Here is a 144179-nt window from a genome sequence, read left to right on the forward strand (position 1 = left end):
ATTCAGTTTCATTTTTTCTGCCACAGTCAATGACTGTAGTCTGACCTGGCAGTTGGTACTTGGACCAGTTCTACTTTCGGCTGCACTGAGTAAAGCAACCTTAGAGAACTAGCACATGTCTGTTGGTGTGTGTGTGTGTGTGTGTGTGTGCTCTGTTACACGTTCTCTATGTGTCTAACTTGTAGGCCCAGCAGAAGTGCAACACACTCAGCAACAGCCAGTTCTGCTCCTCCCCCTCCCCCCCTCCCCCCAGGCACTCAGGTGCAGGTGTCCTTGTACTGCGACGTGCTTTGTCAGTGACAGTCTCTGACAACTGAATACTAGTGTCCATTGGCCATTTGGATAGCCTTTTTCCAGTAGTTCTTGTGCTCTGTCCAAGATATCTGCCACTTTTTCTTTTTTCTTTTTTTGTTGGTCATGTGTCTTGAACCCAGGGCCTAGGTGCTGTCCTTGAACTTTTTGCTCAAACCTAGTGCTCTACCACTTTGAGCCACAGCACCACTTCCAGTTTCCTGGTGGTTAGTAGGAGTCAGGCTCATGAATTTTCCCGACTGGACTGGCTTCCAACTTTGATCCTCAGGTCTTAGCTTCCCAAGTAGCTAGCATTATAGGCATGAACCACCACAGCCTGACATTTGTCCATTGGTCTCTTTCTAGAAGTTTCTGCCATCTGTCCAAGATATCTGCTGCTTTTCTATTACATGATCTGCCCTTTTCATACTTTGTGGGAGTTAAAAATGGATAGGAAGTCGGGGGTTTTACTGTGGATAGGGTGTGATTCAATGTGGTCAAATCTGTTGCGGGCTCTTTTCTGGAAATGGGGTTCTAGGAAGTTTGCTCCTTATGCACTAGGAATTGGGGCAACAGCTCTCATTTTAATGGAACTTTTAGGTACCAGAACTTGATGTCGGCCCACCTGGGGCTAGCCTTAGTGGATGAGAAATAAAGGCACAGAGAGGTTAAAGGAACTGGCTTAAGATTACACAGCTAGTACATGGGGCTGGTGAGAATCAAATTTACTTGAAAGGCTGATGGGGACGAAAGGGTCTGGGCTTGAAGCCTCAGACGTCAGGGGTCCTGGAAGACATGATGGGTAAAGGCTGCTGCTCTGAAAGGCCCTGCGAGATTGACCTGTCAGTTGTTATACAAGGGGGCCAGCACCATCTATCCCAGACCTGTCATTTTGTGCCCTCATGACCAAAGGAAAGTTGCTTTGCCCCCTTAGGCTGCTTAGGTTCAGGAAAGAACGAATGTTGCCAATGTCGAGGCCCCTGTCGGCTTTGAAAGGTCCCAGAGTGAGTGGAGACCCTGTGGCTGTGAGCATCTAACACAGCCCTAGAGTTCCTAGGTGCTGACTCAGCCTCTTCTCTCCTCCCCACCCCCATTGCTCCGGGATGAGCATTGCCCTGCACCTACAAGGGCCAGCTCCCTGCAAAGCCTGGCTCTATGCAGGGATGTGTAGGTTTCCAATCAGAGCTGTGTGCCATGGTTCTTCTTGAAACCCCTGTCAAGACTATTTTCTCACTTCTTCCTAGGAAGAGGGCTCTCTTCCTTTGTTGTAAGGAGCACCCTGATTTCTCCCAAAGCTGCTTCACAGGTGGGGAGGACAAAGCCTACACCAGCACGAGGGGTCATGCAGTTAGGGCGTGTTTTCCTGTCTACGGTCTAAAAGATGCCCTGGGCCAGGCTGCAGGGTGGGCTGCAGCTACACAGGGGCGGTAGCAGAGCCCAGAGCAGAGGGAGCCTGCGGGGGGGGTCATTGCAGAGCCCCTAGAGGGCTATGCTGGGCATCCGGTCAAACACCTTCTTGGCGTCTATCTCTGCCTCCACCATGTGGGGGTGGATATCCACGTCCATCCCTGCATCTTTGCAGAGCTTCAGCAGGGTGCGAATGTTGTTTTTGGACAGGCGCAGGTATCTGTGGGAGAGAAGGAAGGCAGCAGGCATCAGACAAAAGGGGGGCCTCCTTGGAGCCCCAGTCTCTTGTATTTGTGAGGTTGACAATGGGGTTCTCTGCAGAGGTGCTAGGAGCTGCCTTACAGTGGGGACTCTGAGGGATGGTTTTGCTGGCATTAGTGTAACACTCTTCTCCCTGCTTCCCCACAGCTTCTGAACTTAGCCCAAGAGCAGAAGTTGGCAGGAAGTGAAGTTATACAATAAAAGGTATTCATCTGGGAATTATCAACTAGGTGGGGGTGGGCGATCCTATTCTGAGGACTCTTAATTAAAATGTCACAATTCAAATGGCATTTAGAAGAAGCTGCCACATGGCTTTCACAGGAAGCTGACTGGGGGAATTCCTCTCCCCCTCCCCACCCCCGCACTCTTTTCTGATCTTGGGGCTTGAACTCAGGGCCTGGGTGTTGTCCTTGGACATTTTTGCTTAAGGATAATGTTCTACCACTTGAGCCACACATCCACTTCTGACTTTTTCTTTTTTCTTTTTGTAGTTAATTGGAGATACAAATCTCACAGGTTTTTCTTGCCCAAGTTGGCTTTGAACTGTGATCCTCAGATCTTGGCTTTCTGAATAGCTAGGATAACAGGTTCAGCCCCATTCATCTCTCTATCGGTACATGCACACCTTTAGAAGCCACTGGCCAGGTGGTATAAATCCACGAGTGTGGACATAATAGCTGGGCAGCTTTAGGTGTAGATGTGTATATTTTGTGTTAATAATATCCAATCAAGTTGTTAGCACATTGATTCAAAAAATGTTTTTTGAAATCCCACACTTGGGACAGATGCTGAAGATGGAATTGATTCCATCTCTCCCACTTGATCCAGAAAGTCTCTGCTCTGGGGCCAGAATCCCTGACTCCACAATTGACCTTGACCTCTGTCCCAATGTCAGGGGTGTGGAACCTTCCCCATATAAGCTGTTTATACATCAGAATCCTTTGGTGCATGACAGGACATTTTATTTATTTATTTATTTATTTATTTATTTATTTATTTATTTTTGCCAGTCCTGGGCTTGAGCTCAGGGCCTGAGCACTGTCCTTGGACTTTCTCAAGGCTAGAGCTCTACCACTTGAGCCTCAGCACCACTTCTGGCTTTTTTCTATGTATGTGGTACCGAGGAATCGAACCTGGGTCTTCACGCAAGCTAGGCAAGCACTTTAACCACTGGGCCAAACTCCTGGCCCAACGACAGGACATTTGTTGCCCACAGCTTTCTTGCTGGGAAAATTGTGTATGGCCTGTGAGTATTGTTATAAATATCGAAAAAGCCCTTGGCAAAAAAAAGTTCCTCCATCCCTGATAAGGCCTCGCTCGCTATTGTAGAGTCCTGACTGGGCACTCACGCTCCCCCTGTTTCAGCCTTCCTGAGGACGGGCACTGCAGATGTGTACCGCCAGGCTTGCCTGCTTGGAGTTATCTTTGGTATGACCTGTGAGACCCTCCGCTAGTTGGTTTTTGTTGTTGATTTTTTGTTAGTCACAGGGCTTGAACTCTGGGCCTGGGCACTATCCCTGAGCTCTTCAGCTACAGGCTAGTGCTCCACCACTTGAGCCACAGCACCACTTCTGGTTTTCTGGTGGTTAACTGGAAATAGGAAGCTCATGGACTTCTGTGCCAGGGTGGCTTTGAACTACCATCCTCAGATCTCAGCCTCCTGAATAGCTAGGATTACAGCCATGAGCCACTGGCACCCAGCGGTTGGTTATTATGTAACAGATGATATGGGAGAAGCTGCAGGTTGGTACAATGTGATTTTCTGCCCATTGGTAATGACATTTTGCCTTTAAGATCTTGCTGAGATTCACTCACTTTTCTTTCCAGCTCAGGTCCTTTCACGAGTCTCTCCTTTGTTCCCTGAGTTGCCAGCCTGGGACAATTTTACATATCTGTACCTCTGGGGAGGCTTTGTGATCCTACCAAACTTGATTCACCCCTTCTTCCCATGGGTTTCTGATGGCTTTGTAGATGTCTCTTCAGATATTCTGCCTCCTTGTGGGGGGCAGGGGTGGGGAGGTAGGAGTTCTGTCCAGGTATCTTTCCTCCTCACCATGAAGCCCAGGTAAGGCTGTCAGAGCCAATGAGAGGTACCCAGCACAGTACCCTAAACTAGGGCAGTCAATGGGACTGTACCTGTCCACCTATGAGCAGGTACCCATTCTGATTATCTGCCCCCTTACCAGTCAGGGAATGGCAGCCACTGCCAGCCCACAGGTGAGTTCAATGATGAGTTTATTACTATCAACTGCAGAATGATGAGCACAGAATTCTGTGGTCTCTATTTCCCCCTGGCTAAATAGTTTAACTAGTCAGCTTTGCTCTTATAGCAAAGAATAATGACGGATTCATGAGAGATATCTTTGGATTTTTTTTTCCGTGTGTGCAGAGGGAACTCAGCTGTATGGCATTACTAAAACCTAGTAAATCCTGAGAAATAGAACAATGCTGGATGCTAGAGATTTCAGGCCTGAAATCTTAGCTCCTCTGGAGGCTGAGTTCTGGGAATCACCGTTTAAAATCAGCCTGGGCAGATACATCCTAGAGACTCTTATCTCCAATGAACCAGCAAAAAACTGGAAGTGAAGGAGTGTCTCAAGTGTCACATCACCAGCTTGGAGTGAAAAAAATCACATGAGAGCGCCAGGCCCGAGTTCAAGTCTCAGTACTAACATAGCAAACAAATAAACACAGAGAACAAGCAATCAAGTGGAATCTTGGCTAAGAACAACCAGCCCCAAATGGCTTCATACCTTGTTCATGGTCGCTTGGGAGACTAAAACCCCAAACATATAGCAGGGATGGGAACCATTTAACATTAGCATAAAGGATCTCAGAGGGATTTCCTGTTAACTCAAGGCAACACGAGCTCCACTTTTCCTTTTGGAGTAATGCTTATGGTCTCTGGGGTAGATTGGAAGAATCCTGTAAACGCCAGAGTTGTGGCTTTAGAATCTAACAGCATCTAACACAGCAGGAGGCAGCTAGGAAGGTTAGCCTGGAGCCTGGAGTGGTCTTTTGGGACCAAGGGTCACAGCTCAGGCATATTGAGCATACCCTGGGGTTTCCAAGGGTCCGGACAGAGCTGCTGTCAGCTCCAGCGCCCATGCCCTAGGACCCGGGCACCTGTGGGGCCGCTCACCGGCAGCTCAGCACCTCCTCTGGCTTGAGCATCTTCACGCTCTCAATCTTGGGCTCCGTCCCCTTGTCCATGAGTGTCTTCAGCTTGCGCTCGTAGGTGTCAGGAGCCTTGGCTGTCCAGTCTCTCATGATGTTCACCCTGCGGCCACTGAATATGCCCTCCTGTATCACGGGGTCCAGGGATGAGCTTTGCCGACGGTAGGGTCGCTGAGTGGACTCTAGAGCGATTGCATCTTTGATGTCTAAGTCTGAAATTGGACAGATGTCACCAGGGAGTTAGATCCTGGGACAGTGAGAGGTGGGGCAGGCAGAAGGGGACTGGGATGAAGATGTATATTTAATATATATATATGTATATATATATATATTAGCTGGGCCCTGGTGGTGGCTCAGTTCACACCCAAAACCCTAGCCACTCAGAAGCCTGTGCTTAAGGATTAGTATTCAAAACCAGCCCAGTTATAAGAAAGTCCATGATACTCTTAGCGACAACTAGCAAAAAGGTGGAAGTAGAGATATGGCTCACGGGGGAGAGCATGGCCGTTGAGTGGGAAGATGACAGGACAGTGCACAGACCCTGACAGCAAGCCTTAGTACTAGCACATAATTTTGTTATACTCACATTATTGTGAGCTTTGCCTACTTTTTTGGTACAGTCTGCTGATATTGAGTATGATATTGCTATGGTCTACAATAATGGAAGTAACGGTAAGACTGATTTTTAAAAATCCATTATTTCCTAATGCGATACACCTTTGTTCTCTTGTAGAGCTCTTTCTGCAGTTGAGTTTTTAATTTCTGTTTGTGGTGGCACTGGGTTTGAGCTCAGACCTTTGTGCTTACGAGGCAGGTGCTTTGCCACTTGAGTCACCACCTTAGTGCTTTTCTTTGCTCTGGTTATTTATTTTTTTTTAGATAGGATTTTGCTTTTTGTCTGGACTGGCCTGGACTGTGATCCTTCCATTTATGTTTTGCCTCAGCTGATGACATGTGCAGGTTGGTTTGGGGTTTTGCAAACTTTTTTTTTTGGTCCAAGCTAGCCTGGAACCAAATTCCTCCCAATCTCACATAGTTGGGGTGACAGGGGTTCATGCCACCACACTCTGCTGTTTGATTGAGATGGGGGCTCATGACCTTTCTTGTCAGCCAGGCCTGAAACCATGATCCGCCTGATCCCTACCATTACAGGTATGATCCACCACTGTGTTATGTTCTTAATTTTATATCTGAAAATATCGTTCATTCACTAACAATTGCTTTTCTGTGGTTTGGGGTAGGCTTTATGCAGTACGGTCTTTACTCTCAGCCTAAGTACCACCTTAGGGCTGGTGTTAGTCTAATTCCTTTTTATTTGTGAAGCAATTCTTCTCTGAGAACCTGCAGAAATCTTTTCAGCTAAGTTTAGGGATCTTCGCAAGATATGCCCAAGGGATGAGTGCAGGCTTCCAAAAATTATAGAAATGGAAGGACAGTGGTCTAGAGACAGCATGACTCGCCCAAGGTCTCACATTAGAAATGTGGCTGAATCAGGACTGTTTATACCCATTATGGCATGCTGGCCTGGCAGCTGCCCTTCACAAGGTGATAGGGTCCCGGTTTTTGTATGGTGGGAACTGGTACCATGCCCCAGGTGAATAATGGTCTGCATGTCCTCTTTGACACAGATGGGACTCTCTTGGAGGAAGGGTCATGAACTTTCCTGGGATGTCTGATCCTCTTCTAGATCCAGAGGTACCTATATTGGAAAGAACAAGGAGAGTGTTACAGGTATTTCCAATTCATGGGCTTTCTAGAGGAGGAAGGAACTAGAACCTGCACACATCATATCCATTTACTACATGAGAAAGCTGATGAAGGTTAGGTCACATGACCAAGACCCCATGTCTAGTGGTGGCCCATGGCATTAACTCATGCTGATACCATTTGTCTGGGAACATAACATACCCCTCTATTCTTGCTCTATACCTGAACAGATAGGTTTCTAGTGGTCCAATTTTGGTGCCTGGGGCTGACAGTAAGGGCTATGGTTCTCGAACCCACTGCAGCAGAAATGTGCAGTGACCTGGTTTAGACATGGGGCATGTGGAAACAACCCCCCCCCCCCCCAGTTTCTAGGAACTTGCCACTTGCTGAAATTTGCACTGGAAATGTGCTCTGATTGTTTCCTCTGAAACTTTTTACCAGAATCCGTCACCTAGCATCCAAAGTGACCTTTTGACTTTTCTGAAATTCAAACCCAATTTGGAAACTTCCTCCCACTTTCTGCCATTGTAATTCAGTGAGGTTTATATCTTAGAAAAGCCAAACAGAAACTTCTGCTTTTAGCCAAGGTGAGGTATTAGGAACTGAAACTATTAGAAACCATTTTCTAAGCAATTTTTAAAAAATGGCCATGTTGGCTGGGAGTTTGGCCTAGTGGTAGAGTGTTTGCCTAGCATGCACGAAGATCAGAGTTCAATTCCTCAATACCTCATACACAGAAAAAGCTGGAAGTGGTGCTGAGGCTCAAGTGGTGGAGCTCTAGCCTTGAGAAAGTCCAAGATAGTGCTCAGGCTCTGAACTCCAGCCTAAGACTGGCACAAAAAAGGGTCATATTGTAGGAACTGTAGTTTTCAGACATTGGGAACAGAAAACACAGGACACAAATGGGGTGAGCTCTGTGAGCATCCTGGTTAGCTGCAGGAAGGCTATAGGATATGGAGGAGGTTTAAGAGTCAATAGTGCCCTGAGCTGGGGAGAGAATCTATAACCCAGGTAGAGCAGGGTGGTTAGAGCAGGTGAGAACGGCACAGATGACTTCAGAGGGAGGGGAAGGCTCCCCTCAGGTGAGTCGGGATAAGCCCACACAGAGCAGGGGGCCAGCAATCTCAGTGTGTCTGTTCTATTTGCCAAGGCCACGAACATTTCAAGGAGAGATACAGAAGGTTGCAAGTCACCCAAATCACAGTTCTAGAGAGGATGACAATGTGTGAAACAGAGAATACACACGACAGGATTACTAATGGATAACACTGCAGAAGAAAGTGTTAGTAAAATTAAAACACAGTGATAGAAACTATACAAGGGGGAGGAAATGGGGACAAAAACGTGAGAAGGGGTATCAATGTGTGAGAAGTAATGCACCTACTATTTTGGTTAATATAACTGTAACTCCTTTATATATTACCCTGACAATAAAATAAAAAAGTAAAACACACACACACACACACACACACATACACACACACACACACACACACACACACACACACACACACACACACTATACAAGAAAAGTCACAAGGAGAAAAGACTGAAAGGGAAAACCAGTGACGTGTGGAGCTTTAAGTATGTAGAATTAGAATTGGGGAACTTGAAAAGGCTGGGAGAGAAAAATAAAAACCAGTATTGGAAATTTCCCAAATTTGATGAAGTCTAGAACCAAGGATCTCAACAAACCCAAGACACAAACAGAAGAAACATGAAACAAATAGCAGTAAGACTAATCATTCTTTAGTTTCTTAAAGGGGAAAATCTTAAAAGAAGGCAAAGGAAAAGGTATATTGTAAAGAGATAGATTAGGATGACAGCCAAGTTCCCACTGAAGAAAGTGGGATAGCTCATTATTAAAAGAAAGAAAAAATGGTCAGCCTAGAACTCCACACCCAGGCAAAGTTAACGATCAAAAACAGAAGTGAAATAAATCTTCTATGAAAACATAAAATTATGTGAACTGTCTGTCACCTTTGGGTGACAGACAATGCCTGGGTCCAGAAACCTAGATCTATGCAAAGAGATGCCAAAGACTAGAAATGCAGATAAACACGTATGTCTTCTTTTAAATGTCTCTTGAAAATGTGAATTAAAAAATATTTATTTACTTTTGTAATTCTGGTGATTGAACTCAGGGCCTTGTGCTTGCTAGGCAGATGCTCTGCTACTTAACACGTGTCCTGATTTGTTTGTTCTTGTTATATTTGAATAGTATCTCACATTTATGTCTAAAAAGATCTGGAGTATGATCCTCATATTTATTCATATGTTTTTGCCAATCCTGGGCCTTGAACTCAGGGTCTGGACACTGCCCATGGGCACTTGAGTCACAGAACCACTTACAGTTTTTTTCTGTGTATGTGGTACTGAGGAATTGAACCCAGGGCTTTGTGTATGCTAGGCAATCACTCTACCACTAGGCCATGCTCCTCACCCCCATGTATTTATGCTTTTCATGTACCTGGGACAACAGGTATTCACCACTGTGCCCAGCTTACTATTGTTTGAAATAGAATTGTGTGCATTTTTTGCCTGGGTTTGGGCTTAAATTTCCTGACTTCTGCTTCCTGAGTAGCTAAGATTACAGATATGAGCCACCTGTGCCTGACTAAAAATATAGTGTTTTGAAATAAAAAAAATTAGAAGGATGTGTTGTGGAATTTATAACATATGGAAAACTATGTGACATCAAAGCATAAAATCTGAGAGAAAAAAATGAAAACATATTATTGGAAATTATTTTTTATGCTTTCCATGAAGTGAAGTTGGGCTGAGATAAATGAAAGATGTGTGTTTTATCATTTCTAAATCAATCACTGAGATTGTGAAACAGAGTTATGGCTTATAAGCTAAAAAAGAAGAAAAGGAAACAGAAATAATACAAAATAATACAAAAGCTTTCAGGCAAAAAGGAAGTAACAGACAATGAATAAATATCAAAATGTTAAATGAAAACACAGTGTTATCAATAGTTTCATACAGTGTAAGTAACTACTTTGATTAGAAGGCTGAAAGCCAGGTTGAACAAAATACTCACTTTAATTTTTCTAGCTGTACGATGGGACAAGTATATGTACTTAAGAGGAATATATATATATACATACATATATGAAATGACTGTGACAGGCAGCTTGGTAAACATGCATCACCTTGCTTAGTTATGTTTTGTATGTGTGCATGTTTGGACAGTGTGTTTACCATCCCTTATAAGTACACAGTACTGTATTTTACACTATTGTCCTATGAACATACAATGACCTTACATTAGACCTCCAGAATCTACTCATAATTGATACCTTGTACCCCTTTACCACCATCCCAGCACTGCTAAACACTATTGTACTCTGAGTAGATGCTGTATACAGGGGCAGGGACAGCCAGCCAGTATTTATTTGCCTGTCTCTGATTTGTTCACTTGGCACAGTGACCTCTAGCTTGGTCGACACAGGACTTGCTTCTCTTTTGTGATTGAATGGCCTTCCGTTGTATGCACACACTGCTTCTTTTTAATTCATTGATCTGTTGATGGGCACTTTGCTTAATTCCATTTCTTGGCTGCTGTGAGCAGGGTTGAGATGAATGTAGAGGAGTAGATGCTGCCAAAATACTGACTTCACTTCCTATGGCACATACTCGCAAGTGGGATTGCTAAATCATTTCATAACTCTGTCCGTCACTGCTTTTGTTTTACCTTTACAAGGAAATTTTTATAGGATTTTCCAAAAGTCTGTGACAATTTACCTTCTCGTGACCAGCATACAAGATTTCCTTTTCTCTACACCTTCTCCAACACTTCCCCCCTCCCATGGTACTAAACCTAGGGCCGTGGGCTTGCTACTGAGGTACATTTAAAACAACCCCCAGCCCTTTGTGCTTTGGCTATTCCTTATTTTGTGTGGTACTGGGGGTTGAACTCAAGGCCTTGTTCTTGCTTGGAAGATGTTTTTCTTCTTCATCCACATATCCAGTCCCTTTAACTCATTTTGAGATAGAGTCTCCTGTGTATTCCTGTGTCTGCCTGAATCACCATCTTCCTGTTGACACTTGTCACCTAGCAACAGGCATGGGCCACTACATCCAGCTTTCTAACAGTTGAGGGGAGGGGAATCTCACTAACTTTTTACCTGGACTGGCCTAGATATGCAATTTCTACCTTCCGAGTAGTTGAAAACAGGCAGGAGCTTGGCGCTTCTTTGTCTCTGACATTAATGAGGTGGTATCTTCTTTTTTTTTTTTGCCAGTCCTGGGCTTGAGCTCAGGGCCTGAGCACTGTCCTTGGACTTTCTCAAGGCTAGAGCTCTACCACTTGAGCCTCAGCACCACTTCTGGCTTTTTTCTATGTATGTGGTACCGAGGAATCGAACCCAGGTCTTCATGCATGCTAGGCAAGCACTTTAACCACTAGGCCAAGCTCCCGGCCCCGGTGGTATCTTCTTGTAGCTTTGATTTGTATTTCCTTGGTGAGTGATGATGAGCACATTTTCACATACCTGTTTTCACTCACATATCATCTTTGATATGTAAAAATTTTAGGTCATTTATCCATGTGTTTTGTTTGTAGGTTTTTCTTATTGAGTTGTATATATTTTGAATAGGAACTTAACCTTTCTGTTGTTGTGGCAAATACCTGAGAAAATCAAGCTTGAGAGAGTTAACGTTTATTTTGTCTCAGAGCTTCAGAGGTTACAGCTTTGGGGCAGGTGACTCCATTCTTTCTGGGTCTGTGGCAAGGCAGATAGGCAGAGTTACTCATCTCATGGTGGCCAGGAAACAGAGGATCAGGAAGGGGTTGGGGCCAAGGTCCTTTTCCAAGGCATATTCCTAGTTATCTACATCTTCCAACTGAAGTCCTGATCCCTGACAGAATCAGCTCAGAATGAGTCACTTCATGAGATCAATTCATAAAGCAGAAGCCCAGCTGCTGGAGAACAAGACTTGCATACAGGGCACTGTCAGGAACACTTTACAGCCAAAAGGAGAGCAGAACAGAGTCCCTCACCATGACCTTGACCAGTCCCAGAGACATCAATCACTGTGGCACATGGCATTGTGTCCCATTGCCCCAGGAAGCTTTGCCTTTGAACAGTAGACTGATGATTGATCCCCAGAGGGAGGTGTTGAAATGGGCTCCCAGTCAGAGGGGTTAAATATCAGCACAAGGAATACACAGAGAGCTCATACAGGCTTCGTGGAACCCATGGTGCCTCTGAATGGGTCTGGGGATTGCTATGGCCTTCAGGCTGTCCAATGATCTTGAGTGTCATGTAGCTCTCTCCTACAGACACCTTATTAACCCCAGCAAAACACGTGCCAGGCAGTGTCTCCCTTGGGACACCTCCTGTCTAGTGGGAGCTCTGCTTGCCTTCTTATTGGATATATCTTTGCTGTTTTACTTTTCTCCCTCTATGTCCATGGACTCATTTTTTGAAACCATAGAGACAAGAGTTGCATTTTTCACTATCGAAATCATAACACAAATCTGTTATCAGAATTGGTATTAGGGAGTGGCTTGTAGAATAATTTTGGAAATGTTCTTTCTTCTTAAAATTTTTGGAAAGTTTGAGAAGGATTGTTAATTTTTTTTTCTTTGTGGGTTGTGGGGCTTGAATTCGTCCTGGGCACTGTCCCTGAGCTCTTCAGCTCAAGGCTACCACCCTACCCTTGAGCCAAGCCACACTTCCCATTTTTCTAGAGGATTAATTGGAGATAAGAGTCTCAGGTCCTTTGGTCCCTGGGCTGGCTTTGAATCTTGATCCTCAGATCTCAGCCTCCTGAGTAGCTAGGATTACAGGCATGAGCCACCATGCCCTCCTATATTAATTGTTATTTAAATGTGTCATAGAATTCACCAGACTTTTCTTTGCTGACAGACATTTGACTGTTGATTTAATCTTCTTGTTATGGTCTGTTCTAGTTTTCTGTTTCTTAATGAGTCAGGATTGCTTACCAGGTTTCATTTTCTAGGAATTTATCTATTCTTTTTTCTTTCTTTCTTTCTTTTTTTGGCAGTACTGAGATTTTTGATCACCTTGTGTTAAACTTGCTAAGCAGATAACCTACCACTTCAGCTATAGCTTTAACCATTCTGCTCATTATTTATTTTATTTTTGCTGGTATCAGGATTTGAACTCAAGGACCCTGCGTTTACTTGGCTTACTGGCTTGGCTGACACTGTATTCATTTGAGCCACACCTTCAGCCCTGTTCTTTTACAGGTTATTTGGGAGTATCACAGACTTTCCTATGGGCCTCCAAAACAGACTCTCAGTATCTCAGCCTCTTGAATAGCTAGGATTACAGACCTGAGGCACTAGCACTCAGCTTTTGTTATTCATCGGAGGGTTTCAAATGTGAGCCAGGCCAGCCTTCACTGATTATTCTGTTCATTTTTTACCAATAGCCAGGGTGATGGTATGTACCACAGCATTGCAGCTATTGCTGGCTGACATGGGGTCTTGCAAAACTTTGCCAAAACTTTTGGCTGGTGGTGAACTATGGCCCTCCTGAGTAGCTAGGATAACAGGTATGAGCCACCAATTCTGGCTTCTATTACTTTTAGGCATCAATATATTGTTGTATAATTATTTGTAATAATCCCTTACAATCCTATTTTTTTGTTGTTGTTGGTCATGGGGCTTGAACTCTGGGCCTGGGCACTGTCCCTGATCTCTTCAGCTCAAGGAGAGTGTTCTACCACTTCAGCTACAGTGCCACTTCTGGCTTTCTGGTGGTTAATTGGAAATAAGAGTCTCACAGACTTTCGTGTGTGGGGTGGCTTTCTACTGTGATCTTCAGATCTCAGTCTCCTGAATAGCCTAGATTATAGGCATGTGCTACCAGTACCTAGTACTTTCTATTTTTATTGTATCAATCATAATGTATACTCTTTCATTTGTGGTTTATTCATGTCTTTCTTGCTTCTTGATTAGTCTACTTAAAGGCTTCTTATCTCTTTAAAAAACCCTAACTTATTTCATTAATCTTTTTTGGTAGCATTTATTTCTGCTTGAAACTTTACTACTTTCTTCCGTTATCTTTGGGCTCACTTTGCTATTTTTCTAGCTCTTAAGGTATAAAGTTGGCTTCATTATTTGGTCTCTCTCTCTCTCTCTCTCTCTCTCTCTCTCTCTCTCTCTCTCTCTCTCTCTCTCTCTCTCTCTCTCTAATATAAGTATAAATGCAACTGGCCTTGCAGTCATGCTCAATTTTGATATGTGGTATTTGCTTCAGTTTGTTTTGGAGATTTTAAAATGTACATTTGATTTCTTCCTTGATCCCTTAGTTATCCAGGAGGGAATTGTTTAATTTCCATGCATTTCAATAAAAAAATTCCCATTTTTTTCCTCCTGCTACTAATTTCAGATTCATTATCACTATGCCCAGAAAAAGATACTTGAAATGATGTAAATTTTCTTGGATTTGTTAAAAGGTATTATATGGTCTAACATATGACCTACCCTGGAAATATTGGATGAGCTTGGAAAACTGTATTCTGCAGCTGGTGGTTGGAGTGTCCACAGTGTTTTCTGAATCTGTTGTTTCCTTATTGATTTTTCTGTCAAGTTGATCTACCTCTCCTTTTATCTTTAGGATATTAAATTCTCTCCCTACCATTGTGTTGCTATTTATTTCTCCTCTCAGTTCTGTTAATGTTTGTTTTATCTATTCAGGGGATATGGTGTTGGGTGAATAAGTATTAGAACTACTAAGTCTTTTTGATGAATTGATCTTTTCATGGTTATTTAATAACCTTCTTGGGTCCATGTGATCTTTTCTTGTTGTTATTCTGGTGTTGGGCCTAGGTGCCTGAATCTGTTTTGCTCAAGGTTAGCACTCTACCACTTTAAGTCACAGTTCTACTTCTGGCTTTTTTGGTAGTTAATGATGTGAATCTCATGAACTTTCCTGCCTGGTGTTGGCTGTGAACTATCATCTTCAGATCTCAGCCTCCTGAGTAGCCAGGGTTACAGGCATGAGCCTCTGGTGTTCTGTTTCCTGTAACCATTTTGAAGATTATCTTCTTTCATCCATGATGGCCAGCATATTAGTTAAAGCTAAAATGAGCCTCTGGAGTGCAGCATATGGTTGGATTTCTTCTGGTGCCTTCATTCACTGTACTTTGATTACAGAATACTCTGGCTTGGATGTGTTGCCCAAATTCTTGCATTAGAGACTTGGTTTGCAGTGTGACTGGGTTGAATGGTGAGAGGTGAAGTCCCCGTCAGAGGAAGGTGTTGATAGGAAGCAAGTCTGTCCCTCAGGTTTCTTTCCTGCATCATCTACTTCCCTTCTGCATCAGACATGCCATGATGCTACACTGAAGCCCTCTTAGGTTCTATCACCATGTCTGGCACTTCTGTTGCCAGCACTGGTAGCCATACTACCCAGTTCTGGGTGTTATTTTCTAGCAGTAGAGAATGGACTGACCTACAGACATTCAAAGAAATAACTCCATTATTGGGTTTTCCGCTGTGGTCACCAGAAAACAACTTAAACCTCCAGAATCCTACTCTAACCTCCTAACAGTTAAGCTTTCATAAAAGGCAAAAAAACCCTATGATTTTTGGTTTTCTTCTATTTTATGTCCCCAATTATATTATTTATATATTTTCATCTTGTGTATCTATGAACAAATTACTATAACCGGAACCTTTCCTCTAAACATAGACATTAAGTGGACTTCATGGAAATAGAATCAACTGCTACCTGTACTACAAGAATTTGATTTTAATGTATTTATGCTTTACATGATTGAGGTAGACAATGGAAATTGTCCTAGTTAAAAGAATGGCTCTGTTAGGAGCAGGAAGCTCACACATGTAATTGTAGCTATTCTGGAGGCTGAGATCTGAGGACAATAGTTTAATGCCAGCCAAAGAAGAAAAGTTTGTGATATTCTTATTTCTAATTAGCACAAAGCTGGTGGAAGTGAAGCTAATGTGTAAAGCACCAGTCCTGAGCAATAACAAAGCCAGTGAGAATATAAAGTCATGAGTTCAAGCCTCAGTATTCAGAGAGAGAGGGGGGAGGCAGGTTCTGTGGGAGGGAGAGGGAGAGAAGGGGGAGAGAGATTGGATAGTACGTGGTAAGAACTAGATCTGGTGTTATCTAGCAGACTACTAGCCATATTCTACAATAATCTATGAGACTTCAAATAAGAAAACAAAGATTTAGAGTTTGTAAAAAGAGGAATTCTAATTGTCTTGATTGGATAATTAGACATTATATACATGTATTGAATTATAGCACTCTACCTACATTTTAGAATTATGAGTAACCACCATTATAACAATGTGTTAGTGGATGGATACATGGGATAAAAACATGGAAAGTGTAACAGCAACATCATCAGCTGGAGGAGAAGTCAATAGTTTGATACATATATGCAATTTAATATACTACTATTATATGACAGTTACCAAAAGGTGGAAAGCAAGTTTTATGTTACTCATTGTAGTTTGTTTTTTCCTGTAGTTTTAAATATTTGTTTTTTATTTATATTTGCTTTTTTAAAAAAATTGATCATGGGGTTGGAACTCTGGGCCTGGGTGCTGTCCCTGAGCTCTTCTGCTCAAGGCTACCTCTCACTTTGGCTCTACCAAAAAGGGGGAATGATTTATAGGCCACTATTATAGTACAGTGTTTGGGATTTGATTATATTTTTACTTTCTACATGTTTTATGCCTTTTTGTTTTTTAATGTTGGTAGTATCCTTTCATTTCAGGCGAGGAACTTCTTTTTTGCCTCTGTCTCCCGCCTCTCTCTCTCTCTCTCTCTCTCTCTCTCTCTCTCTCTCTCTCTCTCTCTCTCTCTCTCTTTCTCTCTACTGGGGTTTGAACTTAAATCTCTACACTTGCCAGGCAACCACTCTACCACTTGAGCTACATTTGACCCATGCCCCTATCCTTTTGGCTCTGGCTATTTTTGAGATAGTGTTTTTCTTTTGCCAAGATTCCCTGGACTGTGATTGCCCCATTTATGCCATAGTCAGGATGACAGGAGCATGCCTCTACAATCAACTATTTATTGAAATGGGGGAATATCTCAATTTTTTCTTATTGCCTGGGCAGTCCTCAAACTTCAATAATCTCAATCGCTGCCTTCCAAGTAGATAGAGTTACAGATGAGAGCCACTGTGCCAGACTTCAGTGGTGTCTTTGAATTCAGTGATTCTTTTTTTTTTTTGCCAGTCCTGGGCTTGAGCTCAGGGCCTGAGCACTCTCCTTGGATTTTCTCAAGGCTAGAGCTCTACCACTTGAGCCTCAGCACCACTTCCGGCTTTTTTCTATGTATGTGGTGCCAAGGAATCGAACCCGTGTCTTCATGCATGCTAGGCAAGCACTTTAACCTCTAGGCCAAACTCCCGGCCCCATTCAGTGATTCTTTTATTTGAGCATCTTGCCTGTTAACATGCTTTACTGAATGTTTATGTTTCACAGAAGACACTTCATTCTTTATCTCTTGGACTTCTTCTTTTTTCTTTTTGTACTGAAGATGGAAATCAAGACATTCCTTTACCTTGTGAGTGCTCTACCACCTGAATGATGCCCACAATCCTTTTGTTTTTGTTTTTCAGATAGCTCCTTGATAGAACTTTGCCCAGGTTGGCCTTGGAGTATAATCTTATCTCTGGGAGGGACCTGGGGTTATAGGTGTGAACCACCATGTATAGCTTATTTTGAGTTAAGGTTTTACAAACTTTTTTCCTTTACTGGCCTCAAGACACACATCTCCTGTTCCTGGTCCTGGTTGTTTTTTTGTTGTTGTTTTGTTTTTTTTTTTTACCAAGTGGCTCTAATTCTTTGTTGCTTAAGTATGATTTTCCTGATTTGAGTAGACTTTAGTTTTTCTTTTTAATCAGTTCATAGAGAATGGTTTTGTAGTTTATTCTAAGAGAATTATTGTGAGTTTCCAATCCAGTTGTAGGTCTTAATTTCTTAGTGTCTACTAGAACTTTATTAGTTTTCTTTGATGGTGTTATAAAGAAACTCACTTTCAGTCTAAAGACACAAATTTAAGTTTTGCTTGTTGGTTGTTGTTGCTTGGTTTTTGGTCATGGGGCTTGAACTCAGAGCCTGGGCACTGTTCCTGAGCTCTTTTGCTCAAGGCTATCCGACTACCACTTTGAACCACAACTCTACTTCCAGTTTTCTGGTGGTTGTGGAGATGAGTCTCATGGACTTTCATTGCTGGGCTGTCTTTGAACCGTGATCCTGAGTAACTAGAGTTAGAGGTTTAGGTACCAGGCACAGGCTCAAATTTAAGTTTGAAAGGTAAATGTGGCAGCCATGAAGTTTGAAATCTGGCAGTGGCTTTCATAAAAGAAGAGATCAAAGCTTAAACTCAGATACCAGTAGTGAACATGGAAAGGAAGAGAATTAGATGAAAGTAATCTGACCTAGCACTGCTCATGATAACTGCTCATGTAGATGAGAGTGGTTAGTGAAGAACCATTGTGTCTGAACGTGCCATGTTCTGAGATGAAGAGCTCATGGAAGCATGCTGAGTGTCTTGGGCCCGTGACAATTTCCAACTAACATTGAGAATGGGCATGCAAGTTATTCTATGTATTTCTTAAGGGCTACTTTGTCTTGGACTTATTTACTCAGCCAGTTCATGCATGTATAATGTAGGCTTTTACCACTGTGCACAGGAAACCCCCTTTGGTGTGTCCAGGCTCAGCCCTGAATCCTAGATTCTACCTCCCTATCCCAGGTGGTCCTTCTGAACACCTGCTGTTGCTCTTGGATAGAGCCATTTACTGTCCTCCAGTGGCTACTGGTTGTATTACATGAGGAGAGAAAAGACTTCCACTCTCCCTCATAAGGGGGAATTTGTCAAATCAGCCCGCCTGCTGCATCCGTGGGTGATAAGATTAAAATAATTATTTAGTCAGCTAGTATGAGATTCTTTCTGAAGGAAATGATTTTGTTGAGAAGAATATCTCTATATACTACTTTGGGAATAAGACAAATAGAACAAAGATCTTTCTGATTACAAGTGGAATCCATGGGGGTGACAAATGCAGAGGAGACAGGGAATGAGAAGAGAGGGCAGAGGAAGAAGGATAGCTGATCAGGACTGGAAAGAGGGGAGAAAAGGGGTGGGTGCTGGGGAACTTGAGAAGATTCTCATTCTTTAGTTGATGCTGTAGCACTTCCTTAAGTTTTGTGCCCTGGGTTCCTGGGCTTGTGTCTAATCTTGTGGAAAAACATAGCCAGGATCAATATGGGGCAGTAGGCAAGACACCACGAAGAAAAAGAGATACCTGGTGCTGCTGGCTCCAACCTATAACTCTAGCTACTCAGGAGGCTGACATCTGAGGACTGCAGTTCAAAGTCAGCCTGGGTAGAAAAGTCCAACAAATCATTATCTCTAGTCAATCAGCCAAAAGCCAGAAGGCATAGCTCAAGTGGTAGAGTAGCCTTGGGTAAAAGCTTGCAAGTGAACTAGGTCCTGGGTTCCAGACCCAGTACTGGGGGTGGTAGAGGGAAAACTCACAGCCGATCTCTAACTTGCTGGCTACATAACTACATGTACATGGCTCCTATGATACTGCTTCCATCTAAAAGCTTGTTTGGGGTGGGGGTGGGGAGGGAATCAAGGCTCTTTTAGCCTGTCTGAAAGAAGCAGATGAAATCCACTCTCAGTGGAAGGAAGATCCAAGGAAATTCTTGAGGGCTACAAAGAGGACCAGGAAGCTGGAACAAGACAACATGGGAGTCACAGAAAACTTGGCTAATGTGTCAAGTTTCACCTAAGGCTTAGGCTAATTTGGCGTTACTTTTAAAATACACTTTTTTATTTTGGCATAGATGTGGGGTTATTGAACATTTACAATGAGACCAAAGAGGGTATCACTTTTTCTGCCTGGTAACATCTTGTGTAACCATGGCTCTTGTCTCATAAGCAATAAGTTCCCCATGGCCCCTCACAGAGCATTTTGGAATTTGATGAATTTCTCCTCTAAAGTACTGTTCTGGGATCAGTCCAGGGTCCTGTATTTATGATCAGTCACATTGGCAATCTGACAGAAAGTAACTGTAGTTTGCTCACAATATCTTTGGCAAACTGAAACAAAAAGAAAAACAACAAAAAGAAAACAGATTTTCTTTTGTTGGGCACAATCAAGGCACTCTGGCATAGAACTGTTAGTCCCTGCCCCGAGGCTCTCCCCACTTCCCCTATGGACTGTTTGCCTAATGGGGCAGTTGGAATTCTTTCCTGATTCCTCTCTGCCCACATCCCTTGGTTTAGAGAAGCCAAAGGGCTGGGCCAGGGCTAGGTCTCCTTTTGATCATAGATGGCCAGCCATGTTTTGAAGCACTTTCAGCAATGAGCTAAGGTGGTCTACTTGCTTTGCAGCTAAACCATAGCACAAGGTGTGTTGTCCTGTTTTATACAAGAGGAACCTGGACCCCAGAGGTGGAGAGACATGTCCAGGATTCTCCAGCTTTGATTCATGATGAGCCAGAATTGAATCTTCCCAGTGTCCTAGCGAGAACAGTTAGGATGTCCTGGGGCCAAGCCTATTCCCTTACCAGACTTCCTCTGACCATCCTTGCCCAAGGTTGTATTCAATTGCTTGCCCAGCTGGTCTGTGCCAAACACCTTGGAGAACGTGGACACTCTTCTCTTGGTTTGCTTTGGGTCCTTGAAGGGAATAGGAGAGGGTACCCAGTTACAGAGGTTGACTCCTTACCCAAACAGCCATTTTAGGAGTTTGCTGAAAATATGGGCAAAAGTGGTGGTGGGTGGGGGGGGAGGCCTACCCTGGACCCTTAGAGTGGTGTGAGGGGGAGAGAGCGCTCTTGATGCCAGTTTAGTAATATTCCCCTTTTTATTTTGACTTGTCTCAGAGGGACGCTGCTAGGAACCCTGGGACCCCACAACCTTTGCTAGTAATAGGGTCTTCAGCTTTCCCTTTGTCCACATGACTTGGGGATTCTGTGGCTCCCTAGCTATTGGTGCTCCTGTCTTTCTTGAGCTGTGTTGGGGAGAAGAGTGGAGGAAGGAGCGATGGCATTTGGAGTGAAATGATTTGTTAGATGAGGCGGGACAGGAGTGGGGAGGGGACAGGGGCTTTTCTTTTGGCTGCTGTTGTGGGCAAGTGGTGAGTTTCATAGCTTCCAGTAGGAATTGTAGCCAGATTCTGGGCAGGAAAGGAGGTGGAAGACAGCACAATGGGAGAGCATTACCTGTCCCCGGAACGACACCTTTTGGGTCTCTCCACGCACCTTCCAGTTGGCTTTGCTTTTCTTTTCTTCCTTGTCTGGATTAAAGAGTTCCTCATTGGCCTTTTGCTTCTGAAAAGATAGGGAAAGGCTTTGCGTTGCCTTTCCAGGACTTCCCCGCGTGCCGTGTGGAAGGCTGCTGTGAATGTTGTATCCCTTCCTGTGGCTCCCTCCACAGCTCTCATCCACTCTCTGTCCCTTGTCCTCTAAACACATCATGGTATCCAACCCTGGTGGTCTATGTTCAGTGTTGCACAACGCCCTTCGAGATGGCAGGTGTGGCTTTGTCTCTCATTCCTTTAGTACCCATTGGGAGCCTCCTAACCCTTTCTCCATGAAAGACCTGGCAGGAATTTTAGTCTTTTCCAAAAGGCCTTCTGTGACTCCCTGCCCAGCTCCAGTCAAGTCTACTCATGTCTCTCCTCTCTTCCTATCATCTTGAGCCAGCATCCTGTTTCCCACTCCTTTCTGCTCTTCATAAAACTTTGAGCCATCCTATTTCCACACAGAGGTCCCCATCACGTGAGCACTGTCACCTGAGCAGCATTGTCTGAGTTGGGCTCCTTGTTGGTGGCTTGGGCCTGCCTACCAGCTGCCATTCCAGGGGCAGAAGGAAAGCTTGCTAGGAATCTCCAGTGTTCTGTAGGTGGAAGTCCAGCAAGGTACATGAAGTGATGTCTTCCAGGAAGCACCACACCCAGTCTCTCAGTGGAGCAGAGCAGATGCCGATTTATCATGAGAAAAGTGAACTCAGCTGGCTGTCCCTGGAGCCCTGCCATGTGTGGTTACAAACACAGTGGCTAGGCTGTGACACTGCGGGATGGAAGCTGGATCTACTGCATTACCCAGGGGAAAATGGCTGTTCTTTTAGGGGCTGAGTTTCTCCATCTCAAGAAGTGGGGTAGTGGCTATGAATGGTGTGTGTGGGGGGTGGGTGGGAGTGGTCACCATACAGATGGAAGGGGAGTTCCCATGAGCCAGCAGGGTGAGTGAGAAGGAGCTGGCTTTCAGCCTTCTTGGAATGGGAGCTGTGGCTTAACCACAGGATTTTGCTTGGCTTAGTGAGGGAGGGTGATTGTCTTGGGTCAGGACCAGCGGGTGGGGAAGACAAGGCCATTTCCTCCAGGGTGGGCTACCTCCTGTGGTCCTCTTTATCCCTGGAGGATCTACCAATGTTCTCCCACTCCCTCCCCATCCTATGGGTGCAGTTGTTGGCACTGTCACTGTCCCTGACTCAGAAATGTCTGTAGTTGAGACTGAGGATGCTAGTTTTCTCTGTGTGGTCTGGGTGGGAGCAAGACCCAATGCTAGAAGAAAGTGGAGGATGTCCAAGGAGCCCTGTCAGTGTAAGTTTGCTCTCTCTAGGTTCACAGAGTTTTGCAGTGAATGCCACCAAAGAGGCCAAGCCTTAAAAACATGTTAGGCATTAAAATGGTTGTCATTTTTGTCTGTGACAGCGACGTGAGTTCTAATGAACGCAACGCTCAGATGGGCTGGGGTTGAGGGTGCAGGGCTGTTGTAACTCTCTGGCATCATGGAGGGAGAGGGCTGTTCACAGGTGGCTTCATGGCATTGGCAGTCGGGGTCTTCCCGGGTATTGGAGAGAAGGAAGCTGGGGAGCAGAGTCAGCACTTTGCTGAAAGGCAAGGATGCTCAACTTTGGAGAACAGAGAAAATTGAGGACTGCTCTAGGAAAGCTCAGGAACTTGAGGATTGACTTGGAAACCTCTGTCTTTCATTAGGGACAACTTCCTCAAAGGAAATGCCTCTCTTTCATGTCCGTTTCTGCTCTAAGATGGTGGCTGAGGGCTGTTGAGAAGATGAGCCACGCACAATGTTGTGCACCAGAAACGCTGTGAACGTTAGCCACAGCTTCAGCACCGCCATTAGGAACATGGCACTCAGTCTGCTCTAGGCTGGCTGTGGCACTGCTAGTGGCATCCTGACCCAGTGTTCAGTCTCCAAGGACCCAACTCATTTCTGGACCGAAGGTGGCCCTGAGATGGAAAGCTCTGGGAAACGAGGGCAAAGTTGGTCGCTAAAGTTCCTACAGAGGGAAAGCCAGGTAAGAAAGGCCTCTGAGGCAGGTAGACAGGGGGAGCCCGGCTGGCAGGAGTCTGGGGAGAACAATGGTAGTAGAATGGGTGCCCTTCAACCCAGAGCATGAGGAGGAGGGACGTGGCAGGGGACAGTGGGGAGGATCCTGTCCTGTCTGCACAAAGACTCCAAGAAGACAATGTCCTTTTGTACTTTCCTTCCCCCCTCCTCCCCTCCCTCCTTTTTCTCTTTCTTCTCCTCCTCCTCCTCTTCCTCCTCCTCCTCCTCCTCCTCTTCCCTCTCCTCTCCTCCTCTCCTCTCCTCTCTCTTCTCCTCTCCTCTCCTCTCCTCTCTCTTCTCCTCTCCTCTCCTCTCTCCTCCCCTCTCCTCTCCTCTCCTTTCCTCTCTCTCCTCTCCTCTCTCTCCTCCCCTCCCCTCCCCTCTCCTCTCCTCCCCTCCCCTCTCCTCTCCTCCCCTCTCCTCCCTTCTCCTCTCCTCTCTCTCTCCTCTCTCTTCTCTCCACTCTCTCTCTTGTCTCCTCTCTGTCTCTTCTCTCTCTCTCTCTTCTCTCCTCTCCTCTCTCTCCTCTCTCCTCTCTCCTCTCTCTCCTCTCTCTCCTCTCTCCTCCCCTCCCCTCCCCTCTCCTCTCCTCCCCTCCCCTCCTCTCTCCTCCCCTCCCCTCCCCTTCTCTCCTTTCCTCTCCTTTCCTTTCCTTCCCTCCTCCCTCTCCTCTCCTCCTCCCTCTCCTTCCCCCTCTCCTTCCTCCCTCCTCCCTCTCCTCTCTCTCCCCTCTCTCCTCTCTCTCCCCTCTCTCCCCCTCCCCCTCTCCCCCCTCTCCCCCCTTTCCCCTCTTTCCCCGCCTCTCCCCCCCTCCTCCCCTCTCCTCTCCCCTCCTCTCCTCTCCTTGCTCTCTTTCTGTCTATTGTTAGTGAGGCTTGGATTCAGGGCCTGAGAATGTCCTTTAGTTTTTTTTTTTTCCTGTCAAGCCTCGAAGTCTAGACCATTTGAACCACAGCTCCACTTCCAGTGATTTTGCTGGTTAATTGGAGATAAGTGTCCCATGGACTTTGCTGCTGCTTGGGTTGGCTTCGAATCCTCAGACGTCAGCCTCCTGAGTAGCTAGGATTATGGGTGTGAGTCACCTGTGCCTGGCTCAGAACACAGAAGGAAACTGACATTCCCCACATAGACAGTTTCCTGCTGGTCTTGAACCCAGGACTGCTTTTACATCTTAGAGCATTTACAGCTACATTTGGAAACTCTGCCCCCTTAAGAGGTAAATCTCCCGGCCTCCTGCCACATTTGTAGTAGAGTCTTGCCTTTCTCATGGCCCTGGGAGCCAGGCCTATAATTGAGCCTCCTGTACACGCCAGTCTTGGCAGGAGGAGTGGAGCCTAGTTTTGGTGAATACAAATCGGTACACTTAAGAGGCCTGCCCTATGGACTGTTCTTCCTCTAACATCTAGCAGTACGCTTCCACTAGCTCATCCCAGTGCCTGTGGCTTTGGGATGTCAACATCTCCGTCTCTCTCCCCTGTCCCAATGGATGGGACGGAAGCCTTCAACAACTCTTCTTCCCAGTACCACACCCACCTGCGTGGCTCGCTTCTTCTTCCCCCACCTCCGCTCCATCCACTCCAGCACCCGGGTGAGGTCAGACATCCGCCTCTCCTCCGGTGTCCTCCACATGGACTTCCTCTCCGTGGGCATCATACTCTTGATGTCCACTGGGGCCTGGGACGTGAAGTCTCGGCTAAGCCTCGGAACTTTCTCCTGCGGTCTTGCTCCCTGCATCTTGTCTTGATGTTGTGAAGGTAGCACACAGCCTTGTGAGGAGACCCTAAAAGGTAGAGTCGGGTGAGCTGCTGGAATATTGTCTTGGGGAGCGATTGTGAGGTCACTGTTGGGCTTGGCAGGTGACCCTTAGGGACAAAAGGAGGCAGAACATTAGCTTGCCTTCTACTTTGTCCCACTGGCCACCCGCCCTCGTTTTGACTCCTGTGCTGACTTCCTTTATGGCCTGCGAACTCCACTTCCATTGTACAAGACGAAAAACAGAGAAAATGGTACCAAACGGGATGGAGACAAAGTCATTTCCTTTCCTCAAAAAAATCTTCATGGACCCTGGGGTATAATCTAAACTCTTAGATTGGCATCACATGTATTGTAAACAGAACGAATCTTTTTCAGTGAGCTCTTTCCTCTCGGTCCATTTATTCTCTTAAGTGGATAATGACCGGGCACCTCCTGTGTGCAGGGCTTGGTATTTAGGATATAAGGCAGGAGGAAGCCTAGTCAGATCTAAATCTGATGAGCCAGGATCAAGGACGGCTTTGATCCTATGCAGACTCACTAGGGCTACTGTCACCTGAATGTCTCCCACCACAAATTCAAATTCCTATATTGATAGGATTAAAAGGTGAGGCCTTTGGGAAGCCAGCATGAGATCAGCATCCTACAAAGAGATGGCCGAGGGCAGTACTGACCCTTCTCCCAGTGTGCAGGAATCATGCCCAGTAGCCTCGTCTTTGGAAGAGTCTGGCAGGTATTCCTTGCTGGGGCAGAGCCTTGGCTAGAGATACCTAGCTGCAAGAGCCGCTGCCCTATCACCTGCCTTCCACCTTTGAGTGCAGGAAGTCAGCTGCTCACCACTGTTGGTCCCCATGCCTGGCTTTAAGTCCTTCCCCTCACTGACTTCTGCTTTGTCTTTGCCTGTGATGTGTCTAGGTGTAGATGTGAATATTCATCCCACTGTAGGTTTGTTGAACTTCTTAGTGGTGTCTTCGGTTAGGTTTGGTTGCTGAAACAAATATTTGGGAGAAATGATTTGAAGGAGGTTGTATTTGGGCTCAGAAAATTCAGTTCATAATCTTTTTGCTGGTTAATTGGAGATAAGAGTCCCACAGTCCTCCTGCACAGGCTACCTTTAAACTTTGATGCTCAAGTCAGAGCCTCCTGGGTAGTTAGGATGACAGATGTATGACGCCAGTGTCTGCAAAGTGTTTGCACACTTGGCTACAACTGAAACAGAACCCCTCAGATGTCCTTTAGGGAGTGGTACAATCTCCACTAGAACCTAGAACATAATCCTCACTCCCTAGATTTCCTTCATGCAGTTGCATTTGGGAGATACTCTGGTGGAAAGTTTATCTCCTCATATCCTGGTAAAATTGCTGGTGCTTCTATCCCAGAAAATAAAGGAGTTGCATTTTTCTTTCTTTCCCTTTTTCTCCTTCATTGATGGCCCATTCTTTTACTTGCATGCACAGATGATGTGGGAATAGAATTTACTCTTACACAGCAAACCAATCACCCCTGACATCTGATTCTCTCAAGGCAGGGGTTGAAATTTGGCATGATCTCTTTTCTTTTTTTCTTTACTTATTTTTTTTAACATTATTGTTATTGTAAAGGTGGTGTACAGAGGGGTTGCAGTTATATAAGTCAGGTAATGAGTACATTTCTTTATGAACAGTGTCACCTCTTTCCTCCTAGCGTTTCCCTTCTAACCCTCCTCCACAAGTCATACAGTTTATTTTCAACCCAGTGTCTAGTGAGTATCACTATTCCACTATCTCTTCTACCTGTAACAGCCCAGAGATACCTATGACAGAAGGGACATAGAGCCTAAGGAGCGGTGTGTGTGTGTGTGTGTGTGTGTGTGTGTGTGTGTGTGTGTGTGTGTGTGTTAATACTAGGTACTGTGTTTAAAATCACAACCTCATGCTATTGCTCAGCCTTTTCTACCAATGGCTGGTGATCTACCACTTGAGCCATGTCTCCGACATGGTATTTTGCTAGTAAAAAGAGTTGTCTGAGATGGTGTCTCTGAGATATTTTCCCTTCCAACCATGATCTTCCAGAGCTTAACTTCCTAAATAGCTAGGATTATGAGCCACCAGTGATAATTTCAAGCTCTCTTATTCTTTTAAGACTTATTCCCCCCCAAGAAAATGTAAACACTAAGACTGTCCCTTCCTTCCTTCCTTCCTTCCTTCCTTCCTTCCTTCCTTCCTTCCTTCCTTCCTTCCTTATTTAAGCAGTTGTACTAAGAGGTTTTAATTTGACAAATCTGTTAAGTGTTTCTTTTCTACTGAATACATAATACACATTGGTGTATTAGCATCTATCTTATGCTTCAAACAGTTATTTTTGTATTATGGTCCTGGGGCCTTTGAAGGTCTGAATGTCAAACCCGGGGCCTGCCTGGCACCGAGGATGCTGGACAACTATTTTGCAATAGTAAACAGCAAGCAGATCCACGTGACTGGATTGTCTAAAGATAATACAAGTAGGTGGCAGAGTACCTGAGTCCACTGGACCCATCATGGCACTGGCATCCCTAGGACTCACCGTGGCATTTTCCGTGCTGTTCTGAGAACAGAAATCTACTCAGACCAGCTCAGGTAGGAGTGATACTTGGACAAGGCTGACAGGCTTTTGCCTGGTGGCTGGGAAAGAGGCAATGGAAGAGTCGGTGTTCAGTGGCCCAGGCTGAGAGCTTCCTCTAAGGGCATTCACTAGAAAGTTAGCGTTTCTGGTGATCTCAGAAGCAGAAATGGAACAGGTGGGAGTCAAGGCTTGGGCTGCTCATCCCCGCCCCTCTGGCTTTTACCTGCCACCTCTGCTTTTCTTCCGGCCATCAGCCTCTCTATGTCTCCACCATAACACTTGTATTCTGCATAGCTTTGTTCGAGCCTTACCCTTAGGTGACATTTCAGCCCCACACTAGAGTGGCATGTTTCTTGGTTCACAACCAAACCAAACAAAATGGAAACCTGAGATTTTTCTCCTCCCTCTTGGGGCTGTCTTCTGAGGCAGTGTGATGAGTGAGGCCCGTTCCTGTGTGAGAGGCAGGCACAGCACAGAGAGCTGTGCTGAGAATGAATACTATTCTTGCAGGAGGCTCATCTCAGATGTCTTCATCCAGGGCTTCTCTTCCCCAACCTAGCAAGGAAGACAGCAGCTCCAAACTTCTGGAAGCTTTACCCCACTCTCCAGATGCCCCCTGGGGCCCTGTCAGGCTTGGCTGGGAACTGGGCTATCAGAGCACTGCTCTTGCAAACAGTAGGCATTTGCTCTGTCAGTGGACAGCAGCTGTTGTCATTTTGAGGAAACCAAACATCACCCCTTTTAGGCCCTAAGGAAATGCCAAGGGACAGTAGGAGTTTGGACTGGGTTTCTGCTTGGTGTCAGGTATGATGCCAGGCACTGAGGAGGAGGATACAGAGATTCTGTGGCTTCATTCTGGAGAAATGCTCATCAAGCCTAATGAGTTATGTGATATCTCCCTGGCAGTTTGGGCGAGTAAATGCCACTCTAATTTGAGGGGTGGGTCCTGATTGTTCTAAGCCAATTAGCAATTTGGTTTTAACCCTACACGCCCTAATCCCTGACTAGATTGACACAGGAGCCCAATTAGCATGTAAGATACTGACAGCCTGGCTTGTTGGGTCCAATTCTGTCTTGTGAAAAGTGGGCCACTTGCATGGAAAGTATGCAGTCATCCACCTTGACGCTGTAGAGGAGTCATCAGAGAATGAGCTCCACATTGGGGACTTGTGGACCCTTGAATGGTGACACCTATATGAGTCCTTCAGTTCAGACTTCTCTCTCCTGGAACTCCATGGGCTGGGGGCAGAACGGGATCCCCAGGGACTCGAACAAGCTACTTCTTTCTGTGTGACTCAATTTTTCTTCTGACCGGGCTCAGGCTATGAGAGTGAAAGCCATTGGGGTTTTCCACCTTGATGCTGTATAGCCTTGCAGAGCTGACTGACTGCCTGTGTTTATTTTATTCCATTTTCTGGCTTATTAATATTCAGTATCAGTGAAACACACAAGGGTTGCTAAAGAGATGTGCTCTTACCAAGCGCTGGTGGCTCACCTGTAATCCTAGCTATTAGGGAGGCTGGGATATGCAGATTGAGATTTGAAGTCAGCCGGGAAGGAAAGTCTGGAAGAGTATTATTTCTAATTAAATACCTAAAAGCTGTAAGTGGAACTATGGCTTAGGTGGTAGAGACCAGCCTGGAATGAGAAAGCTAAGGGAAAATGCGCAGACCCCACTTCAGTACACACACACACACACACACACACACACACACACACACACTAATATGTGAATAGCAAAAATGGACTTCTAGTGGCTGTTCCAAATTCTCACCTCAGACAGGCAGCAATGCAAGAGGCTGTGACTCTGAGGCCCACATCTGCTCAAATTTTGTAGGATGTTCCAAGCAAATGTGTTAAGTGGGTTCCAGGGCATGTACTGTGGAATGTTCTGTGGTTTACATGTTCCCTAGAAATGTCCTTTCTTTGCTCTACAGAGCCTCAAGGACATGGCTGGCTGGCTTGTCAAGGGAGTGCAGTCTTGGGGCTGGTGGACTCCAAGGGAAATGGCTGCAGGGAATTGTGGGGTCTAAGCAGATGGGAAGCCAGGGATCTGGCATGGGGCCACATGGCTGTTTGACATTGAGTCTGACCTTGGGCCCATTTCATCCCAAAAGTAAGGAGGACCTGATTAATGGTTGAAATCTGGTACCAGTGAGATCAGGCTGACTGGTAGGGTTGTCTTTCTTTTTCTTTTTGCATCTATAGAATTTTATAACTGAAAACCTTTCACATAGGAAGATTTCAGAGTTGTGATCTGTTTAAATCAAACAATGATGGGGCATGCCTGAGTCTCAGTAGCTTCTGTTCCCCTAGGGGATGAGCCACCACTACACCCATCTATGTGACCTGCTCGTGCCCTGAAGACATCTGAGTTTTGGACTCGGAGGATTAGGTAGTTATTCTAACTGCTACAATTGTTTCTTCTCATCATTGACCTTGAAATCCTATTTTATAGTTTTGGAGCCCATGCCTGGAGCACCCACAGTCTTCCTGGCCATTGGCCACCTAGCTGTTATATGGTCAAGCTGGCCACATACCTGCCCAACCCCAGCCCACTTCCTTCCAGTGTTGTATTAAGTAGTAGACTTATCCTGAGGCACACCTGGGGATATCTTTATGTTACAACTGGGAAAATCAAGGCCTCAAGTTCTCACTGGGGTCCCAACCCCTGCTGGCTGTAGAGCCACAACCACCCTACTTCCTGCAAAAGTGGGTATTGCTTTCAGTGTGTAGGCAAGGAGACTAAGGAGTGGAAAGAGAGGTTGCACAGCACAGTGGCAGCAGCAAGAGGTTAAACAACAGAAAGACGAATACCATGTGATTGGCTCTTCATAAATGCCATGTAATCTGCTCTTTACAAATTCTTTTCATAAATACTATGTGGTCTGGTTTTCAACACAGAAATTAAGCTCCCAGATGTGGTCAGTGGAAGGGAGATTTTCAAGGACTGGGAGGGGAGGGCAGGGTGATATGCCTGCCCTAATCATTATCCTAACTCATTTGTATGTAATACATGAATGCATCAAAGCATCACATTGTTGAATCAGGCTTTGATCGTGTAGGCCTGGAATCCTAGCTACCCAGAAGACTGAGATTTGAGTGCTATAGTTTCAAGCCAGCCTATGCAGAAAAATCTGTAAGACTTGTATCTTTAGTTAACTAGGAGGGGGGAAATGCTAAAACTAAAAGTGTGGCTCAAGTGGTAGAGCACCCATTTGAGTGAAAAAGTCAAGCAAAAGTGAGAGTTCAAGTCCCAGTACCTGCACAAAAAATAACCTCCCCCCAAACCTCCAAAATCACATTTAAAAATAAATATGTGCAATTACATGTCAACTAAACCAATTTAGAAATTTAAATAAGTCTGTGGGCCAGGCTGAAAGAGATCTTCTGGATTTGTCCAGGTACTAAGGAGAATGCTGGCTTGCAGAGGTGGTCCCTACGTCTGCTGGGCATCTTTTGTAAGCCAGAGGGACACAGGAGGAATAAGATCTAATGACCTTTATCACAGCATAGTGAGGGACCATGATACATAATAAATAACAATGCACGATATTTTCAAAAGTTCGGGGTTTTATTGTGTGTGTTTTGGGGTGGGGTTTTTTTTTGATGCTATTCTAAGGCTTGAACTTCATGCCAAGATGCTGTCCTTGAGCTTTTTTGATTAAAGCTAATGCCCTACCACTTGAGCCACAATGCCACTTCCAGCTTTTTGGTAAGTTATTGGGGACTAGAGTTTCCCAGACTTTTTCCAGCCTGGGTTGGCTTCAAACCAGGATCCTGAGATCTCAGCCTTCTAAGTAGCTAAGAGGCATGAGCCACCACACCCCAGCTTCAAGTGCTTTTATTTTGGTCCATTGTGGGGCTTGAACTCTGGATCGGGGCTCTGTTCTTAAGCTCTTCAGCTCAAGGCTGGTACTCTACCATTTTGAGACACAGCTCCACTTTGGATTTTCTGGTGGTTAATTGGAGATAAGACTCTCAAGGACTTTCATGGCCAGGCTGCCTTTGAACCATGATCCTCAGATTTCAGCCTCCAGAGTAGCTAGGATTACAGACATGAGCCCCTGACACCTGGCTTCAAGGGCTTTTCAAAAAAAAAAAAAAGGAAGAAAAGCTTCACCTGGGTCTTCTGCCACTTCCTGCTCATAGAAGTGCGCCACACAGCCCTGCACAGGTGAGGACAGTGTGGGAGCTTCTCTGTCCTCTGGCAGTGGGCAGGCAGGTGTTAGAACATTCCTGGTGATCCAGACAACTGGGACCGGGTGGCTGCTCTGCTGCTGGGCACCTTTGGTAAGCCAACACCATTACCTTCTGGCCAGTCTGTGAAACAGGACGTGAGACCTGGTGTGGCCTTATTGTGAGGAGCCATCTTATCTGGCCATGAATGTGGCGTTGCCTAGCATATACAGCCACCAGCTGCCCTTCTTGTGGAAATCCCACCTGATCCCCGCTCTCCTTATAGCCTGAGTTCCTTTCCCTCTGCTTAACTGCATAGCATCCACTCATCTCAGCCCCGAACTAGGGTAGCGGTGGGTCACAGAAGGCCCTTGGTGATTGCCATGGCGTGGAAAGCTGAGTGTCCACCGAAAGTCCTGTGTTGAGACTAAGTCCCCAGGGCAGTGGTATCGGGAGGCCATGGAGCTTGAAGGAGTGGACCTAATGGAGGACTTCAGGTAATTGGACGTGATCAGGCCCAGTCTGTCTGGATTGAAGTGTGACCATTGGCTCCTACACGTGCTCCCTCTATCATGTGTCACTACCTGCTGCCACTGCTACAGGCCACACAAATCGGTCTGCCTGATTGCCTTGGAACCTCTGAAACATTTCCCCTTCATAAGTGAACTGTATTATACAGGATGGCCTTGCTGCAAAGAGTTATAAGTCTAAGATGTCATTGTTACTGAGCTGGAATATACTGGCCTTTTTGATAACAGGGATGTGTACCTAGGCACAGGGAGTATTTGGAAGTTCAGAGGAAAGCAAAGAAAGTTTTATAGAGAAACTGCCAGCTTCACTATCTCATCTAAGCCCTTTGTAGTTGAGCTGTTGGAGACACAAGTTCAGCTGTCTTGAGAGTTGAGACCCAGTTTGCTCTGACACTATTTGTACTCCTGGATCCAACCATGCCTGAAGCCTGGCATTACCTGGTTACATGGAATCCCTAGGCTTCTTTATTCCTTCTACTTGCTCGAGTTGATGAATTCTAATGTGAAGAAGAACCCAATCTACATTGTGTGCTGGCTTCATCAGCCTCCCGCCTCATGGTCCCCGTCTTCCTTTCCTCTGGCCCACGGCTTCCTCTGGGGGTTACAATAATGACAGCTGCCATTTCTGCAGCATCATCGTATCCAGCCACCAACCTCAGGATTGCCCGACCAGATGTGGCTGTGAAACAGCTGCCCATGTTGTGCTGGCAGTTAATTAAAAGCCCCACGTACTTAGTGATTAACTAATCACAGCATGATGGCATTCAGGGATGGTGCAGGAAGTTCTCTACTGCAGTTGGCTGAGAAGCAGAATGGCTGCCTCGGGCTGCCCACAGCAGCAGGAGTCCTGCGAGGCTCCAGCTGAGATGTCCCAAGCTGGCACCACAGAGACTCCCAGCTGTCTCGGTTGCTTCACGCTTACAGGAGGAAGAAACAATGGCCAAGTGATGGTGTGGCTGTTCCTGGGACTGGAGAGGCCAGGTGGGGTGTCGCCCGTATTGGGGGAACATGATGACCTAGTGGACAGGACACTGAGCTGAGCTCAGGCTGTGGGGACAAGGGTAAGTGCTAAGTACAGCCGTGCGCATGCGCCTGGCTCTGCCTTGTGCCGCCCGTGTGTCAGTGGACTTGATGTTCAGCCCCTCTGCCTCAGTTTCCTCATTTTTAAAATAATACTTCATTTCCAGGGTGCTGGCACAGATGAATCCACTGTGAACTCAGTGCCACCGTTAGCTACCCAAGAAGAGGAAGAGGCCTGCAGAGCCTCAGATGAGAAAAGTGACAGGAACCTCCATTCCTCAGGGCTCCTCATTTCTGGGTCTTCTCCTTGAGGAAGCTGGGTGCTCACAGCCCTGGGGTGTAAGACAGGTGAGACTGCAAGGACTGACAGGTGCTGCTTGCATACACAGTCGTCCCATCAGCTGAGTTCTGTGAGCAGTTTCAGGGGAACCCTGGGGCCTGGCACCTCAAGTGTGCAGTGCCTTTCAAGCACCTCTCTTATGCCCAGCTCTCTGGTTCTTAATTCTGATGATGCCCATCCGGGGACCTCATAGCCCCTCAGAGCCCTTGGCAGCTGCAACTCCTCACTCCTTGTTGCCCTTGGGCCTGTATTCCCCAGCAGGAAGCTTCCCCATGCCTCAGCTGGCATCCTCCACTTTGTGGTTTGACAGAAACCAGACCCTTATGGGATGGGTCTTGAGCTGCCACACCCTCAGCCAGGTCTTACTGCCCTGGCTGCCAGTTCTCTGGTCCACACAGACTCCCTTCCCCTCCCCGCCACTTGCTAGGGCATGGCCTTCAGGAAGAAGGATCTGAGCTGATACTTAAGAAAGAATAGGGCATGTACACTATGTATAGACCAGCAACTGTACATGTCCTGAGATGGACAGACATGTCCTAAGATGGGCCAGGAAGGGGCAGGAGCACTCAGTACTATGGATACCTCACCTGCCCTAAGCCTGGCTGTGGAGGTAGAGGTGTGTGTGTGTGTGTGTGTGTGTGTGTGTGTGTGTGTGTGTGTACTAACTGGCGCTGGAACTCAGGATCTCAGTGTGATCCTATAGCTTCCCCCCGCCCCCCACGCCATCCAAAGCTGGTTCACTGCCTCTGGAACCATAATAGCATTTCCAGGAGAGGAATGACATTGAGGGCTTGCGTGGAAGTAACTTATTCAATGTTCCAGCCAAACTTGGGAGGGATTGGGGTGAGATAGCAGAAAGGGAGAGACAGAGGGAGAAAGAGACAGGCAGACAAAGCAGAGACAGAAGGCAGGGAGAATGCACCAGGGAAATGCTCTGCTTAGCACTGTGGTCTTTTGTCCTGAGGGGCCAGCAAGAATCTTGCCCTGCTGGCCAAATGGACTACCAGCTGCAATAGGAGATGCTGATTGTGAGACACATTTGGGGAAAGAGCTGGAGACGCACTTGGCACAGGGAAGCCAAGAAGGTAGGGCTTGGGAGGCCCAAGGCAGGGAAATGACACAGGCTATCCACCTGCTGAGGCTTTGCCATCTGCCTTTTCCCTCTGCTTCAGCCTCCAGGGGGAATAGAACCAACTGGCTGAGCTGCTGTCAGAGGACTCCCTGGAGTGGTTCCTAAAGCCATGTGTGGTGCTGGAAGGGGTGTGGACACAAGATGGCCCCTCACTGAGCCAGGCCAGGTATCTGGGGGCCCATGTGGCACCCCCATGAAGGTTGGCAGAAAGATGACCTCACTCTACCCTAACACCTGGGCCAGCCCCTCCTAGAAGGTCAGGGTTCAGCAGGTGGGATAGTTTCCAAGTTGTGAAGAATGCTGGAGGTGGCTGCCTATGGAGTCCTGGAGACAAAGGGTGAGCACTGAGGTCACAGTGATGCCTGCGATGTCACACAGCTGCATGACCTTGGACGAGGACCCTGATGTCCCTGAACCTCTGTCTCCTCATTAGGAAGAAGAGGTCATTGCAGACAGAGTGGTTAGAAAACATGTTGGATGTATTATAAAGTAGTGTCCTTGCCCTTGGGGCCAGAGCCATTTTCTGTCATCCTGCTCAAGTGAAGCAGCTGTTTTGGGGACCATCCCAGTATCCTGTTGCTTCTCCTTAGCCTGGAGAAGAACTGGCAGAATGAACCAGAGGCTCAGGAACTAGGCAGCCCCAGTGTGAGGATGGGGGGACTCTTGGGGAGCAATGGCCGGTGGGGGAGGTCAAGTCTTCACGCAAGCCCTCCACAACCCTGGTGCCAGAGAGAGGCTATCCAGGCCACATTCCCTGCAGAGGAATTGGAGGAGCAAACCCTGAGCTGGACTTAAAGTGAAGGGCTAGGGCTGGGGGAGCTTCTTTGGTTTGGGGAACTCTTGGTTTGACACATGAACTAAGGCCTTGTCTTAGTTTGGGCTGACACACAAAAATATGAGACTGATTGCTTTCTGGGTGCCAGTGTCTCGCACATAATCCCAGCTACTCAGGTGGCTGAGTAATTAAGATATGGTAATTAAGATACAGCAATTAAGATAAGATACGGAATATCTTAATGGAGTAGTTCCTTTGTGTGCAAGTTTTAGGGCATGAATTGAGGTCCTGGGTGCTGTCCCTGAGCTTTTGTTCAAGGCTAGCACTCTATTGAGCCATGGCGCCATTTAGAGCTTTTTCTGTGATTGATTAGGGATAAGAATCTCACAGACCTTCCTGCTTGTGCTGGCTTCGAGCCACAATCCTCAGATCTCAGCCTCCTGAGTAGCTTGGATTCTTGGCATTGACCACTGGTGCCTGGCTGCTCTTATGTTAAGAGTGCAGTTCAGTTCAGCACTGAGGGCTTTCCTATTGTTAGACAGCCATTATTACACTTCACCTGCCCAATCCTTTCATTTCTCCCAGTCCAAACTCTGTCTCCATGGGCATTCACCTCCTCCAGGTTCTGTCACCACCCACCCAGAGTTGGTGGTCAGCCCTTGATCAGTGGACGTCTGGTGACACAACAGAGCAAAGCCATCGCAAGTGACATCACACCATATTTGTCCTTTCAAGCCTGGCTAATTTCATACAACATAATGTTTTCAAAGTTCCCAGACATTGCAGCAGGTTTCAAAATTCCCCCCTTTTTAATGGTGGTCTAGCATAGCCTGCTTTTCCACAATCCTGGAATAGGCATGGTTTCCTTTGGTCTTCCATCTATTTTGTCAAATGTTGTTGTGAGCATGGATGCTCGATCTATCTGAGTCTCTGGTATCTTCATGCAATGTTGTAAAGATGAAAATTGGTGCAAGCAGTCCAGGCTCACTAAACTATCAGAATTCCAACTGAAAAAAAGGGAGAGCAAGGAAGCTGTGAGTTACAACTGAGTGTGAAGCTGGGGTCCCCCCCACAGCACATTCATCTCTATTAGTTCTACAAGAACAGCAGCGCTTCACAAGGCCCAGGCAGCTGAATGACGGGGACAGTCACTATGTCTTCCTCCCCTTTGAGTTGTTAGTCAGATGACAAAGCAAGAGATACATCTATCAGCTCTGAATAGGTCTGCTGAACTCAGGTCCCAGACGTTCCTTGATGAGTCACCTCAGCCCAGCTGGACAGAGCAGGCCAATGCTGTGACTCCAGGAGCGAAGTGTGATTCCTTAGTCAATCCATGAACACAGCAAGTTCTTAGTGAGTCCAGGGTTCCAGATTCGGAGAGGGTTGGTGGAAAGTTGAGGAGATGGATCAGTGGTGACCCTGAATTTAAGAAGCTTAGGCCTAAAAATGGGTTCATATTTAGGAATGGCTTTATGTTGAGATATCTTGTATGAGGGATGGTGAATTAAAGAATAGGAGAGACATTTCAGGGCTCATCTTTGGCTCTGTGTGCGTGCACACACATGCATGGTTATCATTCATATGCATGAGCACATCCATGTGCTCATGTGTGCACATGTGCATGTCTATGCCTGTGTGTACATGTGTGGATGCCTGTGTGTGTGCATGTGCATGTGTATGCTTGTGTGTGTGTGTATGTGTGGGTGTGTCTGTTGGGAGGAGGTGTGTGTGTTTGGGGGTGTGTCCTGATTCTTCTTGTGCAGACCTTACCTGTTATTCTGATTCTGACCAGTAGATGGCGGGAGCGCAGCAGGAAAGCTAGAGCTGCATGTGCAGGATGGGGAGAGGGAGAGGGAGCCAGGAGCAGAACAGGAATCTTAGTCCTTTGGAGCTATCATCACACACACACACACACACACACACACACACACACACACACACACACACACACACACACACACAGATTGAGAGGCTTAAACCACAGAAAGGTATTCACAGTTCTGGAGATTGAAAATCCAGGGTCAAGGCACTGGCCAGCAAGGCAGGTTTATCCTGTGGTCTCTTCTAGGGGAGGCGGGGAGGGGTGCACTGCACGGGAGGTGGCCTGACCTGTCTGGCAGGGCTTTTCATGGATGGAGAGCTGGGGGCAGAAGTGGGGGTGTCGCTCTGGTCCTGTTGGATTAGGGCTGTTCTTGCAGCTTCGTTTAGGAAGAATTATAAAGAGTCTTTCTCAAATGTACTCTCTTCTCACACTGGGGGTTAAGACTTTTGATTTACTGGATGTGTGGGGAAGGGGGAAGAGGTGGGGGAAGGGCCCAGGAGGATGAGACTGGGAAGGGCGGGACTCCTGGTCTAGGCTGGATGAGGACTCTGCCATGACTTTACTGTGGCATTGAGAACTGGCTTCTTTCCCCTGGCTCCTGAGGCTCGGCCAGCCCCTCTCAGCAGTGGGCTGGCCCCATGCTGGTGCCCCCTCAACCCTGTCCCAGTGAGAGGACACATCTCCTGGCTGCTCCACTAGAGCTGGGGCCACGCTCCAGACTCCCCAGCCTGTGGAAGTGTGAGCCAAGTCAAGTCTTACTTACTGATCATGTGTCTGTGGTACTGCATTATAGCAGCAGCAAACAGACTCATATAGCCTTCTGGTTTCCCACTCAGGGACCGACACAGCAAGCCTGTGAGATGAGATTCCCATAACCTCCATTGTCCAAATAAGACTGGAGAAGAGGGGCCGGGAGTTTGGCCTAGTGGTTAAAGTGCTTGCCTAGCATGCATGAAGACCCAGGTTCGATTCCTCAGTACCACATACATAGAAAAAAGTCAGAAGTGGTGCTGAGGCTCAAGTGGTAGAGCTCTAGCCTTGAGAAAGTCCAAGGACAGTGCTCAGGCCCTGAGCTCAAGCCCAGGACTGGCAAAAAAAAAAAAAAAAGAAAAAAGACTTGAGAAGAGCTCAGAGAAGTGGCATGGTTTACACAGGGTCACACAGCAAGACCAAACCAACTGCTCTCACCCTGGAATCCAGGCAGGATGTCTGGGGGAGATGTAGCCCAGAGTGTGTGTGTGGGGTGTCCCCAGTGAAATTGGGAAGGTCCCTCTTCTCTGTGTGGTCTTTCCTGAAGCCCCTGCAACTCCAGAGAAAGGCTAGGTTGATGGAGGCTCTTGTAGGAAGCATAGCCCCTGGATGAAGGGCCTGGAAGCATCCCTGAGTTGAGACCAAGGAAACCACTCACAGTCCCACAGTTACCAAATCCATGGTATGCATGGGGCCTCTGTCCAACCTCGGCTTGCCGGTGGTGAGGCCTGCTCATCTGGCTTTCTCTCTCATTGGTGTGCAGGGTCATGTCCAGAATGAGATCCTTTTCTCTGGAAGCCACATGAGGTTGCCTAAATGTAATAAGTTAATCTAGACTCCTAAAACAAGATGAAATTTTCAAATAAAGGCAGGCTCAGACAGCTCAGACATAAATCTTTTATTTAAAACAGAGCCCAAGCCATTCAAATGCAATCTGCAGTGACACATGCAGATAGAAATGAGCTCTGATTGAGCAGACAGGCGAGGATTTATTTGCTCTGGGTAGTGACATATCACCGAGGGTGACCTCAAGGACAGTTGTAGTGTCCACACACGGTGGCCTGAAGGGAACCTGTGTAAGATAACCCAAAGGAGATGCAGAAGATTCTGGTATAGGCCTGAAGGAAATAGGATTGGGGGGAAGAAGCCGGCGGGGGGGGGGGGGGGAGGGTGTTCTAGTGCCACCATTTCTGCTGCCACAAGAGGACAGGAGAGAGCAAAGGGCCCTGGAAGAGGGTGGAGAGACACAAGAGCCAAGCGCCAGCCCCCCCCCTGAGTCTGAGAGCAGCAGGATGAAGTTCCAAATCAAGTTCAAATCAAGGCTGCCTCAGTGGCTGGGTGGCTGCTTCTCTGAGCTGGATGCCCCCATTATCTGACTGCTTTCACGTCATCCTCACGGTAAACCCTCTGCACAGATGGCACCGGCGGAGCCTCAGACAGAGCACGGTGCCAGGGCCAGGCTTTCCTGCTCCTGAGGGAAGTGGCAGAGCTGAGATTCAGCCTCAGTCCGCTCACCCCAGGGCCCCTTCTGTCTGACACTCCTTGGCTCACAGACACCTAGAGATGCCGGTGACCTTGTGAAAAATACTGTCATCTTGTTTGTTCTAATTCAGGCACAGAAAATGCCTTCTCCTTAAATATCACCTCGTGTGGATGTTTTCAGATGCTTGCTACCCAAGGCTTTAGAGCGTCATGATCTGAGAGACCATTACTGACACACATTTCCCCAGAAAATGGTTCCCAGATGAACAACTCACAACACTGTGCTCTGGGAAAAGTTTAAGAGGATGCTGAAAACAAAGACAAAGGCCCCATGTGAAAGAATGCTTTCATTAAGTAAATGTTGATAGGTACTTCTGCTCTGACTGCTTTTGGAAAGACACAAAGCACCATGCAGCCTGGGTTAGGCTATGAGAGGCTCTGACAAGTCCTGCAGAGAAGGAATCCTGCCTAGATTTGCATTCCTCAACTCATCTCAACACAAAATGTGTTTTCTTCTCTTCCTTGGATGCCATGTCACATCAGCGTGTGCTGTGGCTCAATCTCCAGGGATTTGTGTGTTGGCAGCTGGGTCTTCCGAATGGTGACAGGAAGAGGAGGAGTCTAGCGGAAAGTACTGGGTCAGTGGAGTGCTTCCATGGGGCATCTCAAGTGGGTTCCTGTGAGAACAAGTCCAGGCTTGTGAGAGCTAAGCAAATGCTCCACCATGAAGCTGTAACCTCAGCCTGTCTAGTTTCTCTAAAAGAGTCAGCTTGCCCCCACCCCTTCTGATCTTGCCCTGTGAGCTTGCTCTTTTGCACATTCCCACCGTGATGTCACCTGTGTGATCTGATGAAGCTGAGGGCCACAACAGAGCCAGGTCTTCAGCCTCCGAAACAGCCAGATAAACCTCTTTTCATTATAACATCCACCACCTCAAGTATTTCCTTATAGCAATGGAAAATGAATTCAAGTCTGTGTGCCAAGGAATGCAGGTGGGAAAAGTGATCTAACACTATCATTTCAACTTCTTGATTCTTATGCTGCATGACATTTCATCATTGTGGTCTTGAAGTTACCAAGCAGACATTTACAGAAGCCATATCTGACTTTGGCTGGCGTGTCCTTGGATAATTTGAGGAACAGTGACATCGTCCTGAGTCCTTGGAGCCATGCACTGTGCATGGCCCTGTGGGGCGGGGCTGTCGTGGGGCGGGGCTGTCGTGGGGCTCGTGGAGAGCTGGACTGCCTCACATGTTCCGTGGACGGGCACTGAGCAATGTGAGCAGCTGGGTGGCAAGGGACGCCTTGCAGGTGTAGAGGTCCATTTTGGTCCTAATTACCCTGTGTGAAAGCACATCCCAAAGCCGGTACCAGGGGGCTGAGTTCGAACCTCCTATCTAATATAGATGGCCTATGTTTAAATTTCTCTGCCCTCCTCCATATACACGTTTGTATGTATACACATATATGTGTGTGTGTGTGTGTGTGTGTGTGTGTGTGTGTGTGTATGGATACATATGTATATAGATAGATATGTATGAAATGTAAATGTTTCCTCTCTTGCTCTCTGTGTCTCTCTCCCTCCTCTCTGTGTCTGTCATTCTTCTCTACCTCTCCTGTCTCCATCATTCTGTGTCTCCTTTTTGTATTATTGTCTCGGTGTCTGTATCTCTCCCTCTCTGTCTATCTCTCCTCTCTGTCTTCTGTGTGTCTCCGTCTTTATATCTCCCTCTTTCTGTCTCCTGGCTGACTCTTTATCTTTGTCTCTGTCTAGCTTACTCATCAATATCTTTCCCATTCACTTGTGCCTTACACACACGCTGGGTGGCAGCCTAGGTGTTCACCCTTCTCCCTAGCTGACAGGACAAAAATGAGTCTATGGCGAGCACAGAGTGCTGTGGACCTAGAGATTATTCTGATATAGCTTCCCTCCACCAACTCCCTTTCCATGCAGTCAGACATTTTTGTGGATTCTTTTTCCTCGAGGCTCAGCCCCCTTCTTCCCAGTGTCCCCAATGCAGACCCCAGAGTGGTTACAGGTGAGCTCTGCCTCTGTCCACAGTGCTGAACACGATGAGGCGAGAGAGCAGCGTCAGGGAATGAACATAGGAATGGGATGGAGATGGGTGCTATCTCCGAGCATATGTTCTCTAGGCAGATCTTTTAACTTTTCTAAATGTTAATTTCCTCATATGTAGAAGGGAAAATAATACCTTCATCATGGGATTGTTGCAAGGGCCAAGTTATACAGAGAAACTGCCGCTGCACACAAACCTTCCTTGAACAAACCTCCTCCTCCTCCTCCTCCTCCTCCTCCTCCTCCTCCTCCTCCTCCTCCTCCTCCTCCTCCTCTTTCTCCCTACTAAGATTTGCAGGTGTTCTGATGGAAATTTCAACCCATGTATCATATTAACTCCAAGGGTTCGAGAGAAGAGAGAATCCAAGCACACAGTGTCTAGAGATTATTTGGGTGGAGAGGGAGATCCAGCATATTCTGAGAGCTTGAGAGAAATTTGAAGCTTGAGAAAAAAAAATCCCTTGGCTGCTGCTTTTGCAAAGTGGTAGGGGATGGTCGGTTAATAACTAGAGGATGACAACAAGGTAGGGCTGGTAGGTAGAGGCTGGTAGGTAGACAAGGGCTGGTAAGTAGGTAACTCAATGGTTCCCAGCCCATGTTGAACAAAGATATTTTTCAGTAACCTATTTTACTGACCATCTTCATAAAGGTTTTGTCTACTAAACCCACGACACTTATTAAGGAATAACAAATTCATTTCCCTACCCTTATTAATAAAGACATTTAGAAGTGATTTGCAATAACGGTATTAAGCTTCCTGGTTTAATGAGGTGGAGAATACTTTAGTTGGTCTGTGTGGCCTCATTATCAATGAATGTGTGCATTTCCTCAGCGTTCTGAATTTCCCCGGAAGTCACAGACCCTTGTGTTACTCCGCAGACTGGGGCAGAAGCCATTACTTTCCATGGTTGTCAGGGCCTCTTCCAGCTCTGACCTCATTCTACTGAGCTCCACTGAAAGGGGCATGGATTGCAAGCACAGCATTTGATTTAAGCCACACCCAGGAGTTGGGAATCTACCCTGCATGGTAGATTCAGGGCAAAAGCTGCAAGAGGCAGTGTGTGTGTGTGTGTGTGTGTGTGTGTGTGTGTGTGTGTGTGTGTGTGTGATTTGGAGGTTAGTTAATAAAAACTTGTCTGCTAAGAAAAATACATGAGACACCAATCTGAAACCAGAGGGAGGCCTGGTAGGCATCAGAGTAGCGTTAGGGTTTACTGGATAGTCATAATGACAGGACATCACAATGGTGGCTATAGAATCTCACAGTTTTGTGTTTCTGCGATGATACTTGGGCTGAGAGCCTCTGCTCTCTTACTCAGCTTGCCTTGTACATGGATCCATACTTCCGGTTCTGGTTTTCACTCTCTGGTTTCCTGAGGAGTCATAAACTTCCTTTTCTGGTCTGGCTTTGACTTGGACAATCTCAGATCTCAGCCTCCAGAGTAAACAGGATTCTAGGCCTGAGCCACCTACACCAGCTTCCTGGAGCTTCTATTTAGAATCATTTAGGACTCAAGACCAAATGATGCCAGAAGTTACTCTCTGTCCCTCTGCCAGTGGGCTGTTCCTCCACTCCCTGCCATCCTGGGGCACTTCTTACCTGCTGGAGATTAATGGCCCTGGGTCTCTTTGGTGTCGCAGACATCTCAGGCTGGTCCTGTAGCACTGTCTCAGGGGACAGTGAACTCTTCAGTTACGACGCTGACCTTCCTTTCAGAAGAGCTTGTTGCTCTGTTTCACTCTCAAGTTGGGACCCCTGACCAGGCCTAGGGGACTCTAGAAGAGAATAATACCACAGGGAGCAGAAGAGAGACCTCTGGGACAGGTTTTCTTGGCATGGAGAACTTGGCCTTTCCTGGGCTGGGAAGAGAACACTATGTGAGGCCAGTGGATACAGGCCACGGAGTAGCGGCCACTTTAGTGAGAAGTGTCCAGAATAATAATGGTGTTCATTGCTAATACCTAACAATCCAGCCCCTCACTGGAGAGAGGGACTTGGGTGGGAAGCAAACCTGGATACCCTCAAAGCATCTTCCTGGAGTGGAGCTCAGAAGTTGCTCTCAGAAGCGCTCACACACTGTGTTGGCTGAGCCTCTATCGTTTAGGGTTTGACAGGGGCTGGTGGGTCCACTCCCTCCCTGACAAGTCAGTCCTGGCTGTTGGTGGGAGACCTTGTTCTTTCTGTGTGAATGAATTCCACCTCAAGGTGGCGAGCAAGGGCTCATGATGAGAGAGCAGGGAGCAGTCACAGTGTATGAGCCAGCCAGGAGAGCCATTGCTGTCCTATCCAGATCAGAACCCCATCTGATATGGAAGGGTATGAATACCAGTAGGAGGGTCACAGAGGTAGCTTGGAGGCTAAAAAATAACAGCAATGTTAATTGTGTAGATACAAAGCAGCCACAGCCTGAGCTGTGAGCAGGTACTGAGCTTTTATTGCTATTCTCGCTGACTTTCTATTACATTAGTGTGGGGTGGGCACTGTCACTAGCCTTATTGTGCAGATGGGGACACTGCTTCCTAGAGGTGGTGGGAGAGGCCTCAGTATTTGAATTGATGTCTTCATGGAAGACAGCTCTGTCATGCCTCTCTTTAGGCATCTATCCTGTTCTTAGGTATGTTCCTACTTCAGCTCAGCCAGAGCCGTGAGGCCGGCAGAGTGTTGCTCCTTGCAGCCTGGGCAAGGGGAGGACTTGTTCTCCTCCTGAGGGAATCCAGGGCTTTGGCTCCTCCCTGACTTAGGGGCTGAGTGATTGAAAGGCTCATCTGCCCTTCCTAAGTCCTTCTCCAAAGGTGTCATCATTGCTGCTGCAGAGACATGAACTTGCTTCGTGTTTGTCCCCCTGCTGGTGAGTGCAGTGATTGCAGGGTGAGGTGAGTGGTTCCTTCAAGCCTCAGACCTTGGCTTTCTGCAAGCTGACAGCCACCACAGCTCCAAGGCTCAGCAGAGAGGCACGGGAGGCGGCCCAAGACTCAGGACTGAGGGCCCCGGGCGCCAAAGCAGAGCGCTCATGTGCTGGTAAACCCCATGTCACTATAGCACAGTACCTGAGGTAACCAACATCCAAATAGAAGAAGGTTATTTAGATGACAGTTTTGGAAGTTTAAGCCCATGATTAACTGGCCCTGTGCTTTGGGCATGTGAGGAGGCAATATATGGTGGCAAGAGTGTGCAGTAGGGCAAGAGGTACTCAACACACTTAAGTAACACTCTAAATAACATTCTCAAGTAGCTAACATACCTAAGTACCTAATATACTAAGTACCTCCTAAGAAGTTCCTCACATTCCAAACCTTTAGGGACCAAGGCTTAAAGCACATGGGTTTTTCAGGATCCAAATTACAGAGGGCCACTTTAAATCTCCTCTGGACACTAGTCTCCTCCCCACTGCAGCTCAGACCTGCCCATGCCCCTCCTCTGGTGGCTCCTTTACCTCCCTGGGGTCACGTCCATTCCAGGAGGCCATGTCTCTGGCTTCCTTCCAGTCCCACTCACATTGCCAGGTCCACATGGAAGGGAATGTAACCTCCTCCGCCATGCTGCTAATGATGTTGGGTGAGGTTTGTGAGATTTGTGTTAGTCCCTCCTTTCCCATGGGACTATATCGTTTTTATAGGTTTTCTTTCTTTAAAAAAAAAAAAAACTCCATCAATCATCTCTTGAGAAATTACAGAGCACCCCTCCTGTGTGAGCGCTGTTGTATATGTGTAGTCTCTACCTCTCCACTGTTAAGGTGAGAATAAGAACTATGAATTTTGATGTGTCTTCATTGGTGTTAGGCTCTGACTGCTTGCCGGTGCCCGGTGTCCACTCTTGAGCTGGAGTTCTTCACAAGAGCTTTGCATTTCTGATCGAGCAGACACAGCTCTGACAGTGCCCTGGCCCTAGTTTGCCACCTTGGATTCTTCCCTAAGGTGAGTAGGGGAAGGTTTCTGGTGGGAGGACATGGACATGGCTGGGGGTAAGGTGGGGAGTGAGTTGCATGGCACACTGGGCCCAGCATGGTCTAGCTCTTCTATTGCCCTTCCCATCGCTCCCGCTACAGCTGGCCCTCAGATGTGCCCAGCTGGCATCTTCACAGGGCCTCAGTCCCCCCACCACTCCCTCTGCTTTCCCTGCACCTCTGTAGGTGGCTCGTTCCTTTGTTGGACCTCAGTTTACCCTTCCCTGGGTCCACATCTGGCTGAAACCTGTCCCTTCTCCCATGCTTCTCTGTGCCCATGCAATGTCCTGGGCTGTTTTCCTAGCAGCCCATCTCAATTTCAGAAACTATCCTGTGTAAAATGAGTGTCATCGTCAGAAGGACAAAGCTCTCCAGGGGCTGGGATTCTGACCATGTTGGCGATTGCTGCTGTTTTCAATCTGTTTGGTCTCTAAGAAGAAGCTCTTGACCTAAGGGCCACTGGTGAATGCTGCTGTGCACATGTCTGGGCCCTCCCAACTGGCTTGGTTTTAGCATGGAGGCACAGTTCATGAGACGAATGAAGAGGTTGCCTGTTCTCTGAGCTTCTGAGTTTTTTTTTTTTTTTTTTTGTGGGGGGAGGGCTATGTGGTTTCTCCAGCAGCCAAGTCAGTACATGGGAGAGCAGGGGCTGACTGCTGGTGCTTGGTTGAACTGACTTTTGCGGGAGGGGGGGGGGCAGTCCTGGGGCTGGAACTCAGGGCCTGAGCATTGGCCTTGGACTTTCTCAAGGTTAGAGCCCTACCACTTGAGCCACAGCACCACTTCTGGCTTTTTTCTATGTATGTGGTACCAAGGAATCAAAGCCAGGGTCTTCATGCATGCTAGGCAAGCATTCTACCACTAGGCCAAACTCCCAGCCCCGATTGAACTGATTTGAATCTCTTGAAAGTATTATGTGGTTCCATTTTGGTAACAAAAGGAAGAAGGGCCTGTCTGGTGTCTGGAATGGAGGAGCTGGTACCTGTGTTTCTCAAGTTCTCATCCTGGGGGGGGGTCTGGGCTCACGGAGGTCAAAGGTCACACCGCCCACAGCAGATGTGTTGATGGGAAATGAGAAGGATCTGCCTAAGACGCTGAGTGTCAGAGGAGCCACAAACATCCTTCTGACACTTGAAAATTGCAAAATTGAAAGGCTCCTTCTCACTTGTCAGCAAGGCAGACCTCCCTTGCATGGTTGGAAGGCAGGCCTTGGCCTCCGGGGCTGGATCTTCCAGAGCCCAAGGAGAAGACAAGTATGGTTATGACCCGGGGTGGGTGTGGTACTTCAGTATCCCAGCCAACTGCAGTGCTTTATCAGGATGCCTCCAGTGACAAGTGTCTTAAGAAAGAGATGTGCTACCTCAAGCACTGAAAAGATGTTGAGCAGATGATGCTTCATGATGCAGCGTGACGGGAGGGGGAGGGCTTCTTCTTAGGGCTTGCTTTATGCAGTGGTAGTTAGAGACAGGCACCCTGGAGGCCTTAGACTCATTTACTTGTGTGAACCTTCTACTCCATTCCAGCCACTCTTTCCCACCCTCCTGTTTCTTAAATAAACCAGCCACATTTCTGCTTCAAGACAACCAGAAATACCTTGCACTCGAAGACACACATCACTTCCTGTCTCCTTACTCAGCTTTTTGTTCCCTTCCCAGTGAGGCCCACTATTTAAGCAAGCATTCTTCTCTTCCTGCACCCAGTCCTTGCTCATTCTCTGTTGCAGTCACTGCTTTCTAACTTACTCCAGGAAGTTACCCTTCATTCCATTTTTCTGCAACTCACTTGAACGTCTATTTGATTCACCAATACAGCACAATAACTTAATAGAATCCTGGCACATAGCAGTAGCTCAGTTTGTTAGATAAATGAATGAGACAGAAGAAAGAATTACTTCCAAGTGAGGCTTTGAAAACACAGCAGTGCATGGAACTAAAACCTTGCAGCTGCTGGGAGAGGAGGCAGATGATAAATATGATTTAAAGGAAGTACTAAATATCTGAGATTCAGGTGTTGTTTTGTGCTGGGCAGACAAGCACAGCAGATGTCCACAAATGAGATGATACCCAGTCCCTGAGAAGGGTGAAGGTGAGCCAGCCCTCTGTGCTCATTTGATTTGTTTCAGAAGCAGGGGAAGATAGCACACTGTTAATGATGATAATAAAGTGGCCCCAGATTTGCTGACTGGTTGTGTGTGTTTGATTTCTACTTTCTTCTCAATTTTCAGGTAGAAGGAGATGTCTCCCAACCAATCTGCCATCTCCCAGACATCCTCAAATGAGGAGACCTGTGGACTGGCAGGGAGAAGCCAGCTGCTGCTCGGAGAACAGCAACCTGAACCAATCAGTGGGCATTGATTTGCATTGGCATTAATGTCTTTTTTTTTATTGACACAAGTATTTTATCCAAATTCACCTGGGAGAAGATCCATCTTTCTATTGATTTAAAATAGAAGGCCGGACGGGGCGTGCAGTGTAGAGCTCTGCCTATGCTATAGATGCATGATCAATATTTCATCATCCAATTATCATCTGCCCTTCCAATGTTTTGCAAAAATGATCTAGAGATGAGTCATGGAGTACAATAGTAAGTTTGAAATGTAAACATTTTCTCTCTGCAGTTACAGGTGGGGCATCCACTTGGCTGTTGTGGGTAGACAGTAGGAGAAGACCCCTCTGGTAGTTTAAGGTCTCTGGTGGAAGTATGTAAAGGCCTGCAGCTGGCTTGGCTTTGCTGATGGCTTGATTGTGCCATACTAGAAGACATATGTCCAGCTGTGTCCCACCCACGCCTTTGTTGCTTCCCCCCCTTTTTTTTATCATGTCAGTCAATGTTCTCCCAGCATCACTGAACCCAAGCTTCAGTGGCCAGTGTGTGTATGTGTGTGGTTCTTAGGAAATGCTGGGTGGTCATGTCACAATGGGTAACTCATAGCCAGAGTCTGGAGGTGGGTTCTGGACAATCCAGCTCCCCTGTTCTTGGGTTTGGCTCTGCCACCCATTCTTATCCTATACCTACCACCCTCTTCTGTCCCCCTGGGGACATTTCTTTCACACATGTGCATGTGATGCCCGGTCTCTGGGTCTGCTATTGGGAGTTAGACTTAAGATAGTCGGTTTAATCTGTAGAGAATGGCTGGGTGTCCACTGTGTGTTAGGGACTGTGAGATGAACGAGGGAGGAATGGAGATTCGGCCTTTTCCTGGTGCCAATAAGGCGCCCTTTGCCATAAAAACAGACAAATGAAGCCATCAGTCATTTCACATTGCTTTGGGGAAAGGAATCTCTACGATTGGGAAGCCCGCAACTCAGTGGCAGGTTATAGATCTTTCTAGAAGGAGACACCAAATTTTTGCCTATTTGGTAGAATTTCCTTCATTGCATAGGCCTGGAATGGGCCCTGTGCTCCCCTGCACTCACCTGCACCCTACTGGCCAGGAATGGAATTACCCCCAAGTTAGAACCACCCTGAGCCTGAGGTTGCAGTTGCGTAGTTTCTCCTGCAACTCTGGGAGTTGCTAAATGCTTGAACACAATTTGGTCTCTGCTAAGTAGGATGAGGGGCAGCTGGTACTGGGTAGGAGCTGTGTCCCCTGCTTCTCTTTCCCTCTCCTCCCTGGCTTCCCCTCCGCTATAGCCACACACTCATTCTCCAGTCTGTGTGATTTGATTTGGTCTGCTCTCTCATGCAGGCCTCCCTGAGGCCAGTGGCCTGTCTGTTTAGCTCCGTGGTGTAACTCTGTGATTAACAGTGCTGTGTGGATAATTACACTCTGTAAATATTTGATGAAGAAATGGGTGGGAATCTTGAAGGCAATGGATGGATGGATGGCTGAGTGAAATTCTACAGGGGCCAGCAGATGGGATGAGAAGGCTGGGCTAGACACACCACAGGTGGGTAGCGTTATGTGGGGACAGAGGGAATGGTAGGCAGATAGGGCAGTAGCTTGGGGTCGGGAAGGTCTGGGCTCTGACACTAACAGGACTGTAGGTTATTCCTCCTTGGTGAGTGATTTGCACATGTGGAGGAAAGGGGCAGAGCATTAGAAGAATAATTGAGGGAGTTTGCATCCTCTGGAGACAGGATCTGGTCCTCAAGCTGAGCTTCAGGGGTGCAGAAGACAAATAGGCCCCCAGGATGAAAGAGGCACACAGCATCTCAGAGGAAAGGCAGGGTGAGGCTTGTTTGAGGAAATCAGAGATGGCATGGCTTGAATTTGGGAACCAGGGCTTTTGAGCTGAGGAGCTAGGGTCAGTAGAGGCCACATCACGGAGAGCCACAAAAGCTGTCATGCACTAGACACTTCATGATGTAAGGAGAAGATCCTCTTGCTTTCTTCCAAAGTTCTGGTCACTACTGAAGGGGGTGATGGAGGATGCCCTTGGGAGATCTAGCTACTGAGTCAGGGAGGTGCCCTGTCGGCCATCAGAGGAGGGGTAGCTGCATTTCCCAGCAAGGGTGGCAGTGGCTCAGACTGGGGCTACTGCCAGTCTCACACAGGGTGAAGGAGAGGCATGGGTACTATAGATCATTGAGAGGGTGATCAGAGGGTCAGGATTCTACCCTTGCAGGGCTTCAAGGCCATGTGTGGTGGCTTACTGGGCAGGAAGAGCCAGTTTTCCCCATCCAGGAGATATTTCCTGGAGGTGTGTTGAGAAAAGCCTTGTTGCCTCTGCGGGAATGGAGTGAGAATCAGCATCACACAATAATCAATCATGCTTGCTTAGATAAAATGCAGCATCCAGGTGTTCTGCCTCACAGCGCCCTACCCCACAGGCCAAGGAGCATCCCTAGCGCCACCCAGGCCATCACTGTTTACAGTTAGGCATGAGAACCTTGTGATTCTGGGTGGAATGGAAGGCTAGAGCAGCTCACATCTGGTCAGCATGGGCTGTGATGGCAAATCAAGCATGTGGACTTGGGAGTGGCAAAACTTGCCTTTGAATCCTAGCCATGATTTATACTAGCTGTGTGACCCTGGGTATTTGGTGAAGTAATGTGCTGAAACTTCTCTTTTATTTTTTGCTGTTCCCGGGACTTGAGCTCAGTGCCTGAGCACTGTCCTTAGGCTTTCTCAAGGCTTAGAGTTCTACTACTTGAGCCACAGTACCATTTCTATGGGTGTGGTACCCAGGAATGGAACCCATGTCTTTGTGCATGCTAGGTAAACACTCTTACTAGGCCAGACTCCCAGCCCTGAAACTTCTCTACCAGCTGCAAAGCATCATTAGATGCTAGGAATAGTCAAGACTGTGTGTGTGTGTGTGTGTGTGTGTGTGTGTGTGTGTGTGTGTGTGTGTGTGTGTGTGTGTGTGTGTGTGTGTGTGTTATGTGCCGGTCTGGGGCTTGAAGTCAGGCCTGACTGCTTTCCCTGAGTTTTTGTGCTCGAGGCTAGTGCTCTAACACTTTGAGCCACAGCATCATTTCCAAGAAAGTTCTTTTAAAGCAAAAATCAGACTGTGTGATATTACTGAACTTAAGGTGTTAGGTAGGTGAATATCTATTTTTAGGAGATGCAAACTTAAGTATTTATGAGTGAAATGCCAAAACATTTAAAAGGGGTGGAGGAAGGGAAATGCGGACAAAACACGAGAGGGGGTATCAATGTGTGAGAAGTAATTCACCTGCTACCTGGCGAATGTAACTGTAACCCCTCCATACATTACCCAGACCAAAAAAAAAAAAACCATTTAGAAGGTTTAAATAATTTTGGAAGAAACAAATTGCTTATCTATCTATCTTTCTATCTATTTATTTATATCGTGCCATTACTGAAGTTTGAACTCAAGGCCTCATGTTCTTGTTTATCTTTTTAAGGCTGGTACTGTCCTACTTGAGCCATAGCGTCCCTTCCACCATTTTGTAAGTTAATTGTAGAGAAGAGTCTCATGGAATTTCCTGCCTAGGCTGGCTTTAGACCGTGAGTCTCAGATCTAAGCTTTCTGACTAGGATTATAGGTGTGGACTATCAGCATTCAACTTTAAAATTTCAGATTTCAGAACTTGTGTATCTTGTTTATCTGTTTATAGCTGCATCTATATATTGGGAGATATGGAAAAATAGAACAGAAGGTTCATTTATTTAGCTAGTTAACTTTTCAGAAGACTTGAAGACTTGTACAATGAGAAGCATGAAGATGAAGAATTCCATGAGGTAAAAAAGGAATGAAAAGACAGTGTTTTTATAACCTTGAGGAGGGATCATGACCTTCAGCAGACTACAAACCCCCAGTTTCTCTTCCTGGTTCTCCCCTCTCTCCCGGAGTCTGGTAAGTCAGGGCTGTGGGCCTCAGGAGGCCGGCAGCAGGAGGAAGTCAGTGATTGGGTGGCACAGCAGTCAGAACCACAGCACCCATCCTTCTTCGCAGGGAATAGTAAGTAGACAGAAGTGGAAACAACCACTTCCCAAGTCTGCCTTAAAGCCAAGAAATAGGAAAAAAGAAGGCCATGGTCCAGCGTCTTCCTGTAAAAGAAGTCTGGCTTGTTGTGAAAGCATCTTCACTGACTGGAGAACAACATACAAGGAGAAGCCAGCCCTTCACTGGATGACCTTGAACATGAACTTGTTATGACATAACATCCAAACACCATGGCTGAGGGAAGGCCAAGGGGAGGAGCCCTGAGATTATTCAGAGACTGGTGTGTAACAAGTTACGAGAGGAAACATCTCCCATTCCTGGGGTTCCTTCTGCATGGCCATGTTATTACCACCAGCATCCCATGGATGCCCAGACCAGGGTCAAAGGGACCTACTTGTCTCAATTCCCTTAGGAGTCCCCTCCTGCCGACTGTAGATTTCCACTCATGCTAATGATCAAGAGATACAAAGGAAGACAATGACGTTGGGAGGGAGGGGCTCAGTAGAGGAGTGGCTTCGTGATCCCGTCATGGAAACCGAGGGACTGAACTAACGGACTTGGTATAGCTCTAAGGCCTTTGATCAGCTACCTACTTCTCTATGTGGCACTGCTGGCAGACAGCTCCTCCCTGCCAGCTTCGAGCAGATACTGACTCTTGAGCCTAGAACATGACTCAATGTAAGAGCCACTAACCTATGTGGTGAGAAGATTTGCCATGCAGTTCCTTTGTGTCAGGCTGGACAAATTCTGTGGCATAAATTTTATCCAGAGCCCATCACCAGCCAGGCTGGGTGTGGTTTCTATACTGCACGCTGATGTGGCTTCCTTCTGTTAAGCAGTCCTCCTCCTGGTAGAGGAGGAGACAAGTCACAGGAGCACAAGGGGAAGGGAGGCAAAAGACTGCATAGGCCTTTGCCCATGGCCCCTGCCCAGCCTCCCCAACTCCCTACCGCCCCTCTTTGCCTTAGCTTCTGACTCATGGCCTCTCTCCCCGCTGTCACTCCCTTGAGGAGGGCACTGAAAGCCAGGTGTATCCCAGAAGGCATTGAGTGATCGAGTGAAGCCTTTCACCACTGGCTTAGAGAAGGAAATGAAAAGTCTGTTCCCAGATGCAGACTTATCTTTCTACCCAAGCATTCCTCTTCAAAGTCCTTGCCCTTGGCCAGCCCTGACATGTGCAGAGACCTGATCACGATGGACCGTGCCAGCAGTGTGACCTCCCATATTTACCTGTGTCAGTCACTCATCCCCAACTCCATAGTTCTTCCCAACCCTGCTGCACCTGAGAGCCACCTGGGAGCTCCTCCAAAAATATCCCCTCACCAACCAACCCCTCCTCCTACTTCCTGCCTGGAATCTCCAGGCACAGGGCTCAGGCACGGCAGTTTTGGAGCTCCAGCTGAGGCCTGATGCTTTGCAGGAAGGAGGGTGTCCCAGGGGCCTCTAGAACCTGGCAGGGATCCTAGGGTTTGAGTTAGCTGCCTTCACTTCCGGATAAGCAGCTACACCGACTGGCCTCCCCCCCACTGTGTTAGATAAAGAATCCCTTTAACACTGGGAGAATGTAGATTCTCTGCTAGAGTGGGCCCGTCTGCAGATCATCAACAGCCCTGTAACTCTAGCCCCTCAGGACACAAAGCTGAGATATGGAGGCTGCTTCTCCGGATGTCACCTACATTCTTCGTGTAAGGTCCCCCCAGCAGTCAGCGATGCCAGTTTTCTCACAAGGGTGGAGTAAGCAGGCTGAGGGTAAGGCCTATAGTCTCTGTGTAAGGACTTCCTTTGATTTGTGAAGGACTTACTGGGTTGCAAGGACTTACTGAAAGAAGTGTTATTTTGTCTCACACAGCTATAGTCTTTTGAAATATCCGGGTTTGGCACAAGGCACAAAGACAGGGACAATTTTCCAAGACCACTCAGATGTACCATGCTGAATAATCTCACCTTTCTGTTCTATTCAAGGAGTGGGTCCGAGAGACAAAGCTTGCTTTAGTTCCCCTGATCTACATGCTTTCATCTCATTCGATCACAGTCACAGAAAGCCCGAGGGAGAGATTTTCAGATCGTCGTTACCACTGAACTTCAGGAAGGTCTGACCTTTTAAAAATAATTTTAGAGTAAATGCTAATTCCTTTTCTCTGCCGGCTACCCTGTAGAGTCTCATGTTTTCTTTCCTCTGGCATCTGCTAATGAGGAGCATTCACTATGTCTCCATGAACATTCTTTATTGGATTAAGTATAAAACATACAATTCCTGGATGGTGAAAAAAAACTAAGTTTATTCCTCTGGTTCCACTTATGTAGGGAAACAGTCATCTCGTGAGTGATATTTCTGATGATATCGTTAACATTCAGGCACTAAAGTTACCTCTTCCTGGGTCATACTTTCCACACTTACTGTATCCATGTTCCTGCTTCCTGCATTTGTTCTTTATCTATTCTCCTACGAGATTAGTAGGTCTCAACCCTGGCTCTCCATGAGCAACATCTGGAACTTCAAAAATGCAGATAGTTATGTACGCTTTAGACCTCAAGCTCCTGTTGTGCTGACCTGGGATGGGATCTAGGGGCAAGTATGTTATGTTATGCTCAACCCCAGAGGATTCTAAGGAGCAAGTGAATTTCTGAGCCACTACCATTGATAGTCAGATCTTCCTGGTAACTGAGCAAATGTCTGCTCTCTCTGGCATCTCCAGTACCTGCTATTGATTCTGGAATAAGACACCCAACCACAAACTTCTATGAAACACTTAAGATACCTGGAAAGGACACAGAATACTGGTATCTCCACACCACAGTGCCCTCTTCTGGTAGTTTTCTCCTATGCTCTGGATTAAGTGAGGAATCTTAAAAGCTGCCACAGGACTGCTGGAATACCTAGTTTGCCATGGTTTTCTTGGGGCCTTCGTTCTGATGCTTGCTAATACTCAAAGACAACACAACAACAGCCTTTGGCCAGAAGAAGCAAATCAATATATTGGAAGCAATATCACGGTATTTAGAAGTGTGTGGAGATAGATTGTAGCTGCGCAAAACAAAATAGCAGTTATCAAGGTTAACCTCAACATCTACTTCTTCCAGATGGCTTTCAGGAAAAATTTAAAATAGCTACTTCAACACACAACACGGCTGCTATTTCTAGTCTTATTTTGTACTTGTTGGTTGATTGATCGGTCCATTTATTCATTCAGCTCTGGCTTCCTGAGCTTCTTCTTGGTTCTAGGAGTTGTTCTAGGCACTTGGGCATAGCAGTGAACTCCAGTGGTGTTTGCCTGATCTCATGGAAATTAGATTTCGATGTGGAAGAGAGAGAAGACATGAACAAGTAGTGGAGATGAGACATTTCAGACAGAAGTCATTGCAGTGAGCCAAACAAAGCAGGAGGATCTACAGGTGGAGCCAAGGAGCCTGAGTAGTCAGGGTTGCTCTCTGATGAGGAAACCATGGAGCTGCAATCTGAAGCCTGATCATCTGCTGCTGTGTGGTGGAGGAGTTTGTATGGATGTAGTTAAAATGGCTAGTGACACCCTTAGTTGTACTTTGACAGAGTTGCTAACAGGGATGAGTACAGGGATGCTGATATTCTTGTGCCATTCTATAGACTCAAACTTCATCCAATTCCTTAGTAAAAAAAAAAATTACACATACTCCTTGACTTAGGAAACCCATAATGGGATGGATGGAGTTAGAAACAATGATGCTGAGAAAAGCAAGTCAGGCTTAGAGAAGTAATGAGTGCATGTTTCCTCTCATGTGTGGGAGTTAGATACAAAGCATAAGCATACAGGAAAACCCACACAGGGACATAAGATTATACACATGATCAACTTGACTGCAGTGTGGTATATACTGGGAAGGATTCCCACAGTGTATCTTTGAACAATTAACAGAAAGTACAACAAAATGATAAGCATGAAGGGGGTGGAGCTTCAGGGAAATGGGGGCAGGGAACAGAGAGAGGAAGGGTTAGAGAACACAGTCCATACTCAAAGTACACATACAAAATGAGTAGTAGGTAACTTGAGGGGATGGGTGCAGTTGGGGTAGATGGGAAAGGATTAGATGGGGTGACACTGAGAAAAATACATTGTTCCCATAAACTGACATGTTGAGTTGAAACCCTTTTCTATAGCTATCGACAGGTAACAATAATAAAAATGAAGGCTTGTGAGTTGTGAATATGCTAAATTAGAAAAGTCTTTAGTACATTGAGCTTACAGAATAGAATCTTTGGCTTGACCTGTCTTAAATGTGCTCAGGATACTTTTATTTGCCTAAAGACTGGCAAAATCATCTAATGCAAAGCCTAAGTGTTGTATGGATCAGATTATTTAATGCTTGTCCAAAATGTACTGGCTACATAGTGTACTGTAGACCTCTGTTTCTTTCCCTTGTGGTCATATGGCTGACAGCACTGTTCCAAATGCCAGATGGCACAGGCCTGGCCCGGAAAGATCAAGATTCGTAATTCAAGGCAAGTTTCTATGTAATATGGTATATTTGTGCCATCATCAAGCCAGAAAAATCTCAGTCGATCCATTTATATCAAGTACTGAGTGTATAAGAATTTTCTTTTCTTCTTGTGTGTTGGCATGTGAATGAGGGGGATTAGGCCACGCCACTGAATAAACATGGCTGGACAGCTGTACAGTGTGCCTCTTTCTTCATTAAAATCTTTGTTCTAATGTCACCCTCCCACCCAAGTAAGCCCTCCTGTGATACCACCCTCTCCACACCCATTGCATCTTCCACCACTGGATCTGACATGACATTTCTATTTGTCCCACTCTGCCTCCCCTCTGGACTGCCAGCTCCTGAGGACAGGACTTCATTTACTTTGTTTTCTGCTGGCACAAGGTAGGTGCTCAGCGAATATTTTCTGAATGAAAACTTGGAATCAATGCCATTGGGGTTCACTGCATTTTTTTCTGGACACAAAGGACTTAAGAGCGCCCTGGCACTCTTGAGCTTGTATTTGCAACACATCTGTGTCCTTTCTAATGTTTCTGCCTTAATCACTTTAAATGTACTGACAAGCACAATTGACCAATTAATAGCGCTTATGGTCTTGTTACATCATTTGTAATCCATGCTGCTCTTTCTATTTGCAGTGGTCCTTCAATTTTTCATGGCTCAAAATGGAGGACATGCATAATGAATACAAATAACGAATTGATTAAATGTAAGGCATATCCTACTGCTTTCTGGTTTTATGCCTGTTATTAATGACAGAAATCCACCAAATTCTCATGAAAACACCAATGACATACAACTTTTAATGTGACATGCTGGAGCACTAGGGGTCCTAAATTTTCCTAATTACTGAGCAACGGCAGACATTAATTTCCCAGATGGCAACCTTTGTAAAGACATTGCCTAGCTTCTTTGTCCAAAATCCTTTTGCTGAGTACAAACGCATGATGCAATCCTTAGACTATTTGTGTGGAGACAGAGAGAGAGAGAGAGAGAGAGAGAGAGAGAGAGAGAGAGAGAGAGAGAGAGAGAGAGAGAGAGAGAGAGAGAGAGAGAGAGAGAGAGAAACATTTGTGATTGCCTTATAAGCAAAATCTAAAGAACGCTACTTGTGTGAAATCAAATTTATCATCCACTGTGAGGAGTGCATGTTTTTTGGATGCTTCTGCTGGTGTTCTGAGCATTACAGCATCCCAGAGGCGATAAAGCAAAACAAGAAAGAAGACATGGACAAGAGTCTGGAATGGCTGCCATGGTGAAAGGGATGTTTCTGGAGAATTGCCTGGCTGGAGGTGCAGTTTTAATCTCAGACTGCCACTGGGAAGACTGTTTTCAACATGAGACCACATGGACCAACCTTATTTGCCTGTTAATGGGAAGCAGTTTTTTCTCTAGAGCACTGGTAGATTTGGAAGCTGGCTGACCCGAGATGATCCACTGAAACACAGCAGACGCTGTCATCGACGAGGTCTGCAAAGAGAAGGGCAGAAGAATGCAGAAGCATTGGCTGAGGCCTCCCTGTGCCTGGAACCACACAGAGGTGGCCACAGCTGCTTCCTCCTCTGACACAAACTGCTGGTGCTGCCTGTAGAAGGAAGGTTGATGGAGGGACTGGGTGTCCCACAGTCCCCATCATTTCTCCAAAGGCATGTCCATCCACGATGAGCTGCCCTCTGAATGGCTACACTTTCAAATCCAGGAAGCAGTGGCCTGCAAGCTTGAGGTTTTACACAAACCTAATCCACTGGAGTCGAGTCTGATCTGTATTTGAAAGTACACAAACCATCTAGGTTAATACCCCCCCCCACACTCCCCTGCCTGAGAGACCCAGAGCCATGGATCTGAGAGCAAATGGGTCTGTTTGGGAAATAGAGGCACTTGGGGAGGTGAGGAGGGATGGGAGACAGGGAAGTAGAGGTACCCAGACTGCAAGGGGTCATAAGAAGTCAGCCACATGGCAGAAGCCCTCAGTTGGGCCTTATAGGCAATGCCTCTGACTAAGGGGAGAAGGAACAGGGATGAAGGGATCCTGAGACCCAGCAGTGGTTGGTTATGGTTGGTCTCAGGGATGCTAAGGGATTTCCAGGTTTATAGACTGTGAATAAAGTGGCTTCCAGAAACCTATTGGCAGCATGACTGATACACACGTAGCAAATAAGGGGAAGATACCAACAGAGACTGCCACAGAAGCCAACCATAGCACAGAGCTCCCTCTGGAATATACAAAGTCCACCCAGCACTGTGCCTGAGGCCCCCCCTTTCCTCCTGCTGTATCCCCCCCACCATTCCAATCACATAAGATAAATGGAATGAACAGATTCCCCTTGCTGAATTCTCCATGTCATAGAGATGGCATGGCAGGTTTCTAGTGAACATTTAGGAAATACACATGCCTACCTCCCCCACTGTCATATGTCTATGTGAGAGAACAGAAAATTCACAACTAGTTCTAAATAAAGAGTCCAAACCAGGAAGAGAAGCACATTTGCAGACCACAGAGTAAGAGCCAGCCACAGGACTAACAGAGAATAAGATTCTCCTTTATTATAATCAGAAAAGGATGACGCCTAAGGTAGTAACTTTTGTGTGTAACATCCTCATGATCACATGAAATCTGGTTGTCAGGCAAGGAGTCATTTTTTGCTGAAATTCATTTTTTTTTTTAAATTCTCTGTCCTGGGCTTGAATTCAGGGCCTGGGCTCTGTTCCTGACCTTTTGTACACCCTTGAGCCACAACTCTACTTTCAGCATTTTGGTGTTTAATTGGAGATGAGTCTCATGGACTTTCCTACTTTGAACCATGGCCCTCAGATCTGAGCTCCTGAATCGCTAGAATTACTTACCTGGCTCCCGCAAGACATTTATCTTCTTTTTTTACATTTATCTTTTAAAATCTAAGAATTCATCAGTATCTCAGCTTTTTTGATAGCTTTGTTAATATCTTTGTTTCTTACCATCTAAAAATTAAAAAAACCCTACTGATTAGCATTACTTTAATTGCTGCTATATGAAAATTGGCTTGCATGTACTGAATTATTTAACACAATAATGTGGTTAGTCCTTGACTCTCCAATTTTACTGAAAAGAAGCATGGCTCAGAGAAGTTAAGTGACTAGTCTACTAACACTCAGCAAGTAGAGATGGAATTGAATCCTTGTGGTCTGATCCACATTTTCACACGTTCTACACTTATTCTCATGTGTTCTCATTGCTCCCCCATTAATAAGCAAATCTTTCTACAAACACAACATCTGTTTTAATCATTTATTTTCCATTCTCTTTTTATTTTTTGGCGATACTGGGGTTTGAACTCAGAGCCTTGTGCTTGTGAGGTAGCACTTTACCACTTGAGCTAGGCCTTTAGTCCTGCTTTTTGCTGGTTAGTTTGGAGATAAAGTCTGACAGACTTTTCTTCCCAGGCTGACGTTGAACCACAGTCTTCTGGACCTCATCTCCTGAGTAGCTAAGAAGAGCTATGAGTAGCCACTGGTGCCTGGCTCTCTTAGTTACTTCTATCCAAAGGAGTGTAAGTTTGATATTTTGTGCCATGGGGAAGAAAACAGTTTCATATGAATAACATCCTAGAATATTCCAGAGACTCCAACTTCCCAACTGGTTCCTTCACAGGGTGTCTGGCGCATGAATTGAGCGACATGAGGTAGCACACTGTTCCCTGTACACAAGGATTACCATTTGCAGAAACACAGTGTGTCTGGTGCACAAGAATCACCACGGGATAGACCACAGAATGCCTTGTGCAGAGTGGATCCACATGAAGGGACACAGTGTGGCTGGTGCCCACGCAATACCATGTGAGGGAACACTGCATGCTCTGTGCCCAAGCATTGCCACATGAGGTTTATCTCACACCCTCCTCTCTTCATTTAGGGAGATTCATGGTGGACCACAGGAAGTCAACTGTGTTTGCCTCACTCGGTTATCCCATGAGCCTCTTTGACTTCTGGACTGCCCTTCATGTTGAAATATCCAACATGCAAATGGCATTGCTTCTCATCAGCTTTTATTGGCATTTATGAAACCAAAGATGTGTATGTGGTGGAGGATGGAAATGGTGCTTGGAAAGCACTCCGGCGACTGCTTAGATTTATGTTTATTATGGTGTGATCCTGATCTTAAAAAAGAATTGACTGTTTTCACCCCCAGTCAGGCTCATAAATGCAGACCTCTCCTCCCAACCAGCTCTTCAGGAAGGAGGATGGCGTTAAAAGCTCACGGCTCGCTTTCGCGTCGTGTTTCCATTACAGGGTAAGTGTAGTCCATGTGCACACAAATGCTGTTTGCTAAATTTAAAAGAAAGATGGTTTCCACTTCCAACATTTAAGGACTTATAAAAGATAATGCCACAAGAGCCGGTTCAGTCTGCTGCTCTGTGCATGGATTGCAGACTCTCTTCCCTTTTTCCCCACGTGGGAACATGATCAGGAGACATACATGGCTGCCGAGACTGGGCTGGGTCAACGGTAAAACAGCACATTGGGAGCAGTGAGCATGAACCCCCGTGCAGGTGGGCGTGAGTGCACTCCACGTACACACAAAAGAGGGTGGATCTGTCTAGTCTAACCAGTCTGGAATGCCATCGTTTTTCCCCACTTGTTAGCCTTCAGTAATAACAGCAGCTTCAGGAAGGTCAGGCCCACATCAGTCAGGAGGATTTTTAAGCAATTGTGACCGGTCACAATGTGCCTTTACTTAATCTTCACTTTATTCAACCCTCCTAATGAATCATTTCTATTGTGTGGAGCTGCTGTGGGGGGGGGGTGGCCTCCTCAGACACGCACAGAGCCTCTGCCTCAGACACTAGAGCTGTGGTTGCTCAGGGCCTGGAGGCAGGTGGAGGCAGACACAGTGTGTGTCTGCAGTGCCCTTTTGACGGTGGGCACAGCTCCCGATGTGGCCCCAAATGGGCTTGTATCAACAACAACTCTAATGAGGAGATTGGGATTTCACTCTCATCTCTGTTTCTCCTTAGGAGTCCACCTTGCCTCGAATACCCAGCTAGAGTCAAGCCTGAGGAAAGCAACGACATTGTGTCCCAAACTCCCCCAAAGACCATGTTATCCAGAGTGAGATGACTAAACAACAAATAAGTCGATACAAATTCAAAAAGTCATTAGCTGAGTCATATATTTATAGGATATAGTCAACCGTGTACTTTGGAATAAGCTCTCTACAACCTCTTAATAATCACAGCCCTGACATATGAGGATGGTAATGACCCAGACAGATGAAGCTAAATAGAAAATTTTGCAAGCATAAGTAATAAATGAGAAAAAGAAACTCACAAACAGAAAAAAAGGAATGGGAAATCAAATGGCTGTTGCTAACAACTCGAGAAAATTCTGCACACCACAGATACCTGAGAAACTGGAAACCCATAAGAAATAAATCTATTAAATTAGGATGGACTTCGGTAAGACTGTGAGTGGTCCTGGTAATAACTACAGAACAAAGGTGAGAGCTTGCCTTGAATATTACAGTGAGAAAGCCATAGAATCATCTTGGTAGTGGATAGGGGGCAGAATGTAAGGCTGAACTGAGGAAAGCTGATGGTTTAAAGGAGGGACAAAGGTGTCAAGGCAAAAACCTACTTAAACATGAGGCTTCCATATAGGCAGGGAGACGGGTGTCATCCTAGATGAAGGATCCTGAGCTTTGAGAAGGGTCTTTTCCCCTCACTAACTGCTTTCAGTACTTCTGTACTGCTTACATGCTGGGTTCAAACATGTAACCATAGCTATTCAGGATGCTGAGATCTGAGGATTGTATTTTGAGGTCAACTGGAGCATGCAACTCTGGGAGATTTGTATCTCCAATTAACCAGAAATAAAAGCTAGAAGTGGAGCTGTAACTCAAGTGATACAACATCATCCTTAATCAGAAAAGGCTTAGCAAAGGGTCCGAGGCCCTGTGTTCAAATCCTAGTAGCAGTACACATACACACAAAAACATGCTGCATACCAATGTTGATGAAACAGTTGAATGTTTACTCTTTGGAAAAGACAGACTGGATAAAATATCAAAAAAGGAAGTCTTCATTTTTATCTTAATCTGTCTTACTTTATTTTCAAACGAATGCTGGCCTGACACTTACCAAGCATCAGGTATCACTGGTATCATTCCATAAACAATAACTAGCTTAATCTTCTTAACAACTCTAGGCAATACCCATATTGTGCCATTTTTCCAGATGGAAAGACTGAGGCTTGGAGAGGCTGAGTCACTTACCAAAGTCACAGGCTGGAGCTGTACAGGCTTCCTAGTATCTGTAAGAACTGTGTTATCTGCCTTTATAAGTAAAGCAATGGATATGCTATATTTCAATTTTCTCCCTCTAAATTTTCAGTGTTTGACCATTTAAAAGATTAAGTGAAAACACGATATGATTCTACATGCTTCAGGAAAGGAGAAACAGACAAGAATCTTGACCTTAAAATATATCCATTGTTTTTTTATAAGTGATCTTTAAGAATCCTCTAGAGAGTGAAGTTGATACTACACACAAAGAAAGGAAGAGGACAGATAAATTGGAAAGGTACATTTTCTATTATTCCACACTGATATTCATATTGAGTTCACATTATAAAACAATAAGGACAAATAGCCAAGAATAAAATTTCCCCAAGTGTTACAGTCTCATCCTAACAGAAGAAGGTGTGACAGTATCCTTTAGAAGTGTTTCCTGACATGACGAGAAGGGCCAGTATTAGTTCCCAAAATGCTCCAGCTGAAAAAACAATGTCCTAAGGGATCAATGGCCTTTCTCTAAATCCACCTGACCTTCAGTCTCATCTTGATTCCTTAGTTGTGACCCTGCCAGCAATAAAATAGCATTCACTCACTCATTCATTCACTCACTCAACAAACATTAATAGAGCACAAATTTGATTATCGCCAAATGAACGGGACACAGTGTCCATTCCTTGAAAAACTCATTTAGAGAATATAAAGGACAAACAGCAACAAAGCCATGAGCACAGTGTTAATGGGATCCCAATACCACAAGCAGTAGTATCTTATTAACAACGTGTTTCTAGCTCAATACAGCGGATTGAGCACTTGCCTGATCCCCTCTCTCCACTGGAAACACAGTGAGCTGGGGTCAGACTTCCACATGGCTACAACCTCTCCTAGCTAAAACAATAAAAAATGTAGACAAAACAAAGAATAAAACAGTGTGCAAGACCCTAGACATAATCCGATAACAGCTATGTCTCTTACCACCAATGAGACAGAAACCCCCCAAGATTCATCCCACATACTGAAATGTTTGCCTTGATTGTGGGGAGTAATTACCCCTAACCTAAATGCTACTTTACTACCACCTAACAACTTAAAAGAAAATACAAAGGGTAAAACTTTCTAAATGACTAGATAGGATGCCAGATCAAAGATTGAGAAATGTATAAGTGTACAATAATATCAGTATTGTTAAGGTGAATTTAACAATGTAACACCTCATCAAAAATTATACAGCAGGCAAAAGGCAGGAAAGGAGGACCCAGAAGAGAAAAAAAATCCACGCATCAAGATAAGCCCTAATATAAACAGAATTAGCAGACAGGGCAGTATAAAAATTTCTCTATCTGCATGTTGCATGCTCAAAACTTTTTTAAAAATATTTTCAAAAAGCCAAAATCCACGTTCTAGAAGTGTAAATGACGGTGTCTAATAGAAAAATCACAGAGGAAAGGAATGATAGCAACTTAGAGATGGTAAAAAAAAATCAGTGACTTTCAAAATGACATGTAGCTATAGTGACTATTCAAAATGACATGTAGCTATAGTGACTATTCAAAATGACAGACAAGGGAAAGAGAACTTCACAAATGAGCAGAGCTTCCTGAGGTGTGATGCAACTTCAGTGGGCCTGTCTTCAAAGTCTTTAAATAAAGAAAAAGCAGAATTGAGAAAAAGGTGTTAAAAATACAACATTTAAAAATTTCCAATTTTGATGACTTCAATCTAGCAGAAAAATGCTGGCCTGAAGGCATGGCTCAAGTGGTACTGTGCCAGTAATAAGCAAAAAATGCAAGAATTCAAGGCCCTGAATTCAAACCTCACTACTAGTACAAATGTAGACAGATAAATAAACAAGTTGTCAGATTGATCAAAAACAAAACAAACAAGCAAGACCCACTATATATTATCTATAAGAAACCTTTCAATTAGCATAGAAAAAATAGGTTAGAAAAGGATGCAAAAAATTGACCAGCTAATACAGTCACAGGAAACTATAGTAACACCAGACAATAAAGATTTCACAGCAGAATGTTACTTTGAATTAAGAATGTCATATTATCAAGGAGTCAATTCAATGGGAAGACATAACAATCACAAATCCCAGGCAAGAAAGTTCATGAGACTCATTTCTAAATAGCTACCAGAAAACCAGAAATGGCAATTTGTCTCAAAGTGGTAGATTGCTAGCCTTGAATGAAAAACCTCAGAAAGCTCAGGGACAGTGCCTCGGCACTGAGTTCAGGCCCCATGACTGACAAAAAAATCAATCAAGCAAGCAAGCAACCAAGCAGTAGAAAACAAAAAATATCATTAAATCCTATGTGTTTATGCACCTCATATCAGAGCTTCTGAATAAATTATCTGGTATATTCATAAAAAGAAACATACAAGTCTACAAATATAGTCACTTAAGTAATTCTACTATCTCAATGATACACAGAACAAGTAGACAAAACAATAAGGAAACAGAAGATCTAAACAATATTATCCAACAATATTGACATTTATAAGATATCTCACATCCAAACAAAAGAAGACATATTATTTTAAATATCTGGACATAGATAATAATATACTACACTAAGGATCATGGGAGAAGTGTCAGGAAATAGATTCAAGCCACATAAATCATACTGTCCGACTGAAATGGAATTAAATCAAATGTTTTGAAATAAGATATTTCTAAATAACTCTTGATCATTGATCATGATGAATGATACCTTTGAATAGTAACTTAATCCTGGCACTGGTGATTCAGAATTATAGTCTTAGTTGATCAGGAGGCTGAAATTTGAGGACCACAGTTCAAAGCCAGACAGTAATAAAGTCCATAAGACTCTTAGTTCCAGTTAGCTACCAAAACCTGGCAATGGAGCTGTGGTAGCTCAGATGACAGAGTGCCAGCCTTAAGAAAAAAAAGCAAAGGGGACCAGGAGTTTGGCTTAGTGGTAGAGTGCTTGTCTAGCATGCACGAAGACCCGGGTTTGTTTCCTCGGTACCACATATACAGAAAAAAAAGCTGGAAATGGTGCTATGGCTCAAGTGGTAGAGCTCTAGCCTTGAGAAAGCCCAAAGGATAGTGCTCAGGCCTTGAGTTCAAGCCCCAGGACTGGCAAAAAAAAAGCAAAGGGACAGCCTTGAGTTCAAGCCCTAGTACAGCCACACGTTAAAAAAAAAAAACAAAAAAAAAACAAGTTAAAGAAGCAGAACTAGAACTAGTAATTTAGAAAAGTATCTCCCACAAACAAGACTTCAAGTCTGATAGGTTCAGGGATAAATATACATGTTTTCCATGCAACTGAAAAGCAAGGAATATTTTTCAACTTAATTCTATGAGTTCAGTATTACCTAATACTAAAATCAGATAATGATATGGAAAGCAAAACACCTAAATGACAAAAAAAGAGATCAGTTCTGTCATTAACCCACAAAAATTCTAAATAAAATATTGGCACATTGGAGCTGAAAATATTTAACATGGATGATATATCATGAACTGTAAGTTGGTTTTATCTCTGGAATGCAAAGCTGGATCAGCAACTTCAATCAATCATCAATACTCGTGTAGAAATTTAATGGGATATACAAAATGATACTAAAATGCATGAATTACACAAATACCAATAGAATGGTCAGAAACGGGAAAAAATTATTTTGTTGTTATAAAGATGATGTACAAAGGGGTTACAGTTGCCTAAGTAAGGTAATGAGTATATTTCTTTTTGGACAATGTCCCCCCCTCCTCAGTTTTTCCTCCCTACCTTCACCTACAAGTTGTATAGTTCATTTTCAAATGTCTAGAGAGTACCACCGCTGCATGGATTCACTCTGTCCCTCCATTTCTGTGCCCCCTTTGCTCTCCCAAAGATAAATAAACAAATAAAAAGAGTATCACCTACAGTAGAATCAAAAGATACCAGATACTAAAAAACTTTTGAAGACAACTGAGCTGATAACACTTAAAATAATCAAAATACTTAGGCATAAAATCTTGAACTTCATTGTGAAATTTTAGGGCTAAAGAAATACAGAAGACCCTGAAAGTTTTCACAAGGACAAAGAGATCATCTATATGGATTGAGAATGAGGCTGGGGTCAGATTTCCCGGCAGTCTAAAGCATAAAGAAGGAAGAAGAAGAACAAAGGGGTTATGGTATTAATTAGATTCTCATTTAACACAGGAAGAAGCCGCTAGACATTGTGAAAAGGTGGTAAATTGTTAAATAAAAAAATAAGCATATCACTTCGAAATGTAGAACTACTTGCCAGAAGGCCTATAAATAGAATGGGTTAAAACTGTGCCTCTGGGAGTATGACAGCAATGAGGAAAGGTGGGCTAGGAATAAATACAATTATTTAAACATACTATTTGCATTATTTGATTGATTTTAATTACACACATAATTGCAAAATGCTTCAGAGATACCATGGTTACATGTTGATATTAGAGCCTGGAGCAAATGTCTGGACCCTAGGGTTAAGGCTGAACTTGTTATATGGTCAGGATCCCCAGCCATGTTTCAGCTGTTTTCTCCACAAAATGCACATAGGTTCCATCTGATTTATTCCCTCTTCTCCCCCCATGAGCCTTGCTGGAGTGGATTCTAAAAGAACAGGGCTTATGTGCCAAGCCAGCTGGGGTAGAACCAAAGCATTCAGTGAGCAAAAAGCTCTTACCAGCAAGAATAGGCAGGCACCCAAGATTCTGTGTATTCAATTCAGCTGAAGATGATGCAGCCATATTGTAAGGAGTGAAGCCACAAACCCTCTCTGTCTTTCTCAGTCTCGCTGACTCTGTGTGTGTCTCTCAAACTCTTTTTTGTTTTGTTTTGTTTTGTTTTTTTGCCAGTCCTGGGCTTGGGCTCAGGGCCTGAGCACTATCCTTGGACTTTCTCAAGGCTTAGCACTCTACCACTTGAGCTTCAGCACCACTTCCAGCTTTTTTCAATGTATGTGGTACCGAGGAATCGAACCCGGGTCTTTGTGCATGCTAGGCAAGCACTCTACCCCTAGGCCAAACTCCCGGCCCCTCTCAAACTCTCTGTAACTCTCTCTACCATGATTTCAGCCATTTCACTCCACTCCCTCCCCTCTCCCCGGTCCCCCCCCATCATGGTGACACCATGTTCTCTTACCACTGGCCCCAAGGTGATGGAGGCCTCCACCAAGGGCTGAATCCTCTTCCACTGTGAGCCAGAACGAATATTTCCTCCTTTAAGTTACTTCTGTTGGACATTTTGTCACATGATGAGTAACACAAGGGAAGAAACAACTTGATGTCAGAATTTCTTGGTATATATGCGGGAGGGGTGGGGATGTCTTTCAACTCTCTTCTAAACTGAGGGTTCTCTATATCACTGGAATACATGAATGTGCTTCCTAGACCAAGATATTTCTTTAAAACTTCCCCCTAACCACTACTATCTCTCTCTCTCTCTCTCTCTCTCTCTCTCTCTCTCTCTCTCTCTCTCTCTCTCTCTCTCTCTCTCTCTTTCTGTCCATCTCTTTTGGCAGTGCCAGGTTTGAACTCAAGAGTCTTGCTATTCATTTGATTCTTTCTGCTCAAGTTATTTTTCTTATGAATTTTATTTTTTGTCAGTTGTGGGGCTTGAACTCTGGGTCTGGGCATTGTCCCTGAACTCTTCAGTTCAAGGCTAACACTCTCTCACTTGAGCCACAGTGTCACTTCCGGTTTTCTGGTGGTTAATTGGAGATAAGAGTCTCATGGACTTTTGTGCCCATGCTGGCCTTGAAATGTGATCCTCAGATCTTCTGAGTCGACAGGATTACAGACACCAGCCTGTATTTTTTCAGATAGGTTCTTCAATTTTGCCTACCACTATCCTTAGATCCTTGATCTTCCTATTAATGTCTCCCACATTTCACACAGCTAAGATTAGTAGTAGGAAATACCATACCTGGCTTGTTTGTTGGAATGAGTTCTTAATAACTTTTGGCCCCAAATGGTTGCCACACTCTGTCTCTTGCATTGCTAGGAAAACAGGCATGAGCCACCAGCTGCCCTGAACTGTCTTTTGTTTCTATTTACATCAGGAAAAAAAATCTTATTTCGGTACCATTATACATTGGATATCTTTCTGTGTAACAGTTGTTGAATCCTCCTTTTCAGACAAAGTTGCTTCCTCAGATGTTAGCCTCAGCTGAGTTTGTTAAGAAGGGATTGTTATGTTTGTGTTTATTTTCACAGTTACTATTTTATGTAGGGAAAGTGAAACTGCCTGTCCACTTCTGGTGGTGATAAGTGTTCAATTTCCCCTCTTAAATTTACTTAGGATTATAAAGTAGGCAATTTCAGAGCATACAGCAAACAATAGCATGGCAAGAGAGCACTATTAAGACAACCGCATGCAAAGGTCTTTCTAAACCCAGATGTCTGGGGATGGCAATTACTCCGACTCTGTCCTGGCTTCCCACAAGCAGTTCCTACAGGATGGCGAGGGAGAACGGGAGGGGCCGTCTTGGGCAGCCTGGCCAGTAGAAGCATTTTCTGGGTGAGAAACTGTGAACTTGCTCGTGGTTTTTAATCATCTCCCAATTAAATGCAACTGTTGGGAGATATATCCCAATTTAAAGTGTTCAATAAAACCTAGAATGCAGCATTGGGAGTTGTGGGCCACAGTTTGTAAGTGGTAGATGGCAGGTAAACTGCTGAGTGCAGTTTTTCTTTCCCAATCATACCCGAAAACAAAACAACGCAAAAACTCATAAAGCAACCCCCCCCCCATATAACGAATGCACTCACTACCTGCACAGATACATCCAGCCAAGCTTTGAGCGCTCAACCTAGATATATAGATAGAAGAGGATTTTCACAAGGATTCAGGAACAGATGCTCTTTCCTTTCCTAAGAGAATCTCCCACAATGGGTGTGGTAGGCAGTCTCCAGTCACTTTAGGAATCTCAACTGTAAACCTCACCACAATATGTTTATTTGGAATCCTAACTGGCATATGTTGTGCAAAGCTTGGAATGATCACTGAAACTGGCTTACAAGGAAATCTGGACAAAAGGAATCTGAGAAAAAGAAATGTAGGTCAAAGAGAATGGGAACAAAAGAAATCATAAATGAATTGAAAAGGCCAGCCAGAGTCTTGTGACATAGCCAACATACAGAAATACAGAATCATGCAAAATACAGAGCAACACACACACACACACACACACACACACACACACACACACACATTACCCATACATAATTGCCACAAAACAGCAAGACAAATGACTATACAAATTGACAAGTGTTTTGAATAAGGAAATGACAGGGAGGAAATCCCAATAGCCAATAGCCAGGATGAGTGGGCCAATGTCCTTTAACAAGAGAAATGTGCATATAAATAAAGAGATGCCATTTTGTGCTGATCACAGTATACATCTTGATGTGTGATACTTTTAAGAGTCAGGGAAGATGGACAGGAACAGGAACCCTCATACCCTCCCAAAGACAGGAGCACCAGAATCTTCTGGTTTGGAGTTGGTCCTGGCCAGTAATAACTCTAAAACCCGTGTATTCTGTGACCCAGCATTCCACCTGTAGGTATAAAGAGAAGCACTTGTGTGCTTCAGAGCTCACCGACAATGGTGAGACTTCTAACAGTGAAAACAAATGCCCCAAGGGGGAGAGAAGTTAAATAAAGTGTGGCACAGAACATTATTAAATAATGAACACAAAAGAAGATGCTCTGGATGGATTAGCATGGTGCTTGGAGATTTATTAGTAAATGGAAAAGCCAGCTGCAGAATCCCCACATATTAGACCTACAAGAGGGAAAGCCTTCCAAAGCAGTGTTATCTGGCCATTTACTGCTGCCACTGTTACTGCTGCCATTGATGCGTGTGCTGTGCTTCAGTGTATGGAAGTATTTCAGAGGATTCAGGCTGACTTGAGAGTTCCTGGAAGGATGGAGGAAACTGAAGGAGGAGGAGAAAAAAGGGATTGGAGGGAAAGGGTATGTGAGGTGATTTGAATCTCTGCAATGTGTTTGGCTCTGTCAGGGAGTTGGTATTTATATATTATGTAGGTAACTTAGATAATACAGCAAAAAGCAAAAAAAGAATGGTGTTCGTGCTCTAAAGTGGGGAAAAACAATGGAGAAGTTGGTCCAGGAAGGTAAAGAGTATCTATCTCTTATTGAATTGCTGAGCTCAGCTGTTTTTCTAAAGCCTTTTAGAAGGTATCCCCCAGATATGGGATCTCTCTTTCTTGCTGTGACAGTGAAGGCTCATGGGTTCTCCTGGCCCAGATCTCCTCCATATAAGAAAATATTGAGAATTCACTAAAGAGACTCAATGCTACAGGCTAGGAACCCTTGATGGCAGGGATTTTTAAAAAAAAGAAGTGCATATATAGAGTCTAATGGCTTTCTGTCTCGATCTTTGTCTCTGTTTCTCTTTCTTTTTCTGTTGATATTAGGGCTTGAACTCAGGGCGTGGGTGCAGGATTCATTTCTGCACCATTTCTGGCATTCTGGTGGGTAATTAGATAAAGGTCTCAAGAAGTTTTCTGCCTGAGATGGCTTCGAACCTCATGCCACAGATTTCAGCTTCCTGGGTAGTTAGGATTAGATACCAGCCTTGGTTCTCTTTCTTCTTATGAAACCCTTAGTTCCACACTTGAGCAAGCAGAATCATGCCTCCCAATGTGGTCTTCTAGTATCCATAGTATAAAACAAAGCAAACAGACTGACTTTCTGGCTTCTGAAGGGGGAGATCTGAAATCTGCAGTGTCTTCCTCAAGAGCTACAGCTTGGTAAAATGCACAACGATTAGAAAGCGGATTCTCTTCCCGAGTGTCTTGAAATTCATGTCCCTTTTAATTGCCCAGAATTCATGTCACTTGTGTGAAAAGGCTATAAACATACACAATCGTAAAAACCCACTTAGACATCCTGAACAAAATCAATGCTGTATTATTTTAGTTTATTATTCCTTGTAGAATTCACACTGGTCTTCCCACTTTGATATTTATTTATACCAAAGAAGTGAAAGAACATAAATGTCACACTTGGGACAACACTACTGCTAGATCAGAATAGAAGGCACACAGCATCTGCTTTAATTTAAAAAAAAAAAAAGAAGAAGAAGAAAGAAAGCCATCTCCACGAATCAAGCTCCCATAATACAGGACAAAGCTGAAGGTCACTGTATCATTCATTTTAAAAGGTACTGATAAGGCTTAAAATTAAGGTGCCTGAGATTTGAAGAACTGTTAGTTTGTGTAAGTGGCTTGTTTTCTAACAGGATAAGGAGGGGTGGGGGCAGGGAGGAGAAATAGTATAAGAAAGAATATCCACACACCCACACACCACTGCTTTGTTGTCATCTCTCTTTGGAACCTCTAAGCTCTTTATTCAAGAGGTCCTCTGCTATTCACAACTTTGCTGCTCTTATGAAAAATTAATGATTGTGTCTCTCCAACAGAAAATGGCCTTATTTTGCAGAAGATTAACAAAGAAGGGGCCTGTGCAAAGTGAGTCCCTCAGTGGGAGATGTATCTCACACCAACCTATTTACAGCCAGGGGTGGGGGCGAAGGAGCCCCTGTTAGTTCAAGGATACAAGTAAATAGGGAGTGTGCAGCCTTCACAAAAGAGCCAGGCCAACAAAAGCAGCCAGCCCCCCAACAGCAAGCTGACCCCAAGCCCTGCTCACTGACTCCTTTATCCCGACATCGAGTGCCATGCTGGGTTTGCAAGCTATTGTTCTGCCAGCAGATTTGCTGCTAGGGGGTTAGCGGGTGAAAGGAGTTATCTCATATGCAATAGGCAGAGCAAAATACCGAGGATGCTTTTAGTTTAACAGAGCTCTGTGTTGCATCTTTGCAGTGTGTTTGTTCCAAAAGGACTGACCAAGGCAAGGAGAAGAGTGGGGAATTTCAAAAGAAGGAAAGAAATTCATCAAAGTAATTTTTTTGTGAAATTGCACTTGCACTATTTAAAAGTTTGATGTGATGTTTTCATATCATTTTACCTGTCAATTTTACTCCAGCTTTTTTTTTTGGGGGGGGCAGTACTGGGGCTTGAACTCAGGGCTTGGGCACTGTCCTTAGGCTAGTGTTCTGACACTTGAGCCACAGCACTACTTTCAGCCTTTTCTGTGAAGGGGTATTGAGGAATCAAACCTAGGGCTTCCTTCATGCTAGGCAAGCACTCTTCCCTGAGGTTACACTCCTGGCCTTTGTCCCAGCTTTAATGGTCACTTCTCTCCCTTTGGGAGACACAGAGGCTATAGCAGGTACTCATCAGTTACTAGGGGGCTGAGTGTGACACTTCGCTTCTCCTCCTTTCAGTCTGATGCTCCTCCTCCTTGAATCCTGATATAGGCATCTAGTCAACCAGGGGCTGTGGCAGAAGAAATGGCAAGAGTTTTGGTAAGAACTGAGGGGTTCATTTCTTATAGTTAGAATGGTTATTATAAAAAGAACACAGGGGTTGGTGGTATGGCCTAGCAGTAGAGTGCTTGCTAGCATACATGAAGCCCAAGATTCAATTCTTTGGTACCACATACACAGAAAAGGCTGGAAGTGGTGCTGTGGCTCAAGTGGCAGAGCACTAGACTTGAGCAAAAGTGCCCAAGGACAGTGCCTAGGTGCTGAGTTCAAGCCCCAGGACTGGCAAAAAGAAAGAAAGAAAGAAAGATAGAAAGAAAGATAGAAAGAAAGAAAGAAAGAAAGAAAGAAAGAAAGAAAGAAAGAAAGGAGAGAGGAAGGGAGAAAGAAAGAGAGGAAGGGAGGGAGAAAGAAAGAGAGAGGAAGAAAGGAAGGAAGGAAGGAAGGAAGGAAGGAAGGAAGGAAGGAAGGAAGGAAGGAAGGAAGACAGGGGCTGGAGATGTGGCTTAGTGGTAGAGTGCTTATCTAGCAAGCATGAAGTCCTGGGTTCAATTCCTTGGTTACACATAAACAAAACATAACATAAAAAAAGACCAATAACAAGTACTGGTGAGCTTCTAAGAGAAGGAAAGCCTTAGATATTGTCATTATGGAAAACAGGATATAAATTTCTTAGAAAACCCATCCAAGAACTACGGTCCAGCAATCTTATTTGGGTGTATGGCCAAAGAAATGAAAATCAGTCTGTAGAAACACAGCTGCAAGGCTGGGAGTTTGGCCTAGTGGTAAAGTGCTTGCCTAGCATGCACAAAGACCTGGGTTAGATCCCTCAGTAAAAAAGCAGGAAATGGTGCTGTGGCTCAAGTAGTAGAGCTCTAGCTTTGAGAAACCCCAAAGACAGTGCTCAGGCCCTGAGTTCAAGTCCCAGAAGGCAAAAAAGCAAACAAACAAAAACAACAAAAAAAGAAACACAGCTGCACCCCAAAATCCATTACCTCACAGTCCACAAATAGAAGATGTGGCAGCAACCTTTGTCCATCCACAGATGGATGGATAAAGAAAATGTGAGATATATATATATATATACATATATATGTATACACACACATACACACACATACACATACACACATACTGTGGAATACTGTGGAATACCATTGAAAGGATGCAGTCCTGCCACTGTGATAACACTGGTGAATCTACAGGTTCTTATGTTAAGTAGAATAAACCAGGCATAGAAGAAAAAAACCACTGCAAAATCTTGTTTAACATGAACTATAAAATTATTGGACTCAGAAGATTAGACTGATGGGTATCAGAGCCTGGAAGGGGAGTGTTGACCAGAAAAGGTACAATTTCAGTTGGGAGGGAGACTTTTAGCGCTCTATTGCACTGAATGTTACCTATTATAAAAATGCATCACAAACACACGGATAGAAGAATAGATTATAAGTGGTTTGAAAACATTTGTGTTAAATTTATTAGTGTGACTTAACCATTCTACAAGTATGTATGAAAACATCACGCATTACATTCCATAAATATAGAATATTAGTTGTCAACTTTTTTGGTAGGGGAGCCCAGGGCTTGAACTCAGGGCCTGAGTATTGCTCTTGGATTTTCTCAAGAGTAGAGCTCTACTACTTGAGCCACAGCACCACCTCCGGGTTTTTCTATGTATGTGGTACTGAGGAATCAAACCTGGGTCTTCGTGCATGCTAGGTTAGTACTCCACCACTAGCCCCAACATTTTTTTTTCCAGTCCCAGGGCTTAAACTCAAGACCTGGGCACTGAACTTTGGGCTTTCTCAAGGCTAGTGCTCAATTACTTGAGCCACAGCACCACTTCTGGCCTTTTCTATGTATGTGACACCGAGGAATTGAACCCAGGTCTTCGTGAATGCTAGGCAAGCACTCTACCACTAGGCCAAACTCCCAGCCCAGGTTTCAACTTTTTTTGTTTTGTTTTGTTTTTTGCCAGTCCTGGGCTTGAGCTCAGGGCCTGAGCACAGTCCTTGGACTTTCTCAAGGCTAGAGCCCTACCACTTGAGCCTCAGCACCACTTCTGGCTTTTTTCTATGTATGTGGTACCGAGGAATCAAACCCGGGTCTTCATGCATGCTAGGCAAGCATTCTACCACTAGGCTAAACTCCCGGCCCAGGTTTCAACTTTTTTATTTAGGGCATTTTTATTTATTTTTAGACCTGGTGGCAAAAATTAAGCTTTTCTGTTTGTCGGATGACAATGGCATAAAAACAAAAGGATGAGGATGTCACCAAATCAGTGCTAGGTACACAGTAATGAGGGCACTCCACCATCATGACATCCCACAGCCTTGGCCTTGGTCTTGGGCATCCTAGACCTTACAGACTACCAGGAAGATGGGAAGCCCAGCTAATTGTTACCCAGATAAATATGTAAGCACGCTTGGGAAGAGCTAGACTTTGGGGATTTGTGTAGCTTTTGTTGGATTTTGGGGTGTTTTCAAATTATTGTGTCTAGAAGAAGCAAAGCTTTGAGTTTGGACAGTCAATAAAGTGTGTACAAGATAAGATTTACCGGGGCCGGGAGTTTGGCCTAGTGGTTAAAGTTCTTGCCTAGCATGCATGAAGACCCGGGTTCGATTCCTCGGTACCACATACATAGAAAAAAGCCGGAAGTGGTGCTGAGGCTCAAGTGGTAGAGCTCTAGCCTTGAGAAAGTCCAAGGACAGTGCTCAGGCCCTGAGCTCAAGCCCACGACTGGCAAAAAAAAAAAAAAAAGAAGAGAAGATTTACCCTGCCGGGATAGTTTTGTACTGATTAGTTGTGCTCAGCAGTGTTTGTACCTGTCTGTTTCTGCAAACCATTAGCGGCATATGAATCGACAATTAGAGAAGTCAGTTGCCCTTGCACTGCAGTACTCTCCAAAGAACACTGGGAACCGAAAGATCTGGAGCAGCCCAGGAGGTCCTGGTGTGCTTTCCCCCCCTGCTTTGTGTGAAGAGGACATCTGACTCACCTCACCTTCCCAGCAAACCCCCGCCCCTCCATCCCGCCCCCACCCCGTGTATATTTCTGGTAGAGCTGGGATTCAAAACTGGTCAACTGATTCCAGTCTGAAGAGAGATGTTATCTAAAATAATTTGTGTAAGGTTCATCTTCAGCAGAATCGCAGTTAGACGATCCCAATATTTTTTTTAAAGTCTAGGAAGAAGAGCTATGAATAAACAGTTGCAAAAGCAGGCAATGAAAAAGTAAAATCAATTCTTGCTTCAAAATCTATTACAAGGCTTTTACCATTGTCCACATTTTATTATTCGATATCAGAAAATCATTACCATCACAGCGTAAGATTTCACAATGACATACAAATGAACTTTGTTCCTTAATGCTACAAATACGCACAAAAGATTTTTTTTCCTTTTAGAAATGACCATCAGCCAATAAATCAGAAAATCATACATTAATTTCATCTCTTCCCAAGAATTTACCACATGGAGACTTAGTAAGTTGTATTTAGCTCAGTAAGAATAAGAACTATCTGTCAGAAGCCATCATTAAAGTTTAAACCTTAAAGAATCTGTGGGGCTGGGAGTTTGGCCTAGTGGTTAAAGTGCTTGCCTAGCATGCATGAAGACCAGGGTTCGATTCCTTGGTACCACATACATAGAAAAAAGCCAGAAGTGGTGCTGAGGCTCAAGCGGTAGAGCTCTAGCCTTGAGAAAGTCCAAGGACATTGCTCAGGCCCTGAGCTCAAGCCCAGGACTGGCAAAAAAAAAAAAAAAAAAAAAAAAAGAATGTAACAAAATAAACTAGAAGATCAAAAGACAAGCTGGGTGCATTGGCTCACACCTGTGATCCTAGCTACTTGGAGGCTGAGATCTGAGGATTGTGGCTCAAAGCCAGCCTGGGCACTAAAATCAGTGAGACTCTTATCTCCAATGAATCACCAGAAACTCAGAAGTGGCACTGTGGCTCCAGGGGTAGCCTTGAGCTGAAGAGTTCAGGGACAACGCCCAGGCCCAGAGTTCAAGTCCCAGGACTGATAAAAAAAAAAAATCAAATGACAGCCTATAAATAGAAAGGAAATGTTTGCAACACACCTAAGAAACAAGCATGCAGATCAGTCACTATGAAGAATTCCTCCAAGAATCACTATATAAAATATCTCAGCAGCAGAAGGTATACGTGATAAATTAAAGAACTTCATCAAGAAATTCAAGTAGCTAATACACAAGGAAAGATGTGGGACCTCTTCAGTAATTAAGGGAAGATAAGGTAAAAGCACATGAAGACACCAATTTGAAATGGGCCAAGGTTTTCAATGGCTGGTGTCAGATGATGAGCATGAAGGAGAATGAACACTTGTCTTCACTGTTGGGTGGTGTTAAGGGGTGGAAAGAAGCAGGGCAACAACTAAGGCATGTTGGAAGTCCCTAGTGATATGGAAAAGGGCCAGTTTCCATGATCTTAAAATTATCTGCACAGAGAAATAGGTGCGTGGATGCATTGTGAGTGGAGTTGGGGGATATAAGAACATTGACTATGGCAAAATCTCAAATAACTGGATGAACGTAATAAATCTAAACATCTACCCGCAAAGGAATGTAGAATTATATCATGGTACATTCATATGATCTAACTAGTTCAGCAAACTGATCTAGGTCTAATGATCTCAGAATGCACAGGGCCCAAAAACAAGAATGAGTAAAAAGACCAGGAATGTGGCTTACTGGTAAAATGCTTGCCTCACGTGCATAAAGCTCCGAGTTCAAATTCCCTGGTACAACATACACAGAATAAGCCAGAAGTGGCACTGTAGCTCAAAGTGGCAGAGCACTAGCCTTGAGGTGGACAGCTCAGAGAGAGCATTTAGGTTCAGAGTTCAAGCCACAGGTCTGACCAAAAAAAAAAAAACCAAAACTTAAAAAAGAAAAGAATGAAGCCAGGCTCAGTAGCTCATGCCTATAATCCTACATAGTCAGGAGGCTGAGAGTTGAGGATCAAGGTTCAAAGCCAGCCCGGGCACAAAAGAATTCATGCATATGTCACTGTGTAATTTAAATATTACATATTTATAGATTTTAATAGGTTTAAAATATATATAATATACCATATAGTATAGACATAAAACACCTATATTTTCTATATATGCCAGTGATTAATTCCTTGGGATGAGGATTTGTCTGATGGATCCTTTTCCCTTTTTAAATTTTATTGAAATTAAAAAAAAATTGTGCCAGTATGGGGGATTAAAATCAGGGCTTGGGTACTGTCCCTTTGCTTTTTTACTCAATGCTAACACTCTACTACTTGAGCCACACCTTCAGTTCTCATCTCTTGATTGTTAATTGGAGATAAGAGTCTCACAGACTTTACTGTCTGGGCAATCTCAGCACTGCAGTGTTTAGATCTCAGCCTCCTGAGGAGCTAGGATTACAGGTATGAGCCACCGACACCAAGACTTTTTCTTTCTTTTTGACAGAAGTTATATTTTATACATTTTTCAACTTTCCAAAAGACATGTAACTTAAAAGTCTGTAGAAATGCAATTTGTAATTTTCAGCTGACCCTCCAATGTCATGTTCTATCCCTTGTGATTAACTTTCCCTTATTATTATCTTGCACAATTATGCTCTTAAATAAGGGCACATTAGGGTCAGAACACCTGGATCACTCATCCAACACAAAGGACATGATGTATCGATGTATTTGGACAGAAGATTCTTTTTCTTTTGTCTAACAATGCATCAAATATTATGAGTGCCATTGTTGGCAAATCTTGAAGTTCATGGGATCCAGCCATTTGTTGGAATCCAACAAAGATGTTGAACCTCTCGCTTGTATCTTTGTAGCAATGGCGACAAGACTCTGTCACTCTCATTTAAAAACACAGTAATGTAATGGCTTAGAGCTAAGCTGTCCAATCCAGTAACAAGCTATTCTTTAAATTTCAAGTATCTAGAAGCAAATACAATTAAAAATCGGGTTCCACAGTTATATACAGGGGAGGATGCCAAGGAACTTGAACTTTAAACAAAGAACTTACAGTGTAACAAAATGTGTTGCTGAGAGGAGAAAAGTAAAGGGAAGAGAGAGCCAAAGAATGGAGAGAGGAAGGGTGGGTAAACAAAGCCACTTTATTCTATGCTCACATGTACAAAGTGCAACAAGGTTACTTGAGGGATGGATGGGGCTGGGAGAGATGGGGAGAATGCTGGAAGGGGGGACAGTGCTCAAGATGCATTCATTTTACTGGAAGAGTGGTGCTGTGGTTCAAGGGGTAGAGAGGTAGCCTTGAGCTGATGAGATCAGGGACAGCATCCAGGCCCAGAGTTCAAGCCTCACAACTGGGAGTGAGGGTGGGGGTGTGAGATTTATTGTACTTACAAATAGACATGTTAAATTGAAATTCCTTTGTACACATACTTAAAGATAATTAATTTAAGAAAAAAAACAATGAAATCAATCTGGGCAGATGCTTCTTTAAAGAGAATGATGTTCAATGTTTTTGCTCAATAGCTCTTAAAGAATTCTAAAAAACTAATCATACTTCTCCAGTTTTATGTTGTAATCTGAAAAGTCAAAATGTATCCAAAGTTTAAATAGTTGCAAAAGATATAATGCATGGTCTGTTGCAAATATTGGCTTACTAAAGGAATACTGTTACCCAATCTGATAAATATATGTATATATATCAATATGTAAATGCATGCACATGTTTATATACTTGTGTGCATGTATGTACACCCATATTCACATATATATGTATGTATATATAATATCCCATGAGTTAGAAATAGCACAGATATTTATATTTCCAATTCTTTATAGAATTTCATCCTAACAAAATATATTTATGTGTCCCTGAGTAATTATTTATCCTGGTACTGTTTTCTATATAGTAAAAATACAATATAAGTGGCCTAGTGATAGAGTGCTTGCGTAGCATGCATGAAGCCCTGGGTTTAATTCCTTGATACCACATATACAGAAAAAAGCTGGAAGTGGTGCTTGTGGCTCAAGTGGTAGAACGCTAGCCTTGGGAAATCTCAAAGACAGTGCCGAGGCCCCGAGTTCAATAGAAATAAAAAGAAAAATAAATTTGAACTAGGAAAGGGAAGGGGGGGAACAAGATGATTGGGAGGGATGGGGGAGGGAAATGAGGACAAAAACATGAGAAGGGTTATCAATGTGTGAGAAGTAATGCACCTACTATCTGGCAAATGTAACTGTAACCCCTCTATACATTACCCCAACATTAAACATAAATAAATAAACAAATAAAAATCAGGTTCCAGTTGAACCTAGCACTTTTCAAGTACTGAACAATCACTTAGGTGGAGGGTAAAACAGTGAACTGTACAGGTGAAAAACACTTTTTTCACTGCCCCAAATCTTCAAGCACAGCTCTGATCTTAAAGTACGGGTTTGAGAACCAGGTTCTCTGGGGACTCCTGGTTCTGATTAAGACTTACACTACATAGCCATGAGCAACTGAAAAAAAATCAACTTGTTTTGATGGCCCATCTAAAACAATGAGTGAAATTGTAAGCCGGTGGGCTGTGTGGACTACAAGACCTGATGAGTAGATGTGAAACTTATATGAACATAATGAACACCATGTGAGGAGGAAGCTGTGATGATCTCTCAGCGAATCTGTCTGGCAGATGGTAAGAGAGTGCCACATGGCTCTCATCACTTCTCCCTGAGACCTTCCGGTCCCTGCAGAGGGAGAAGTAGTTACCCTGTCCGGTGGCCAGGAGGCCATCTTTGTTCTATGACCAGGTGCTTTGTGTGGCACTGACATTGGATCAGTGTTAGACACTTTCTGTTGAAGTGTTTCATTGGATACAATGTTTCAGGCACTGTTCTGGGCAGAGGAGATCCATCAGTGAGGAAACAGGACAACTGTCCAGGGCAACTCATTTTCTGATGTAGAATGCCTGTTTTCAAGCATGGGAGAAGTACGATGGGAAAACAGAGGAGGCCAAGGAACTCTGAGCTGGGGAAGGATGGAGATGCAGGGATGAGGATCAGGAAGAAGGGGCCAGCCCAGAAGCTATTTGCAGGTAGGGAAATGAGCTCTACAGATCCTATCAGGAAGGGGGGCAGGCAGAGAGAGCATCTGAGAAGCCAGGGGCCAGAGAGGCTGAAGAAGGAGTCAGTTACAAGTGGGCAGATCAACCATACCAGATCCTTTGGAATCCCCAATTTTATATGAAAGAACGAAGCTATATGTAAAAGGATTATTTGTAGGGATAAAGAATGAGGGAATGCTAAATTTCAAGTAGACCTTGCGTTGTAGTTTTGACTTTAAAACATGTAACTATTTTTAGAGTTATAAAATAAATGGACAAAAGTATTATAACTGGAAAACAAAACACAAGTCATCCTAACAATGTAAATGGCGTCCTCTGGCAGAGGACCTCTATCAGGGGTCCTTGGTGGAACAACCCCCCCTCAAAAAAATAATGATAACAAAGCTGGACTCTTGTTCAGTGGCATTGTTGATTGAAGGCTTGACTAATTATTTGGAGGCTGGTTTGGGTATGGGATATACCAAACTACTACTTTCATTGGGATTATTTAGAAGTGAGATACTCAACCGAGGAGATAGGTGTTAAGTTTGTGGTCTAATATCCATAAAGTAGAGTAAAAAGCCTGGCACCGGTGGCTCACATCTGTAATCCCAGCTACTCAGGAGGCTAAGATCTGAGGATCATGGTTCAAAGCTAGCCTGGGCATGAAAGTCAGTGAGATTCTTATCTCCAATGAACCACCAGAAAACCAGAAGAGGTGCTGCGGCTCAAGTGGTAAAGCACTAATGTTGAGCTGAAGAGATCAGAGACAATGCCCAGGCCCAGAGTTCAAGCCCTATGACCAAAAGAAAGAAAAAAAAAGAGAGAGAGAGAGAGAGATTAGGCCAAGAGTTTGGCCTAGCGGTAAAGTGCTTGCCTAAGCATGCACGAAGACCTGGGTTTGTTCCTTGGCACCATATACATAGAAAAAAGCTGGAAGTGGTACTGAGGCTCAAGTGGTAGATCTCTAGCCTTGAGAAAAATCCAAGGGCAGTGCTCAGTCCCTGAGCTCAAGCCCAGGACTGGCAGAAAAAGAAAAAAGAAAAAAAAGAGAGAGTAAAGTAAAAAAGGTGGTTATCCAGGATTGATCTTCTCTTTAAAACACACACACACACACACACACACACACACACACACACACACACACACTTCCACACACTTTTATTTTTTCATCCATTGTGAATAATCATCAGTGAAGAAACTGTAGCTTACTTCCTTCTGTGAGAAACCAGTGGTCCTAAGAGAAAAGACTGATTCTGGTCTGGGCAGGACGTCTAGAAGATAAAGATAATACAAAACAGGAAGCTTTCAAGATTTTGGGCCAAGTTAAAAGTACATCAGGGAAGACATGGTTAGATTTTTATTGCCAAAGACAGAATAAAACAATCATCATTAAGTGACTATAATTGGTATGTAAAATGTATTTAACCTATGACCTAACTTCTGACTATTAACAATAAAATACAAGTAAATACATCAATTCATTCATCACTTTTGAAAGATGTCAGGAAAAGGCTCATGACTTTGAATACAAGAGAGAGGGATGCCTGCAGCACACAACCTGCCTATTGATGAGAGCTGTGCCAGAGGGCAGTGCAATGGTGAGGCTGGGCTCTGGATACTCACATCTGTAGCCTAACTTACTCAGGAGGCTGAGATCTGAGGATCACAATGTGAAGCCAGCCTGGGCAGGAAAGTCCATGAGACTCTTATTTCAAACTAGCCAGCTTTGAATAAAAAGGCTAAGGTATAGCTTTCAGGCCATGAGTTCAAGTTCTAGTATGGGCACACAGAAAATATTCAGTTAGTAGGATATAAATAAAAGTAGCAACTAGAGTATTAACTATTTTTATCCCTAATGAATGAGTAGATATACATAATAATTATAGCACAGAGCTATAATTTGAACTGAGATCTTTGTGCTTATTTGGCACTCTGTCACTTGAGCTACACTTCCAGCACACCATTATTTTAGAGATGGAGTCTCATAGGCTTTTCTTTCCAGAGAGGCTTTGAACCATGAGCTTCTGTATCTCCGTCTCCTGAGTAGCAAGGATTACAGGCATGAGTCAGTAGCAAATAGCACCATTCACTAAAAGTCTTCCTGCCCCTCCCAAAGGCAATAATAAGCTCTACAGTAGAAACAAAGGAGAGAGAGAGGAACAAGTTAAACAATACCATAGAAATCCCATCATGGACACTTGTACATTCTAAGAAGCAAACATTCAGGTTTCTTCAACCAGCAACACTGCAGGTGAGAACCACTCAAGAAGAAAATGGAGAGGGAGAGGAAAAAGCAAGAGAAGGACAGAGAGCTAGTGAAAGAAGCTTCGGTAATAATGCAAGGAGCCAGAATACAGCTAATGTGAAATCTCAACTCAAACAACCAGAAAACAAAACAAGTGGGAAAAGATCATCAGTTAAATATAAACATGATGTGTATACATTACAATATGACATGGTACTAATTTTTTGCTTACTTTTGTGTGTGCACGCGCGCGTGCGTGCATGTGTGCGTGCGTGCGTGTGTGCGTGCGTGTGGGTGGTACTCAAAGCTGCCACTTGATCACTTGAACTACACCTCTGCTTCTAGCTTTTTGGAGTTAAGAGTCTTACAGACTTTCCTGACCAGGTTGGTTTGAACTGTGATTCTCAGATCTTAGCTTCTTGAGCAGCTACAATTATATATGTGATTCACTTTTGCCTAGTCTCTCCAGTGCTCTTTATACAATAAAGAACTAGTTACTTCAGTATAAGTTGTCATGTGCTCAAAAAGGATTAAGGCTTTCCCAGCATGGATCCATGAGGATTCATGACAATGGCCGGGGCTTATTTGGATGATCATTCTTAAATCTGCTTTATCTAAGTGGCCAGGCAGCAGGGAGAGGAAGCAGAGATCAGCAGCAGGACATCTATCTGCGTTGAGATGTTATCTAGAGGACTTCTGAACAGTTTGGAAAGGAACATGCTTGACACTGTGTCTGTCAGGCAGATCAAGCCCAGCCCGTCCCTCTTTCTTAATCCTTAGCTGGCATTTGCTCAGCTTTAATGGTGCAGTGTTGAACGATACAATGGAGGGTTCTAAATAGCAAACAAGGGGGAAATACCATCTTGTTAGAGTCAGTGTGAGAATGATACTTTAAGAGCATCGATCCTGTGGGCTAGACTAGTGAAAATGTGAAGTGACATCCCCAAAGGAGATAAGAAGTAAAAGAAAAGAAGGAAGTATGGTGATGTCTTGATGAAGCTTCATGTACAGCGCATCTTCTGTTTGTTTTTCCAAATTCACTAGCGGCCCTTTGGGTGCCACTCAGGGCTGCAGCTATTAGATTCCCTAGCTTCTAAGTCTTTGGCTGGGGCTGGTGGGAGCCTCCAGGAAAGGCAGAGGTCATGGGAAAGGAAGGAGACTCAGGACATTCACTCAGCTTGTCCTCTTGGTGTGTGTGGATGTGCAGTGGGTGATGCCCAGAGCTGTCTACCTCCTTTCAATGGACCCCTTCACCTGTAGGGCAGGTCTGTGTAGCAGGTCTGGCAACTGCTTCTTCCTCTTTGTGCTGCTCTGTCCTTGAACCTTGTGTTCCCCTCTTCTGTACCATCATTACCTTCATTCAACTCCATTCAAAGGGCCAGGATTGTGGCCTAGTGGTAGAGTGCCTGCCTAGCATGCTCAAAGCCCTGGATTCCATTCCTCAATACTGCATATACAGAAAAAGCCAGAAGTGGTGCTTTGGCTCATGAGACAGAGTGCTAATCTTGAGCAAAAGTGCTCAAGGACAGTGCCAAGTCCTGAGTTTACGTCCCAGTACTGGCAAAAAAAAAAAAAAAAAGCTATTCAAATTATCCACCTTGAGCTAAAAGTCTTTCACTAGCCAAGTTCCAGAACTATGTCAAAAGGAGCTTAGGGCCTAGATGTCCTGAAAGAAAGTGCTAGTGACCATTTGCCTTTTTTCGTTTTGGCTCAACCTTTTAATATAAAAAAAATCCACTGATGTACATCATGTTGCAAGTGTGACAATGACAAGGTATGAAATCCTATGATTGCAAGTCCCCTTGCGTGTACACCTCAGTGCCCCTGTGCCCGCCCACATACATTCTGCTGTGGAAACATATCCTAATGCACCCTGGTGCTCCTGGGAAGCATCTGCAGTGTGCCTGCTCTCCACCAACCACAAGCCAACGTCTACCGCAGACGTCCAGGAACAGAGCACGTGGGGATCTCTCTTTCTTCTATCCTGAACACGACAATCTTCCCCACTCGTATGGAGTCTTTGACTGGATTTGTTAAAAAGAGAAGGTCTTCTCTATGAAATGCAGGCTCCGTGCTGCCACTGAGCATCACGACAGCGGGGCTTTCACTTCCAGTTATTACCAGGAAGCCCTTCCAGATCAGCAGTGCAGAGGAGACAATCATTCCAAAGTTCAGGACTTGATAATACAGCTGCCTCTTGTTCAACAACCGCACATCATCCGGAAAGTCTAATGACAGCATGGTGGGACCAGCGGGAGGGACACCGGCAGGAGACCTGGGCAGAGGGGATCACCAGGTAGAACCACATTTGCCTTTTATATTAATTTTGTTCTAATGAACAAAATTGATCTACTTGGGCAGTGCTAACTTTGAACTCACAGGCACTCTTTCACTACAACCATGACTTCAGCCCTTTTGGAGGGTAGCCATTTTTCAGGAGAGTTCTTGCCGTTTTTCCCTGAGACTCACCTGGACCCCGATCCTCCTTACTAAGACCTTCTGTATAGATGGGATTCTGTAAGTGTGTGGTGCCATGCCCACCTTGTTAGTTGAGATGATCTCTTGGTAACTTTCTGCCTGAGCTGGCTTTAGATCTCTATCCCCACCTCACAAGTAGCTGAATTCATTTTTTTTTTGAATTAGAGATAAGGTCTCACTATATTTGCCAGATAGCCTCAACCTTAAGAGTCTTTTGCTTCAGCCTCTGAGTGTCTGGGATTACAAGCATGCACTACCATGTACCTGCTATCATTTCCCTACCTTCCTCTGCCCTTATCTCCAGAGCTGCCCAGTGTCTGAACAGACCTTAGCAATTTCCTTCAGAGGGAGTCTTGATGGGAGCTGGTGAGCAACACCCATGGAAACTAGATGCTCACTTCCTTCCTTACAGGCAAGGCTCAGCAAGGATCCAGGCTCAACCAATCAGATGGCTTCTGGCTCTTGGCCTGACCTGGGACACGCAGGCACACATTTTGGCTGGGGTGGTGGCAGTACTGTGTAGTGGAACTTGCTTCCAGAGATTTGCAGTGGGGGATAGGTAAGGCACCCAGCATGAGCAGTGAATCAGACTTGGTTCTCAGCAGAGCTTTCCTTAGTGCTCTTCTCTCTGGGGCCATCAAGACTTCCTTTGCTGGTCTGGTGAGCCAGGGCTATTATACAGGTTGACCCTAGGACACTGCCCAATATAAAGAGCAAGTCAAATGCCTTTGATCCAAAGAGTCTGGCATCCCAAAATACTCATCTCATTTTAAGTTAAAAATAAATTGGTATTTGAACCTTTTTTCTGTTTCAGTTACTGAGCTTCATGTTACAAAGCTAATGAAGATGACATATCAACATAATAAAGACACTAATGGTGCCTGGCTTACAGAATACAGATTCAGAAGCAGTTAAGTTTGCTGGGCAGGGGTAGGGAGATGGTGGCTGGGCAGAGGAACCCAGGCAAGAACTGCTGGCATGAAAGAACTACTGGCAGGAAACTGTTCCACTCATGCAGAGAATGAGAGGAAGCAGAATGGAGGGGAGCAGAGAAGAGGCCCCTGGAGATGAGGCTGGGAATGGGAGCAAACCCTCATTTGCAAATAAGCAGAACCACTGGACACCACCTCAGAGAGGTGAAGAGGGGAATATGGAATCGAGACACTCATGGGAACCAAAGGTCTTTAACCACAGCAGAGCTATAGGATAGAGAAGGAAGGCAAAGGAGGGCTGCTTCCCCACCGAGTGTGGGCAGCTAAGGGTGTGGGACTTTTTCCAATGAATATAAGTAGACAACATTAACTATATGGATTTGGAGTAGAGAGCACCACTGACACTCAGTGGTCCTTTCTGTCTTGTGGAGGACCTAACACAGAAATCAGTTAAGCTGGTGTTTGGCCTTTAAACAATGCAGCACTCCAAAGCCAGTGTTGGAAATGTTTTGGGATATTGGGGTTCCATATAGAAATAAGGACAGCATGCGGGAGAGGAAGTCAGCCCAGGCTCTATCTCTGACACAGTACTGCCCTTCATTTCAATTGGTCAGAACCAAGGCTCATAATCTTGCCTGACTGGCTAATTTGAAGAAGGTCAAATTTTTTTCCCCATAAAATATGGCTTCATTAATAAGAACAGGATGACTACCTTAACAGGAACAGGATGTAACTGCAATAAAATCAACCTAGGCTGGGCCATCTGACCAAAGCAGGAACTTTTCAGAAAAACAGTTCTCACAAAGTTGACTGAAAGGAAGCAACTATACCAGGATGAGGTTGTTTCCAAAGCTAGTTATCATTCTTTTCCCCACTATTCTGGGGGGTAATTTATTTCTTGATGGGATGTCCCTAGACCAGCACTTGAGAAGCACTAAGTGTAGGCTCATCCACTGTTCTCCACACAGAAGACCTTTCTCCATCAGGGAGTCAATATATCCTGCTCTGACTTACCTAGCCTGTTGCCAGATACACAGCAGAGCCCTGGAGGGGGTGGTGTGCTGGTCCCCAAGGCTGGGACCAACACCAGTCCACTTTCTGTGTTCCATTTGGGACTCTCACCTTTCCTTCCAAGTCCAATATAATTTTCTTTTTGCTAGACTAGAAATTGAGCCTAGGATTTTGCTCTATCCTCCATGTTCAGTTCTGAGAACCAACACAGCTGCTCTGTGGTGGAAACGTTAACTTCAAGGATGTATGTGGCTTAACCTTCTCCACTGAGCCTTTTTCTGGACAACATCTGCCTTTGCTGTAAACAGTAAAGTTCTTCTAGCTGGCTTTCTTGTTAAGACGTGTCTAGACATGAGGTCCAAAGATATCTTTAGATATGGATTCTTAAAAGGCACACCCACTGTGCAATTGGCAAAGAGAAACACTTAGGTTTCACCAGTGAATGACTTTCATTTATCGAGTTCTCAGCTGACACACAAAGCCAGGGCCGTGGAGTAACTTTCACTTCTGAAAGCTTTACAAAACAGGCCTGGTATAGAAAAGGCTATTTTTCCACACCCAAGAAACAGAAGGTATACTGTCGTTTATTGGTTATTTGTCACTTCTTACACAAACATGCCCAACACTGGCTTTTTACTGATCATGAGCTCTGAGCACAGATCACGTACTGAACCATATGTAAACCACAGCACTCGGCACAATGATGCTAAATGGTCATCGATAATCTATGAAGGGAGGAAGCTCAGCCACGATGCATATGCAAGCAGAACTGTCTTGCCACAGGTGACACAGGCAGGGTTGATGGCCACTAGTCTGCGATGTTTAAGTTTCAAATAAACAAAATGCAGGCACCAGTCAAATAGACATCAAACCTACATGCTTGCAGCCGGCCCCCAGTGGCTTATCCCTGTAACTCTCACTACCTGAGAGGCTGATATGTGAAAAAAATACCTCAATTCAAAGTCATCCCACGCAGACAAATCCATGATATTTTTTTTGTTTGTTTTTTGGGCAGTCAAGGGGCTTGAATTCAGTGACTATGCTTTATTCCTGAGCAATTTTGCTCAAGGCTAGTGGTCTACTACTTTGAGCCACAACACCACTTCTACTTTTCTGGTGATAAACTAGAGATAAAAATCTTTCCTGGCCAGCTGGCTTTGAACAGGGATTCTAAGATCTCAGTCTGCTGAGTAGATAGGATTACAGGCTTGAGACACCAATGCCTTGGCCATGAGATTCTTAACTCCAATTAACTAGCCAAAAGCCAGAAGTGAAAGCATGGCTTCAGTGCTAGAGTATCAGCTGTGAACCACAAAAAAGCAGAGTGAGAGTTTGAGGCCTGGGGTTTAAACCTCAGTACTGGCACCAATTCAAAACAAAATAAAGCAGAACAAAGCACAAAATCTCTACATGTTGGCAAGGTTTCTTTTTTTCTAATTACTATGTCACATAAACAATATACTACAAAGGCTGAGCATGTAAGTAAAGTTTAATGCTGCCATAAATTTTATGACAAAGTTAATGTGACATACACTTAATAACATGTATAATCATTGATATGCAGAATTGTATTGAGACATTAATAATAAATAGTGCATCCCAACAGCAGTAAGACTCTTGCTTGTATCCAGCCAAATCAATTGCTTGGTATTTTCCCTGCCCAATGAGTCATTAGTCTTCACAACCACAGTAATCATACTTCCAGAGAGGAGCCACTGCTGTGAAGGTATGAACAATTCAGTTCTATTGAACATGTCTGGATACAGAAGCCTTCTTGAAGCAGTCTCAATCAGGGAGGGCTCAGCACTGCCCCCCTTCTTGCTCACCTCTGTCACCTGGACCTCTGCCTAAAGGGGGTTTCTAGGACCCAAAGAAGCACATGGGAACTGAGTGAAGACAGAAAGTAATCACAGGAATAAAGAAATCTTTGTCTCTGGAAGTAATCCTAAGAATTGAGTTCTACACTTACTCCCAGAATTCCCCAGGAGATGCCTGTAGCAGGTACACACTGGTGACAGCCTTTCTTTCTTAGCTTTGCTTCTCCTGTCTCCAGTGTTCCACAGCACTGTTTTCCAAAGAAATCATGGGCACATGAACCACTGTCACCACAACCACCTCTGTAAGATGCTTCAGTGACAGGATGAAGGAAGCTGAGCCTTCTTTACCTAAATGTCCACCTCACAGGCTCTTCCTACACACATGTGTACATGCATGCATACACACACACACACACACACACACACACACACACACACACGAGCCACATTGTCTTTTGGATCTAGCCTGTAGTTGTTCCTAGAGGCAGCTCAGGTACTCAGGTACCATGTTGTGGACTACAGAAAAATACAATAAAATGTGATCATGGAAGGAGGAAGAATGTTCTTTGGATCTCTGACATGTTGGAAGTGGGTATATCACAAAAGTTCATGTGGTTTGAGCAGACAAGAAGTCGTGGGGGAGGAGTGAGGGAGGGAGGAAGGAAGGGAGGGAGAGCATGAGTGACTTGGGCTGAGTCCATCACTCCACACAATGGTGGCTCAGGAAGCCCAATCTACAACCACACAGTCCAGGCATCTCCTGGCAATTGGTCTCTAGAGGTCCTGATGTTAAGACAAACAATTTCCAGCTTGTTTTTCATGGTGAAGGAGTCAGGAAGTCTGAGACGGGCATTCTACAGTTAGAGAAAAGGAGCTAAGCACAAATAGCCTTAGGAAAGTCACGAAAGCACGTTCATGCTAAAGTGTAAATGACTCACAGCTCCTTTTCTATTTTTATGGTGAAGAGGTACTTTAGAACATAAGGGCACAAATAAACTAAAGGAGGAGGAAGAAATGTTCTTGTTGGACAAAAGGCAGAGAAGGGGGAAACTAGTAGACCAAACAAATCCTTCTTTTTCACTTGGTCCCCTCTACTTATTATAGTAGGGGGAGGGTAGAAAAAGCACATGGTATTTATCTACGTGTCTTATGTTATCCAGCTAAAAGGGTCCTATTTAGATGTGACACTGATCAAGAAAGAGGTTCCAAGAAGTTGAGGATCCAGGTTTGATGCCAGACCAAGCAGACAAATCCAAAAGGTTCTTATCTCCAATTACGCAGAAAAGAGCTGGAGGTGGAGGTGTGGTTCAAATGGTAGAGTGCCATCCTTGAAGGAAAAAGCTAAGCAACAGTGAAAGGCCCCGAGTTCATGCCCTGGTATTAGTGTGTGGCGCACACACACACACACACACACACACACACACCCCAAAACTAAGATGAAATAAAGTAATCTCTCAGATTGCTTCACTCATAACCACAAACAGAAAGGAATTATACATAGCCACTGTAGGCCAGAAGATCTGAGTGGAGTGTAGATGCTTTCACATAGAGCACAAACACCGACAGTGCCTCTGTTCGTTAACCTGTAATTCCAGGTAGGTCATCTGAAGTCTCAGGAGCTGTTTTGCCACCTGTCAACAGAGATAATACAGGTTGGGGTCTGGCTCAAGTGGTAGAGTTTCTGCCTAGCAAGCCCAAAGTACTGAGTTTAAATGACAGTTCACTTGGTGATAAGGCTGGTAGGGTCATGCCTGAGACATGTGCTAGCATCCTAGAACACAGCTTCTGGAGTATGATTGGACAGGGTAAAATCTCTGTTCAGTACATTCTCTCCATGTTCACAGCAACCTGTTTACCCTTTGTTTCCCCATCTGCAAAATGAGATAAAACACAAGATCCTAAGCTCACTCCAATAGCAAATGAAATAATGTATAGGGAGAATGAAGTACTTGGTCCTTATTATATTAGCTATTAAAATCAATATGTAAGCTATAGGTTATTATATAAATTCTTGACATATTGGAAATATATTTTGCTGCCTGTAGGAGTTTTGAGCCCTTTTAAGAGACTTCAAGTCAGATGGCCCACATGCAAATCTATCATGTTGCACTTTGCTCAGCATACAGGGGGCTCATGTTAGATTAACTCTTGCTTAGTGCACATTGAGCTGCCACGGGGCCTAAATTCTAGTTATCAGATTAAAATGTTTATTTTGAATGGGATTTGAATTAACCAGTTTCTAGATTTTTCAGTTTGCATAATATCCTTTATAGTAAGCAAAGAGGCTAAAATCACTGTATTGGCAATAGGACAGATGGGCTATTTTTTTTTCCCAAAGGTGTATGTTACCCATGATTTAGCCAGGTGTCACTGGTTCATGCATATAATCCTAACTCCTAGACAGGCTGAGTTCCGATGATCATGATTTGAAGCCAACCCAGGGAGCTTATCTCTAACCAACAAAAAGCCATTTAAACTGGAGTTTAAATGGGAAAGTACGAGCCTTGAGTCAACAAGCTAATGTGCAAAGTGCTTAGGCCCTCAGTTCAAGCCCTAGTACCAATCCTAGATCAATTAATTAAAGCCATGGTTCATTATAACTTTGTGTCTGTTAGAATAGAATTCATAGAAAGTTGATTTTTTTTAAAAGAATCATTGATTGAAAGATGTAGGACATTGATTTAGATGCTTTTTACTTTCATGCAAATCCTCTTGTAATTCCTCCTTATAATTTTCCTCCTGCCTTTAATCTGTTAAATAAGCCACACAGGTCATCAGATCCTGACTGTCATAGAGGGCTAGTTGGTTTTGTTTGATCTTTTTGTGATGGTCTTAGGGCTTGTACTCATGGTCTGGGTGCTGTCCCTGAGCCCTTTTGCTTAAGGCTACCAGTCTACCATTTGAGCCACAGCTCAGCTTCTGGCATTTTGGGGGTATTTAAGTGGAGTTAAGTCTCATGGACTTTCTTGCCAGGGCTGGTGTCAGATCTCAGCCTTCTTAGTAAATAGCATTACATCTGCAGTGAGCAAGATACCCCTCAAGTTTGACTGTAATGAATGTACTTCTCAGGGCATTATTAATATATCTTCAGAAGAACATAATGGTACTGCCTGGCTCCCTCTAGAATTAAAAACAGAATCGTGTAACGATTAGAAAGATGAAAGCCCTACCTTATTTTATGGCCAGGCTTAAGGCACATGAGTTTGATCTTCAGGCAGTAAGAGATTAAAATTCAGATATTCAGGGCCAGGAGTTTGGCCTAGTGATAGAGTGCTTGCCTACCATGCACCAAGACCTGGGTTCGATTCCTTGGTACCACATACATAGAAAAAAGCTGGAAGTTATGCTGTGGCTCAAAGGCAGAGTGCCTTGAGGAAAAAGCCCAAGGACAGTGCTCAGGCTCTGAGTTCAAGCCCCAGGACTGGCAAAAAAAAATCCGACATTCAATAGTCCAAGGTCAATAATGCATTTCAGACTGAAAAAGTATTACTTATATAATTGCTTGTGGGTTACTCCTTTGTTCTCCACTTTTCTCTATGCATTCTGGTAACATTTGCTTTTTTTAAGTTTAAAAGTTTATTCTCATCATTATTGGCCATTTTGAAATTTTTCTTGCACTTGCATCTAATAGCTGCAATAAAAACAATAAAATATCCAAAGACACTTTTTGTTTTTGCAAAATATCAACTTGTTTTAAATAACAGAATACTCATTCCCAAATGCTATTGTTAATTTGAAGAAACTAAATCTTGGCACACAATAAGCTCTATTATTTCCCCTAAAAATCTTCTCTTCTCATTCACTGAAAATTAACTATGTCTTTCATTTATAGGTGAAATTTCTACAACTTGTAACATGACAATTACTGAGAAATTCTTTCTTTTTTTTCTCCTTATAGTTTATCTCATGTTGTTACTCTATCTGACTTTGGTACATTTGGTATATAATATATAAGGTTATTTGTTTATTTGAAATAGGGAAAGGAAGGGTAAAACAAGATGACTGGGTGGGGTGGGGAAAGAGAAATTGGAAGAAAAACATGGGAAGGGGTATCAATGTTCAAGAAATGATCTATCCACTACCTGACAAATGTAACTGTAACCCCTTTATATATCACCCTGACAATTAAATACAATTATAAAATATAAAAGGTAAAAAGGTAACATGTTTTTGAAAGTAGAAATGTGATTACTGTCATGTTCAGAGCTATAGAAACAATGGGAAGATATGGAAAAGTCAACTGCTTATTTCTGGCAGTAGTATTAGCATTTAAAAACAAACAAGGAGAAAGAAGAAAAGAATGTGGTTTGCCATCTTTAAGGATTTTACAACTAAACCTCGTTGCTTAAAAGGAAATTGTCTTTAAGGCCAAGATAGAGCAAACTACCAACAAAAATACAACCCTGCTAACATTTGATTGGCAGAGGTGGCTTTGTGAGGCTCAGTGCTGTAAGAGGACAGGGTTTTAGAGGCAAGATGCAGGAAATAATCCCACCTCTGGTGGTTGAGTGATGTTGGGCAAATCAGTTTACCTCTGCTATACTGTATTAACATATCTAAAAATTAAAATTAATAAGACAAGTATTTGAAAGCCTCATGCTGATTCTCTGCATTTGTCTGTGAAAGGTATGTTAGTTATTCAATAGACAGTACTCTTTGTAAGTGCAGAGTGTTTTGTCTTACCAACTAGCACAACTGCTACTTGTTCCTATTCAGCTCTGCCTATATGGAAAGATCCTTAATGGTGTCTTTCCAGTGGTTAAAGGTTTATGACTAACATGATTTTCCTAATGAGATTAAACTGATGCCTTTTCTCAGATGTGTGACCTTGAGTCCACCCCACAAAATAATGCGCTGATTAGAGCAATACATACAATAAAGGTCATCCTACTCTCTCAGATACTAAACATCCTTTGCAAGAGAGAAATACTTTTGAAAGAGATACATTTGTGCCACAAAGAAATGATTTCTACTCCTAATTATAAATGAGTCAGGGTGAAAGCAAACAAGGGCCTGAGATGCACTTCTTTGAGTTAAAAATGGGAATGGTGTGAAAATTAGAAAAATGAATTCCCTATCATTTCGGCTATGTTTAAGGCACATGAAATTTTATTTTCAGGAATAAAAGATTAAAATCCAGATGTTGAGAAGTAGTCCAAGGGCCATGAGCTTGGCCTAGTAGTAGAGTGCTTGCCTAGCATGTACGAAGCCCTGGGTTTGATTCCTCAGTGCCACATACTCAGAAAAAAGCCAGAAGTGATGCTGTGGCTCAAGTGGTAGAGTACTTGAGCACTTGTCTTGAGAAACGACAGTTCCCAGATCCTGAGTTCAATCCCCAGGAATGGCAAAAAAAAAAAAATTAAAGAAAAAAAAAAACAGTCTGGGATCCATAACGCACTATCCCAAGCCAGAGTGAGGTGTAGACTGTTCTTGAACATCTCTTTTGTGATGTGCAAGACTAAAGAAGATGAAGAAATGCCACAATTCATCAATGGCGTGTTACAAACACGTTAATATCTTTAAAAGGAAACTCTTAGGTATTGAAGAAACTTATAAAACCATGTTTAAACACATTTATTATAGTTCATATGTCAAAAGACACCAAAATTATTATTATTATTATTTGCTAGTCGTGGGGCTTAAACTCAGGGCCTGAGCACTGTCCTTGGGCTTTTCTCAAGGCTAGCATTCTGCCACTTGAGCCACAGCACCACTTCCAGCTTTTTCTATGTATGTGGTACCAAGGAATTGAACCCAGGTCTTCATGCATGCTAGGCAAGCACTCTTACCACTAGGCCAAACTCCTGGCCACCAAAATTATTTTTTAAAAAAGATTAAATTGTAATCCTAAAAAGAAATACTAGTAAATCATATGCTCTACCAGCACTCTTCTAAAAATGCAGTTTAAAGAAACATTGTCATTTATTTAGATACACACTAAAAGAGCTTCACATATTTTTCCCCATCTAATATCAAGTAGACTGTTAAAAAGCAACAGTTTGAACCAATCACTGGTGGCTTATACTCGTAATCCTAGCTACTTACGAGACCAAGATCTGAGGGTCACAGTTCACAGCCATCCCAGGCAGAAAAATCCCTAAGACTCTTATGCCCAATTAACCAGCAAAAAGCAGGAACTGAAGTTGTAGCCCAAGTGGTAGAACTCCAGACCCTTGAGAAAAAAGTCAAGTGAGACAGGCTTGAGCTCTAGTCCCAGTCCCAGCATATACACATAAAAGCAAGCATCATTTGGAAAATGTCCCAGAGTCACAGGGAAATAATTCAGTGTACAATGGAGAGCTCCTGGGATTTACTGTCTCCTTGGACAAAAACATATCTATACTGATTTTGAATGAGTAGGAATAACCAAACAGATTTAGGCCTTTACATTTATCTTCTGAAAAAAAAATGTAGTCTCATCTAACAATAGTATTATGAATAAAAAAGGAAAAAAATCTCTCTGAATTTGAAGTATAGGCTTCCTCATTTATTAGCTATATGCTCTATACCTAAAATGAATCTTCCTGAAGCAATGTTAGCATTTTGTCATGTGACTAGGAAATAAACATCCTTTCGGTTGTCCAAGGAGACATTTGTGCTAAAGAAAATCAGCTCAAAACAGGTAAGTGGGGGTATTGTAGGATAAATGAGAGCCCTTGTTGTAGCTTTGCCTTCAGAGCTTGGTGTCTATGATCTCACAGTGGCTCTTTGTTTCCTCTATGGTTCTTACATTAATGAACTGCCATAAATTTGATTTTTGATTTTTATATTCCAAAGACCCCTATCTTCAGCTTCTGGGTAATGCTGAAGTCGCACCCTAAGAATTCTAGATTTACCTTTTGCAAGGTGTACTCTCAGCATTGTGGGTAATTTCTATGGGAGAATATTCTATATAAACAATTACTGTCCCACTATAAAAATTATTTATGAAGATTCATGAGACACAGAAAGCTTGCAATTATGTTCACTCAACCACAATCTCAGCACCTCTCTCCCCTTCTCAAGGAGGTGGCCAAAGGCGCTCATTAGTGAGAAAAGATACAAAAGTATGCATGTAGTCAGAGGAGGGGAGTGGAAGATTGCCTCCCCCGCAAAAAAAACAAACAACAACAACAACAAAAAAAAAAAACCCCAAACCCAGGATGGAAACAGCAGACTTCCTCTGCCCATGCATATGTTTGGAGGCCACACACACGCAAGATGAAGGATTCTGGGTGTTCTGGGGTAGGGAAAGAAGATTTAGTAAAGCCTGAAATTCTCTAAATATATTTTTACTATGTACTGCTATGTAGGTAATGATTTTTAATGATTTAAAAAGGAATATTGAAAGGACACATTGAAATTTGTTTTAAAAAGCTTTCACAGCTGAAAACCCGGGAAACCACTCTTAAATGACAAGTACTGGTGCAGACTTCCAATCGCTTCCAGCTTTCATTTCCAGGCAGCCAGACTCACAATCTTTGAAGTCATTAAATTTAAAAACAGAAATGACAACATAGAATTTATCATGTTCATTTCCCAATTAAATCCCTAGATAGAAATGGAAGAAAACTTAAATGTCATGTAGAAAACAGCCAAATCTTGATTGTGAGATATCTTTGTAAAAATGTTTAAAAAATGACTCTCATCATTGTATAGTTTCCTGCATGAGTTAGGGGTTTCACTCTGGTCAATGAGATAGGGAACAATTTAGTATTAGCATCCAAGTGATCAATGTTGTTAGGAGAAATACGGGTTAGTACAGTCAAGTCTCTCCTCCAGATGCCTTCCAGAGGACAGGCAGTGCCCTGGTTTTGTTCACTGGTAAGGGATTAGTCCTATGGGAAGGACCCCTGTACAAAGCCAGGGACACTTCCTGCTTCAGGAAGGAGGTCTCTGAAAGGGAGACCCTTACTCCCTTGGGTACTGCACTCATGATGTTATGACAAAACAATTTTAGGACATATTGTGGTAGAGACAAAAATTTGTATTAGTAAAGCAAAGGGAAGGTAGATGGTACACCACCCAGACATGCTGGGGACACATCCATTCACAGTCACATGTGCTCTCACCTCATAGGTATTTAGAGGGAAAGTGCATTGGGGCTTTGAGTCTAATTTACTGTAGGATCCCATTGCTCTGGGAACCTAGCATATTCTCTCACTCTTGCTTTCATACTTCCTTACCAGTGGGGCCCAGGGATTTTCAAGATCAGCCTGTTTATGAAATTTGGGACATAATGGCTTGGGTGCCAATGCATCCTTTTGAATAATGGGTTACCAGGTGTCCATTCTTGAGATAAATATTTTCTTTGCAAATGCTTTTCTGTGTGCCAAAAAGAGTAATTTCCTCAAGTTTTTTTTTTATATTATCTTTTATACCTCTTTCCTAGGCAGATGTCCTTTTTAGAGCATGCTATCAAGTCGGCAAGGTCAGAAGAAAGAGCTGATGTATGTCCTTTTTCACTTTCTTTTTTCTTCCTTTTTAAAAAACTAACTATATTGAAGGTGTTTAAGTCTAAAAGCAAAGAAAACTATGTCTATGTGCATTGATTAAAGCTATTCATTAATATAGTGATTTCTGAATTTTTTGTTCCTATGCCTCACTTTCTCTAAATTATCTTGCCTCAAACATGCATTTGTTGAATATACTTGGAAAAGAATGTGTGATCATTTATAAAGTAGCCTGCATGTACATTGTTACTGAAATATATAGATAGTCTTTGTTTTAAATTTGGGGATGAATTTTTCAATGAAACATATATACCCATACTTAAGAAAAACTTTTTTGTCTGAAGTTTTGCATATCAAGAGAAAAAAGCTAGGTCAGGAGTGAACTAGCCTGGACTCAGAATAAGTCCACAGTAAGCATGGAGTACGGGAGACACAATCGAGTATGTGTGGCACTGCAGCAAAGCCAGCACCCGAGGAGGACAATAGTACTTGGCATGTGGCAGGCCCAGGCTCATTGCACAGAGGTCTCATGCTATCCTGGCTATTGGCCCCTAATCCTTTTTGTCTATTTTTATAAGTAAATGTGTTCTCTCTCTCTCTCTCTCTCTCTCTCTCTCTCTCTCTCTCTCTCTCTCTCTCTCTCTCTCTCTCTCTCTCTCTCTCTCTGTGTGTGTGTGTGTGTGTGTGTTCCAGTCCTGGAGCTTGAATTCAAGGCCTGGATGCTGTCCTTTAGCTGTTTTATTCAAGGATAGCACTCTACCACCTGACCCCCAGCTCCATTGCTGGCTTTTTGGTGGTTAATTGGTGAAAAGAGTCCCACAGACTTTTCTGCACAGGCTGTCTTTGACCCATGATCCTCAGATCTCAGCCTTCTGATTAGCTAGAAATGCAGGTGTGAGTGAACAGTGCCTGGCTGCTCTTTTATTTTTAAAAGAAAGTCTCACTTTTTGTCTAAGCCAGCCTGGACCAAGATGTTCCAATCCATTCTTCCTGATGAATCTGGGATGACAGGTGTGTACCACTAGACTCAGCCTTTCCTGTTGAGATTGAGGTGGAGGGAGGGTGAGTCTCATGAAGTTTTAGCCCAGACTAGCATGGAGCTACAATCCTCCTGATCTCAGCCTTATGGGTAGCTGGATAACAGTGTAAGCCATCATGTCTGGCCTCACAGATAAACTGTGATGCATGAAAAATTACTTAAAAAATTACTTAAAATCTGATCTTCACTAACCATACAACAGACAAAGGCCTCATATCTAAAATATATCAACAGCTAAAAAAATTGAATCACTTCAAAACTAATCTCCAAAGAAACAACCATTCCATTAAAAGATGGGCCAAAGACTTAAAGAGAGTCTTCTCTGAAGAAGAAATAAGAATGGCTGGGGCCAGGAGTTTAGCCTAGTGGTAGAGTGCTTACTTAGCATGCACAAAGACCAGGGTTCGATTCCTCGGTACCACATACATAGAAAAAAGCCAGAAATGGTGCTGTGGCTCAAGTGGTAGAGCTCTAGCCTTGAGAAAGCCCAAGGACAGAGCTCAGGCCCCGAGTGCAAGGCCCAGGACTGGCAAAAAAATGGCCTATAGACATAACATGAAGAAATGCTCGACATCTCTGGCCATAAAAGAAATGCAAATCAAAACAACTCTAAGATTCCACCTCACTCCAGTTAGAATGGCCAGGATCAAGAAATCTAATAACAACAGATGCTGGTGGGGATGTAGCCAGGAGGTGATCACTACTACACTGTTGGTGGGAGTGCAAACTCGTTCAACCACTATGGAAAGTAGTATGCCTGTTCCTCAAAAGACTAAACGTAGAGCTCCCCTATGACCCAGCAATTCCACTACTTGGCATTTACCCACTTGTCCAGAAACAAGAACATACTAAATCCACTAGCACAATGATGTTCCTTGTACCATAGCAAAGATATGGAACCAACCCAGATGCCCCTCAGTTGATGAATGGATCAAAATGATGTAGTATTTGTACCCAATGGAATTCTATGCTGCTGTCAGAAAGAACAACATCCCCCCATTTATAAGGAAATAGAAAGACTTAGAAAAAATCATATTAAGTGAAGTAATCCAGACTCAAAGAAACATAGGCTCAATGGTTTCCTTCATTTGTCATAATAAGTAGAATCCTTGGGCTCTCCTAGCAGAGATTTACAATAGAACAAAACCTAGATACATAAGGCCATGTAGTATGACACTAAATGAAAGGACCTCCAGGAGATAGAAACAAAAGCCATGTAATGAGTGATTATTGTCCTTAATGTACTATGTTATCTCTCATCTCTTTTGCTGTCCCTTGGTTATCTCATATGGTTACAGTATTTTATCTTGTTATCTGATATATTGTATATATGTTTATTTGGTTATTTGAAATAGGATAGGGAAGGGGGGGAAACAAGATGAGGGGCAGGGGTTAGGGGAGGGAAATGGGGACTAAGACATGAGAAAGGTTATCAATGTTTTTAAAGTAATGCACCTTCTATCTGGTGAATATAATGTAACCCTTCTATTAACTACAATAAAAATATATGGAGAAAGTCACTTAAAACTGCACAAGGATGTCCCCACAACCGCCAGAATAAATAGAAATTTACTCAGTCTGTTCTTATGGATCAGTGAACACCAGGATGGAATAGATATTCTCGTGGAATTTACTATAGCTTTCATTGCCATGAATATCTAGATAGCTTGCTTGGCAGAGGTTTCTTTCTAATTGCCAGTTTTCTAACTAGCTTGTAGCATACTATTTTGGCAAAGACAAATTACATCAGGAAGTAGATAGAAGAGGCACAATTAAGTTAAATGGCTGCCTAATAGGATTCCTTCATAAGTTTCAAAACATCAGGGTATAGTTCACTGAGAACTGAGATTTTTGAAATCTGAAACATCATGTGTTTTACGTAACAATAATAAAATTCTTTTTTGTCTAGAATATGCACAGAGGAGTTAGAAGTTAAAAATTGGAACAGTAGAAACTGCTATGTTTTCTTAACAACAAAGAATGTTTCAGGGTGGTTTTCACATTTTAAATACTGAAAATAGCTTTGTAAGTTCACAAATGTCTACTTCTGGCCATATTTCCCTTCTCTAATACTACCAGATTATAGGATGAAATTTACTTAGGGATTTAGCATTTTCTACTTTACAAAACACTATAAAAATTTTCATTTTAATATTCTCAAAAAATTGCATACATACACTTACATTTACCATTAGTTAAAATTTGTCATTTTACCAGAAAATATTTTATTAGTATCAATTACTTGTACAAGGGTGTTTCATTATGTATTCAATGAATTTGATCAGTCACTCCTCTGTTATTCTTTCTGATCTTATCATTAGTTAATCCTTAACATTTATACTAAATAGACTTGTGTGAATTATACGACTGGTAATACCACATAGTTACTCTGAATTTGTAATGATTAATCAGGGTTTAATGCATTGCCATTTTCTCTACAATACAACCAATGATTAAAAAAAGGAAGAGCTCCACACAAAAAAAGATAAGATGCATTAAACTCTTTGCTTCTGGAAGTGAAGTCTTACAGTGATACAGTGGATCTGTGAGATCGCAGGAGGAAATAAAATTAAACTCAGTTCAAACGGAGAGATTTTAATGAAAGACTTAGCAGTGTCACGGGACTCAACCTGATGAGCTGAGACTCTAAAGCCAGGCAAATCCCACACTGAAGCAAAAGATAGAAGGGAAGAAACCATACTAGCAGAGTGAGAACTCAAGGAGAGCTTGAGGAGAGCTCAAGGAGGCAGGGCCACTGAGCAGGAACTCTACCTATGAGAGGGGGAAACCAGGGCTAGGGACATTTATGGTCAGTTCTTCACACCACCTGGCTTAACCAGGGAGAGGGCACGCAGGAACTACCCTAACTTTGCCCCTATCTGTCCCTGGTCTCTTACTAGTATATTCCAGTGATCAGATGGGACTGGAAACCAGTTGGCAGGGGCCAGCTTCCAGAACAATGGAAGTAGGAAAGAAAAACCAGATTGCTCCGTGATGAGACCATACATTCAGAAGTCCACATGTTTATGTATCAGTCATTGAAGACTGATGGAGGGTGAAAAGATGAAGCTTGCTCCTCTGATGCAATTTCCAATAAATCTACTAGTAAATGTCATTTGGGAATTTTACCTCTGAAAATAATTTTAAATATACAACTCTCACACCTATTTTTTTCATTTTCCTCCCTTTGAGTTCTATATAACTTGAAAAAAAATCTTCCTGGTAATATAGACAATTTAACAAACCTTCCAGTTAGTGATTTTGTCCTAAGACTCCATCCTGAAGCTCTTTGAAGAATGCTATACCTAGTTATCAATAGAGATCAGATATAGGAAGTTTCCCTGAGATTCCTACTAAAATTAGGGTAAGTGTTCCCAAATGTTAATCTAGCCACTCATGGATGATGGCAACATACAGATTTTTTTTGATAAATGTTAACTGTTTTTGAAATACATACCTGAAATATTTGTTTGAATGCTTTCCAGTCTGTTAATTTTCTAGGTGCATGTAGGTTTCGTCTATCTTCCAATTACAAGATAAGGATAAACAAATACAAAGTGCAATCAGAGCTACTATTTTCAAGAAACCTTTTTTAGCAGAACCAGAGGAGTCATAAATGGGGGTTCATCAAGTCTGTGTTGCTGACTGCTGCTAAACACGGAATCCTGGTCTTGCACTCTGCTGGCACTCCATAAATGTTTGCTGAATTAGCTAAACTTTGGTTTGTCTCATAATCAACCATCGCAAATAGTGTGCAGATAATTACTTCTTGGAAAAATTCCAACTAGTGTTTGATGTTACATATGTGATTTTTTCTCTCTCTCAAGAACAGCTCTGTAGGTTTAAATTATTTTAGATTTTTTTCTTGACCTTAATATGATCTATGTGAATAATAGCTCAATACAAAACTCCTACCAGCACATTCCACTGCAAATTCAAGGCATCACCTTGGAAATAATGTCAGTATCTTTTAATAGAGAAGAGATTTCGTCTCTCCAGAACACAGCTACAAGGACACAAAATTTAGTACTAACATGAATTAAATACATTTTAAATGTTTCTTTTGATTTTTTCTTATGATAAGAATTTTTGAAAGAACCAAATTGTTATCTCAAACCTGGCCTTTCTTAGGAGATAATCTTTCTTTTTTCTGGTATTTACTAAAAGTGTCCAATTACAAAGTCAATTTTGAAACCTAACTTAACAATTTACCAAACTACTGCATTTAAAGGAAACATAGATATATCCAGGAAGATGGGTTTCTTTGAACGTTAGAATATTATTTCATACTTTTGTACAACATAGGATCATTCCTAAATCATTTCTAATGTCAAGGAATTAACTTGAACTTGACACTTGATATTCTAAATTTTAGCACTCTCTAGAACAAAGCAGACTTTCTCTTCTGCTTTAAGAGTAAACAAACTAAATCCTTGGAAACAGAACTGTCTGGGCCTTTGAACTAATACAAAAAGAGATGTATACATTGAAGAATCCATATTGGCTTTAAAACAGGATGGATTTGTTTCATATCCTGTGAGACAATATTCATCTGTTTCCTCCGGATAGCCTCTCATTCCAACAGAATGTTGGCTTATTTCACAGGGTTCCGGGTGGGTTTGGGTGAGTAGCACTGCCAGGAATACAATGTCTCAAATGAAGGTGGTTGTCCACCTGTATTGTAGGGGAAATGCAGAGCAATGTAAAAGGAGATTAACCTTTGACTTCCCCAAAATGTAAGTTGCCATTTAAAGCCAAAGGATAGAACAGTAACAGAATAAATCCATCATCTGTAATCGTATAATTGTTTAAAATTTTAGAACAAGGACTACTTTAGAAGTTTCATAGACGGCAGCTGCTGGTGACTCAAAATTGTAATTCTAGCTGCTCATCAGGAGGCTGAGGTCTTGAGGATTGCCATTCAAAGCCAACTGTGACTGGACAGTCTGTGACACACTTACCTTGAATTAACCACCAAAAATCTGGAAATGGTCCTATGGTTCGTGTGGCAGAGTGCTGCCTGAAGTGAAAAGGCCAAGCATAGCCTCCAGGTCCTAAGTTCAAGTCCTAGCACACACATGTGCAGGCACAGGGGTAAACATGACTGCTTCTGAGGCTTCTGAGGGATTTTCCTCCTTATGCACATAATCTCCCCCAGTCAGCATACTTAAGGAAAGCACACATCTATTACAATTAGATTAGTGTTCGTTATTTTTTAATGCATGCTTCATGAGAAAGGGATGGATGGGGTAGAAGAGTCAACTTTTTAATCGCATAGGAGAAGAACAGAGGTTATATATCTTTGAGTTTCAACAGATATTCATCAAATGAGAATGAACAGTATGTGTTAGAGCCTGGAGGTGATTCCTCATGAATCTTGGAATGATTCAAGAGGCTATTGCAAGTAGCCCAGGTTTGAGACAATGGGCTTTGGACTGGCAGCTTTATCAAAATGGCTCAAACAATAGGATATTGAGATGGGAGTCACATTAGATGTGGATGTACTAGGACAGAAAAGAATGTAGGTGAATTGGGAGACAGGAAGGGAGACTAAGTATGGGTCAGTTAATCATAGCTGCAGGAGCTATCAACAGAGAGGTCCAGAGGAAGCCCTTAGCCTGGCAAATCTAGACTGCAGAGAGGCTGAGATAAAAATACAAGATGAAGAATCCTTAGCAGACGAATGATAGTCCAGGAGTGAGCATTGCTTACTATAAATTGGACCATAAAGAGAAGAATAGAAAGAAAAGGAAGAAGAAGATGACGATAAAGAAAGGGAAGAAAGGAGGGGAAGAGGAAGAAGAAAAAGAGGAAAAAGGAAAAGAAGAGGAAGTGGGAGAAATAGGAGCAGGAGCGGGAGGAGGAGGAGAAGGAGGAAGAGGAGGAGGGGGTAGGGCAGCAGCAGTGGTGCTGGCCAGTATCCCTACTGACATTCTTAGTCCTGCCCCAGGCACTCTATGAAAACAAGCTCCCTCCCTCCCACTTCTTGCTCCTGGCTGCAATCTAGGCTCAGGAGGCACTCACTAGACACTGCAGAGTGACTGACAATGTTGCTGGGATCAAAAAGCCATTCTACCTGTTTCCCCATGGTCGTTGCCACGACCCTAATACAGTCCCATCATCCAGTACTCACCCCTTAAGTTAGTTCTCGCTCTCACATTAGGCATAATCACAGATGGCAATGCTCTTTGGGGATGACTCAAAAAGATAGAAGTTGGGACCCTGTACAGAGTGTCACATCTGTAATCCCAGTACTCAGGAGGATATCAGTTCCAGGAGGCCGAGAAAAATCGAAAACAAACAAAACAAAAACCGCGAGAGACCTAGCTGAAAAACCAGAACAGAAAAACTGTTGCTATGATTCTAGTGGTCAAGTCAGAGGCCTCGACTTAAAATCCCAGTATCAAAGGAAAAAAAAAATGGGAAAAATCGTTTCTTGTGTCTTGCTCCTGACCCACCCAGTACAAGAATTCCCAGTGCGCGCAGTCAGATTGGCTTGCCTCCGAACGTCTCTAAATCGCTATCAAGGAAGTCTCAGAGAGACAAAGGAGATGGAGGTAAAGTGGCATGGATGGTTGCTGAAGATTCCCAGGTCAGTTTTCCTGCTTGGGTCCCCACTGTACCCTAGGGGGCAGTAAACCCACCGCCTTTGCCCCGCAATCCTGTGGGGTGTGTGGGGGGGGATGCACTTTCAACGCACGCCCCGCATCTGTCCAGGTTCCCGTCAGGCCCCAAGTCTGCCTGCCACCCCACCCCTGGACTGGGTACAACAGCTTCGAGGTGGACTGGCACAGACCCAGAGCCCAGAGCTCAGCAGGCAGCCCTGCCGGGTTAACTGCATGCTTCCGTCCGCAGCCAGGCTCGGGACGTGCCCTTCCTCTTGGCCACCCCACAGCTCCCTGACACTGAGCAACGCTGTTCCCCCCCTCCCTGCCCCACCCCCTTTTCTTTTTAATCTTTAAGTTTGTGGATGAGCACGCGCAGGTGTGTTTCTAAGTGGAGGAGTGGGGATGAGAACTCGTTTAGGGTGGAAATCACCCTTGAGAAACCTCCCACGAATCCCAAGATGTGGTGTCTACGCTGCAAACAGAGACGTCCAGGCACGAGCGCATAGAGCATGCGGGACAGGTGCCCGGTGCATAAGAAGTACGCATATAAAATATTTTTAAAAAATCGTAAACTGAAGTGTCAGTGAGGAACCCATTCGCAGATACACGAACTTTTTACGACACGCAACTGCCAGGGGCGCCCAAGCGAACCTGGCTCGGTTCTGCCGTTCACTTCACCCACAGCGCCCGGCCCCGCGCCGGTGCTCGACAGCCCATCCCGAAAAGGTGAACGAAGGAACGCGCGCGAGAGACGCCCGTGGCCCGCGGCGGGCGCTTCGGGCGGCAGGCAGGAGCCTGGCTCCAGCCTTCTGGTCCCCGGTAAGGGACCGTGGGGAGCGCTGCACCCTCGGAGCCCGCTCCCCGCGGCGCCACCTGGGGAGGCCCTCAGCCCCAGCCTCCGGCGCGGGCCCCGCCCGGCCCGTGCTCCCCCAAGCCAAGGTTTGCCCCGTGCACGGAGCCCACTGGGGGGCGCTCCCCTTCCACCCCGCACACCCACGGGCGGGTGCCTCCTGGCCCTCCGCGAAGGTAAAGTCGCGGGCCGGGCGCGCGCCTCCTCCTACCTGAGGACTGGCGAGGGAGGCGCGCGAGAAGGGCCGAAGGGACTGAGCAGGGTCCTGGCATGAGCCAAGAGGCGAGAGGGCGAGCGGCCGCCGTAGAGAGTCCGGACGCGGGCGCGCGCACGCGCGCACTCGCTGCCCTCCCTCGCTCCCTCCGTCGACTCCCGGCCAGAGCGCCCAGCCCTGCTGCCGCGCGCCGCCCGCCTCGCCGCGCCTAATAACAACGGCGTCCGGGGTCAGGTGGCCGCGCGCGGACAGGGCAACCATTGGCCCGGCCGGGAGCGCGGCGCGTTAGGATTGGTTGGAGGGCGGGGTTTCGGCGCTGGCGGGGGCGGAGCTTAGGGAGAGGCGGGCCGGGCGGGGGCGGGGGCGGGGACAGGCCGTGGTCTGCGCCTTTGTGCCAGGCGCGCGCTCTCCGCCCGCTCCGGCTGCAGCGCCCGCTGCATCAATAATTCAGAGCGGCGGCGGCGGCGGCGGTGGCGGTGGGTGCGGGCAGGAGGCGGCGGCAACAGCGGGGACTAAGCAGCAGCGGCTATGCATCCAAGTGCGGCTAGGCAGCCGCTGCACCCCTGAGGCCCGGGCGGGGCTCCCAGAGCTTCGGGCGGGAGGACGCTCGTCCCGGAGTGCAAGGAACATCAGTAGTGTCCAGGGCGGCGTCGGCGGCGCTACGCACAAAGCTGAGGAGGGGGCTTCGGAGCAGGGCTGGGGAGGGGGGCGGCTGGCGCTGGCAGCCCCCGGGGTGGGGGGCGGGGTGGGCGCCGGCGGCGCGATGCTGGGCATCGTGGAGCTGCTGCTTCTGGGGGTTGCGTGGCTGGCAGGCCCGGCCCGGGGGCAAAATGAGACGGAGCCCATCGTGCTGGAGGGCAAGTGCCTGGTGGTGTGCGACTCTAACCCCACGTCCGACCCCACGGGCACAGCTCTGGGCATCTCTGTGCGCTCCGGCAGCGCCAAGGTGGCTTTCTCTGCCATCCGGAGCACCAACCACGAGCCGTCCGAGATGAGTAATCGCACCATGATCATCTACTTCGACCAGGTGAGGGTCCTTCCTCCGGAGGCGTGCGGGCTGGCTTGGAGGGGGTGTGGGAGAGGGGTGGAAGACACGATGTCCGATCCTCCCCCAAGGGCTCTGGGGAGGCACGGAGACCACAGCCAGGGACTGACCCCGGTCGACTCCCCCTGGGTTCCCGTCTCCTTGTAGGTTCTAGTGAACATCGGGAACAACTTTGACTCCGAACGCAGCACTTTCATCGCCCCTCGAAAAGGGATCTACAGTTTTAACTTCCACGTGGTAAAAGTCTACAACAGACAGACCATCCAGGTCAGCTGCCGCCGGGGGCGGGGAGAGGGGAGGCCCCGTCCCCCTTGGGGACTTGTAACCACAGGGGGCTAGAGAGGGCTCCAGAGGGGTGTGGGGAGGAAACAGCTGCGTGTGCTGGGAGGTGCAGACAGCCGGGCCTGGCTGGTCTGTGGCTTGGACTGTCCCTCGCTTTCCCTGTCGCTGGCTTCCCCAGCCCTATCCCCACGGATGGCGGCTTTCTTGCCTCAGCCCTCTGAGCTACCAGGACTTTCCTGCGGGACTCCAGGGGACTTTAAAATGGTTGCGAGCACCCCTGACAGCTCCCACTTTTCTGAGCTTTCCCAGATTCCAGCTTTCAGCACCACGGACAGCGCCTCCGGCTCCCAGCCCGGGAACACGCCCGGAGGCTGGCTGGCCTTCCGCGCTGCGCTGCGGACCGGGCTCTCTAACCTGCGCACTGAATGAAGGACGTCCCTTTAGGAGGGGGATTCTGGCTCACGGAACTCACAGCTCCATCCATCCCTGGCGTGTGCAGCGTAGAGAGAGAGAGAGAGACGGGAGGGGGCATGGAGACGTCCAGGTTCCCTGAGCCCGCAGGGGAGAGGGGGCCTGGCCCTTGGCTGAGGATGCCACCCTGAATCTGAGGAGTGGAGCGGGTGGTTTGAGGACGAAGCGCCGAGTGCAGTTGCGAGGCAGGATTTCTGATCAGCCAGAAGTCTCGCCTGCTTCTCCTCTAGTCCCCTCTGTGTCGGGGCCACCGGGATCGGGAGGGGACAGGGTTTTGTTTAGTTTTTTTTTTTTTTTTTTAGTTGTGGTGGTGGTTGTTTGTTTTTGCTATTTCGGGAGCGCCTGGGAGCTGAGTTGCCCGAGTTTCTATGGCAGGCGTCAGGAATCAGGAGAGGTCGAAGCCTCCGGGCGCTCCAGCCGCCCACAGGAGGGTTCCTTAAACGGGCCTGGCGCCATCCCTCGAGAGCCCGGAATGAGTGAGAGCGACGCTCGTTTGGGGAGCAGATTCTCCCCCTCTCTCTGACGTGCGATCGTTCTGCAGTCAGTCGCGAAGCCCGTCTTCCTCCCGGGGCTTCCAGGCGTGTGTTAGCCGCTAGCCAAGCGTGGGGACCGGCTCGCCGCCGCCGCCCTGGGTAGCGCCTCGCCAGGTTGCGCCCCTTTGTAAACCGGCCTTTCTCTCTGCCTCTCTCTCAGGTGAGCCTTATGCTGAACGGGTGGCCCGTGATTTCTGCCTTCGCTGGTGACCAGGACGTGACGCGGGAGGCCGCCAGCAACGGAGTCCTGATCCAAATGGAGAAAGGCGACCGGGCGTACCTCAAGCTGGAGCGGGGGAACTTGATGGGGGGCTGGAAGTATTCGACCTTCTCGGGATTCCTCGTGTTTCCGCTCTGACGGGCTTCTCCGCCGGAACCGAGGCAGGAGAGGGAGCGTAAAAGAGGATGGCATGATTGAGAGGGCGAGGAAGCCAGGAAGCGGCCCTGCTGGAAACTCTCCTGCCCGTTTGTCTAGCTGCAGCGGGGGTGATGAGGGGCGCACCGGCGGGCGGGCGGGCCACCCGGTCCGTTTCCTTACTGAGAGAAGTAAATTCCGCTTAGCTATGCGTACTCCCATTTCCAAAAATAAACTCACCACTCCCATTCCAGTTGCAGTCATCAAGAAAGAGACTTGCCTTGTCATTGTTTCCTACCCCTACGTTCAGGTTCCCCGACCATTTACTTAAAAGAAACTGCATTTAACTATCTAAAGTGAAATCTCTCTCCCCAGGTCCCCATTCATCCCCCTTAGTGAAACCGAATGTCTCCCCCCCCCTCCCCTCTCTCTCTTAGGTAAGGGTTTTTCTCTTCCTTTTGATTTTGAATGGGGAAGGTGGTTTTTAACATGACAAGCATTGCTCTTAACACACCCGCTCAAGAGTTAATTAGCTGAAGATGCTTTGTCTCCTCAGCTGCTCGTTACACAAGAAAGGACTCACCTGAGTGGTGACTGGTTTAAAATATACATACATATAAATATATATCATTTGTACACGAAGAACTCTTCCCAGTGGAAACTGGCTATATTTCCGAATTTCTATGTCCTATTCCGAGTGATCGTGACATCCAAGGCTGCCTGATGTTCTGATGCTTGTCAGTGCCCTCGTGTTGTGGCTCCACTAACCGGCAAGGAGGTTCTTCCGGATGCTTCCTCTTCCTCTGTAACATACGTGTGAATAGCCAAAATTTAATTTTGCTTTAATCCAATAAAGTCAAAATGGGACTTTTTATTTTTTATTTTTTTTTTCTGAAACAGCTTTCTAAACTCTGCATCATTCCCCAACTGTGAGTTGGGGGCCCCCGTGGTACTGGAGACTGAGGTTCAGAAATGCAGCAGGCGGCTTAGAGGGGGGGAAAAAAGCAAAAGCAAAAGCAAAAAAAGCCACGCAATCAAAGAACCAGGTGCATAGATTTCCTGGCAAAGTTGTTCCGATGCTCCGACACTCTGGGCCTAAGAATGGTCCTGCCTTCGCCTGTGCTCTCTGCTTCGGTGCTAGCCTAAGAAGTCGGGCCAAAATTCTGCTAGGCCGGGGCATAGCTAAGGGGCTGGGAGCGAAGTTTGGGTTTTTTCTAATTCCAAAAGCATCCAGAATCATTCCAAAGAGGACCTGAACCAGCCTACCCGGGGCAACAGCTTTCCCACAGCCTAGATCTTGGATGTCCCCGACCTTCCTCGGATCCTCTGTTCCCGGAAGAATAGTGTGCGTTTCAAATCACTGCCTACGGAGCCTGGAGTCCAGCCGCCGAATCACCGGGAGCCCAAGGAATTGCGCTCATTCGCAAGACTTTTGATTCGAGAGGTTCGTCCAGGAGTTTTGATTGTATCGGAACAAAAATGTGAAAGCAAAAATCGAAATAAACGAGTTCGTTTTGAGTCTGGAAGATTGACCCAGTGGCTTTGGCAGCCCGGCACGCCCCTGCGCCGGGGAGCCCGTGGGTGGAGGAAGGTAAAAAGCGGGGATCCACCACCCGGGAGCGTTCTCCGGTTCAGGATCCTTTTAGAGTTATTTCCCGGGCCAGAGATTCAGGGTTGAATGAATTGTCCGGGGGGGGGGGGGGGGGGGAGTGGGCCGGGAAAGGGTTGGTAGAAGAGGCACAACAGGAAGCATTTCTCAGATTTACTCCTGCAGCTTGACTGAGTGAAAGATTCACAAAGCTTGGGTCCCTCGTAGAACCCTGGATTCCTTTACTCCTTCCAGCCTCTAGCAGACGCCTCTGGCAGGCAGCCCCGCAGTGCCACAGTTGGGGATTGGGGCGTGAGGAGCTACCAGGGTGCATTTCTCTTTCTGCCCAACAGTTCCATATGGAGGAATAAAAGGGCCTTACAAGAATTAGGACAAAAAGAAGTCTCCAAAGTAGCCACTTCGTTTGCAGTGTTTCTGTTGGGAAGGAGAGGTCGAGGGCAGCTGAAGTGTGATGGCAGAACTACTTTCACCAGAAGTTGTTGTGTGCAGAGCCTGTCCATCAGACATGTGGAGAGCAGGTCTGCTGCTTGTGGTGGATAATCCCTACAGCACTGGTTGGTAGCCATTACCTTCAGAGGCCCTCGGGCTGCTGATACGAGGTCCTCCGTCCTCTTGGAGTGAGAACTAACCAGATTTTTGTGCCTCTGGTCAGCACACTGGGGAAACACCTGGTTATAAAGGCAGAGGAGCAATGTAAACATTTCCTCCCAATCCCTCCTGCTCTGTAGGCCATTCTCTGTTCCTGGATCTTGCCCCCAGGTTCTTTTGCCTTAGTTAGTCCTGCCTAGAGATTGCAGTGATTATGCTGGGCACGGTTCTATGTGTCCCTGAAGGGAGACTCACTCCTGAGTAGCAGATTTGGGGCCTGCCTGGAAGCATAGCCCCCCCCCCCCCCCAGGAGAAGGAGAGGTGAGCTTCCCCTGTGATACTGTTCTGGTTCCAGAGAGCCTTCTTCCAGGAAGCATGTCTTAGGTTCTCCAAATACATGGCATTGGAGATGCTTCTTAATCTGGTTCCATCTTCTTCTCCTGTGGGCCCTTTGCTTTGCCATTTCTGTATCTGCCTCCATGCCTGCTGTTATGCCCTTGATGCAAAAGTGCACTTTCCCCTTTCCTTTCAAAGTCTTCTCCAGCCAATCGAAAACCTGAAATTAGCAAAAGGCCAAAGTCCTAACCGTATGGTGCCATTCACAGCCATTCACAGCCTCTGGTCTTCTAACCAAGTATCCTCAGGCAGGAACCTTTCTTCCCTTAACCCAAGTGAGGTTGTGGATAGCTTCCTCCACATCCCCAGATACCTGGTCTGTGGTAACCGGACTGTTTCCCTCACCTCTGAGTGAAGGTTAGAGGCAGGAGAGTCTATTTTGGCCTTAAAATCGGACTCTAGATGAGAGGGCCCCAGACTCCATGGGAGGGAGTGTGACCTAGGGGGTTGGCAACCTGGAAGAGAGAGTAGGTGGGGAAAGGGGACAGAGAAGAAAGTGCCCCAAGCTCAGTGGGGACCTCATCCTGGGCCCAATCACAGCTGGGGGACAAAGAGGGAGATGGGCCAATCTGAAACCTGCCCTTTCCCTTGGTTTCCTTTAATGCTTTGAATCTTCTAAGCCTTGCAGATCTGTGGTTTGTCTTCTTTTGTCTAAAAAAAAAAAAAAAAAAAAAAAAAAAAAGCACCAACATTTTAGATCTCAGGCTCTGGCCATCCCAGGACCACCCCTTCATTCAGCCTCGCCTCCGCTGCCTCCCCCCCACCCCCCGCCCCGCCCCTTGTGGTATGTAAGGCCCATCTTTAGCCCAGAGGTTAATTTCCTCTTCTCCCTCTTCCAGGGTGCCTTTACACAATCAGACAGAGCCCCCTTCTCTAGCTTTCCTGTTGGATGTGCAGCCCATTCTTTCCCCTTGGTTGCCTGTTCCAGGCAGACTGCCCGATCAGCATTCAGCTAGGCTTAGGGACACAATGAGAGGAATGCCTGAAGGTTTCTAAGACTCAAGAATCCGGCACTCCATGCTGAGCCAGTCACTTTGGGTAGGCCAGGAGTGGAGCACGGTTTTTTGCGAAGCAGTGTCGGTGTGCGTGCGCCGATCCTGCACTGGCTGCCTGGCTCAGGAGCTGGGCAGCTGCTTCACCACCACTAACAGGACAGGGAGCATACCCAGGGTGCATTGTGCAGCATGAGCTGAGCTGGGTATTACGGCTCTCTGTCTGGCCTATCTGCTCCTAAAGAGAACAGTCACCCAGAAGGATGCTTAATTGTGGCCTTATTGGGTGAGAGGAGTGGGAAGCAGAGTGCGTGGAAGGAAAGAGCAGATCTTAGGTACGTCTCAGGCCTGGGATTAAACCAAAGACTCCAGCTTCAGCAATGCTACGTGCCCTCAACCTCTGGTTTTACATGTGACCTTGTGCTACCCTTTCCCCACAATTTGACCTCATTTTCCTCTGCTCACAAATCCAGGTGGTATAGCTTTCCTAAGCCAGATGTCCTGGAAGCTAAGCCAGGACATCTCCTCCAGGAACCCAGTTACTCCTCTCTCAGCAGGCTCTTCTTGAAGGCTTCACTCCTACAGCCATTCAAACAAAACCAGTGAAACCCCTTAACTGATTCTTAGAGGAGGCTAGGTCCTGGAGCTGAAGGTCAAGTTTCAAGAAGCTCCGGCACACTGCCCTCGAAGCTAATTCTAGGGAGAAAAAGAGAGGTTCCTAGCCACAAAGGTCTATTGTTCTTATTGAAGATGCATGCACACTATTACACACTCTTTCAGAGCCTCAGTTTCCTCCTGTTCCAAGTGGGACCACAATCTCTTTACAAGGTAGTTGTGAAAATGTTGGTAAAATTAGAGAATGCTCAGCATGGGCAGATGCATCATAGATTTGGAGTAAGTGGATAAATGAGGAGGAATAACCACCTGGTGGATCTTGCCATCATAGAAACAGGATCTTGGGGAGCCTCACACTGAAAGGAGGAAAACTGCCAGAGGAGAGGGGCACAACACACATATGCACGTGGATGGTAGGAATAGGAAAAGGATTCAGATCTTTTCTTTCAGTTGCACGTGTATCCCATCCTGCTCCCAATACCTTCCACCTCCGTCCCTGTTTCTCACATATTTGCACTGACCACTGTGGATCAATATTCTCCTTCTCTATGGAGACAGAGCCCTGCTCCTACAGGGCTCCTTCCTTCCCCTTCAAGGAAGCAGCTTTGTTCTCCTCAGCTTACTTGGCTCAGTGCCTCTATGATGTCTAGCACAGAGCAAGTGTCCTGTGACAGTGACATGCGCAAAACCAAATTATGCTTGGTAGGATGGACAAAAATCAAGAAAGCACCCTTCAAGGAATTTCTAGAACCTTTACTCCTCCCACCCCTACTATAACAAGAACACTGATGAGAAGTATTTTCTGATCCTGGACAGATAAGGCAAGTTTCCTGTCTGCAGGTTCATCTTATTTCAACTTACTCATAGTTCACTCTGAGTCCAGCCTATCTTCAGAAATTAGGAACAGTAAGAAGAGGCAACTCTTAGACGTATGGAGAGGTGTTGTTTGTTAGGAGGTTTCACTCTGAGAAAATGCTGGGCTGTCCATGAAGCTGTGTGGACCAGCCCAGAGACTAAGCCTATCTTTGATCACCTTGCTATACTCAGGGATAGACTCCCCTCCTACCTGGAAAACCAACAACCTGACCTCGGAGGTCAGCTGGAATTTCACCCCATCTCATCAGGAAAATCCCTGCAAATCACCACCTGAACTGTCCTATCCAGGTCACACTGGGACTGAAACGCTACTGGAGGCTCAGCTCTCAGAGGGTTAGTCACTGTAGTGTATGCCTGTTGCCTGGCATAGTGGCAGGGGTGGTAGATGATGCTTAGATGCTATTGGAACGTACCAGTGAACACAAGATGGGAAGATGGGCAGAGGGATTATTGGTTGCCTTATGCACAGCTATCTGACTCACCAGAATGGGAAGTCCAAAGAGGTGAACTCTATATCTCCTTTGTTTACACCTGTATCCTAAAATGTCTGGCACAGTGGCAGGAATAAGGTCAGCATGAAAAAGATTTCTTTCATATTTTTACTTTGGTTATAATGGTGTTTGATTCTCTAGGTGTCCAACTTACTAGGCAAGTGCACCACCATTTGAACCACACCCCGTGTCCTTTAGCTATTAGTTTTGCTTTTCTTTTTCTTTTTTTTTTTTTTCCAAACAGTCTCATGCTTGGGTCACTCTTGGAATGCCATCCTTCTACTTCTGCACCTTAAGGAGCTGAGATATGGATGTGACCCACCATGTTTGGCTGAAAAGTATTTCTAAATGAACACATTTTTGTAGGTACTTTTGGCATGGGGCTCACTGGACTGTGGGACTACAGTGTGGGCTCAGCATTGTGTACCTTTGGAGAGCCTAACTGTCTGTCTAACAACTTGCTTGTTTTAGGATGGAGTCGTCTTGCATCTGTTGTCTGGAGTTAACTCACAGTTCAAGTCATCTTAGGGCCTGGAGTGTGACCTAGTGGTAGAGTGTTCACCTAGCATACAATGAAGCCTTGAGTTCAATTCTTCTGTACCACATACCCAGAAAACTGGAGGTAGTGCTATAGCTCAAGTAGTAGAGCGCTAGCCTTGAGAAAGCTCAAGAACAGTGCCCAGGCCCTGAGTTCAAGCCCTGGACTCAACAATTCAAGTCATCTCTACATGTGGCTTGCCCTACACTATGCCCAATATCCTATGAGTACCTTAGAGAGCAAGAACAATGTTTTAATTTTTTTTTTGCCAGTCCTGGGCCTTGAACTCAGGGTCTGAGCACTGTCTTTGGGCTTTCCCCAGGCAAGAGCTCTACCACTTGAGCCTCAGCACCACTCTCAGCTTTTTTTCTATGTATGTGGTACTGAGGAATCAAACCTGGGTCTTTGTTCATGCTAGGCAAGCACTCTACCACTAGGCCAAACTCCTGGTCCAAATGTTTTATTTTCTTTAAAGGACAGGAACACCTCTCCTTTCCTCTTGTATCTAATACTATGACTCAGTATTGGCTGATTGGTGGCTTCAATAATCCAGGATCAAGCCATGGGTAACTGCCAAAGCCTTCAGGGGTATCAGTGGGTGACAAAGACCTGATGGTACCAACTAGCTTGTGGTAAACAGTAGCCACACAGGCCTTGGACATGGCGGGGAGGGGGTTGCTCCTGGCTCATAGTAGCCTACTTTTGTTCTAGTTGAAAGCAGGGTGAACTATAAAAATTTCTTCAGGAGTTTGGGTTCTGCTAGAGAGCATAGAGGTCGAGTAAGCTCATGGTTTCCCTCAGGGGGAAAAAAAATCAAAGACTTTCCACACCCCACCTTCCTCCAGCTGGGAGTTCAAACCAATGAAGAGTTCTCTCACTCAGATGCTCTGCTAGCTAACAGCTCTGCTTACTCAGGTGAGGCACCAAGAGCCCTTTCTTCCACCATCAGAAATTGTTGCCCACTTTCAGGGAAACTTTCAAAGAGAGAAGAGGGACTTACTAACAAAAGAGAGGCAACTGGGCACGTCTTCCTCCCCACTTAAAAGATAGCCGTGTGCTCTGCCTAGATCTGGTGGTAGAAAGACTCTCCTTTGTATTCAGAGAGACTCAAAAATAAACTCCCAGGTGTATCCTTTGCTGAGAAGTTCAGATGATTTTATAATGATCTAGTAGTTCCCTATATGGTATCAAAATGCACCTGAGAAGGAGCCTGCTCTCTTTCTCACTAATCTTGATCAAAATTGGTCAATTTCAGACTCAGCGATGTTGTTAAAGCTTTCCCTTTTTGAAGGAGTTCATTTCAGGTGAATGGGTTTGTTTGCTTATTGTGTATGAAATACCAATTGAGCCAAGGATGTGGAGTTCAGTCATAGCTCTTCCCCTCGTGGCATGGGTCTGGTGCTTTTTCTTGCTTCTCCTCTAGGTTTTTGATGCCTCCCAAATGAAATTCTACCTGTCAGGTTTGCCAAGCACATGATCCTAAACCATCTCTGCTACCAGTGAGTAATGGTGGGAATCACTGAGGATGCCAAATTTCCAACCATTTTTCTTGACTGCTATAATGTGTCCCTGCCTCTGTCATAAGAAAGTGGAAGAGAGACTGGGGTCAGAAATAAAGAGTGGCATCACACAATCTCTAGGTTCTTATGCCAACCAGAATTCTGGGAAATGCAACTTTCCCTGGTACCATAAGGGTCTCATGTCTAGGAATTTTGATGTATAGACCCATATTATAAATGTGAAAAAAGGCATTGGAGGTTGGGTGTGATAGCTCACACTTGTGAGTCCAACTACACAGAAGACATAGTGTAATAACTTGTGGAACTTAGATGCCAAATTGTTTTTGTTTTTGTAAAAAATGCCAACCTGCTGTTTTTGTAAAAAAAATGCTTGACCTCCTGTGTGTGGTTTCATCCTTGTGGTCATTGGCTGTGGGCATCGTAAGGTGACAGCATACGACCACCTGGGTGTAGCTATGATCACTTGCGCGTGCTGTTTACCTTTAAAAGCCACGAAGTGCAGGGTTGCTCTCAGTCTGAAGGTGGAGAGAGTAGAGAATGGTCGATACTAAAATGATTTCTAGCTTGGTTCACTGAAAGCTGGTGACTCTTGTTGGAGGGTTCAAGTCCCTCCAAAATGGCTGTGAGCCTCTGTAACTTGTCTTCTGTTTTCCCCTAGTGCAAAGCATTCTGGCTTTCTGTTCTAGAAACTGCCAAGTGCTGTCAATGACAGAGTTTTTGTACCTGCTGACTCTCTGGGAGCAATTCTCTTCCATCTTCTACTTGTTAAATGGCGATTCCCTTCCCTTTTTTGAAATCTGAGCTAAATTACCTCTTTACTCTCTAATAGAGGGTTGCTTCTCCATTACAGCTGAGCCCCTTTACTAAGCCCTGGTCTGTTCTCCTTATCTTCTTAAGACACTGGCAAATGTTAATTTATCTGTTTATGTGTTTCTCTCTCTCCCCCTCTCCCCCTCTCCCCCTCTCCCTCTCTCCCTCTCTCCCTCCCTTTCCCTCTCTCCCTTTCTCCCTCTCTCTCTTCCTCCCCCTCCTCCTCCTCCTCCCTAGGAACAGAGCCTTGGATCTCACTTTGAGTTGGGAAGAAGGAAACTGGGGGACCAGACCTGGTTCATATATAGAAGACTGAGTGACAGCACAGCTACCTAGCCACGTGGATCCATCAGTGTCTTCTCTGGCTAAGAAACCAGTACCAGTACCATCAGAAAGCACAGCAGTTCCGTAGTTCCAAGGGGAGGTACGTGGAGACCATGGATATCGCAGATGGGTGGGCTGAGAAGTTAGTCTTTCAGTCACATTCTAAAACAGTGTGCTTCTTGCTGTTGCTGTTGTGACAATTGGCTGATTCTGCTGCACCACATGATTGTGCTGGGGAAAATGGAAGTTTGCATTTCTCCTACTGCAGTTCCCCCCACAGTGGAGAAGCACAAATAAAACAGGAAGGAGCAAAGGAACCTTAGTCAGTATCAGTGGCTCCAGCAATCAGGTTGTTATTTCTGGCCCTGTAGCTCAGCAGTGGTGGAAGGAGGGTTAGGAAAAGGAGGGGAGTAAGGTCTGACACATCACATGTAAGAGAAGGCAATGATTGCAGTGGGCCTGGAAGAAGAGCAAGGCGAGACTAACACAATTGGGCAGATGTGAACTCTTACCCAACAGTCCTGACCGAAAACTCAGGGACCCCAAGGATCTCACATTACCACCTTACCACTGCCACTGTAATAAACTGTCAAGCCTAGCCCCCATTCTGTTTTTGTAAAAATGCTTAACCTTCTTGGCCACCTGCGTGTGGTTTCATCCCTGTGATTATTGACTGTGGGCATCATAAGGTGACATCATCTGGAGATGACCATGTGTGTAGTTATGATCACCTGTGTGTGGTGTTTACCTTTAAAAGCTCAAGCCTCACTGAGGCTCTGGGCTTCTCTCAGCTGGGTGGTGGAGAGTGATTGCCACACTGCTATTAAAATGACTCCTAGCTTAGTTCACTGAGTGCTGTGACAGTATTGCTGGAGGGTTCAGTTTCCCACAAAGCGGCTTGGATATTACATCAACATGATTTGAGGGGTCCCCTAGAAATCAGGCATAGGGCCTGCCTTTTCCTCAGCCCAGCAGAGCAGCATCTAATATATGGAAGGCAGCATTGCATCCTCCTTCCCATGCTATAATAAGCTTCCCATTATGCATTTTACTTTTCATAACCTTTGGATTTCTGCCCCATTCCCCTTTTTTGGCTAAAGTTTTTGTCTCAACCATGATCAGAGACCTTGACTAAAAGAACAGGCTCAGATGTAGAGCTGGGTTGGATAAGGCAAGCTTTATCACTAGGTTCACTTTGCCTCCTGTGGTTTCAGCTGATGGACCTGATCCAAGCTGTTCCCCCTCAAGGTTTTTTTCTTTGTTGTTGTTGGTTGTAGATCTTGAACTCAGGACTTGGGCACTGTCCCTAAGCCTCTTTGTATTCAAGGCTAGTGCTCCACTTCCAGTTTTTGAATAGTTAATTAGAGATAGGAGTCTTACCGAGACTTCCTTGCCTATGCTGGCTTCAAACTACAATCCTCAGACTCACATTCATCTTGGCTAGCTTCACCAATTAGAAAGAGATTGTTTCTCCTATCCCCACAGGGTCAACAAAAATTTCATAGCCAGTAGATAAGGAACTGACTTGAGTCATGAGTGTTCTAAAACAAGGTAGTCACAGGAAAAAATAAAGAACAGAATCTGGAGCTACTTGGGCACCCATGAGGGAGGGGGTGGGAGTAGGGAGAGGAAGTCTTACCTGGCAGTCCTGTTACCTAACCCATGGTTTCTGACTTAGCTACTTTCTGGCTGGGTGAGTTTGGGCAAGGAGCTTAACAACTCTGAGTTTTATTTTCCTTGTCTACTAAAAGGAGTTGAGCAAAAATAGTGAACTTTAATAGGATTAATGAGATAATATCCATGAAAATGGGAACTAATTCTACAGAAGTCCAAAAGCAAAGATTTCTATTTCTCAGAAAGGTGTCCCTGACTGAAACTTGATCTTGCTGGGAGTGACCTTTCCTAGTACATGATCCTAATATTATAAGAACAAAGCTCGGCTTAATCTCTGTATGAATTGCCGCCTGGGTCAAGGCTCAGAGATTCTTCTGTCCTCATAGCTGAGCTTTGGCATAGCCAGTCCGTTTGTCAGGTGGTATTCCTTTGCCCTGCTGTGGAGCCAGCTAACCAGAAGGTGGGCAGACTCCTTTAGATAGTAAGTGCATAGTGAATAGTAATGATTCCTATACTTCCATGGCAAGTTATCAGTATCATGCACCTGGAATTCTTATGTAATTAACATCACTAATGTGTTTTTTTTTTCCCTCAGAGGGCACAAAGTCCAGTGACCTACTAGTACATATTTGTGAATACAATCATTTGAAGAGCTTGTTAAAATGCCAACTCTTTTTTTCCTTCCTTCCTTCTCTTTTGTTTTGGTCAGTTGTAGAGCTTGAACTCAGCTTGAATATTATTCTTTTGTTGCTGAAAGCTAGCACTCTCCCTACTTCCCTCCCCCTCTCCTTCCTCCCTTCCTCCCCTATCCTGGAGCTTGAACTCAGGGCCTAGACACTGACTCTGAGCTTCTTTTTGTTCAAGTCTAGCACTCTACCACTTGAGCCACAGTACCACTTCCAGCTTGTGGTAATGAGGAATAGAACCGAGGGCTTTATGCATGCCAGGTAAGCACTCTTCCACTAAGCCACATTCCCAGCCCCTCTCTCTTCTCCTCCCTCCCTCACTCCCTTCTTTCTTTCTTTCCTTCCTTCCTCTCTCTTGCATTATTATTTTTGTGCTAGGACTGGGACTTGAACTTAAGGCTTTCCATTCATGCTTGGCTTTTACTCTTAAGGTTGTTGCTATACTACTTGAGTCAAACCTCTACTTCTGTCCTTTTGCTAGTAAATTATAGATAAGAGTCTCATGAACTTTCTTGTCTAGGCTGACTTTAAACCATGATTCTCAGATCTTAGTCTTGTAAGTAGTGAGGATTGAGTTTTCAGTTCTAATGAAACTCCCACTGGAGTTTGCAGGCCATACTGAGGAGTGATGACAAAGGATTGTGTGCATATTATATCCCAAATACCAGTCCACACTGTTTTTGTTTTTGAGATAATTTACCTTGGGGTCATAGAACAGAAATGTAAGTATGAGTCATTGCAAACGTAATGGCCACTAGCACTGGGTTCTGATTTGTATGCACATGAACATTCATCAGCCTTCACTCCTCATTAACCCTTTCATTGTCTCTGGTTCTAGTTCTCCATCCCAGAAGTCTTCGCAAAATTGGTATTTTATTAATTCCAAAGACAAGTCTACATCTATTTCTATGAGAAGTTAATGTGGGGTCTGCTTGATCAGACCTAAACTCTATTTTTCAAGAAAGAGTGGAGTAGAGTATAATTAAGCATGGAAAACTCTGTGTATAGGTGCACATGTTCATGTGTACATACCTAGGGCTATTTGCAAACTAAAATGGAAAATACAGAAAGAGTCACCCAGCTTTGATCTCAGCCCTGGACCATATCCAACTCTTCCTCTACTTGCCTGGCCAGCTCCTGCTCAAACAGAAACTCCTGGTTTTTCTTCCCAGATCCACCCCTACCAGTCTTTTCTATTATCTCTTAGTGACAGCCTAATTTTTGTAGCCCGGACAGACACACTGGCTACAGTCATCCTTGACTCCTCTCTTATAATTGACATCTAATCCATCAACCAAGTTCTGGGAACTCTTTCTTTAGAATAAACCCACCCATCAATTGTTCCAGGCCACCACCATCTTCTCCTTGGACCTAACAATCACCCAACTTGTCCTGGCTCACCTTTTTGCTGTCCTTTAGCAGCCACAGCACAAGGATGTGAGTCGGGTCATGCTAACGTGGCCTGATGGGTGCCCAGCTCATTTAGAATGTGACACAGCTCTGTAGCTGGGCCTCACCCTCTGCTTCTCTACCCTCACTGAACTTGTGAAGTATATCTACTACTTCGTTTCCTGAAGACTCTGATTCTAAACCCCAGGGCTGGACCCTGAGCTCCTGAATCTTCACAAATTGTCCATGTGATGTTGATGTCCTGCTCAGTTCGCAAACAAATGTATTGGTTACCTGGTTGGGGTTATAGTATGGAGCTTATGAGTCAACCTTACTGAGACAGCAACCAGATGATTCTGTGTAGTGAAGGGGCAAGGACGGGGATTGTCTAGGTTTACTCCATTGCTTTCCGTGATGAAGTCTGATTATCCTGAAAGGATCAACTGACAAGTGTAATCATCTGACAAATGGAAAATATTGCCCCTTTTGCAGGGGAGAGGGGGCACGCTGTCTGTGTTACCCTCCCTTTTCACCACTCATCCGGACACCTGGGAGCCTGTTTGATGACTACATTCTTCCCTTTCTGCCTTCATGGTGACAGCCCAGTATGGCACACTGTGTTCTGTCTGGCTTCTGCATGGATAATGAAGTCAGCTTCACAAGGGCCCTTGTACCAACTGTACCGGTGGGAAAGTCCACCTGCCTGGCCCTTATCATTTTAATTTGGTCCTTCACACTGCCAAAGCCAACTTGTCTGCTGTCCCTTCCTGCTTTCTTGCCATTCTTGGGCCTGCATTTCCCCTTGAGTGTAAGCACACAGATCCTTTTTCTCCTTTCCTTTCTCCCTGGCTGTGTAGTCCTGATTCCCATCATGACCCAGTAGCCCCTACCTCTCCACCTACTGGACTTGTCACCATGACAGACTCTACTGCCATCATTTTGTCAGGATGTCAGCTTAATTTCCAGCTATATGAAACCTGCCAGGAGCCATCCCAGGCCCTAGCTCCTAATCATCCACAGTTCTATTTAGACACGTGGTTGCAAGGAACAGAAACTGGCTATTCTAAGCAGGAAAGAGATCTCTTCAAATGCCCTTGGGAAGCTTACAGAATCAAAGAAAAGGAGAAAGAAGCAGCACATGAAGAGGCAGGGAGCAGGCCAGCTCTGGCCAGCTTCTGAGGCAGAATGTTTGGGGATAATAAGTGATGACAGTCCCCTCCTAAGCCCATCTTCGTTAAGAAGCACAGGTGCCACTTTCCATACTTACAACACAGGCTCAATATCCACATCCCTTCAGTGTGGTAGTGGAATATCTACAAGTGTGTTCTTCCTGAAGGGGAGGAGCTATCTTCTAGATAGTTCTTTGTGCAGAGGCTATAGACCAACAGGAGGAGGACATGCTTGTTTTCAGCTTGACATGGGAAAGATGGACTCTTGGACCACATGTCTGGGAGCTGACCTAAAAAGTCTGCTCTGAGCAGCTGGGCTGCTTTCAGTGAATTATTTATGATTTGGTCTGGGCCTGAATTTTCTCATTAGAAAATGGGGCCAAAAACAATGCTTCCATCTTAGGATGGCAGTGAAATTTATTAAGTGATACAGTGGGTATTAGTCAGATATAAAGAAATGCCTGTGCTTGCATGCCTACTGATGTTGGGGTGGTCAAGAAATGCAAACACTCTTTGTGGGGTTTTGTGTTTCCCTCACTGTCGTGTGGTTTACTATTCTCTCTTCCAAGGTGGGTACCATCTGGTCAGATGGAAGAGTCTCAGGTATTTCCTGGCTCAAGTTTCCCCAAGCAAAGGGGCAAGAAAGGACGGTACTGATGAAGAGCTGGTCTTTGGTGGAAACTAGACCTTGTTAAAGTCTTGACTTGCCATGAATGGGTAAGTAAGTGGAGGACCTCCAGGTTGCCTAGGAAATGGGATAATACAACTCTGCTTCTTGGGTTGGAAGGAGGACCCATTCCTATGTGTAATAGCAGGGTGAAGCCCACACTCTCAGACAGTGGTCCAGGTGCTCAGATGATACACACACACTTGCCTGCACACTAATGAGTTCATCTTAACCTGTTAATCAAGAGTTGCAAAATGATCAAAAATTACAAATCCTGTGGAGGGCTTGCCTGCATCAGGAGCTCTAAATGTGAGGGAAGCTGATTTTGAAGTGAGATTTGTAGTTAGGAATCACATGGTAACAGGTGTGGGTGTACACACGCTTATGCATGCATGCATGTGCATGTGCCCACCTTTGTGGTAGCATTCCAGTCAGGAGAGGGTGAATTTGCAGGTGGAAGAAAACAACTGTGGGAGTTTTAGGGCTGGGGATGCAAATCTGGAGATTTTGGTTCTCCTTCCCTCCAAGAATGACTGGTTTCTGCTGGATGCCAGGCTACTAGAAAAGGAAGAAGGGGAATGGAAACATTTGGAGAGGGACATGGCTGTGGCAGCCTCCAGGAACAATGGCAGTGGTACCAGAATAGGAAATGGCAGGTGGACTTGGAAACTGATCTAGGTCTGGGTATGGCTGATCACATGTGACTAGATGATCACCGTGGCTTCTGATGTCAGGGCTGGGCTCTGATTTTCCCATGATTTGTGGCCATGCTACAGATGGTCAGCAATGCCACTCTCCATGGGGGAATGAGAAGGAAACTGTGGCCTCTGTGTGTTAGGCAGGTCAAGGAGCACTGAGCAGAAATAAGCTGGCTTAGCTTCCTTGTCACTACAGATTTAGATTATTGCTTCCTGTGTGTGTGTGTGTGTGTTCCATGTGTATATGTGTATTTGTAGGTGCATGCCTGTGATGTCTGTGCAAGTGTGTGTATGTATGCATGCATATAGATATATATGTATTGTGGGAGGAGTATCTCTGCGTATATATGTGTATCTGTCTGCATATGCCTGTGTCTGTGTGTACATGTGCATGTAATATGTTCGTGGGAGTATATCTATGGGTATAAAAGTGACTACACATACTTGTGTGCAAGTGTAAGTGTACATATGTGTACATGCATATGGGGGGAGTGTGTCTATGTGTATCTGTATTGCATGCCTGTGTGTCTGACTGTACGTGCATGTATTTATGTGGGATGCTGTATATAGCTATATATGTGAATGCCTATGTGTATCAGTGTGTGTGTGTGTGTGTGTGTGTGTGTGTGTGTGTGTGTGTGTGTACATATGTTACTATATGTATATGTTACTCCAGGCTGCTGTCATGATTGGCTTCTGGTGGACTGAGCCTCCTCGCTCCTGGGACTTGTTTATCTGGTCACTTCCTCTTGTCACCTAATAAAGGAAAGGATCCCAAAGGAGCCATGTTGAGTGTGGGGCTGGGGAGAGCAGAGTCTGAGGCTCAAAAGGGGGGTTGTACTGAGCGCTTCACACCTCTACCCAAGCACACAAACAATTCAAGCCTGACACTTTGATTGAACTTAATTTCTTTCTTCCTAACACCTTCCCTGGAAGAATTATGAGCCCAGTTTCCCCAACAGCACCAGGGGGAGGACATATTGGCGATGACATAAAAGCTGAAGAGAGAAGGGAGAGCAAAAGATGGAGCGTTTATCCTAGCAGAGCCCTGGAACATCAGCTACCTCCTGAGCAAGACTGAGAAAAGCCAACAGCTTTAAAAATAGAAAGGCTTAACTGCTTCAGGTGGGGACAACAGTCCAGAGGAAAGCGGGTCCTGATTCTAACCAAGCAACTGATCCCCAGGGAGACAGCGATCCCGTGGTCCCCGGACTGGAGATAGATTATATGTGGGCAGGAGGAGGTGGGACTGAACTAGACTCTAGTCCTAGGCTTTGGCTTAGAAATGTGCCAGAGTTCTCTCTGGGCTCTGAATCTAGTCTTCAAGGGACAGGCGTGTCTCTTAATGAAGACAGCAGTAGGCTAGGTGATGGTGAAACGCTTCAGAATAGGCTACTTCAGAAACAGACCATAATACTGCTGTTGTCTCTAGAGCAATTCTCCCAAAGTGCAATTCTCCTTTTATGCAGCAATGTTGGTGTTCTGGGAGGCCTGGGGACTCTGGGGATGGATGGATGCATATGTGCTCAGTGCCATGCTAGAGAGAGAGATGCTGAAAGTCCCAGGAGATCTTGGTAAAAGTGGAGGGCTTCAGGGAAGAGATGAGTTTGTTCTCAATGCCTTTATTTTTCAGAACTGTTCTAGATTTTTCTCTAGAAAAATTGAGAATACGAGGGCTGGGAGTTTGGCCTAGTGGTAGAGTGCTTGCCTAGCATGTACAAAGACACAGGTTTGATTCCTCGGTACCACATACATAGAAAAAAGCTGAGAGTGGTGCTGAGGCTCAAGTGGTAGAGCTCTAGCCTTGAGAAAGTCCAAGGACAATGCTCAGACTCTGAGCTCAAACCCAGGACTGGCAAAAATAAAATTGAGAATACGGCATAGAAATCTCCAATTGGTTTATCAGCTGTCACTTTTACCTTAGAGTGATACAGTTTTTCACAGTTATGAACCAATACTAATAAACTAGAATTAAGTCCATGTCCCCTTCAGATTTCTTTGGTGTCTACCTTAGGTCTGTTTCTTTCCCAGGATCCATCCTGCGATACCACTGTGTGTTTAGTCATCTTGTCTCTTCAAGCTCCTGTTGGCAGAGACATTTCTGAGAACGTCTCTTGTTTTCGATGACTGGAAAGTTGTAGGGAGTCCCTCAATGGAAATGTGTGTAGCATTATTCTCATGATTAGATTGATATTAGGGATCTACTTATCCCAGTTTGTTAAACGTAAAAGGTCATTACTGACAGTGACCTTTGTCACTTGAATGACAAAGTGTGTGCCAGGTTCTTCGTGATAATGTCCACTTCTGACCTGTCTATACTGTGCTCTGGGGCAGGAAGTCATTATGTACAGGTTATGTTTGAGACCTGAGCAGTTCTTCTGCTCCTTGTGAGATGAGTGCATACATTACAATTCTTTTGCAAGGGTGATTTGTCTCTTCTTGCCCATTTCCTTATTCAATCACTTTTTTTCCAACAGCATGGACTCATGGATATGTATTTTATATCCTGGATCATAACTTTTTTGCTTAAATTGCTCTACCTTTAGGCATTGGAGACTTTCAGTTGGCAGCGCTGTCCACCTGACATGTCATCTTAATGGATTTTTCATTTTTTGGAACTTTTTTTTTTTTACTTTTTGGCACATCAAGATGTTCCAGGCTCATCTTGAACATTTTCTACTCCAGTGTTGGAATCAGCCGTTTCTCTAATGAGCCCTGGTTCTCTTTACTGAAGAATAGTATTAGAAACTGATGAGGCTCAGATGCGAATCCCAAGGGTTCATTGGCCACCAGTGTAGTAGATGGGGAGGTGAGACCTTTAAAAGGTGGGGCCTAGTGGGAAGTGTTTAAGTCTTTAGATCACTGAGGGGGGTTGTCCTTGAAAGGAATAATGAGAGTCAAGCTTGTTTGGCTTGAGATATGACTGCTGTCTCATCATTTCTTCACTTACTCTTGCCCTTTACCACAATACTTATAATATATTTAAGATGCTATTTTGTAGCTTGCATTCTTTCCTAGAATGCCCCAACCTGATATATATATATATATATATACACACACACATATATATACATATATATATATTTTTTGTGGTACTAGTGGAACTTAATGCTTGTTGAGTGAACAAATAACCCAAGCAAGAGTGAGGCTCTGAGTTCAAACCTCATACTACCAAACCAAACAACGAAAATCCCTTTGAAAGCCTTGCTTTATTTTTGGTTGACAATAATAATTGTATATATTTAAAGGATATGATGTATTTCAATATACATGTGCTTTGTGAGAAGATCTAACTGGTTTCATTGGCATAGTTATCTCCTGAAATATTAATCATTTCTTTGTGGTAAAAACAGTTGTTTGGAACTATGTTATATAGCAGTATTTTACTTTTTACTTATTATAGACATGCTTGTATATAAGGCAGATTTCTTTTAAACAGCATATAATTTGATTTGTTTATTAAAAAAATCACTATAACACTTCTGTCTTTTAGATGGTGTGCGTCCATCATTCATGTCTAAGGTATTTATTTGATACCAGTTTATTTCTGCTTTTTCCTTCTGGTCAGAATAGAAGTGGCAACATGCAAGCTGTTTCCCTGTTAAAACTGGAGCCAGAGTTGCAGAGGTCGCTCAGCAATCCCAAGGGACAGCAAAGCTTCTCCAGTCCACAAGGCCATCCTCACACCTTCTGGTTGCTGTCATCACTAAGCTGCTCAAGGTGGCAATCTCCTCAGGTCCTTGGCTTGTGGGCCAAACCTCTTCACTTGTTAGTGGCTTCACTTAAGGAAGTAGTTCAGAGGCCTCACTCATCTTCTTTGAGTGATGATTCTATCTCTCCTCTTTTTCTTGGGGAGTCACTTGGGAATTTACCTGCAAAAGGAAGCTCTTGCTAGAAGCTGGTGGCTCTTGCCTGTCATCCTAGCTACTCAGGAGTCTGAAATCAGAGGATCATGGCTCAAAGGTAGTTTCAACAGGGAAGTCTGTGAGACACTAATTTCAATTAATCACCAAAAAGCTGGAAGTAGAGCTGTGGCTCAAGTGGTGGATGGTCCCAGAAGCTTAAGGACAGTGCCCAGGTCCTGATGTCAATCTCCAGGATTAGCATTAAAAAAATAAAAAGAAAGTCATGTCAGGTGAATATAGTTGTAGTTTTTTTTCATTTCACCTTTTGTAGCAGTCTTCAGCTTTCCATTAAAGTTGTCTCCTCCAAGCAATTTATGTGCTTCAGGGGAAGCCAGTTCCTTTTGTGCTTCTAGGCTTGTGAACCTGGCCTAGTCAGAGTTTTTCTAGGTACAGTGTTTGGTTCAGGGATTCTACCTGAGCAAATCTGATGTGAGAGGATCTGTTCTTGTGGTACTAACAGCAGGAATTATGGGCACAGGAGGGAAGGAGCTTGATGACAATCATACTGTTATGAGCAGAATGATTTGAACAATGCACAGCAAGAACAGGTTCTTATGGAAGCTAAGTCTGAAAATATTTCTAATTTGTGAACTTTTTAATTTTTGTCTAAGACCTGGTCTCAAACTCAATAACTGATGCTTTCGTTTATTGGCTGGTGTTCTACTACCTGAGTCACACCACCAATCCCCACTTGTGAACTTTTAACTTCCAGACTTTTGTTTCAGTGTTCCCTTCTTTTGCCTGAGCCATAAAGGCTGAGTTTACTTTTACTTTTATCAAGCAACAAAACTCCTGAGTGAGACAGAAATCTGTAGCCAATGAACTCTTATGCCAAAGAACAATGCCTTAACTAAAGTAACAACTCTTTAATGGAGGGATGTCAGAACTCATAAGTTGAGATACAAATCAAGCCCACAAATATGTGCCTTACAAATAAGTGCACGCTTCCTGGTGTTCTGTGCTGCATTTGCAGCATGTGGTATCAAATATGTCCTTGTTTGTTAAGGCTCTCTCTACCCTCCTTGTTATCTGCTCTTTATCCAGAGTTCCTGCAAAGTTTTACTATTATAGTGTCTTGTCTTAAGACAGGATATGCCCTGGGAAACTAAGTATTTTGGAAACTATTATAAGTACAATATGCATTCAGTTTGCCCAGCTTACTAGCCAGCCTTACTTGGCAACATGGCACAGTGGAGAGGTGATACATTTCCTTCCAGACTGCCTGGCTAGAGGTCTGAGGAGCATACAAGGCTGCCCCAGGTCTCCAGAGAATACATTAGCAAACCATGTTTGCCTGGAAAGGAGGAAGAAATAATAATGCTTTTATTGAATGTCTGTTCCTTTGAAAGGTAGCAACATAAAATTGAAAAAAAAAATATCCTAAGTTGAAGGTTCTCTGTATCCTATTCTAGTTATACCATTCCTACACAAGATTCTAAGATGGCTAAAATTTATTTCCTTTTTTTGTTATTGTTGGTTGTGGGGCTTGAACTCTGGTCTTGAGCACTATCCCTGAGCTCTTCAGCTCAAGGCTAGCTCTCTACCATTTTGAGCCACAGCTCCACTTTCAGTTTTCTGGTGGTTACAGACTTTTGTGCCTGGTCTGGTTTTGAACCGTCATCTTCAGATCTCAGCCTCCGATGCAGCTAGGATTACAAGTGTGAGCCACCGGTACCCAGTTTATATCCTTTTTCTTTCTGTTTTATTTCCTTTCCTTTCTTTTTCTGCAGGTACTTGGGTTTGAACTCCAGACCTCTTGCTTGCTCAGCTGGTGTTTTATCACTTGAGCCATGCCTCCAGGCCAGCATTTTGGTAGTTAAGTGGAGATGGAGTCCCACAGGCCTTTCTACTTGAGCTGGGTTTTAAACCATAAGCTTCCAGGTCTGAGTCACTAGAATTACAGGCATGAGCCACAAGTAATCAAGCTAAGACACCATTTTGAAGGTGAGTTGGCATTTTCTTGGAATTGTGTGTCTTCAGACATAGACCTTTGTTTAGTGTAGTGTTATGCCTGTCTGCCACTTTCAGTCAGAGGGAGCCAATCAGAGTCAAACATGCTTATAGGCCTGCCAGACCCCTTGAAGCTGGTGAAACTGAGTAGTGGAATAGGACGGGGCAAACGTTTATACTTCATGGAAAGAATGACAGTGGGACCTTGTAAGAGTATAAGAACTTTCAGAATTTCAACAGGCAACTTGGACATCATTTAACCCCATCAATGCACTTTTGTAAATGGTTGAAAGAACAGTAAAAGAAGTAACAATGAGGCTGGGAGTTTGGCCTAGTGGTTAAAGTGCTTGCCTAGCATGCATGAAGACCCAGGTTCGATTCCTCGGTACCACATACACAGAAAAAAAGCCGGAAGTGGTGCTGAGGCTCAAGTGGTAGAGCTCTAGCCTTGAGAAAGTCCAAGGACAGTGCTCAGGCCCTGAGCTCAAGCCCAGGACTGGCAAAAAAAAAAAAAAAAAAAAAGAAGTAACAATGAAATGTGAGTGCTCATGATAAAGGTTTATTGAAACACAGTTGTATTTTAATGAACTATGTGGTTATTTTCACTTTACCACAGCAGAACTTAATGATTCTGAGAGAAATCATATGGCCTATGGAGTCAAGAATACTTACTATTAATCTAATAAAGAAAAACCTTGCCAGTCCTTGGTTAAATATATGAACCATAGATACAAATATCAACATGGGTAGTTAAAAAAAAACCCACAGTGTCAAATGGTCATAACCTATTTCAGAATGAAGAGAGTACAATGGGGACTGTGTAACAATGAAATATGTAATCAGAAATTGCATATGAAGATGTATATTCATATGTATGCACATGTATGTTATATGACAGTAGTCATAAAAATGTGAGCACATAAATAAAATAATACATTGTAGCTTTAAGTAGTAGTGCCTCAGGGTAGGAAAGAGAATCGAAAAGCATGCAAAATATATTTGCACAGTATTTTATGTTTTGAAAAGAAAAGGCTCTAAAAATAGTAGAAAGTGCTGAGAATACAAGGGTAGATGCATGTGTTCTTTTTGTTGTCCTTATTTTTTGCATGTTTATAATACATCTAAAAGTGTTTAAAACAAAATAGAATGCATACATCAAACCTATAATTTCATAGCTAATATAAGGCAAGGAAAAATTGAACTGATTTAAGGCCAATTTAATAAAAAATACTTAGTAAATACAATGGGCTAAATAACAGCCTCCCCAAAGATATGTCTAAATCCTAACTCTCAATAGCTATGATGAACTGATGATTTTATAATTGAAATTGAGTTTAGAGTCTTGGCATGATAACTGACTAGATTTCGAGTGAGCCTTAACTCTATTACCTAGAGTTCTTATAGACAGAGGTGATAAACAGAGGTGAGGAGGGGGGAGGAAGTGGGGAAAGTGATAGGTTTTAAGCTAGTTTCTATCATAATACAGTCTGTTTTCTGGAAATTAGAATTTTATAAATGACAATGATAAATTATATACTACACACTGTATTTACTACATGAGATATACTATAGGTCAGACTCTTAATCCAATAGAACGATTGTCCTTGAAAGAAGAGAAGAAGAAATTCAGGGGACAACATCATGTGATGACAGTGGGAAAAGCTCATATGCTGCCACCATAAGCCAAGGAGAACTAAGAGTCACTGCAGGAGCAAGAAAGAATTCTCCTCTTGAGCCTTCAGAGGATCTGACTCTGCTGTCTCCATGAGTTCGGACCTCTGCAGTCAAGGAGGGGCTTTTGAAATGCTGCCTCATTGCCTGGTTGGTGGTGCTTTGCTGCCGTGTTGCAGAGTGACAATCCAGACAATCCAGTCAGAATGTGGATATGACAACATTTCTCACTAAGTCCCTTAGTGATTGACTTTTGGGATGCTGATTTAGCCAAATGACTTGTTTTAGGGATGAGAGAGGCCCGAAGAAGAACCAAGCCTGAGATATTCAACTGAGTACTAGGGAGAACAAGGAATTCAGACCAGGAACAATGGTTTCCTAACTTGCCAATATTCTCTGTGCTGTGGACAAATGCAGAACAAGGCTCTCTGCCATCACCTCATTATGCTGGGGGAAGTTCCTTCATAAGTGTATCTGAATGTCTGTCACAAGGAACCTCCACACTTATCACCCCGCAGGAGTGGTTTTGCTGCATGGCAACTTCCTTCCCAGCTTTGTGCATCCGACCTGTGAGCATGGCATGAAGCCTCTTCTCTGTGCCTGTGCCAACAGAGACTATCGTTGTAGTCCCAAAGACTGGGTGGCTTACACAGTAGAAAGTTATTTCATAACATTTGTATGTGACAAGCCAAGAATAAGCTCTCTGAGGATTGAGTTTCTTCGGAGGCCCCACTCCTTGGGTTGTAAGTGACCATCTTACTCTTCTCACATGGTCTTTCCTTTGCATGCAGCATGCCTGGTGCCTCTTCTTATTGTAAGCACTTCAGCTTGGCATTCTATACTTTGGACCCCGTTTAACCTCAATGACCTCCTTAAAGGGCTTTCTTTTCTAATAACAGCCCTTTTAGAATTAGGGTTTCAATATTAAATGGGGGATGGGAGAGACATAATTCAGTCCACTTTTCAGGCAGGTTTAGCAATACCTTTGAGTTCCGGATAGATTTCAGTTGAATGAGTAGAGTGACAGCCAGAAGTTCTAATGTTGCATTGCTGCTTAGGACCTGGGGTAAGTACTTGCTCAGTGCCAGCTCCTGCAGTCATCCAGGGGGACCCCATCCATTCCTGAAGAGTTTTTCACTGGCTCTCTTCTCCCCTTTCAAGTCTGTTCTGCTCCTTCTGTGCTCCAATCCGCTTCTAGTTCCCTGAAAATAGCCCTGTGTACTTAGCTTACACCTGCCCATCCAAGCCTGCCTGGTACTATCTGTCCCTGGAAAGGTAGGCGTCTTCTCCTCCGAGATGCTAGTGATGGATAACTCCTTAGGGAAGGGTCTCTTCCAGGGACACGGTACAAAAGTCAAATGAACAGAATCCCAGTGGTGGAATCAGAGTCACTGGGGCAGTGCTGGTTTAATGATCCTTTCTACCATTTTTCTCACAGGACAAAAGATGTCCTTCTTATTCATAGGTCCTGGAAGAGGTGGCCACAAGGGAGACCGGAAATGGATTAATAGAAGGCTACCAGTAAAGAGCTGGGCATAAATGCTAACATTGGGCCTGATGTGCTCTATAACTGTGGGCCGCTCCCTTCTCCTATCCAGCCTCAGTTTCCCCACTTGCACAAGAGAAAAGATAGCCCTCCAGAGATATTGAGAATGAAGGCTGTTAACAGGCAGAAAAGTGGTTTAGATAGAAAAGGCCATAAAATAAATTCAAGGTGTTATTATTTTAGGGCACAAAATCAGAACTTATAAAATCAGGCATAAAAATGTCCTGGTAGATATATTTTCATTCCAGAGAAAAATTAATGGCTACACATTGGGCTTGAGTTTTCTGTGGAGTTGGTCCTAGAATGTCAGTGATGTTGGAAGCTCTTTTAGAGTTATCTATTATTATTCTGCCTGATGGAAAAGCAAGAGAGCAGAGAGGGGTTTGTTCAGGGCTATGCAGTAGATTTGGGGTTCAGGTGGAGTGAGGCTGTATAGACCTGGTGCTTTCTCCATCTTATTCCTGCTTTCATGGGGATTGCAGAGAACAGATCGCTGCAGCCTGCAGACCATTCTAAGCAGAACCTGAGGCCATGAGACACATCTCAACATTTGGGCACACTTGTGTCTCTGAGGTCTCTGGTTTTCAGACTCAGTGGACAATTCCAGGAAACTCTGGCAGCAATTGCTGAGCTCAGCTCTTCAATATTACAGGCTGACTTCCACTGGAAACACTTCCTGGTCTCTTCCCCCTGCCCTCCCCACTGAGATGGCTCCTGTACAGTTGGCTTGGTGTGGTTTGAGTGCAGAGGTAATTGCAATATATTGAGGTTTGGTATTGTAATAAAAATAGGGGCCATTACAGCTACCATTTATGTCATTAGTATTTAGTGGTGGTGTGTTGTAGCTTTTTTTTTTACTGCTCATAAAACTGTCGCTGCTTGCAGATATGTCAGGACGCTGATATAAATTTAAAGGGTTGGAAATCCATAAGTCATAAAAACTAGATAGTAAATAGCAACAGAACAGGATGGACACGAACTGTTGCATTAGGCATGCAAATGCTTATGGATTTGCATGTCTAGTGCTTGCATTAGCATAATGAGAAGCACATTTACATTACGGATAGACTTGATTAACTAGGTCCTTGTAAATAAAGTCCACTCAGCCTAAATAGGGGATGTTTGGGCCCCTGGAAGGGGGATTGTTACAAGACCCAAAGGACAAGTGCTTATTCTTCTCCAGTGATGTTGATTTAGTAGAGAAGCCTTCAGAATCACTGATAATGTCCAGATGAGAAAGGATGTGGACTCATTTGATGTAAGAGTAATGGTTAACACTATGGAATGCTTATTGTAAACTAGCCAGTATTTAGACATTTTATACCTATTAGCTCATTTACTCTTTGCCACAGCCCTATTATTATTCTGCTTTTACTGGAAGCTAAGGAACAGAAAGAACAGGGAGGCTGTCAAAGTCCAACTTCTATGAATGGTAAAATCAGGACATTCCCACTCCAGATAGTCTGGTTCTGAAGCCTACAATCTTTCCTAGTGTCTGCCTCTCAGTCACTTAGCTCATCCACTCATGGAGATAGTCATAACTAAGCATCTAATATATCTATCTATCTATATATATAATAAATCTATAGATATCTATAGATATATATCACATCAAGCCCCAGGCTATTGTTAAGGATGGGAAGGTAAGAATGATCAATATTTTAACTCTCTCTCTCTCTCCCCATTTCTGCCTGCCTGTTTCTTTTTTGTGCTACAACTAGGGCTTGAACTTAAGATTTAGTTTTTTCACTCATGGCTAGAACTCTATCTCTTGAGCCATAGCTCCACTTTCAGCTTTTTGGTAATTAATTGGTTATAAGAACCTTATGGATCTTCCTGACTGAGCTAGCTTGAAACTGCAGTCCTCAAATCTCAGCCTTCTGAGTGGTTAGGAAGCTTTCTTTAATCTGGGCAGTAGCTCTGGGGTCTTCACTGAACAACCATGGGCCTCAGGTATTCATCCAGGAGACTGGTCCCAGGGTTGCAATCTTTTACATGAGAGACGGCCGGAAGGATATGGAAACCAGAAACCATGGATGTTTCAGAGCCAACAAGTCATCAAGAAGAAGTACAGTGGCAATTCTCCAGCTGGATGCTGTGCTAGGCAGTCCACAGAGCCCCAGTGCTCCTCACCAGCATTCTACCACCCCAGTCCTGGTGGGCTCTGGTTTACAGTCTGTCTTCTTCCCCTCTTCTTCTGGTAAATTCAATTGGGATAACTTTTGGCACACCTCTGGCTGATTCTGCCCTTGATAAGCCAGGTGTTTCTTGAAATCAGTTCCATAATTGGTAAGGAAGCTGGGTTTAAGCCCAAGTACTCCAAGAAGTAGAAGACAGCAGAGCCACTTACTCAAAGGCACTTCCCGCTCCCCACTAACTTTAAAGTAGGAATGTGAAGGTAAAGAGGCATTATAGTGATTCTCAGGTCTGGCCCTCATTGAACTAAGTTTTCCGTATATAAGCTCATCTGGTGCTCATTGTCATTCTTGCTGGATTATTCATCCCAGTTTTCAGGCAGTGATGTAAAGGTACAGTGGATTTCAGCAACATGCCAGAATTGGCTGTCAGGTAGAATGGCCTCAATGCTGGGCTCATAAGCACCAAATTCTTTTGGGATACAACACACAATCTGGAGATTTCTTGTTTCCAGGGACTAGAGGTCATTCCTGGTCGAAAAGCCAGCCCTGGAAAGTTAATACTTTTCCCTTCTTACTTCCATTCTTTCTTTTCGTTGTCTGAAAGTGTCCATCTAACACGAACAGCTGGGCCATTGCTGTGGTTAGAACTTGTCCTCTCAGACCACTACAGCTTTCAATCGATTCAGCTTTGAAACTGCCTATGGAAGTGGCCACTGTCTCCTGGACCTGCTCTCTATCTTCCCTGGTGTTTCCATATTGAGCCAACGACTCATTGCTAGGGTAAGTATGTCCATTAATGACATTGAATATCACATCCAAGGGACAAAATGCAGGAGCTAAAAGCATGGTTCAAGTTCTCTTGACTCAAAAAAGGGAGGAGACTTCCCATATTCTAAAGAACCATGATGCTGTATTGGTCTTGAACTCAAGCCTTGTGGTTTCAGACTTGATACTTACGTAACAATTTTTTTTGCCAGTCCTGGGAACTTGAACTCAGGGCCTAGGCACTGTCCCTGAGCTTCATTTGTTCAAGGTCAGCATTCTACCACTTGAACCAAAGCACCACGCCCAGCTTTTTCTGTTTATGTGGTACTGAGGAATTGAACCCAGGGTTTCATGCATACCAAGCAAGCACTCCAGCACTAAGCCACATCTGCAGCCTCAATTTTTGGTTTTATAGGTAAAGACTTCTTAGTATGGATCAGGGCAATAAACACAAAGTGTTGTGCAAGTGTTCTGCCACCAAGTGACATCTCTTACATGGATTTTACAGTTAATTCCAAAGAAATATGAGAATGATGAGAGCCATGGGCAGTAAGGCTGGAGATGGTTTGTTTATACTTCCTTATTTGTATCTGTGAATAGAGATGATTCCTTCAGGTGCTGGAACAGGAGTCTTCCTGAAGGGTCCAACATGACAACTTGTTTGCACTTCTCCTAAAATCATAAAACCCTAATCCAAGATAACCACTATTGTCAGCTCCCCAGGTAGCAACATGCTTTCAAAGGTAAGATGCAGGGAAAGAAGACAGGAGAGAACTTTTATTTGAATGTTTGGAGTTGTCCCCTTGGCTGGAGATCTTCAGTGAGAAAGCATGTTGAGATAGGGAGAGAGCAAATAGCAGGTAAACCTTAGCTATCATTTAGAAACCACGTTCTTAACACTTACCAACCTTGACTCCCTAAGTTGCATTCCTGACAAACAAACCTGGGTTTGAAATAATCTGGTTAGAAGAACCTTTGATTCATTTCATGCCTGGACACCTTGAAACACTTGGCAGACACAGTAAGGCTCACAGAGTCCAGTCCTGGGGAAAAGAAACCAGGGGTATTGTCCAGCAGTGGAATTTTCTGCCTCTCTTGAGTTCAGGTCTCAGAGTCTCTAACAGGGCTCAAGGACACCAGATGGTCTGCTGTACAGTTATTCTCAAGCTTTTCCTATCTTCCAGAAACTCATGCATTGCTTAAAATGGGTTTCCAAAAGTGTGTTTAGGCTGGATTTACGTCTGGGTTGCTGCATATTAAATGCTGATTATTAAAAACATTTGCATGGCACTTTAACAACGATAGATTATGTATCTGTTACCTAAGTCTCAGCGAAGGCTTTATTAATTCATTATTATTTTATCAACATACAATAAACTGTTCTATTAAATCTAAATTAGACGGATATTTGGGGAGGGATCATCTAAGAAGACCTCAGCAGACTATCCCCGGGGAAGAACTTAATGAAGTTTCAAACAGTTAATAACCCTCAGTTCATAAATAAACCATGGGTATTTAAAGACCTGCAAAATACTAAAATAAGACATTGAGACTCAACAAAGGGGTACGGCAAAGCATTCTTAAAATTTCCCTCCTTGTAATTCACAGATTTAATCTCCAATTTAGTCGGTGTTTACTGGGTATGGGGGAATACAACACATTCCGAAGGATGAACTCTGCCCTTGCTGCCAATTTTCCCAAGGAAGCAGGCAGAGAGGAAGCCTTGAAACAAATGTTTCCTTCTCTCCAGTAATCCAAGTATGACTTAAAAATGTTATAATGTGAGAGACAAGGGATGAAAAAGTGAGATTCACCCTGATGTGGGGGTGAAAATTCTTTAACAATCCTATATAGTGAGTTATTACTATTTGAAAGCCAAATCGCATCTGAAAACAGGCCTGGCAACATATCTGCAGGCCCAAGGGCAAAATGAAATGCAGTGTCCCTGTCAATAAAACAGGTAAATGCAAGAACAGAACACTGAGCACACAGACCCGCTGAGCGTGAGCCTGATGGGACTGCATATGTTGAATAACCAGGAAACAAGACTGTGGACCCCCGACTCCTGAGCAAGAAGCAGGGAGACATTATAAGCTTAAACTCTGAGAAGAAGAACTGTGGGGGTTCCATTGCCCAATGTGGGGGGGAAGTCATGGCACTTTGGAGTGTTCAGTGGGAGACCAGCATAGATACAGGAGTAAGCTGAAGCCAACTTGTAAATGTCTAAATGGCAGACTATAGGAACATAAGGAGTTTTAGAGAAGAGTATGGTGACTTCAGAGTTCAAGGTCACTGATGTTTCAAGGGCCAAGAACTCACTCAGGAGGCGGGGATTTAGCCTAGTGGTAGAGTGCTGGCTTAGCATGCATGAAGATCCGGTACCACATTCACCGAATAAGCTGGAAGTGGTGCTGTGGCTCAAGTGGTATAGAGCTCCAGCCTTGAGAAACCCCTGCTCAGGCCCCGAGTTCAAGGCCTAGGACTGGCAAAAACAAAGAAACAAAAAAAGAACTCAGCTGGGAAATTTATTTTATTTTATTTTTTATTGTCAGGGTAATGTATAGAGAGGTTACAGTTACACTCTCCAGATAGTAGATGTATTACTTCTCACACCTTCTCATGCACCTTCTCATACTTTTTGTCTCCTTTTCCTTCCCCCCTCCCCCTCCCAATCATCTTGTTTCCCCCCCTACAGCTGGGAAGATTGCTTATCATGGTGAATGTGCTTTCTGCTTTTCCATTTTGAGGTTATCCTCAAAGGTAACTCTTTCTTCCTTTCCCTCTCTCTTTTCCTCCTCCCTCCCTCCCTTCCTTCCTTCTTCCCTTCCCTCCAAGTTTCTAGCAAATCTTGGTTTCCTGGGTGGTGATTATCTGAAAGGGGAGGGAAGTTAAGCCTTTTTAAATTCAACTTCCCCAGAAAGAAGAGCTTGAGGGGACAGAGTTGGATATAAGGATTTTAACTGTGCATAATCCAAGTAAGCATAGTGAGGAAGTAGAAAGAGGGAAAGAAGGAAACAGCCAGCGACAAGATGTCAGCTGGGCATCTGGGTTTCCTTTAAGGACCAAGCAGAGCATACTGCAGAAGTGCAAGATCCTCTTTGGTCCTGTATCTGCCAATGATTGAAGCCTTTATGGCGTTAGATAATATCCTGAGATAGAAGGAAATGGTAAGACACTGAAGCACATGAGGTGAGGTGATATTTGCTGTTCAAAGATGCTCCTACAGATGCATGCAAGCCATTTGGGCTTATAGCGTATGGCATGGGACACTGTGAGTTTGAAAATCTTCATGGTTTCATCCATCAGGATTTAGACTCTGGGTACACAAAGATGAAGAGAATGATTTCAGCAGAGCAGTTGGTAGTAATGTTGACTGTGAAGGTAGCATGTGTCCTACATGGGAACAATTTAAAGTGGAGAGCTATGCTGGAGTGCTGGAGGGTGCTCAGAGCCCTTCCACATCTCTTCCTGTTGGATGCTTAGATGTTGTCTGGGAGGATTGCTTTTCTATGGAAACATTTAACGGGAATGGCAGCATAGCAACAGGGTACTCTGGCATTGTGGGGCAGAATGGGGGGGGGTGGAGACTTTGCCAAGGATCAAAGGTCAGCCTGAGGAAAAACCCACAATTCCCTCTTGAGGATGTGGGCTTTAGAGAGGTATGGGTCTGTGTTTAAATCCTGGTCCTGCCACTTGTCACCTGGGTCTTCACAGTTCACTCATTCATCTAGATAAAGTGGCTCACTAAGGAATCACTGAACACAAATTCTGATTCGAGCATAGAAAAAGCCCACCTGGAGTTCCCAGGTTGAAAAAGGAAATTGACAGTAAAAGCAAGGAAATAAAGGATGGAGATGCATGTGGTAAGTGCTATAGAAATGAGTCATGTGAAGGGACAGAAGATGTGGAAGGAGGCCTGACCCATGTGCAAGGGAAGCAAGGCTAAGTTTTTTGAGGATGGAAAGAAGCAAAGAAATCACCCCAGGAAGAGCAGGTGAGACACTTTTCCAGACACATGGAATGGTCATAAAGCAAATAGAGCTGACATAGTTAGCAGAGGGAAGAGAGGCAGGACCCTCGGTGGGAGCATGAATGAATGATACTCCCAGAGCAGCCTGAGAAAAGAACGTGAGGGTTATACAACATGGAAAGGGAAGCCATTTAAGCATTTGAAAAGCAGGGCTATGCTTTTTTTTTTTTTGCTTTAAAAAAGTTCACCACAGGACAAATGTAACTGTGACCCCTCTATACATTGTAATAAAAATGCAACAAAAAATAAATGCTTGCTGTTAAAAAAAAAAAAGTTCACCATAGAAACTGGAGGTGAGGTTGAAGGTTAGAGCACCAGCCTTGAGTGAAAAAGCCAAGGAAGAACTCAAGGTTCTGAGTTTATGCCCCAATATAGTACAGTGTAAGTAGAAAAAAAATCTTAGAGTTTGCTATATACATATATATGTACACATCAATACATATAATGCTATAGATACATATGTATAAAGATAGGTATATACATGTATTTAATACAAGGTCTTACTATGTTGCTCAGACTGAGCTCTACATCACCATGTGGTCCAGAATAGCCTCTTAAAAAGTTATTACTTTGGGGGCCAGGAGCATGACCTAATGGTAGAGTGCTTGCCTAGCATGCATGAAGCCTTGGGTTTGATTCCTCGGTACTACATACACAGAAAAAGCCAGAAGTCGTGCTGTGGGTCAAGTGGTGGAATGCTAGCCTTGAACAGTGCTTCGGCCCCGAGTTCAAGCCCCAGGACTGGGGCTTTTATTTTTATTATCCTTAAGTAGTTTTGCAAAGGGGTTTCAATTCAACATGTCACTTTGTGAGTATAATGCCTTTGATTCATGTCCTCTTTAAATAAAACCATTCTCCCCAATCTCCCCCAACCCCACTCATCCCTCAATTTACATAGATCCATTTTATATATGTACATTGAATATTATTTCATCCATCCTTTCTTTATTTGTCTAGACCCCTCTTGATGTCCCACCCCTGCAGAATCTAGCTTCCTGCGGGAAGTAGAGTTAGTCAGGCTGGCAGATGGATTGGCTGTCAGGGTAGAAAGACAGGGGGCAAAAATGACTTCCTGGAAAGATAGGAGCCTGAGATGAAAAAGTGTCCATGCATGTGGGAGATGAGAGAGATGAACAGGCTGAGGCTGAGATGTCTATATGTGTACAGCTGGAGGTGGCATTTAGATATTGGATGTTGGTTGTACAGATTAGTGGGGTATTAGTGATTAAACTTGGGAGTACTTGCATAGAAATGCTGTTGTAAGCCCGGGAGCAGGTGTGGTCTGGGAAGAGGAAATGCTATTTGCAGAATCAGGTGACGTTCTGGAAATGCGAATTCTCTTCCTCCCCCCCCCCCCCCGCCCCCTGCTCCCAGCCCTTCCCTCTCCTCCCCTCCTCTTTCATCCTCTCCTCTCCTTTCCTTTGGAGAGGTAGTAGAACAACCATTTGGAGTATGGCACAAAGGCTGAGTGAGGGATCCAGCCTCAGAAGAAATGAAAAGCACCATCTGTGCTCAGTCCCAACACCAGATTAATTGCTCCCAGGGTCCTCATTTCTGGGAAACATGACACACTGGGTTGTGGTGGGAGCTGTTATCAACAAGATGGACATGGTCCTTTGACACTGAACTCATTCCCAAAATAGAGGCCATGATGATTCATCTTTCCTTCAATGCCTTGAGCCAAGAGGAGGGGAAGGCTTTGGTGTCAGGAACCTGAGTCCCACATGCAAAGCTACCACTGGCCCATTTGATACTACAATGACAAAAGACCTTGGTTGCTAGGAAGAAAGAGTCAGAGAGGCCCCACATGGGCTGTTTTCCGGTGTGGATTAAATGCGCATTGAAATATGAATCATTGGAGGCCTTTTAAAAACTGTTGCCTGACATATCGAAATCACATTTCTCATTCTGGGGAAAATGGCAGCAGGCATCAATTGTGAAGGGACGCTGTGTGAATGGCAGGCCTTGTGCAGGGCTTTGCTCTGTGTGTTACATTTTCATTGCACAGTGACAGTTCCTGCACAATGTCTGAAAATGCACATAGGTGCACTTGCACATGCCTATCCCCCACCTCCCCAGCTATTCATTTGCAGATATTTTAGAGCTATCTTTGAATTGGTAGGTATTGGGTGAAGATCCCATGGCTTACACTGTTTTTTTTGCTAGGCTTTCTAAAATGTTCCCATCACTGTAGTATTTTCAAGCCATTATGGCCTCAGCCTTGACTATAATATTTTTTCTATTTTGTCTTAAGAATTTCAACTCTGGACTCAAACACTGTTGAGTTTAAATTTTGCTTCGGCCACTGAGATCTTAGACAAACTATTTTATTTTTTCTAAGCCTACATTTTCTTATGTACAATGTGGGCTGCCAGTCCACACAAGGTCATGGGGAATGTTAAGTTTAATGCCCAAAGAGATTGAACACTGAGCCATCCTGAGGCCTTTAACAAGTGCAGCCTCTCTCTGCATCCCATGCCCTGACTGCCATGAAGTCGTCGAGGGTGCTAGGATCCCATCAAGGTCACACAGCAGCTGGTGTCTGGAATGAATGTTTGTTCCTCCCTAAATTCATATTCTGAACCCCTGGACACCCAGTGCAGTGGTATTTGCAGTTGGGAACTTTAGGAAGTAATCAAGATTAGACACTTGAGGATGTGCCCCTTGTGGTGGGATTAATGGCCAATATAAAGAGGAACCTATAAGGAGGTGGGGATTGAGCTTCAGCCAAGGAGACACCATCTTTCCTCCCCCAATCTCAATGCATGGAGGCGACAGGAGAGATAGGCTTTATACAAAGCTGGGCGCTCCTCATCTGAACCATGTGGGAAGATCTAGGAAGGAGGATTACAGTTTCATGCTGGCCTTGGGCAAAGTCTAGAGGCCCTACCTGAAAAGTAACTAAAGCAAAATGAATGTGAAAGTGATTCAAATGATAGAATGCCTAAGACCTCCAGTTCAAATCCCAGTATTTAAAAAAAAATGAGGAAAAGGGAAAATGATGCACCTGCACTGAAGGAAAGCCATAAATAAAGATACAGCAAGAAATCAGAGGTGTGTATGCCAAGAAGAGAGCACTGATCAGGAGCTAAACCTTCCAGCTCCTCGATTTTGGACCAGAACCATGAAAAATAAATTGCTGTTATCGTTTACACTCCCGAGTCTACAGTATTTTGAAATGCCTGTGGTAGCTGACGAATATGTAGGATAAATCCATGTTTAGTGTACATTCTTAAAAATTGGGGAATGGTGGTACTAATCTCAGATAAATCCTAGGCAAGGACACAAAGCTACCAGAGGCAAGAAGGAAATCTGGGGCCTGGGCTTTAGCTGCTTGGATTCCTTTGATTTCCATGGGGTTTTATGATCGTATATTCATTGACAACACTGGGTGTAATAACGTCTGAACCAGTATATATTCCACTCACATTTTCTTGTTTTCATTCTTTTATTATTTTAGCATTTATTTTATGTATCTTGAAAGCACTCAGCAGTTATTGAAATCCTATGGTACAAGAGGCTCAGATAAACAACTAAAATGCAACCTTCTTTGCCTATTGTGGGTCTGAAGGCTTTGGAGTCCTTTGTAGCATGTTTGGGGCATGAGGTGTGTTTAAATCCCTGCCCCACATAAACACCCACCCACATAATACGCTTCCTTCTTGGGCCTGGTTTTAACTGTCAGCTTCTACAAGGGGCCTGTCTCTGGACTACCCCTTGTCCCCTACAAAAGCGCCCAAACAACAAAGATTTATTATCTTTCATCCTTAGAGGGTAGCTAAAGTTTCTCTGGGCTAAAATTAAGACTGTA

At 44.6% G+C, this 144179-nt stretch overlaps 2 protein-coding genes across 2 annotated transcripts; one reads left to right on the top strand and one right to left on the bottom strand.

Moving 5' to 3' along the window:
* Window positions 1-1631: 1631 nt before the first annotated feature.
* Window positions 1632-106826, bottom strand: C24H16orf78 (chromosome 24 C16orf78 homolog). Its single transcript, XM_090357673.1, has 8 exons — window positions 106693-106826; window positions 57752-57864; window positions 24716-24962; window positions 21050-21157; window positions 20393-20504; window positions 6800-6835; window positions 5102-5348; window positions 1632-1918 (listed from the first exon to the last, which is right to left on the bottom strand). The coding sequence occupies exons 2-8, from the start codon at window positions 57853-57855 to the stop codon at window positions 1771-1773; spliced, it is 1002 nt and encodes a 333-aa protein (XP_090213799.1). The 5' UTR covers window positions 57856-57864; window positions 106693-106826; the 3' UTR covers window positions 1632-1770.
* Window positions 106827-107435: 609 nt separating this feature from the next.
* On the top strand, window positions 107436-110907 carry Cbln1 (cerebellin 1 precursor). The gene is made up of 3 exons (XM_090357674.1): window positions 107436-107722; window positions 107888-108007; window positions 109187-110907. Exons 1-3 carry the CDS (start codon window positions 107459-107461, stop codon window positions 109382-109384), a joined length of 582 nt encoding a protein of 193 aa, XP_090213800.1. The 5' UTR covers window positions 107436-107458; the 3' UTR covers window positions 109385-110907.
* The last annotated feature ends 33272 nt before the right edge of the window (window positions 110908-144179 follow it).

Source organism: Megascapheus bottae, chromosome 24, assembly GCF_031878675.1.
Source record: "Megascapheus bottae isolate mThoBot1 chromosome 24, mThoBot2.hap1, whole genome shotgun sequence".
NCBI lineage: Eukaryota > Metazoa > Chordata > Mammalia > Rodentia > Geomyidae > Megascapheus > Megascapheus bottae.

Excerpts from the sequence above, each read along its gene's own strand:
- C24H16orf78 (XM_090357673.1), bottom strand. The coding sequence starts at position 57,855 with ATGACAGCGTCTGCTGTGTTTCAGTGGATCATCTCGGGTCAGCCAGCT. Across the intron at positions 20,505-21,049 it reads AGGTGTCGTTCCGGGGACAG|GACCCAAAGCAAACCAAGAG; the intron begins GTAATGCTCTCC and ends ATTCCCTTCAAG. Across the intron at positions 1,919-5,101 it reads GAGGAGGTGCTGAGCTGCCG|ATACCTGCGCCTGTCCAAAA; the intron begins GTGAGCGGCCCC and ends TCTCTCCCACAG.
- Cbln1 (XM_090357674.1), top strand. The coding sequence starts at position 107,459 with ATGCTGGGCATCGTGGAGCTGCTGCTTCTGGGGGTTGCGTGGCTGGCA. Across the intron at positions 107,723-107,887 it reads TGATCATCTACTTCGACCAG|GTTCTAGTGAACATCGGGAA; the intron begins GTGAGGGTCCTT and ends GTCTCCTTGTAG. Across the intron at positions 108,008-109,186 it reads ACAACAGACAGACCATCCAG|GTGAGCCTTATGCTGAACGG; the intron begins GTCAGCTGCCGC and ends CCTCTCTCTCAG.